Source organism: Gymnoscopelus microlampas, assembly GCF_963454915.1.
Source record: "Gymnoscopelus microlampas genome assembly, chromosome: 6".
Lineage (NCBI taxonomy): Eukaryota > Metazoa > Chordata > Actinopteri > Myctophiformes > Myctophidae > Gymnoscopelus > Gymnoscopelus microlampas.
The window spans coordinates 9,592,163-9,736,341 of NC_139943.1; the positions used below are offsets into that span (position 1 = coordinate 9,592,163).

Consider the following 144,179-nt stretch of genomic DNA (forward strand, 5'->3'; position numbering starts at 1 on the left):
CCCCCACCCTGACAAGCACTTGGAATTCTAGGAGTTGAGGCATTACATTTAGTTTGACTCGGTTCCACAGAAACCTATTGTGAAAATAGACGATCTAGCTCAGCTCACGCCTCGCATCTTGTAGAGCCGGCTTTTTTTAAATTTCCTTTTTGGCCAATATTTTACCAGTTTTTATAATATAGTTTGATTACTATATACTTTATATTACTTTATAATAGTTTTTTTTTGTATTAAAAGGTCCTTAAATTGTCATTTCACTGTTATCTGAGGACCCCCCAAAAATCACAGTTTAAGAACCACTGAACTAATAATAACCTTGATATTGAATCCAGTTCCTACTTCCTATATAAAAATGAGCTCCTGTCCGGGTTTTCCCCTCCACTCCACTCATGATCTTGACTATTTGACTGTAGGCTGGACTTTGGAAAGAAGTTGTAGTTTCACACAATCTGCAGCTCAGCAACATGATGGCCAACAGCTTTAGAGACTGTAAGGTAAGTGTTTAATAAGAGCTTTTTAAAAGAGTTTGCATTCAGCTGAAGGCGAGCTACTGTAGTGTGTTACAGTAACACAACACTATAGCAGCAGTGCTGTCTGTAGCATAACAGAAGGGAATATAATTATGACTGCGGGATATCGTGAAATAGCATTCTGATATGTTAGTTTGAGAGCACGAGTATAGCTAGCCCTAGCCCTGGTCCAGAGCGTTAGTGAGAGAAGAGTTCTTTCAATGTGACTTTAATATATTCCACTTTAAACACACCCTGTAAAGTGTAAACAACAGCAGGAGAACACGTGACAATGCACGTGATTAAACAGTAGTACGCATGGCTTCATTAAAAGCCTGATACTTTGTAGCGAAGGATCACACGACATATGACAGTCATGTATCAGGACTATACTTTGTAGCTCTGATTCATGACTGTCTTGTGATCCAAGGCTATACTTTGTAGCGATGCTATGTGTGCTGCTTCTGCTTGGCTTAATTGCCAGAAACGGCATGAAGCTGCAGAGGTGGAAAGTATAAGTACATTTACTTAAGTACAAAAAAAAATATTTTTATACATTTGAAAACTTGTGAAATGGGACATTATGCATAATGAGTACTTTTCTACTTTTGGTACTTAAGTACATTTTTACTCAAGTTAAAAGTATTTCTACATTGCGGTATTGATACTTTTAGTTAAGTAAAACATGCGAGTACTTTTTCCACCACTGAAGCTGTCATTAAATTAAGAGAATGGATCTGTAAATATAATGCTTTCTTTACATCACTGGAAAAAACTTACAAATGAACCAATTAATATCAGAACCAAACCTGAATTAATGAGGGAAATGATCAAAACCACTTCTGTGGTGTATGCAAATATATCAATATTTTTATTACAAATTTGGAAGAACTGTTTTAATGAGCAAAACAAACATTTTCTCCTTCTACTCAAAATAGTAAACCAGAGAAAGTTTGTAATGGTCTCTTTGACCGGGGGTCCCCCAGGGATCTGTACTTGGCACCTACTTTTCTCCCCTCTAAACCAAATCTCTCAAAAAATAGCTGACCTACAAGCTCACACCATGTTGTGAGCTTGTAGATGCTAAAAAAGCATTATTTTACACTTTTGCTATTTAAAAATAGCAGATATACAAGCTCATAGCGCGGCACCGAGTGCCGCGCTACGAGCTTGTAGATCTGCAATTTTTGAGAAATTGTGAAAATGTGTGCAAATCTTTGAATATTATATTATTTTAAAGCAAACATGTTTATCTCAAATCTTTGCTTCTGGGCGTCCCTGGAACTTGGCACCTCCTTTTCTCCCCTCTAAACCAAATCTCTCAAAAATAGCTGACCTACAAGCTCACACCATGTTGTGAGCTCGTAGATGGGAAGTCAGTGTGTTGGTGTCTGCTGTTGGTGGGTACATACAGTGAAGTCAGTGTGTCTCTCTCTTCCTAACAGGCATGGAGGGCAGAGGGTCTTCCATTGTCCACCAGCAGCAACGAGGCTTGCAAAATCTACGATGCCATTCTCACCCAGGTACTAAAGGTCCTTATGCACCTACACCCTGGTGTGGAAGGACCTTAACACCTCTATGCAGTGTCTCTCGCTCTCTCTCTCTCTCTCTCTCTCTCTCTCTCTCTCTCTCTCTCTCTCTCTCTCTCTCTCTCTCTCTCTCTCTCTCTCTCTTTGTCTGTCTGTCTGTCTGTCTGTCTGTCTGTCTGTCTGTCTGTCTCACTCTCTCTCTCTTTAGCAGTGGTTCTCAACGTGTTATCTGGGGCCCCCAGGGGTCCTCCTTGATTAGGATTCAGGGTGTCCTCATCAGCTAAAAAATGATTGTTGATTGAAAATCACTGCTATAAAGGCAACTCTCTCTCTCTGTCTCTCTCTCTCTCTCTCTCTCTCTCTCTCTCTCTCTCTCTCTCTCTCTCTCTGTGTGTGTGTGTGTGTGTGTGTGTGTGTGTGTGTGTGTGTGTGTGTGTGTGTGTGTGTGTGTGTGTGTGTGTGTGTGTGTGTGTGTGTGTGTGTGTGTGTGTGTGTGTGTGTGTGTGTGTCTCTCTCTCTCTCTCTCTCTCTCTCTCTCTCATACAAACAATACAATACTCAATAAAATGCTATTATATAAAGGTGGTGATGAATAGGCTATGATTGCGTTTTGTTCCACATGCAGTACGTGACCTGGCGTAATGATGAGACCATGGGAGGGGTTGAAGGATGCATGTCTGCGGTGAAGGCAGCTGATCCACACTTTGGTAAGAGAGAATACCATTAAACTCTTATCAAATCAAGTATATACTGTACCGAACCACAAGTACTTCTGACTGATGGGGACAAAATCATCAAATATCCCAATATGTTTGTTTGACCAAAGACCTCAATATCAACATTGTGACAATAATATTGTAGTGTCATTGTGGTGATGATGATATACATTGTTTTGTATTGTTTTATGTTCAAATATATCTCTGAACATTTTAAAGTATAAACTAAGGTCTAAGCGATTAAAACCAGGAAAAGACAACACTTATGTCATATGTCCCGATATTACGATATACAAAAGATCCCAGACAATATCTAGTCTCATATCACCAGTGGTGGAAAAAGTACTCACATGTTTTACTTAAGTAAAAGTATCAATAGTGCAATATAGAAGTACTCTGTTACAAGTAAAAGTCCCAAATTCAAAATTTACTTGAGTAAAAGTACAAAAGTATTGGTATCAAAATGTACTTAAAGTAGCTAAAGTAAGAGTACTAAAATAGCTGATCTACAAGCTCACAACGCGTCTTGCACTTTTGCACATATATCCCGATATTACGATATCCAAAAGATCCCAGACGATATCCAGTCTCATATCACGGTATGAATATAACATCTATATATATATTGCCCAGCACTAGTACTAACCACAAGTATAATGACAAACTGACGGTCTAATAAGCAGTGATGGTGCATAAGACTGCTGGCAAAGTGCTTGTGGGTAACAAAGACCATTCTTGTCAGGGCAGCAGCAGCAGCAGCCCTATACCAGAGAACCAGAGAGAATGAATTCACATTTCTTCATGCGTTGGGGGGATCATTATGACTGTCTGCCGGTCTCCTTACCTTCACATTATTCATGACTGAGCCTCCTGTCTGAGCTGAAGTGCTCGCACTCTGCAGTTATTTCTGTCTCGTGTCGACTCTCTCCGTCCACACCAACCCAAAAGACAGGAGAGAGAGAGAACGCTAGAGACTGCATGCAGTTGGTGTCATGTCACTAAAGTATACGTTCGCTCAAGTACTGTACTTAAGTATAATTTCGAGGCACTTTTATTTGACTTGAGGTTTTCCATTTTCCGATGCTTTATACTTCTGCTCCACTACATCTCAGAGGCTATAATTATTAATCAACATTTTTCAAAAATTGCGGTTTAGAATAGCTGAAGTACAAAATAGGGCTCTATCGATTAGTCACCCCATGGAGACTTGAATTCATGGACATGTTTTAGTTTTTGTCGCATTCCTAAGCCAATAATTTGATGACCGGTACGCTGGTCATCAAATTATTGCCTTAAGAAGGAATGCGAAAAAAATAATCATAATCCAATAACATGTTAAAATAATTATCCTATATAATTACTCTGAAATGGTCATTCAGCATAATGAGTATTATTTGTTTTTGCCATGCCATGCTGTGGAAAACACGCCCATAGGCTAAGCTTTGCAGGACGTGCTGTGATTGGCTAGCGAGACACATGATGAAATTAACTTCAAACTTCGCAGATGCGCTGTGATTGGCTAGCGAGACGCATGATGAAATTAATGATAATGTAAAAAATGTAAGCACGTCACTTCGCAGGACGTGCTGTGATTGGCTACCGAGATGCATGATGAAATGAATAACTCATAAATATCACCGCTCACTTCACACTGGGTGTGATTTTTTTTACTTTTGTTAGATATTATGATGCTAATACCTTTGCACTTTGACTTGGCAAGTATTGACTTGGCAAAAGTATTGCTTCTTTTACTAAAGAATGGTAGTACCTCATCCACCACTGATTGGATGTGAGTAAGCTGTGCTGCTGAGCAGTGACACACATACAGTAGGCGAGCATTCTCACCTCATGCTAATAGAGCCATTATTTAGCCAACGCAACCTACTTTATGTGCTGTGGGGTGCAGAGGTACGGTAGTACTGTAGCACCTGCACCTGCTGTTTCCTGTTATAGAATGTACTCTTACCTGTCCTCCATCCACCTGCTAAATGCTAATAACTGATGCACTGTTTGTAAAAAGAAAGATAGATATGTTCTTATTACCATTTATTAGCTTTTTTCCTGATATGAATTAAGGTATTGTCAATATTATTGTTGTTGTTGTTGTGCACAATTGTTTCTCTTTATTATTTGGAAAATTAAGTGTAATTATAATTTGAGATACGCTGGAGAGAGAGAGACAGACAGACAGACAGACAGACAGACAGACAGACAGACAGACAGACAGACAGACAGACAGAGACAGATAGAACTACCTTTTGAATGTGGTTATTTATTTTGACTGAGGTTCTATGCAGGCAGTGCCACAGAACAGACTAGGCAGAATTTCAGAAAATGTGCTTATTTAAAGTGCTGATGGCAAATCATGTTAATTTATGACCTTCATGTTTCCTATGGGTATTAAGGGTTGCTGAATCCAAATCTGCTGTATGTCCAGCTAAAAAATGAGTGCTAATGCCTAAAAATTGACAATTTAAAGATGGCGGCTATGACCCCTATGCTGAAATATATTAAAAATGTATATTTAAAAGTCAAAAAAATCTTTTTGACTTAACAAGGTAGAAATGTTATTGAATTTTGGATTTTGAGATGCTGCTTGAAATTCAAACTCAAATGCTGCTTGAAACTCATATATACTGTATGGTGGAAACTTTCATTTGTAGCCAGGGTTATTGCAAAAAAATCCTTACCAAGATACTGTATACAGTATCTTCAGCAATGTGTTTGTAGAGGTGTCTAGTAAAACAAACATTTAAATGAAATAAAATAAATAAATCTCTTAGGAGAACTCGTGACAGCTGCTGAAAGTTGGGTTACCCCACAACTTTATGTGGAAGAATTTTAAAATGTTGAATTCTTCTTTAAGTAACTTGTGTGGGGTCAAACTAGGATTTTTCATGATTCTCGATCAATTGCAAGCACTTGTTTAGCACCAATACCACTCCTTGGCAAAAAAACAACAACTTTTCCCTCCAGTCACAAACAGTGGCGTGCACAGACATTTTGAGGGGCAGGTGCTCAAGTAAATTATACTTTTTTTTGTTTACTTGGTCTGCTCTTTTTTCCCTCTACACCTATACCTCTTTGCCAAAAATAGCCGATCTACAAGCCCACAACGCCTCGCAGCGCGAGGCGTTGTGGGCTTGTAGATCTGCTATTTTTGGCTAAAGTTCTCCTCAGAAAAGGGATGCTAGGTTTCGAGTGGTTGGTAAAAAAAAAATCATATCACAGAAAGATTTGGCAGACCCCCTGTAATAACTCTGAGGGCCCCCTAGGGGTCCCGGACCCCCTGTTGACGACCCCTGCTGTAAACTGAAAAAAAAGCGCACTTCTGGTCAAGAGGGCAAAGGGCAGGTGCCCTAGCACCACTTAGAGTCTATCTGTGCACGTCCCTGGTCACAAACCCATTTCTTGTGTGAAAGTATACATTATATTGCTGGGTGCATATCATTCTTTTTATTTCAATTTCTCAAATACCACGAGATACTGCTATTTATAATTTTGGCATTTAGCAGACTCTCTAGGGACCTTTGTAAACAGCTGTGCCTCAACTTGCCCACTTTGAGTTTCTCACTTGCAGCCAGATGCATCCACCACACCGTTCCATCCAGCCACGTTTCACGTATTGCGACAGTTTCCTTACATAGATAAACTTTTCGATGTTGTCACATGACATTTTCTCAAACTTTCATGGAGCAAGTTTATGTGGTAAAGGGAGGAGTAAATCCCCCTTTGCTGTAGGGAGCACAGAGCCAGTGTGACAGGTCTGTCTCATTGTGGCCAGTGACACACACACACACACACACACACACATACATAATGTACGTGTGAGTGCATGCGTGCACATTTGCCACTCTCAAAAGATATAAAAATTAACTTTCGTTTTTTTTTTAAAGTTACCTAGTATTACTTTAAGGTCCACAGAATGAGAGGCCTGCTGTGCCGGAAACATAGCAAAACAAATTATGGCCATTTTTGTGTAATGAAGCAGTTATTTTTTTGACCGTGTGATTTGAACTAGATTTGTTTTCTTAAAGTCCTCAGTAGGTTGTGTAGGCTGTCAATAAATGCTTCCCAGATACACACAACACATGTGTGAACAAGTCAAGAAACACCAAGTCAAGAAATACACTCGCAAAACCTTTCCAAATGATTTATAGCCATTTTATGTACAAAGAATTCACCCGTTCTTTGCATTTTTTTTTCTTTGCATCTTTACTTTATAGTCAATCCACACAAAATATTATTAAAATCAACCCCAAATCAAAGGTTCTGTGGTGCCTTTATTACCCTTATGCTCAAAATTCCTAGAGACATTTTTTGTTGTTGAAAAAAAACCTCAAACCCCCAAAAAACAATGACATGACAAGTCAACAAAACAGTTATCACAGCTGAATTTTTATTTATTAGTGAAACATGAAATTAAACATTAGCTCAATAAAATAAAGATTCACTCACTCACTCACTCACTCATTCACTTTCTTCAAGTGTGAGTTTAACTTTTAGTTTAACTTTTGAACATTTGTTGGGGCTCCCAGTGCAGAGACATGCAATGACACACTTGACATCGGCTCTTGCACAGGAGCATCCTCGGGCACACTTGCTTTTCTTGCAGTGACAGAATTTCAGGTTTTTCCTCCTTCAGCATCATAGTTGCCACTAACTTACCACTGACACGCTCTCTGCCCAAGTTGGTTGCCACAGGGCTGAGACATGTGTGCTCGCTTAATTACAGAGCCAACTGATGCAGGGCTCTGCTAAGGTGTAACTGGAAGGTATCTTCAGTAGGTGGAAGGCAACGCATGTCCCCTTTGATGTTGTCAAAAAAGATGGGCTCGCAGTGCATCCAAATTACCACCGAAGTCACTCCTCTCATATGTTATATACAGTGGTGTAAAGTAACTGAGTACATTTATTCAAGTACTGTACTTAAGTAAAATTTTGAGGTACTTTTACTTTACTGGAGTATTTCCAATTGTCTATACTTTTACTTATACTCCACTACATCTCAGAGGCAAATATTGTACTTTTACTCCACTACAATTATTTGAAAACTTGAGTTACTTTGCAGATATAAATGATTACATTATAAAACATACTTTAACCACTTTAGCCCTATTTTATACATAGGATGTTTGAAAATAGCCGATCTACAAGCTCACAATGCATCACGGCGCGTTACGCGTTGTGAGCTTGCAGATCTGATATTTTCAAACATTTTAGTACTTTTACTTTTAGTACTTTTAGTACATTTTGATACCAACACTTTTGTACTTTTGCTCAAGTAAATTTTGAATTCCGGACTTTTACTTGTAAACAGAGTACTTCTACATTGCAACATTTGAGTACTTTTTTCCACTATATGTTATTATTATATCATTATAAATATGTCAAATCTGTTTATTAGAGTGTAAATGCAAGGCGTTGTGTTGTGTGTTCCTCTCTTGCCTGCAGTGATGGGACATGTGATCAGCACAGGACTGGAGCTGGTGGGAACGGGCAGCTCTGTGCGTCTCAACGAGCGGCTGGCCAGCGCCGTGAAGACTACCGTGGAGCTGGCCTCGGCCCAGGACCACCTCACCCCCCGGGAGAGACTGCATGTTAAAGCCATGGAGCACTTCTCTAAAGGGTGAGAGAGAGAGAGAGAGAGAGAGAGAGAGACTGTGGGTCCTATTTTGTGCGTCTTAACTACCAGGTCTTATGACAGGGGTAGGCAACTGAGATAAGCCTAGGGCCAATATCACTCCCAGACATTCCATCGCGCGCGCGGGCGCAAAATTTTTCGGGTCTAATTCGGGTCTAACTCGGTCTAATTCGGGTCTAATTTGGGTCTAATTCGGTTCTGTTTGACCAATATAAATCAACATTTTTTCCGGTTTAAATATCAGCACAGGCGATTTTTCTGGTGATTTTTTTTTCGTCTCCATTTTCCTCTAATCTAGCTATAAAATGTTATAAATCCTTTAAAATGCATCGTGTTTATGAGTGCATGATTTCAAAAGTGGGTTCAAAATCAAAAAATGTTTTTCTAAAAAAAAAAAAAAAAAAAATTCAAAATTTTTTTTTTCTCAAAATTATCTCACGGGCCAGATATTATTTCTGGGGGGCCAATTTCGGCCCGCGGGCCGCCTGTTGCCGACCCCTGGTTTACATGCTAAAAGAGTGACTTTGAGAGCTGTTTAACTGTACAAATGTAAGTCAATGAGGAGCATATCTTGAATCATCAATTTCTAATCAATGGAGCAATGATTTTAGATTTCTTGTCCACCTTTGGAGTTACAGTACATCAAGGCTAACCTCTACCAAAGTGCTCTTGCCCTTTAACAAGCATATGCGTGTTATTTTTTGTTTACCTACTGAACGTATCTGCATATCTATAGGATGCTATATTATTATGTTATTTCTATATTAAAGAAGTAAGGTCATATATTATCTGGTAGTTTTAACCCATTAAGACCTGGAACTGTGTCATTTTTAGATTTGAGCTAACATTATTTTACACTTTGGGCTATTCAAAAATAGCAGATCTACAAGCTCATAGCGCGGCACCGAGTGCCGCGCTACGAGCTTGTAGATCTGCTATTTTTGAAAATTTGTGAAAATGTGTGGAAATCTTTGAATATATATTTTTTTAAAGCGAACGTTTTTAGCTCAAATCTTTGCTTCTGGGGGGTCCCTGGAACAAGATATTTTGATGGGGGTCCGCGGCCAAATGCATATCATGTTGGGGGTCCTTGACATGAAAAAGATTGAGCACCACTGATATAGAAACATACGTTTTTCAGAAAACTGTTGAGATTTAGGAGACATGTAGAATCGGCTTCAGGTCTCAATGGGTTAATGTCCTCGAATGGCGTTTGGTCCATGGTGGTCCAGACACGTCTGGTGGAATTAGGCTGAATGTCGCTGGAGGCGTAGACACACACACACACGCACACGCACACGCACACGCACACACACACACACACAGCGCCACACACAGCCACGCCAAAGGCATTCTTTATTTATTTACTGTCGCACAGACTGGCAAGTACTAACGTTTTACCTCCCCACATCTTTATTTCCCAGCAGTATACTGTGTGATATTATACTGTATGGAGAAGACATTTGATTTCACAATATTGTCCATGGGAGGAGAAAGCCAATATTTCAGGCTCCCATGAATCTCTCCACCTAGAGAGATCAACATGCTGGTATCTCTGTGTTGGACGTTTATTGCTCTGCAGTATACAGTTAACCACTTAACCCTTTAAGACCGGGAACGTATCTGTGTGTCATTTTAAGATTTCTTCGGCTATTCAAAAATAGCAGATATACAAGCTCATAGTCTGACACCGAGTGCCGCGCTATGAGCTTGTAGATCTGCAATTTTCTTTTAAATCGTGTGCAAATCTTTGGATATATGTATTTTTAAAGCGAACATTTGTAACTCAAATCTTTGCTTCTGGGGGATTCTATGTCTTCTAAATCCTAACAGTTTTTTGAAAAACATATTTGCTATAATATCAGTGGTTCTCAAAAATGATATAGCCGTGGACCCCCATCTCAAAATGTTTTGTTCCAGGGACCCCCAGAAGTTGTAAGAGAGTCAAAAATGCTCGCTTTAAAAAGTATATATTCAAAGATTTGCACACATTTTCACGATTTTTCAAAAATAGCAGATCTACAAGCTCGTAGCGCGGCACTCGGTGCCGCGCTATGAGCTTGTATATCTGCTATTTTTTAATAGCCAAAGAAATCTTACAATGACAGAGATGCGTTCCCGGTCTTAAAGGGTTAAAGAGATAGTTCACCCAAAGAATTACCCCATGGAGACTTGAATTCATGGATATTTTTTTGTTGTTGTAGTTTTGTCGCATTCCTAAGCCAATAATTTGATGACCAGCGGACCGGTAGGAAGCGGTTTTGGTAGGAGACACAAAGGAGACTCTTTGTGTCTCCTACAGGAACAGCTGCCAGTCATTTTATGGTCTTAGGAATGCGACAAAAACTAAAACATATCCATGAATTCAAGTCTCCATGGGGTGACTAGTCTATAGAAAAAAGTCTAAACTATGCCTTTAAAGGTGCAGCAAGTGATATGTTTTTGTTGTTATAAACTGACTGTTAATATATATATTCTGATATACAGCTTTTGTTCAGTAACAGGGGTCTCCCTGTCTCTCCAGCCTCTTTAGTACACGGAAAATGCATGTGCAGGTCGGGATACCAATTTCATCCAATCAGGAGAGAGAACTCATACAGATTACAGGATAAACAAGTGAAATTGGAAGTGATGACACAAAGAAGTGAGCAGACAACATTGGAACTGGAACACTAGTAGTATTTTCTGTTTACTGAAGAGCTGGGGAGGTGGGGAATCCCTGTTACTGAACAAACACTCTGTAGCAATGATTACTATGAGAATTTAGAGCTTTAAAGCTGCACTATGTATAACTTTCCTCTCCTACCCCGGATTTGAACCCTGTTTCCTGCTCAAGTGCTGAATTTTTTTACCATCGAGCTAATAGAGCCTGCCTGCTTGCTCGGGGGATAAATTGAATCTTGACCTTCAGGTCAAAATCCGTTCAGATCCTCTGTCTAGGTGAGACGTGACCTTTGACTCGATCTACAGTAAATGTCTCAATAGCAGAGCAGGGAGACAAAATACAACATGTCACTGCCAGACTTATTTCTGGCTGCGTTTACCCACTGCCATCAATGTTTCGATTTTCTTACCTTTTTCAAGTAGTCACAGAATATTTATCTCCATTATGATCGATCCCCCTGATCACTGAGGGTTATATTGTGTGGTTTCACAAATGTCAACGAGGTCATCGTGACTTCGTTGACATTAATTGTCTGCCTTTGAAAATAGCATGTCTTGACCAAAAATACATTGTAAAAGAAAAAGTCCACAGGAGCCGAGATACAGGATTGTTAAGTAATAAGTTAACCAAGAGGTGAATGGAGCAGCACATCTTCGGATCATGATATCTTGGATTATTTCCCCCCCCCAAAAAAAAAGTTTTTTTACGTCAGTGGCAGCATTGGTAAACGGGAATAATTACGTTTTTTTTACGTCAGTGGCAGTGAATGAGTTAACATACCCTACCATACAGATTGAACAAAATTAAATTGTATTCATTAAAAAAAAAGTTACATAGTGCAGCTTTAACTTTATAACAAAAATAAATAAAAAAAAAACATTTTGTTTTAACAAAAAAAAATCACTTTCTCTACCTTCTAAGCCCTATTTTATACTTTATTATACGATGGTGAAAATAGCAGATCTACAAGCTCACAACGCACTGCATCGCGGTGCGTTGTGAGCTTGTAGATCTGCTATTTCCGTTATTTAAAAAAAAAAAGAAGAGAAAGTAACAGCTTTAACAGTGTTGTTTTGTTGGCAGGAGTTTCCCCAAAGCCTGTGACACATGGGAGGAGATTCTGGTGGAGCACCCGACGGATCTGCTGGCGCTGAAGTTCGCTCACGACGGGTTCTTCTACATGGGAGCCCAGACCCAGATGAGGGACTCGGTGGCCCGGGTTCTGCCTCACTGGAAGCCCCACATGCCTCTGTTCAGGTATGGACCAGAGCATCCTGGAACACACCGCTGTTTTCACAACTGTTGCTAGGACGCACACACTTCATTGAGGTTGATTTAGCAAGAGACAGAAAGCAATCCGTCTGGCCATCCATCTATCCTTCCATCTGTCCTCTACCAGTGGTGTAAAGTAACTAAGTACATTTACTCAAGTACTGTACCATTTTAAGGTATTTATACTTTAGTGGAGTACAGTATTTCCAATTTTCAATATTACTGTTCTCCACTATATTTCTGTGGAAAATATTGTTCTTTTATTCCACTACAATTATTTTAAAACTTTAGTTACTAGTGTACGCAGGATTACAATGGGTGCTCCCAGAGCTGCTCTAGCCCCGCCCGCGCGGAGAAAAACGAAAAAACAAAAAGACTGAAATCACGGTTCAGACCGAAGCTTCGGAACCGCCACTATGTAAACACACGGTTCAGACCGTGTTTGGCACCCGATGTGTTAACAGAGTACTTCTACATTGCAGTATTGATACTTTTTTTATGTAAAAAAATGTGAGTTATTTTTCCACCACCGATTCTACTGAATTGGGTTGTGGAGGTTTCAGCAGAGAGAATCCCAGACTTCCCTTTTCCGGGCCACATTAGTTAACTCAGGAACTGGGAGATCCGGAGGCGTTCCAAGGCCAGTGTGGATATGTAATCTCCCCCCCATCCCAAAGCAGGCCCTCCTAGGGAGACGCCCAGGACAATAGTTTTTTTCCGTACTAAAGGCCCTATCTTGCGCGCCGCCGTACCCCATATGCCTTTAATCGAGAACTGGCTATGAGTGGTACGGCTGAAGGGAGGATGGAGATTGTGGGATTGTCTGGCATTATAATCATGAACTTGCTCGAGTTGGTCTTAAAATATTCTTTTGACTGAAGTAGAACGAACATCCCAATAGTTTTTAAATAGTTGAGTTAGAAAGAGAAGGGTATATTAGCACTTCAACCGTGGGATTCTCAGTGGAGTGCTAAAAATTCCAAATTCAGTAAACATATTCTGAAAAGATATGAAAAAGGGTACTTCAGGTCATTCCTCTCATCTTCTGGTTGAATCTGTGTGCGTGTCAACACTCTGAGAAAGGCTTATTTGCCGAAACACGTTAAGCGTTTGTTGTTGTGTGTGATGTGAGTATTTTGTCCTGTTATCTTTGGAGTTTGGAGATGTACTACCCTTATCATCTTTTTTATTTATTATTTCTTCTTTCTTTTGTTTTAATAGTGTTATGAATTGGCTATTATCATTGGCTGTTGGGCAGAAACCTCGTATCTAAATTAATGCCCTACTACTTTATCATGCAAGAGTGTCAAACAAAAGTAGGGAAACTAGCAGATCTACAAGCTTGTATTTAAATTATAATGATAAAAGGTGTGTGTGTGTGTGTGTGTGTGTGTGTGTGTGTGTGTGTGTGTGTGTGTGTGTGTGTGTGTGTGTGTGTGTGTGTGTGTGTGTGTGTGTGTGTGTGTGTGTGTGTGTGTGTGTGTGTGTGTGTGTGTGTGTGTGCGTGCGTGCGTGCGTGCGTGCGCGCGCGTGCGTGCATGCCTGTATGCCCGTGAGACTTTGTGCCAGCTATCAGCAATTCTGATCTATGTTCTACCCTGGCTGTGCATTTTTTTGGCCCGTCCAAAATCTCGCTGCTCACTTAAAGGTATTTATTGAATATATATATTTGAATGGTTTAAGGCCAAAATACATTTCTGAACCTGTGCTACAGCACACCATGAACCATCCAGACCTCTCAGGTCATCTGGGACAGCCGCACAGGCCTGCTTCCTGAACCCAGAGTCAGAAACTAAGCATGGAGAAATAGCGTTCAGTTTTTTATGCACCACACATACCTGCATGTCACTCCCCATCTCTCTCCCCATTTCCTGTCAGTCTAACTGTCCTATCCATAAAGGCATAAAAGCCCAAAAATAATAATATTGGGGGAAAAAGGTATTTAGTTATATTATGTTGTACATTCTTCATCTAGTTTGATAGTAACACAATTACGCAATAATGGAGCAAAGTGTGGCAGTGCCCAGTGGCCACGTATCGCACCTTTAACCACTTAAGCCATAATTTATACTTTGTGGGGCTGTAGGATCAGCATCTGTCAGTCTGAGGGCCATGGTTCTCAAACGGGGAAAGCGGTGGATTGTCCACTCCGGGTAGAAGTGTGAGGCCGGGACAGCTGTCTTTTTTGTCACACACACACACACACACACACACACACACACACACACACACACACACACACACACCGTATAGTGACAGAAAAAGAGAGCCGAGCCAGAGGGCAAAGATCTCTCTATCTGCTGTCGCCTATGGTCATGAGATGTGTGTCATGACTGAAAGAAGATTGGCCGAAATGAGTTTTCTCAGGAGGACTGGCTGCATGGCATCTGCCTCAGGGACAGAGCTAAGAGGCTCAGTCATCCTTCTTGAGGGACTCGGAGTAGAGTCTGCTGCTCCTTTTGCATAGAAATGACCCAGTCGAGGTGGTTCAGGTATCTAATATGGATGCCTCTGGGCAGGTCGTCCCACCTGGAAAGAGACCACAGGGCAGACCAAGGACCAGTTGAGGGGGGGGGGTATATTATCTCCATGCTGGCCTGGGAAAGGCTCAGGATCTACAAGTTGATTTGCCCAGGGAAATGGATGTCGGGGGTCCCCTGCTGGAGGCAGCCCGCCTATAAATGACATGCCCCAAAATGATAAATGACATGCCCCAAAATGATAAATGACACGTCCAAAATTGAGGAGGTTGAACGTGGTGAATGGTGGTGTTTTGTCTAAGAAGGACAGTGTTGAAGAGGTTTTCGATGTTGTGTGGGGATTGCTGGTGAAGTCAAATGATCGAGAAGCAATTTTTTAAATGTATATCATCAAATCAACGTGAAAATATTCGAATACATTTCTTTTTTCCTGACCTAAGGCTAAGCCCTATTTTGTGCTTCGTCGTACAACGGTGCCACATTTATTTTCAAAATATTTTTTTATAATTGATTAAATCCATTATTACGATTACCTGTTGCACCCCTGATGATGTCTATATACTGAATGGACATTAGCAGTGGTGGAAAAAGTATGTTTTTACAAATGTTTTACTTAAGTGAAAGTATCAATACTGCAATGTAGAAATACTTTGTTACAAGCAAAATAATTCCAAATTTACTTGAGTAAAAGTACAAAAGTATTGGTATCAAAAAAAGAAAGTACTCATTAGGCAGAATGTCCCATTTCACAACTTTTCAAATGCATAAAATGTATACAAATCTTTTGAAAATAGCAGATCTACAAGCTCACAATGTGTCGCAAAATGGCCGAAATGTATATAGGGCTGAAGTGGTTAATCTATGTTTTGCAATAATAATTAAAATCTACAAAGTATTAGTAACTAAAGTTTTCAAATAATTGTAGTGGAGTAAAGGTACAATATTTGCCTCCGAGAGGTAGTGGAGTAGAAGTAGTGAAGAAGTACTGAAAATTGGAAATACTCCACTAAAGTAAAAAGTACCTCAAAATTGTACTTAAGTACAGTACTTGAGTAAATGTACTTTCCACCACTGGACATTAGGATATTAGTATGATCTACCACTTCCACAACTTCAGCTCTGTCTGAGTCATCATGACTTTATCCTTTGCAAAAACAAAGGCTCCATTTTGTACAGTACATTGATTTCCCCTTGACAGTAATCACCTCTGGAGACTAATGATCAGTGTGATCAAAGGTCAGTGTCAGTTGGCACGGAACATGAAGCATGATCTAATGTAACGTTCATATCGACTTTAACCCGTTAAGACCGGGAATGCATCTGTGTGTCAATTTTTTTATTTCTTTGGGCTATTCAAAACTAGCAGATCTACAAGCTCGTAGCGCGGCACCGAGTGCCGCGCTACGAGCTTGTAGATCTGCTAGTTTTGAAAAAGTTTGTGCGAATCTTTTGAATATATGTAATTTACTTTTAAAGCGAACATTTGTAACTCAAATCTTTGCTTCTGGGGATTCTACAAATGTCTTCTAAATCCTAATAGTTAAAAAAAAAAAATGTTTCTATATCGGTGGTTCTCAAACGTTTTCATGTCAAGGACCCCCAGAATTATATGTATTTGGGCCGCGGACCCCCATCTCAAAATATATTGTAACCGGGACCCCCAGAAGCACGGATTTGAGTCAAACATGTTCCCTATAAAAAGTATATATTCAAAGATTTGCAAAAAAATATCAGATCTACAAGCTCACAGTGCGGTGCCACGCTATGACCTTGTATATCTGCTATTTTTGAATAGCCCAAAGAAATCTTAAAATGTCACACAGATGCGTTCCCCGATCGTAAAGGGTTAAAAAAACAAACACAATTGGAAGTCTCTGTCTTTTGTGATTGCTGGAAGAGTGTTCCTCCCCCCCACACAAATCAATGCACGTTTATTGTCATTGCCAAGAGATCAACAAATGTCATGGTGAATAACGAAATTCACGGCCCTCATATGTCTTGACAAGATTTATTTTGTTTGTTTGCTTGTCAGCTACCTGAAAGGGCTGTATTCCTTCGGGCTCCTGGAGACTCACTTCTATGACCAGGCTGAAAAGATTGCCAAAGAGGTGAGCTCTTTTCTCTCTTCTCACATCACGGTGTGTTGAACATTGTTTCTCATATGGGGGACTTAGATGCAATTTGTCTCCGTCTGAATCGATGACCCGCGGGCAATAAACAATTTGTGGTCACAAGTCCAACCATAAACCATTCGCTCAGATCTCTGTGGTCTTGACTGTTCCCATGCTAAATGTTTGATGTGTAAGAAGTAGTGATTTTTTTTTTTAATAACAACTAGGGTGTAAAAAGTCAGGCAACACAGTGGAGTGTTAACACATTAGCTGCCAAAGACGTATATATACGTCTTTTAATTATCAGCTGTTGTCTGCCAAAGACGTATATATACGTCTTTGGAAAAAAGGAAAAAAAAAAAAAAAAAATTCAAAAAAAAGATTTTTTTTTTTTTTTTGCATTTTTTTATAATTTCAACCCTTGTCGAATTATGAACAGATTAGGAGCTAAAAATGTTCGAAGATTTGCTGCTCCATTCACTTCAATGTTAAAATTCAAACGGACAAACAATTCACTTTGTTTTTTGGTTTAAAACTACTGCTTTTGAGCTATATTGAAACATCAACCAAACATGTCAACGAGGTCAAAATGACCTCGTTGACATTTGTGAAACCACACCTGAATCTCATCTGTGATTAGAAACCATCTGGGGATCAATCATACTGGAGGAAAAAAATCTGTGGCTACGCGAACAGGTACCAAAAACATGGCAAAACCCTGGCAGGCAACAGCTAAAAATCTGAAAAAACTCTGGCAGGCAATGTGTTAAGAGTGCTGCATATCTCCAGCGGAACACAAACTTTAGTCTAGGGGCAGCCATTCCAAGCGCAAATAATTGGCAAAACACTAAGACTTTATTCTGCTGCCGTGAATAATTGAGAAGTGTTTTTGAATATTCAACGAATCGACGCGAACATTTTTTGGAAAAACGTGTCCATGCATTGATCTTCAATAGATTTGACAACTGCAACAGTTTCTGTACAGGTTGTCTTTACGGGTCTCCCTAAAAAATTCAGTCGATTCAGAATTCAAGATTTTCAAGTAGGCCCTGATCCATAAAAAGATTGTGAACCACGGCAATAGCTGTGTTAACCCATTGATACAAGCCGATTCTACATGTCTCCTAAATGTCAAAAGTTTTCTGAAAAACGTATGTTTCTATATCAGTGGTGCTCAATCTTTTTCCAGTCAAGGACCCCCAAAATTATATGTATTTGGCCGCGGACCCCCATCAAAATATTTTGTTCCAGGGACCCCCAGAAGCAAAGATTTGAGTTACAAATGTTCGCTTTAAAAGTATTTATATTCAAAGATTTGCACCCATTTTCACGATTTTTCAAAAATAGCAGATCTACAAGCTCGTAGCGCGGCACTCGGTGCCGCGCTATGAGCTTGTATATCTGCTATTTTTGAATAGCCCAAAGTGTAAAATAATGCTTTTTAGCTCAAATCAAAAAATGACACAGTTCCAGGTCTTAATGAGTTAAGACTGCAGCGTACTCCCAACCAAACACAATAGTTCATCCCAGGGTAGGTCAATAAGAATAGAATGATGATGTCATAACAACTTCTGCAGTGCCTTTCAGAAACTTTGTTCGTTAAGTTCTCGCACCTCGAAGATTTTCCAACTCGCCGAACAAACAAATCATGTGTGTCTGCCTGGTCAGACACTCGAGGGACTCGTGATTTGCTGTGTATTGTTTTTATTTCTGCAATCTGTCAGCATCGTAGCATCATGGACAGTCTCGAAGAAAGGTTGTCTGAGGATAATCCCTCGCTCCCTGAGCGACAACAAACACAACCAGATGGCAATTAATTAATGGAGAGAGATAACCATGTTGTCTGTTGCCAGAAATTACTACATTTCCTACAGAAATTTTGGTCAAAGCACGTTGGGGATTGTTGAAGATAAACAGCGAATATCCAGCCAGGTGATCAAATGCCCCAGCGCTGTGTATACAAGCCGTAGCCGTAGTGTTGCTAGGCAGAATACTGATTGGGGGGCGGGGTCTAGCGTTCAAAACTCAGAGCCGAGTTCTGAGGCAGTCTAAAACTATTTCACCCCAAACATTCTTTCATTCAGCAAGCCCTTCCAAAGCCAGAAAAAGTTCTACATCGTTTGGAGTATGCCGCACCCTTTACCGCTGGCAGAAATACCTGTCAACTAGCCTAGGGCTGTTTAATTTTTTTTTTTTTTTTTTTTTAACATCAACGAATCGACTCGAAAAACTTTTGGAAACATTTCCATCCATGCATTCATCTTAGTCTTCAGTAAACTTGACTACTGTAACAGTGTCTTTACAGGTCTACTTAAAAGATCGACGACTGCAGTTCATTCAGAACTGCTCGATTCCTTACTAATGCCAAGAAAGTACTGTATAACGTATCACTCCAGTTCTTTTTACACTTTACGCTAGCTCCCTGTCAAATAGTCTGTTTCAAAATACCGCTGTTGGTTTACAAAGCATTGAATGGTTTAGGGCCAAAATACTTCTCTGAACCCGTGCTACACAGTACATCAGATCATGAACCATCCAGACCTCTCAGGTCATCTGGGACAGCCAGACCCCAGGCCTCCGTTCTTAACCCAGAGTCAGAAACTAAACATGGAGAAATAGCGTTCAGTTTTTTATGCACCACACACATACCTGGAGCAAGCTCCCAGAAAACTGCAAGTCTGCTACAACTCTTGGTTCTTTTAACCCATTAAGACCTGAGGCCGAACAGTTTTTTGAAAAGAAAATATATATAAAAAAATATCTTTTCCCAGAGACCCCCAGAAGCAAAGATTTGAGTTACAAATGTTCGCTTTAAAAATATATATATATATTCAAAGATTTGTGCAAATTTTCAAGATTTTTCAAAAACTGCAGATCTACAAGCTTATAGCGCGGCACTCGGTGCCGCGCTATAAGCTTGTATATCTGCTGTTTTTGAATAGCCAAAGAAATTAAAAAAAATGACACGGATGCGTTCTCTGTCTTAATGGGTTAACTCAAAGATTTAAAATAACTTTGCTTTTAAAGACCTTATCAGTTTACTGCTGCCTTATACTGAGGTTCTCTTAATTATTTCACCTGCACTGTCTTATTTTTCTGTTCTATTTTACCTTTTTTATTGGATTCAAACGTCCTTTCATAATGTGCTTCTTTTGCACTCTCTTAATGCTCTGTGTCTTGTTGTCTCAATGCTTAATGTGTTTTTTTTGTAAACACTTTTAATTGCCTCGTTGTTGTTGAAATGTACTCAACAGATGTAAGACTTGCCTTATTTTAATGATAATAATGATAATACATTACACTTATATTGCGCTTTTCATAGTAACCAAAGTCGCTTTACAAAACATGTTATGTTAAGACAGTGGTTCTCAAAGTGGAGTTCGGGGACCCCCAGGGGTCCTTGACCAGCAAAATGTGTTAATGTAGCATAACAATCATTATCTCGCTCCCTGGCACAAAATATTTTCCGCGGTCATTTTGGGGGTCCTTGACATGAAAAGGCTTGAGAACCACTCTGTTAAGCCATTAAGACCGGGCACGCATCTGTGTAATTTTTAGATTTCTTTAGCTATTCAAAAATAGCAGATCTACAAGCTCGTAGCGCGGCACTCGGGCTTAATAAAAATCGTGAAAATGTGTGCAAATCTATACATATTTTTTTAAGCGAACATTTGTAACTCAAATCTTTGCTTCTGGGGGGTCCCTGGAACAACATATTTTGAGATGGGGGGTCCGCAGCCGAATGCATATCATTTTGGGGGTCCTTGACATGAAAAAGTTTGAGAACCACTGAAGTTGCAGCTTTAGTTTTTTTTCAAACCTAGAAGACATTTTGTAGAATCGGCCTCAGGTCTTAATGGGTTAAGAATGTCTTTTCGGGAAAAACTTTTTTTACCACTACAAGCTTTAGTTCTTCTGCCTTTTATCCTGCCCTTGTTCCAATCCACCTCTTCTATGGATCTGTGTCCCTCTGCAGGGCCTTGAGATGACCCCCGATGACGCCTGGTGCGTCCACTCAGTGGCTCACGTCCACGAGATGAAAGGGGAAGCGGACAAGGGCCTGGCGTTCATGGAGAGCACCGAGAAAGATTGGCAGGTACAACCAATTTGTTGTTTTTTTTCTTTTTCATTTTCCCTCCGTCCTCATCATCAGAGGCAGCGGCAGAGTCGAGATGATTCATTCAGGGCTCGCCCAATGCTCCCTCAAATGAGTTTTGTGCTCCCCCGGTATCGTTTTACGGTGCGATTTATTATGACTGATCGGATTTGATGTCATCCTTTACAGGAAATTCTTGTACGGCAGCAAGTACACTTAGCTATGTTTACAGCCAATACACTTAACCCTTTAAGCCCTGAAGAAGCATCTGTGTCACTTTTTGATTTGAGCTAAAAAGCATTTTTTTTACTCTTTGGCTATTCAAAAAATAGCAGATATACAAGCTCATAGCGCTGCACCGAGTGCCGCGCTATGAGCTTGTAGATCTGCTATTTTAGAAATATCGTTATTTTTTTTGCAAATCTTGAGATTTGAGTTTCAAAAGCGAAAATGACATGTATTTAGCCACGGACCCCCATCTAAAAATATATGTTTCAGGGACCCCCGGAAGCAAAAATTTGAGTAAATTTTTTTCGCTTTAAAACAATATATATATATTAAAAGATTTGCACACATTTTCACGATTTTTCAAAAATAGCAGATATACAAGCTCGTAGCGCGGCACTCGGTGCCGCGCTATGAGCTTGTAGATCTGCTATTTTTGAATAGCCAAAGTGTAAAATAATGCTTTTTAGCTCAAATCAAAAAGTGACACAGATGCTTCTTCAGGGCTTCAAGGGTTAACTCTGGCAGATCGGAGTGCATTTCATGGGCAAAACAACACTTCCCTTTTTCTGTCAAACGATTCCTCTTTTCTGGGAGCAGGTCCCATCGCCCGGAGGGACAGTCAACGCTGGGACTCGTTATCTGCTTGTCAAATCTAGGCTCTTCCGTTTTGGATTTATCTGGGTTTATTTGGGTGTTATGCCAAAACGGCACTAGTTTTGCTCTGGTGGGTACAACAACAACAAAAAAAAAAATAGTGTCCACCCCAGATCTGTTTTTGAAGCGCTCTCTTCATCAGTCTCAGCTGGCGTGGAGCCTGGGTAAATATCTCATCCCCTTCCTTTTTACGAGCCAGGAGCTTGGCGTTGTGTTTTTGGCGCCGGGGTGAGTAAATGTGTGAAAAGCAACTTAATAAAACATTACATGTCGTTTTCCATCCAGGGGTGTGACATGCTGGCTTGTCATAACTATTGGCACTGGGCACTGTACTTCATCGAGAAGGTAATGATCGTAAATGTTCTCATAGGCCAGAAGTGCCTTTTTGAAAAAAAAATATATATATATATTTTTTTTCAGTTTACAGCAGGGGACTTCAACAGGGGGTCCGGGACCCCTAGGGGGTCCTCAGAGTTACTACAGGGGGTCCGCCAAATCTTTATGTGATATGATTTTTCTTTTTACCATAACCACTCGAAACCTAGCATCCCTTTTCTGAGGAGAACTTTAGCCAAAAATAGCCGATCTACAAGTACTTGTAGATCGGCTATTTTTGGCAAAGAGCTATAGGTGTAGAGGGAAAAAAGAGCAGACAAAGTAAACAAAAAAGTGTAATTTACTTGAGCACCTGCCCCTCAAAATGTCTGTGCACGCCACTGTGTGCGTGTGCGTGTGTGTGTGTGCGCTGTATTCATGATAGTCGCTGTCACTTGCAATACCCTCACGGCCCACATGTTGGGAAACACTGATCTAGATTGTCTTCATATTGCGTCGTCATCATTTCAATGTTGATCTGATTACCTTTTTTTTTCTCCACAGGGAGAGTATGAAGCTGCACTGAAGATATACGACAATCAGGTCAGTCTGTCCTCCAACCCTGTAGAGGGCGGCGCTATCTCTGAACTAAACATGCTCAGGCCTCTCTGGGATCATAGCCTTTGCCCTCACTCTGGGGACTCGGAGTAAAAAGCAATGTTATGTTTGGTTCTGTCGTGAGCAAAATGGAAGTGAAATCCGTCCGGGACCAGAACAGCAGCCCCCCAGCTCATGCTAAACCCAACGCTCATCCTTCATTTATTCAGCGTTGCCTGTCAGATGAGATGATTATTTAACTTGGGCTGCCATCTAGCTAAGAATAGAAGCGTGACAGATGGAAACCTACGCCATGTGGCCTCCTGGGGTCACCGTACATCGACTCACTTCCCGTGTTGAGACAGTTAACATGAGTCCAGTACCGAGGCGGCGGGGGTTAACCACTTAACCCATTAAGACCTGAGGCGATTCTTAAAAACAGTTTTTTGAAAAAAAAAAAAAAAAAAAAAAGTTCAAGATTTTTTCAAAAATAGCAGATCTACAAGCTCATAGCACGACACTCGGTGCCTTGCTATGAGCTTGTAGATCTGCTATTTTTGAATATCCAAAGAATTCTAAAGTGACACAGATGCGTTCCAGGTCTTAATGGGTTAAACTCATTGGCCCAGGGATCTGTACTAGGCGCCATCCTTTTTTGCTCCATACCTCTTCTTCTAGAGTTCTCAACAGGCCTGAAAATTAACTCTTTTAGGGCCATTAAAAACATTGTCTAGTTGCCACTAAGGTTGGGTCGGTTATTTTTCTGACCCGGTTCTGAGATTGAAGAACCGGAGCCGGTTCCATCGTATTTGCATTATAACGGTTCCCGCAAACGGTTCCTGGAATTTCTCATCCGTCTTCATTTGGCTCAGCTGTGTGCATTGCAAGCGACTGTGGCGACGTTACCCCGCCACCTACCCGTGTGTAAGTGGGGTGGTTACGTCCACTGATAGTGTCCTTCGAGTGTGACGGAGTGAATAGCGTCAGCACAGCAGAATATCGAACACACAAAAATCCTCACAAGTGTGGTTGTCGTTGCACTTTACAAGAGAGGATAATGAGCATGCAAAGTGCATGAAATGCAGTGCAATCCTTTCGTGCAAAGGTGGTAGCACGTCGACTTTAAGTAAATCTCTCCACCAGAGACACAAAAGTTACTCAGTTCATTGTACCGTGTCGAGTGTCCGAAGATCTGTATGAGCCAACTCTGCGGCCGTTTCACTATCTCGCCCCTAAACACGGTCGCCCCGGATCGCAACGAAGATCGCTCACGTCTGGGGTGAGCGATCTGCTCCTAAACAGGTGGAGAGCGCTTATTTGTTAAGGACGCCCATGCATTCTCCACTGTTGAACGTGCACCCTTTAAGTGCATATCTGCATGCACATAATTATATTGTTGTTGTGCTTAAGTTGAAATAATAGTTGTACAAGTTGTAATAATAGTGTTTTGTAATTAGTGTGGTTGCCCAACAGGGCAACCAGACTATAGTACTCTATACTCTTTATTTATTTATTTATAGATAAACTTTTTTTCAGACGCATCTCCTCCCACAGTTTTTATCCCCCAATGTTGTGCCATATATCAAAATGACCGTCTAAATCGGGAATCGTGCGCGTGTATAGGGCTAAGAGATTGGTTGAATAGTTTAATTGATATTCATTTATTAGTGCCATTAAATGTCCCCATCCACTTTAATGGAAAAGTGAAAAAACTCAAATTCAAGTATTTTTTTCTCAGAAACCGTAAGAGCTAGAGTTATCAGATTTGGAGGGATAATTCATAATATTGTAAAAAATATCACACCATTCGGCCTCATGGTGGCGCTATAACAGCCCCCTTTACGTTTTGGCCTGTAACTCTTGAACCGTAGGTCCGAAAATCAAAATTTCTTTTCACCTGGATTCCTTAGGTCACTACGCATCTCCCCATATAGGCCACGCCCATTTGCGTCAGGATAGATTTTTTGATATTGATTTATTTCTGCATTAAATTTCCCCATCCACTTTAATGGGAATTGCAAAAACTCCCATTCAAGTATTTTTCTCTCGGAAACCGTAAGGGCTACAGTTACAAGATTTGGAGGGGAGGTTAATAGTTTTTTGCGAAATTATTATGAAAATAATCACACCAGTCGGCCACATGGTGGCGCTATAACAGCCCACTTTACCTTTTGGCCTATAACTCTTGAACCGTAGGTCGTAAAATCAAAATTTCTTTTTCCCTGGATTCCTTGGGTCATTACGCATCTCCCCATATAGGCCACGCCCATTTGCGTCAGGATAGATTTTCCGCCATTTTGAATTTTCTTCAAAACACACTTTTTGCTCCTTTTCCTACAATTTTTTCCCAAATCTCACACAAATCGGTACACATGATCTCTGAGCCCATGCGGTAAACATATCCAAACGGCATTTTCATAGACCTTACCGTTCGTCCGTAAATGGCTTCCAAAGTTAGCGGGAGGGGCCCGTTTTACCAAAAATGCCAGAAATCACGAACGAAACGTCCGGTCAATCCCAAATTCAAATCACATGTCGAGGGTGGTTTACTCAACAAATTCCCAAAAGCATTTCCACTTTGACCCATAGGGGGCGCCACAAATGCGCAAAATGTAACCGTTTGATGCAAAAACATTATTTCGGGGTGGATCGATCCTTTCAAAATGAAACGCAAGCGATCTCATGAGAGACGTGACAATGTAATTGGCGCAGCCTCCGACGTTATTCCTCCCGGCCTATTCCTCGAGTCCCGGCGGCCGCGACCCGCGACCGGCGTCGGCGCAACCACACTCTGCAATTTCCCCGGAATTGCGACGCGTCTAGTTATTTTTGCTGTAGTTATCAATTTATTATAATATAAGTATAATGAATGACAGAATATGTGCAACTGGGAGGGGTCCTAACCCTCTCAATAGTTTTGCTATCTATACATTCCAGGATTCTCTAATTTGAACTGGGACCCCCACAGTAATCATATTTCAACTGGTGGACCCCCCAAAATAATCATATTTGAACGAACTGGGGACCCCCCAAATAATCATATATCAACTGAGGACCACCAAAATAATTATATTTGAATGAACTGGGGACCCCCCACTCTGACAAGCACTTGGAATTGTAGAAGTTAAGGTATTACATTTAGTTTGACTTCCACAGATAAATATTTAGAAAATATTTAGCTTATAGATCGTTTCAAAATGATTGCCTCTTTCTTGTGATATTTGACAATTTGGCCAATGTTTGACCGTTTTTTTATAGTATAGTTTGCTGTTAACTTTTGATGCAGTAATGGTCTTTTTTCATTAAATGTTCCTGTTTTTTTAAGGTATTAGAAATCCTTTAAAAAGTCCTTAAATTATCACTTCACAATTATGACATCACAGTTCCCAGTGATGTCATCGCCTGATGCTGCTATTTACTGACTGAGGAGAATGAAGTGCAGTATAAAAGAAAGTAAAGCAGTTGTTCAACGACAGACCATGGAGAAACAGGGACTGGAGGAACATGGCTTGGAGGAGGTTCTGGTGACCAAGAAGACATCATCAGTGGAGGGCAACGCCGCCCCCGTGAGGCAGACATGGGCCCGACAGCTGGACTTCATCATGACCTGCATGAGCTTCGCCGTGGGCCTGGGTAACGTGTGGCGCTTCCCCTACCTTGTCTACAAGAACGGCGGAGGAGCGTTTCTGATCCCCTACGTGCTGCTCGTGTTCCTGGCGGGCATTCCCATCTTCTTCCTGGAGATAGCCATGGGTCAGTTCATGAAGGCGGGAGGCGTCAACGTGTGGAACATCGCTCCTCTGTTTAGCGGTCTGGGCTACGCCTCCATGGTGCTCGTGTTTCTTGTAAACACCTACTACAGCGTCGTCATAGCGTGGTCGTTCTACTACTTCATCGTATCCTTGTACTCTACCTTCAGCTGGTCCCCCCTCCCCTGGAGCACCTGCGGCCACGAGTGGAACACGGCGGGGTGCGTGGAGGATTTTAGCCGGGGCAAATGTCTGATGAACGGCACCCTGGCGAACAACGTCCCCTTCCCTCCCAACGTGACTTGCGAGGACCTCGCTCGTGGCGCGCGATCGCCCGTTACCGAGTTCTGGGAGAACAAGGTGCTGAGCATCTCCGGCGGTTTGGACCAGCCCGGTGCGCTGAGCTGGGAGCTGGCGTTGTGTCTGCTGGCTGTTTGGGTCATCGTGTATTTCTGCGTATGGAAAGGAGTCAAGTCCACCGGCAAGGTCGCGTACATCACGGCAACCTTCCCTTACGTGATTCTCGTCATCTTGCTGGGCAACGGACTCACGCTTTCCGGAGCTTACGACGGCATCGCGTACTACCTCAAGCCCGATTGGTCCAGACTGGGCGACGGGCGGATATGGATCGACGCCGCGACTCAGATCTTCTTCTCCTATTCCATCGGAGTGGGAGCCCTGAGCGCTCTGGGCAGCTACAACCGGTTCAACAACGACTGCTACCGAGACGCCTACGTTCTGTCCCTGATAAACAGCGGAACCAGCTTCTTGGCCGGGTTCCTCGTCTTCTCCGTACTGGGATTCATGGCCGCCGAACAGGGAGTGAGCATCCACGAGGTGGCCGAGTCGGGCCCGGGGCTGACGTTCATAGCGTACCCCAAAGCCGTGGCCATGATGCCCGGAGCGCCGATCTGGGCCACGTTGTTCTTCTTCATGTTGCTGCTGCTGGGAGTGGGAAGCCTGTTTGCGTGCGCCGAAGGGTTCGTAACGGGGATATTGGACATGTTTCCGAGGAAATTTGACCATCGCTACCGGCGGGAGATCGGTGTGGCGTTCTACTCTTTACTGTGCTTCATCATCGGCCTCTCCATGATAACACAGGGGGGTATGTATGTGTTCCTCCTATTTGACTACTATGCCGTCAGTGGAATTACGCTGCTCTGGCAAGCGTCGTGGCAATGTATAGTGGTGGCCTGGGTCTATGGAGCCGATCGCTTCATGGACGACGTCGGTCGCATGATCGGCTACAGACCACGGCTGACGTGGTGTATGAAATGCTGTTGGTCCTTCTTCAGCCCCTGCATCTGTACGGGCGTCTTCTTATTCTACCTGATTAACTACGTGCCCTTGACCTACAACAAAACGTACGTGTATCCGTGGTGGGCCGAGATGATCGGCTGGTGCCTTTCTCTGTCCTCGATGCTCTGCGTACCCGCCGTCCTGCTCTACAAGCTCTGCCGCGCCGAAGGCACGTTGAAGAAGCGCTGGGTCCGTCTGACCGCTCCTGTGTGGGGTCCTCATCATCTGGAAGACATGTCTCCAGACACGGACGTGAAGTCTCTGCCATCTCCGTCCCGGGGGAAAGAGGACAAGATAGCATTGTCTGGGATGGACGACGAGGGTGTTGTTTAGGCCCGACTATGCAAGAGCATTGTGTGTGTATGTGTACGATACTGTACTCTCTACTATAGCAGCAATAGCTGCTATGGTATTGGAAGAGCATTGGAAGGAAGCATTGGAAGATACCGTACAAATGTAGTGCCATTCCCTTTATGAAAAAGTCAAATAAAACACAATACTAATGTTGCAGTGCACAGGAGGGTAGTCCATAGATGACAGGCCCAACCGGTATTTTTATTTATTTATTTTATGTTTATCTTTATACATTTTGGGGGGAGGGCTGGGGGAGCCTTTTAATCCACTTACTTTGTAAGTACAGTATAGGATTACAATGTACACTAAAACCAAAAAAAAGGAAAATCCTGCTTTCTTAAAAAAGTATTGCCCATTCACCAAAGTGAAATGTGTGGGTAACAGCAGAACAGACTGTTTCAATTATGATTTAAAAATAATAATTCTCTCTCTGACTATAAGCTGAGAGGCAAACTGCTATTAACTAGAATAACTGCACTTGAACACCAAGCATCTCAACATAATGTAATTAAAGAACAATCAAAACACCACCACCTATGACACTATGCGGACAGATGAGCCGTTGAGTAAATGCCACCGAGGTGTATGGAGGGAGAGGGAGAGAGAGAGAAGAAACAGCTTGCACTCACTGATTCACCATATGCACATTTATTTTTATTTACACGTGCACTCTTACAGTGTACAGTAGAGGCCCCTCGAGTGCATTTCTGCATGTGCGTTACTCCCCTCCTCAGGGAGTAACGCCGGGGGAGTGGACAGCCAGTTTGCGGGGCGTCAAAGGGTTCGTAACGTAAAGGAGATTCGAAGCATGCCGCGCCGAAAGGCGCGTTGAAGAAGCGCTGGGTCCGTCTGACCGCTCCCGTGTGGGGTCCCTCATCATCTGGATGGACATGAAGTCTCTGCCGTCTCTGCAGTGGAAAGGGTCAGTGAGTTCAAGTTCCTCGGAGTGCACATTCGAGGGGTAGCTGAAATGGGAGACACACACCACCACACACATGAGGAAAAAGGCTCAGCGGCGACTGTACTGGCTCTGCCGCCTGAAGAAGTTCGGAGGACACTACATCCTCAGGCGGTACTACAACAGTACTATTGAAGGCGTTCTATCAGGCTGTGTTACGGCCTGGTATGGAAACTGTACTGCCTGAGAACAGTTAAGCCTGCAGCGAGTAGTGCGGTGTGTAGTCAAAGCCCAGCGCATCATCAAGGACAAGCACCACCCAAGTCACAAACTGTTCAAACACCTACAACGACCGCGGCCTACCCCAGGGATGCGGATTATACCAGTGTCAGTCTACTTTATGTGGATTATGCGGTCGACAGGCACTGACATTTTGCATCTTAATCTCATGTACAACACACTGACATTTTGTTGTGTTTTTTTCTAGCGCCTTAACTAACGTCCATAAGTATATCATGCACAGTACACATCTGCTGCTATGCTCACGCACCTTTATATTTTATCTCAGGTACCATACAGTATGTAAATATGTAGATAATCTGTTTTTCAAGCGTGGTTGCCGTTGCACTTTACAAGAGAGGAAAATGAGCATGCAAAGTGCATGAAATGCAGTGCAATCCTTTCGTGCAAAGGTGGTAGCACGTTGACTTTAACTCATTGCCTGCCATGGATGAATTAATTTGTCAAATTCTGCTATGGCCCAGCCTGCCAAGGACGAGTTTTGATTTTTTTTTTCTTTTTTCTTTCCACACAGAACCAGAGATAATGCCATCCAAAGATGTGCTGCTCCATTCACTCCCTGGTTAACTTATTGCTTAAAAATGCTCTATCTCGGCTCCTGTGTACTGTGACGCCTGAGAGAGAGAGAGAGAGAGAGAGAGAGAACCGTTAAAATCCTAACGAGTCCCAACCCTAGTTGCCAGCAGTGCCCTAACAGGGCCCGGTCCGACTAATTAGCACACATTTTCGGACCAGCCCGAAAACGTTGGGTCGGGTAGCGTCGGGTTCGGGCAGAATTTGAGACCTCTTCTGCGAAAATAGCCGATCTACAAGCTTGCAACGCGTCTCGACGCGTTGTGAGCTTGTTGATCACTCGCCCCCCAGAATAGGGTTCATGTGGTTAAAAGATACACAGATGGACATTTAGCGATCCTACAGGAGAAATGCAGTTGTCAATTGCAGTCCAGCAGTAATGAAACAGAAGTGAAATACAGCTAAAGGGTAGCAAAAAATACTAGAAATAAGACAGAGTCAGCAGGTTCTGGTAGTAATGCACAGGGATTAGGAAAGGAGTGCCAGAAACCTGGTATACTACAGAATAAACTCGCCTGGCCCTCAGCATTTGGACTGCCTGGGAGATAGTGTGGTGAAAGAGAATTGTAATAGATATGAGTGCAGTCAGAGTGCGCGAACACAGTTTTAAGGTATAAATATTGTCTTAAGTCTACGGCTAGTGGTTAAAGCTGCACTACGCAAAAGAATATAACGTATGAAACTTTCCTCTTCTACCCCGGATTTGAACCCGGTTTCTTGCGCAAGTGCTGACATTTTTTACCATTGAGCTAATAGAGCCTGCTTGCTTAGGGGATAAATTGAATCGTGACCCTCAGGTCAAAATTCGTGTCAGATCTTGTGTCAAGGTGAGACATGACCTTTGACACGATCTAAATGTCTCAATATAAGAGCAGGGAGACACAATACAACCACCCCAATTGTATAAGTTATATTGTATTAACCCATTAAGACCTGGAACGCATCTGTGTCATTTTTTGATTTGAGCAAAAAAGCATAATTTTACTCTGGCTATTCAAAAATAGCAGATCTACAAGCTCGTAGCGCGGCACCGAGTGCCGCGCTACGAGCTTGTAGATCTGCTATTTTTGAAAAAAAAGTTAAAATGTGTGCAAATCTTTGAATATATATATTATTTTAAACCGATTTTTTTTTTAGCTGAAATCTTTGCTTCTTGGGGTCCCTGGAACAAAATACTTTGAGATGGGGGGTCGGCGGCCAAATACATATCGTTTTGGGGGTCCTTGACATGAAAAAGTTTGAGCACCACTGATATACAGTAGAAACATACGTTTTTCAGAATACCGTTGGGATTTAGAAGACATGTGTAGAATCGGCTTCAGGTCTTAATGGGTTTAACATACTCTTACCATACAGATTGGGCAAAATTACATTTTATTCATTACAAAAAAAGTGACGTAGTGTGTCATTATTATGCTCAAAGATGTTCAGACGCTGCGTGAACAGCGGTGCCATGTTGGACACGGTGGACGCCTGCTCTCTGCTCTACAGACTGGAGATGGAGGGTGAGTCTGATCTACAAGCAGCATCCACACTCAACAATCACATTGTATTTCATTGACATACTAGTGGAAGCCCATTTCCACCACTAAATAGGCCAGAACTTTTTTTTTATATCTCAGCATTCCGTTTATCTTTTTCCTTTCTCACACAGTTCTGAATACATTATTTAAAAGAATCATAATTTTGACCTAGAAAGTCGGAATTGCCAAAAGAAAAAAACGGAAAACTCTTTTTGTAAAGCCCTTACTGCATGCACCTGCATTCTGTGTGTGTGTGTGCGTCAGTGGTGGAAAGTAACTAAATACATGTACTTAAGTGCTGTACTTAAAGGACAACTTTAGCTTTTTACAACCAAGGTTTATATTTTAGCTTGTAATTAAAGTAAATAAAAGGTGAGTGTTATTTTTTTTTCATGTACTGCTTTCTACAGTTTTGGCAATTTTTGCGATATTTTTTACAGTGGGCGGGGGCATTCTGTCCGGTGGCTAAATATGCCTTTTTTACACAATAAAAAAGGTCCTGTGGTCTTTGATGGCCAGATGTGAGTTATTGGGGGCTAGAAGAGCTACTGTAAATAATAATAAAGAAAACACCGGGTTATTGTGTAAAAAAAGACATATTTAGCCACCGGACAGAATGCCCCCGCCCACTGTGAAAAAGATCGCGAAAATTGCTAAAACTATAGAAAGAAGTAAATTTAAAAATGTTAACACTCATATTTTATTTACTTTAATTACAATCTAAAACTTAAACCTTGGTTGTAAAAAACTAAAGTTGTCCTTTAAGTACAATTTTGAGGTATTTGTACTTTACTTGAGTATTTCCAATTTCCAATACTTTTACTTCTACTCCACTACATCTCAGAGGCAAATATTGTGCTTTTACTACACTACATTTACTTGAAAACTTTAGTTACTAGTTACTTTTCAGATATAAACTATGATATTATGAAACATACCACTTCAGCCCTATTTTATACCTTGGCTATTTGAAAATAGCAGATCTACAAGCTCACAACGCGTCGCATCGCGGCGCGTTGTGAGCTTGTAGATCGGCTATTTTCAAATATTTAGTACTTTTACTTTTGGTACTTTAAGTACATTTTGATGCCAATACTTTTGTACTTTTACTCAAGTATTTTTTTTATTCTGGACTTTTACTTGTAACAGAGTATTTTTATATTGGAGTAATGGTACTTTTACTTAAGTAAAGAATTTGAGTACTTTTTCCACCACTGATTCTGTGTGTGTGTGTGTGTGTGTGTGTGTGTGTGTGTGTGTGTGTGTGTGTGTGTGTGTGTGTGTGTGTGTGTGTGTGTGTGTGTGTGTGTGTGTGTGCGTGCGTGCGTGCGTGCGTGCGTGCGTGCGTGCGCGTCCGCCAGGCGCGTGCGTGAAGGACCGCTGGCGGGAGCTGCTGCAGGTCACGCTGCCCCACACGGACGACCACGTGACCATCTTTAACGACGTCCACTTCCTCATGGCGTCTCTGGGCGCCAAGGAGGCGGGCGCTGCGGGCGCTGGCCGTCTGCTGGACGGCCTCCGCCAGGCGGCGAGGTAAATCCCCCCCCCCCCCCCCCCCCCACACACACACACACACACACACACAGACACACACAGACACACACACACACACACACACACACACACACACACACAGACACACACAGACACACACAGACACACACACACACACACACACACACACACACACACACACACACACACACACACACCCACACACACAGACACACACACACAGACACACACACACACACACACACACACACACACACACACACACACACACACACACACACACAGACACACACAGACACACACACACACACACACACACACACACACACACACACACACACACACACACCCACACACACAGACAGTGGCGTGCACAGACATATTGAGGGGCAGGTGCTCAAGTAAAAAAAAAAAGGGTACCTTGCGCGGCGCGTGGAACCGCCGGCTGCCTTAGTAGTGTGAGATTTATAGAAGAGAATTGCAACGCACATTTGGGGGAATTGTTAATATATTAGAAGCTTTTAATCCAGAATTGATCGATGTCACCATGGGCTACATACTGTAAACCAGGGGTCTTCAACGTTTTCAGGCCGAGGATCCCCTAGCTGAGAGAGAGATGAAGCAGGGACCCCTCTATATTGTATAAAATTGTGTTTAAGATTATACTTTTTTTGGTTTACTTGGTCTGCTCTTTTTTCCCTCTACACCTTTGCCGAAAATAGCCGATCTACAAGCCGGTCTCCCACAACGCCTCGGAGACCGGCTTGTAGATCGGCTATTTTCGGCTAAAGTTCTCCTCAGAAAAGGGATGCTAGGTTTCGAGTGGTTATGGTAGAAAGAAAAATCATATCACATAAAGATTTGGCGGACCCCCTGTAGTAACTCTGAGGACCCCCTGTTGAAGACCCCTGCTGTAAACTGGTAAAAAACAACTTTTTTCCCCTCCTTTTTTTTCAAAAGGGCACTTCTGGTCAAGAGGGCAAAGGGCAGGTGCTCTAGCACCACCTAGAGTCTATCTGTGCACGTCCCTGCACACAGAGCGTTTCTTGTGTCTCTCTCACCACACACACACACCTCGACAGACACTCGGGCTTGCATTACGTAAGGCCGTATCGTCACTGTGGGGTACAAAACCTTGTACGTCCAAAACGGTAACTTTTCAGGAAATAAGAAAAAAGAAAACTGTGTTCCAATGGATCCAATGTAGTCATTATTTAATCACAAGCTCTTCTTAATATGTTCAATGGTTAAATATGTATAAAGCCCACAGACACACTTAACCTCTTTGACTGCCAAGATATACATAAATAAATAAATCAAAGTCAAAGAGTTCACTTTAAAACTTTTTTCAAAAACAGCCGATCTACAAGCACACAACGCTTGTAGATCGGCTATTTTTTCCACTTTTGCACGCCACTGTTTTTATGAGGAAGTAGGGCATTATTTTATGAAAAAGAAAACACTTTGGGGGCGCGGTGGCGCAGTCAGTAGCGCTGTCGCCTCACAGCTAGAAGCTTCTGGGTTTGATTCCCGCGGTGGATGCTGTGGGCGCTGGGGGCGTGTCTTCCTCTCCTCCGCGTCATCAGTGCTCATACCCTAGGTGGGGTTGGCCAAAGGGCTTTTCTGTGTGGAGTTTGCATGTTCTCCCCGTGTCCCCTGCAGTAATTCTGGTCTCTATACTGCCTCCTCCAACTGCCTGGTCAGCTGGAAGGAACTGGTTTGAATAACGTGTTCCTTCCACACGCTACGTCCTATCGGGGAAACTCCGCCCTGTCAGGTGATAAGAAGCGGCCTGCTCACTCATCATGCATTGAAGGAAGCATGAGCTCAGTTTGGGGCTCTCCTCAGGCTGGCAGAGGGAGAGTAGCGCCCAGGATTACAGCTTACAGTCATTGGCACTGGGTGAAAAAAAAAGGGTTACAAAAATCGTGGTATAAAAAGAAAACTTGAACCCATTAACACCTGGAACGCATCTGTGTCACTTTAGATCTCTTTGGCTATTCAAAAATAGCAGTTATACAAGCTCATAGCGCGGCACCGAGTGCCGCGCTATGAGCTTGTAGATCTGCTATTTTTTGAAAAATCTTGAAAAATATTTTTTGCGATTTCTTTTCAAAAAACTGTTAGGATTTTTAAGAATTGCCTCAGGTCTTTAATGGGTTAAAAAAAAACTAGATACAAGGTTTCTGTCCAGCAGCAGCGACATTATTACGTATGAAATAATCATAAAAATGAAAAACCAAGGCAGAGGCGAGGACAGTGACTTTGAAAAAAAGCAGAAAGAACATGGAGCTGCGATGCGTCACCGAGGCCACAGCGTCTGCAGTCCCCTGACAGGCGTTGGTTGGGCTGAGGCTGGCGCAGAGACGTGTGTGTGTGTGTGTGTGTGTGTGTGTGTGTGTGTGTGTGTGTGTGTGTGTGTGTGTGTGTGTGTGTGTGTGTGTGTGTGTGTGTGTGTGTGTGTGTGTGTGTGTGTGTGTGTGTGTGTGTGTGTGTGTGTGTGTGTGTGTGTGTGTGTGTTGTGTGGCTGTGATGATGAGCGGTCTGGTGTCGCGCCCTGCCCTGGCCACAGGCAGTCTGTCCCCCCCAGCCTGCACTAGGGCCACCGAGGGAATACCCACCGCGTTTTTAAAAGCCTCGCTGCTGAGGAACATGTCATGTTTGTCATCGTTATGTCATTTTTCCAAAGGGAGGGAGAGGGAGGGAGGGAGGGAGTCACCAGACCAGGGTTCAGGGGACTGATGCAACCTCTGAGGCGAACAGAGCTCTTTAACCCATTAACGCCTGAGTTCGATTCTTAACTAATTTCCTGCCAATAACGCATATATGCGTTCTATTGAATCCATCACTTGCCTGCCAATAACGCATAAATGCGTTTTGTTTTTTTTTTTTGTTTTTTTAATTTGACCCAAAGGCCAAGGAGATTTTTCGAAGATCTAGACTCCTATCCACTTCCTTGTTAACTTAAAAAAAAAGCTCCTGAGTACTTTTGTTTTTTCAATGAAAAATCTCTGGCAGAAAACAGCAAAAAATCTGAAATAATTCTGGCAGAGTAAGTGTTAAAATGTTTTCTAAATCCTAGCAGATTTTTGAAAAAAATATAAAAAATATTTTTTTACGATTTTTCAAAAATAGCAGATCTACAAGCTCATAGCGCGGCACTCGGTGCTGCGCTATGAGCTTGTATATCTGCTATTTTTGAATAGCCAAAGAAATCTAAAGTGACATAGATGCGTTCCAGGTATTAATGGTTTAAACACAGCACAATTCTGAGTTAATCTAATGCAATGCGGAGTGTGTGAAAATTGACCCTTTTTTTCTCCTTTACACCCATTTTTGCTTTCGCCAAGAGTGAAAAGTCAGACTTCGAGGCGGTGAAGTGTTGCATTAATTTAATTGCATCACTCATTTTCCACACGCAGCATGTTTTTACATATTCTCTCCACGGTTTAGTGTGTTTGCAGAGTTTTTGCATAATCCTGATTTAGCCACCGTGGGATGCAGTCTCTTGTTTTCTGCTGGTGCGTGAGGCATTAAAAGTCATTGACCAATAGGCCATAGGGTCTTCAATGTTTTTTGTTATTTGTTTGTTTACACAAAAAATAAATCTATTAATATGTTGGATTAATTAAACCACTTTTACCCTCAATACTTGGTAAACTTGAGCTTTGGCTGTGTACTTGGTCTGCTCATATATTCCCTTTAAACCCCACCTCTTCACCTAAAATAGACGGTTGTGAGCTTGTAGATCTGCTATTTCTGGCCAATGTTCCCCCCAGAATAGGGATGCTAGGGGTCCCGGACCTGTTGAAGACCCATGACACAGGCTAATGCAAAAACCAGCCTGTGACGTCATCGATGATGTATCTACTGTATGACTCCAAATTTGGGCAAGGCTTCAGCTTGTTCAGAGACATGTCGACTTTATAAAAATAAAGTGAAATATTTCAATAAGTATTAGTGGTTCATGTACTTATGTGTGGTCTACTGGCCACACACACACACACGCACGCACGCACGCACGCACGCACGCACGCGCGCACGCGCGCGCGCTATAGCTAGACTCCTGCAGAGTCAAGCCGCGGGAAAGCTGTACAACTTTATAAGTCGTTTGGGCTCTTTTGGGCTTATCTGAGCGGGATAAGGATCCCACTCAGATTATCACGTCTTTGACAGCGCGACGCAGCCCAGTTATTACTGTAACACCCTTCTGAACCTCATAATTGACGTTATTATGATTCATAGAAACGGTTTAATTGAGTCGAAGACGAAACTAAAGCCGAAAATGTTCCGAATGATTAAACACAGTTTTTGGTATTTCATCTGAAAGGCCAGTTCAGATCTGAGATTGACGGCCTGAAACGGGATGAAAACTGGCGTCTGGCTGCAAAAAAGATTCTTTCTCAAATCGGCACTGTCGGGTGGAAACCTTGTATCTCCTAAACCGTTCCTTTTTTATAACCGTTTAAAAAATAAGTAATAAATAGTGAAAATAGCCGATCTACAAGCTCACAACGCGTCGCGACTTCTTTTGTGTGACACTCTTGTATGATGAAGTAGGGCATTAACCCATTTAGACCGGGAAATAATCTGTGTCATTTATAGATGTCTTTGGCTATTGAAAAATAGCAGATCTACAAGCTTGTAGCGCGCCATAGATCTGCTATTATTATTTTTTTAAATCGTGAAGATTTGTGCGAATCTTTGAATTTGTAACTCAAATCTTTGCCTCTGGGGATTCTACAAATGTCTTCTAAATCCTAACAGTTTTCTGAAAAACGTCCTTGACCCAGAAGCAAAGATTTAAGTTACAAATGTTCCCTTTAAAAAAAAGAAATCAAATATTTGCACAAATGGTCAAGATTTTTCAAAAATAGCAGATCTACAAGCTCATAGCTCGGTGCCGCTCTATGAGCTTGTATATCTGCTATTTTTGAATAGCCAAAGTATAAAATATGCATAAAGTGGTTACACAGATGCGTTCCCGGTTTGAATGGGTTAATAAAGAAAAATAGAAAACATTTACATGGAGATACAAGGTTTCTGCTCGAGAGCAACGAAATACATCATACGCCTCAAAGTGACGCGCACAAAAAAGATTATGACAGATGACAGAACTACTTTCACTGGCCATTTTCTCGTGCAGTATCTGCTGTTTCTGGATTGGCTTACAGAGCATCGCAATTCCCATTAAAGAAGATTATGTTTTAAAAAGTGGTCAATCTCAAAGACATCAGCCACTTTTTTATAACATTCTGAAATGTTCACTACTTCTGTTCTCTGCAGGGTGACCAGAACGTCATAAAAAAAAAAGAAAACTTAAATTGTGTTTTCTAAGGTCCATGCCTAAAAAACGTTTAAATATAATTAGATTTGGGTTTTCAAAATTGTTTTCCTGATGCCCTGACTCCCTACAGTACTTTGAAATCCAGGTCACACAGTCTCATTTGACATTCATGGGAAAAAAAAGTTTATTTGACTGTTGAAATAACTCTTTCACTTTATAATATCAGACTCATTCTAACCAGTATTAAATCTATCTTTCTGAAACATGTGTCCACACTGTCTGAAAAGTTTCAAAACAATTAGGTTTTCTCCGTGAATCTTAGATCATTCCTTTAGCGCTCACCCACGTCCTCATTCCATGAATCCTCATTCCATGAATCCTCCTGAAGATTCCCTGCTGTCCTCTTGAATTATTTAAGCACCTAGGTCGGTGCCCCCAGCAACCTTTCATAATAATTGTCACGTCATTAGGATGAGAACGTAAATCCTTAGAGCCTAAATACATAACTAGGTCAATCTACATATATGCCACCCCTATTAAAGATTTAGATTTTTCCCATCAGTGTTAATATTACACTCCCTTACCTTGTTCCTTACACTTTCTGATTACACACAACACACAACTTTCTGATTCTCGGTTTACTCCAAATGCCGGGCGATGCATAATATTGTAAAAAAAAAAAGAAAGTGCTATAATTCGTTCAGAAAGTACAGTTTTTGTGTCTCTAACAGGGTCTGTCTGTATGTACAGTATGTATGCTCTCAAACGTCAACCAACCACAGCTCACAGTGGCAGTGGCTCAGGGGTATAGTGGCCGGATGGGAACCGCAACATTCCCAGTTCGATCCCGGGCCCCCCCCAGAGTTAGTGTCGAAGTGTCCCTTGAGCAAGACACTGAACCCCTAATTGCTCCCGATGAGCAGTTTGGTGCCTTGCATGGTTTCCTCCACCATTGGTGTGTGAATGCGTGTGTGAATGGGTGAATGTAATGCACAATCTATGTAAAGCGCTTTGGATAAAAGCGCTATATATAAATGCACCATTTACCATTTGCATCAGATCAGGCTGCACAACCAGGATATTCCTGGTGAAGTGAAAGTGAACCTCATGACTGAATGCTGGATGGTAATTGATAATCATGCATGCAGCGGTAGAGTTTTTCTGTGAATCTCTTTACACACAGGGCAGGAATTTCGCGGAAGGTCAAGAAGATCACGGCCGTCGTGACCCCTCAGTTTGACCTCCTGCACCTCAAAGATTATATCCCTGAGGCCACAGTGTGACCTTAATGACCCGTCCATATAACACGGCCCTGGCTGATTTCACTGTCTTCTCCTCTGCCTTCTTTTTCTGTTGAGGTTTTTTCCACACCAGTGTCTTGTGTTGAGATTCTGAATTCTGAACCATCTTCAAATGAGTCCAGACTCTGATTAGTCCAGTGCTGAGTGAGCATGGATGACATTTTTGACTGAACCCGGGACCTTACGCTCCCCAGGCGGTCTCTCAATTACCCATTCCGCTATGGCCCGCCGCCTGACTTTCATGTAATGTTACTTTCATGCCAGAAAAGCTGTCTTTTTCATCGTTTTTCCTTTCCTTTCAAACTCATATGTGACTGGGTGCAATGCTTTGTGCCGCAAGGGGGCCATGGTCATTTTTCCGTTTTTTTTTTTTACAGATTATGAAAGTACAGAATGCAAGCTTTCAAATCGAATGATGTGTTGCTTATTGAAATTGGAAAATATTTGAAGAAGCTATGGTCATTTGAGTCTCGTCTTACCAGGAACATATTTGAAGAAGTTATGGTCATTTGAGTCTTGTCTAACCAGGAACATATTTGAAGAAGTTATGGTCATTTGAGTCTTGTCTAACCAGGAACATATTTGAAGAAGTTATGGTCATTTGAGTCTTGTCTAACCAGGAAGATATTTGAAGAAGTTATGGTCATTTGAATCTTGTCTAACCAGAATTGTCAAAGCAATTAAATAAGATGTTGGCGGAAAACTTCGTAAAACAGTGTCACACAAAAGTAGTGAAAATAGCAGATATCCAGGCTCACATGGCGACGCGTTGTGAGCTGCTATTTTCACTATTTTAAAGTGTTTGACATGACATTTTGACTGAACCTAGGCTAGGACCTTACGCCTCCTAGGCGGTCTCTCTCTCTTACCCATTCCGCTATGGCCCGCTGCCTGACTTTCATGTAATGTTGCTTTCATGCCAGAAAAACAATCTTTTTCATCGTTTTTCCTTTCCTTTCAACCTCATATCTCCATATTTCGCAGTAACCAGATAACACACATACATGTTTAAATGCAAGGCGTATCAAAACAAAACAAAATGAACAGGCAAAGACAGACAGTAACTAAAGGCACTCATTCATACCGAGGAACAGGAAAGAGAGAGAGAGAGGGGGGTGGGGCTTCTCTGCTCAAGACACTAATTAGTGAGTTCTTAGTGAGTAATTAGTGACATTTTGATTGAACCTATAGGACCTTATGCCTCCTAAGCGGTCTTCTCTCTCTTTTAACCATTCTGCTATGGCCGACCGCCTGACTTTCATGTAATTGTGCTTTCATGGCCAGAAAAAAAAACAATCTTTTTCATCGTTTTTTTCCCTCATTTTTCTACTGTACTTCATCATCACAGTGAGCCTGGGGACAACTATCAGCACCAGCTTGCGGAGGCCCTGGGTCTGCCCATGTGCCAGGCCCTGGTGGAATACCACCAAGGGAACTACAGCCGCGCCGTGGAGCTGCTTTACCCCGTGCGCTACAGCATGTCCCAGATAGGGGGCAGCGACGCCCAGGTGAGATCCCCACGGCAACGGCGGCGGCGGTGGTGGTGTGACTATAAAACTCTTCTTTTGCACTCTTTAGCAGTGGTGGAAAGTAACTAAGTACATGTATTCAAGTACTGTACTTAAGTACAATTTTGAGGTGTTTTTACTTTACTGGAGTATTTCTAGTTTTCAGTACTTTTACTTTTATACTCCACTACATCTCAGAGGCAAATATTTTTAATCCACTACAATTATTTGAAAATGTTTAGTTACTATATTACAAAAATCTTACATTACCCACTTCAGCCCTACATACATTTCGGCCATTTGAAAATAGCCGATCTACAAGCTCACAATGTGTCGCGATGCGACACATTGTGAGCTTGTAGATCTGCTATTTTCAAAATATTTTTTATACATTTTGAACTCGTGAAATGGGACTTTCTGCATAATAAATATGTTCTACTTTTGGTACTTTAAGTACATTTTGATACCAATACTTTTGCACTTTTACTCAAGTACATTTTTCATTCCGGACTTTCACTTGTAACAGAGTACTTCTACATTGCAGTATTGATCCTTTTACTTAAGTAAAAAAATGCGAGTACTTTTTTCCACCGCTGCTCTTTAGCAGTGAAACTGAAAATGAAACCAAAGCAAAGTCTGCTCCAGTAAAGCCCCTGCAATTACACCCCCGGCTAAAGCCCTAGAGATTTGTTACAGTGAGCTAATTCTGTGATCTCTCGCTGAAACCCACCCGACCGTCGTCCCCGTTGTTGAAACTAGGACACTTGGAGCTGGCTCGGACAGTGGCCAGAAGTGAAGAATACACTGCATACTAACAACCCCCCCCCTCCCCCGCCCCCCCCCCCCCCCCCCCCGGCACGCGTGGGAATGCAACCGAGAGATGAATAATGGATGTCTGTGTTGGATGCTGATGGAAACCTTGTGCATTGTGTGTTCAGGAAACAATTCCCCTAGGTGCCCCCACAGTGTGTATGTACATACAGTAGCAACACTCAAAAAAAAGGGGGCCAGAGTGTATCTAGCCTTAGCGTGTTTGTTGGCGGAGGTTTTGAGTGTTTTTTTTTGTTTTAACAAATGCCTCCGTTGCGCTTGTGTGTGTGTTTTTTTTGTTGTTGTTGCAGAGGGACGTCTTCAATCAATTACTTATTCATGCGGCCATGAAGTCGGACAAGAGCCACCACCAGAAGCTGGCTAGGTAAACGATTGTCGCCGACGTCACGTTTTTCATAAGCCCAGAGTGCCAATGACGTCGCTGACGTCTTAAAAAAATATATATATATATTATTATTTCTTTTTTTAAATTATTATTATTATTTTTTTTTTAAATGTTCAAAACCCAAGATATCATGATTTGAAGATTTGCTGCTCCATTCACTTCTTGTTTAACTTCTTACTGAAAAAGGCTGTATCTCGGCTCCTAAGCACTTTTGTTTTTACAATGTATTTTTGGCCTTGGCACAGGGGTGATAAAGCCAGAAATAAGTTTGGCACTGAATGAGTTAAGATTTTAATTGACTAACTTTTCAAACTTCGTTCAATAGCTGCTCTATATGTGCCAATTATGCTAGCTAGCTGTCATTTTTTGAAGTGTTGCTTCAACATAATAACCTATGAGCAGTATGCAACACATTAATTATATATATTTTGTATTTATTTATTTATAAATGAATGTAAATAGACGTATATGATACATTTTCCTGGCTGTGCAGTATCGACAGTGCCTTAATTATTGATCACATTACGCCTGATTTATGCTATGCTGTAGTCACACTGCAGTGTTGTGAGCTGAAAATAGCCGATCTACAAGCTCCCAACGTGAGCTTGTAGATCTGCTATTTTGAGCGCACTGTGGCGTAAAGTAACTAAGTACATTTACATTAAGTACTGTACTTACAATTTTGAGGTATGTTTTACTTTACTGGAGTATTTCCAATTTTCAGTACTTGTACTTCTACTCCACTACATCTCGGATGCAAATATACTTTTACTCCACTACACTTTGAAAACTTTAGTTACTTTGTAGATTTTGATTATTTCAAAACATACATACTGTATATACATTTCAGCCATTTGAAAATAGCCGAGCTACAAGCTCACGATGTGTTGTGATGCGACGCATTGTGAGCTTGTAGATCTGCTATTTTGAAAAGATTTCTATACATTTTATTTGAAAACTTGTGAAATGGGACATTCTGCATAATGAGTAATTTCTACTTTTGGTACTTAAAGTACATTTAGATACCAATACATGTGTACTTTTACTCAAGTAATTTATTTTAGTTTTTTACAGTAATGATACTTTTACTTAAGTAAGCAATTCGAGTACTTATTCCACCACTGGTGCCAACTAGTATAAATCAGGCTTTAGCCTGTCTGCTCACACGTCTTCACCCACACGCGTTGTGAGCTTGTAGATCTGCCATTGTCAGCGCACTGGTGTGCCAGCTTTAGTATAAATCAGGCTTATAGCCTTTCTGCCCACACGCCTTCACCCATGTTGTCCCTCCTCTGTGTTTTACTGTGTTCCTCCAGATGCCTTCTGGTGGAGCGTGATGCTCAGAGGTGTAGCTCCCCACTGACTGATCGTCTCATCCAGAAAGCCCACGCTCTCCATGACTAGACTATAGCCACACACACACACACACAGTGACCCCCCCCCCTACTCACTGTCCCCAAACAATCTACAGATGTGCCACTTCAAAACTTCACACGTTACTGTTCTTTCCCTGAAAGTGGCCTGAAAATGCATTTTTTTTCCTCCCTTTTCTGCCCTTAAAATGCACTGTTTTGCCCCTGAAAAGAAGTTGTCACTACACCCCCCCATTTTTCCCTTCAACAGACATCCATATACATGAGAACAAAAGAATGTGTGTTTAAGAAGGTGTCAGACTCATTATGAGGCGAAAGGTGATTTGACCAGTTGCTCAAATTAATTAGCATCATAAAAGCAGTGATCATCAAATAATTCAGCATTTTAAATGCCCTTCTTTGTCCCTCTTATTGCCCTGGGAATCCCCTGAAAATGTACTGTCTTGGCGATGGCAGGACATGTGAAGTTTTGAAGTGGCACATCTGTAAGTACAATATCAGTTTGAATCGTATATTGTTTGATTTTGGAAATCATCGCTTTGCTACCGCGGGCCTTACTGTCTTGAGAGCAGCGAACGGTCTGTCATCCGTTTGTCCTCAAAAATATGTTTTAAACCTTAAGCCATTCAATACGAGGATTTGCACACATTTTCACGATTTTTCAAAAAATATCAGATCTACAAGCTCATACTGGGTGCGGCGCGCTATGAGCTTGTATATCTGCTATTTTTGAATAGCCAAAGAAATCTATAATGACACAGATGTGTTCCCGGATTGAATGGGTTAAAGACATACTTTTCAGTTTCCCTTTCTGCTAAGCAGCGAGTTATATATACGCTTCGATTAATTTGATTTACATAAATCATCGCCTTGCCACCGGGCCTTAATGTCTTGTCTTGAGTAAATAGTCTCTCAAGCCAGGCAACTATTCCACAATCTTCTGTAACTATACGCCTCTGGAAAGCGGCGAACGGAAGCCGTCATCCGTTTGTCATTTCCGTCCTCGAAAATATGTTTAAAAACCTTTGTTAAAGACACACTTTTCAGTTTCCCTTTCTGCTAAGCAGCAAGTTATATACTGTACGCTTTGACTAATTAGATTTACAGTAGGTTTCTTCGCATTTTCAGAGCTTGCGTTGCTCTGTACGAATGGCGGAAGCATTTGAAAACTGAGCCAACAGTCTGTTTCCAGAGACTATAGTCTGAGAAGGAACCCAGAACCACTGTGACAACCGTGGCGCCGCTAACAACTTTAGCATGACGCTGCAAATTCTCTCAAGGCCAACGCGGATCTGAATTTGAATTGGAAAATAAGTCATAAAGATAGTACTGAATGGTTTGCTTTATGCGAGGTCGTTGTTTTTGCGCTGATGCTAATGTTATGTCTGTAATGAATAAGCACCATTGGCTACAATCATATTTCACTGTGCTATCTCAGGACGTTTAGGCTATAGCTAGGAATGTTTTAATTCTGCCCGCCCTTACAGTTGTGTGGAAGGGTGTTTTTTTGTGTTGCACAATGACTTCTGTTATCACAAACCAGTATTTTATGGGGCCTTGTGTTTTATTAGGAAAAAAGATACATCACATCAGAATATATAAATAAATACCTTTCAGAGATAAAGTCCTCATGTCAAATACCGGTACAAAAAAAAAGCATGTTTCAATCCAATAAATATTACACTTTGCACTTTGTGAATGGTAGGCTTTTTACTTCACGATGTGCGCGGTGAAGCAGCGGACCACACATCGCTTTGCCTACAGGCGAGAGCACAACAAAGAATGCCAGATATCGAGATATGGGTGTGAGTTGCGGCTCTACAGCGGTAAATAAGACGTTGCTGTCGGGAGGATAACCTCATATCTCCATGTTTCAACTTTTCCCCCCGTAAATTAACGTCTTACGTTCATCATACAAGAGTGTCACATAAAAGTTGTGAAAATAGCCGATCTCCAAGCTCACAACGCGTCGTGTTGTGAGCTTGGGAGATCGGCTATTTTCACTATTTTAAAATGTTTTTTTAACCCATTAAGACCGGGAACGCATTTGTGTCATTTTTAGATTCCTTTGGCTATTTTTTTTTATTTGTGCAAATCTTTGAATATGTATAATTATTTTAAGCGAACATTTGTAATTCAAATCTTATTGCTTCAGGGGATTGGTCTAAATGTCGTCAGAAGTTTAAAAAAAAAAACTTCTTAAACTTGTTCACGTCAAGGACCTCCCAAAATGATATGTATTTGGCCGCGGACCCCCATCTGAAAATATTTTGTTCCAGGGGACCCCCAGAAGCAAAGATTTGAGTTAAAAATGTATACATAATATTCAAAGATTTGAACACATTTTCACGATTATTTGCTTGTATATCTGCTGTTTTTGAATAGTCTAAAGAAATTGTTAAATGACACAGATGTGTTCCCGGTCTTAATGGGTGAAATAATACACACAAAAAAAACGGCTTTGGACATACAAGGTTTCCAACCGACAGCAAACGAAGATGTCCTTATAGATGCAGTTGTCAGCAGGGGTTTGTGCAGATTTCCCCCTCCGTCCCACCCTCTCTCTCTCTCTCTCTCTCTCTCTCTCTCTCCGCCCGCCGTGGTGGTCTGCCTCCTCTCACAACAAGGTGGAATTAATCTCACCTTGGATCTGAGAGATGAGGATCTGGGAGAGCACGATGCCTGCGATCTGGAGGACAAAAACACACACACAGCCACTTTAGTTTACATAACGCACAGTGGGGATCGACAAGTTCACGGCGCACTGCGATAAGACTCGTTGTGAACTTTTAGATCTGCTATTTTTTTTTACAAATTTACACATTTTCTTTTAAATTTAGAAAAATAATTTGAGGCGGGGGGGTCTTGAAAGATTGTAATTTCTTTTTTTTAATAGTTTAGAGATGTTTTAACTACACACACCTCTCATGGGAGTTCCTTCCTGGCACAGAATCGTATTAAATGGGGGTCCGTGGCCATTTACGTATCAATAGGGGGTTCTTGACATGAAAAATGTTTGAGAACCAGACAGACATGGAAGACCCTTTATCACTGCACAGCCTGTACTGTAACTGTGCTGTATACTGTACCGCAGTGGTTCTCAACCTGTGGCTCGGGACCCCACATGATTTCTTTTTTTGGGGGGGGGGGCTCATACGTGGCACATAGTGCCAGATCTGCTATTTTCAAAAAATCTTGAAAATGTGTGCAAATCTTCTCATCTTTTTTTTTTTCAAACATTTTTAACACAAATCTTTGCTTCTGGGGGTCCCTGGCACAATACATTTTCAGGTGGGGGTCCGCGGCCACATACCTATCAATTTGGGGGTCCTTGGCATGAAAAGGTTTGCAGGGACGTGCACAGATAGACTCTAGGTGGTTCTAGAGCACCTGCCCTTTGCCCTCTTGACCAGAAGTGCCCTTTTGAAAGTTTACAGCAGGGGTCTTCAACGGGGGGTCCGGGACCCCTAGGGGGTCCTCAGAGTTACTACAGGGGGTCCGGCCAAATCTTTATGTGATATGATTTTTCTTTTTACCATAACCACTCGAAACCTAGCATCCCTTTTCTGAGGAGAACTTTAGCCAAAAATAGCAGATCTACAAGCCCACAACGCCTCACAGCGCGAGGCGTTGTGGGCTTGTAGATCGGCTATTTTTGGCAAAGAGGTATAGGTGTAGAGGGAAAAAAGAGCATACCAAGTAAACAAAAAGAAAAAGTATAATTTACTTGAGCGCCTGCCCCTCAAAATGTCTGTGCACGCCACTGTGTAACTGTACTGTACTGTGCTGTACTCTACATGTATGTCAAGGCTCCTCAGAGCTTCGTAGAGAGTCGTAGCTGAGGGATGAAATGTCCTGTCTGTTTGAACCATGAGCTCACATTGCATCATCTGAGCTGTAGGGAAACTGTTTCATAATGTAATGTTTCTGTGCCAGGAGGAATCCAGATTTCATATCCTTCACTGTCGGGACAGAAAACTTGTATCTCCATGTTTAATCTTTTATGTGTGTTTTTTTTCTCCATAATGTCATATTCATGCGTACTGTATGACAATGTCGAGGAAAAGTAGCTAAAGTAGCATTGTGAGCTTGTTCTTTTTGACCCATAATGGCATGCCTAAAATAGGGATGCGAGGGTCAAAGTGGTTAAGCGTGTCTGTGGGTTTTTTATAAAATATTAAACCAATGAAACGCATTAACAAGAGCTTGTGGTTAATTAATAACTACATTGGAACACAGGTTCTTTTTTTCAATTTCCTGAAAAGTAGCGGTTTTGGACATATACAGTACAAGGTTTCTACCCAACAACAAGCGACAATATTCTAGTGTTTCTTACAGTGAACAAACGCCAACATGTTGTGGCAACATGCAGCTTTTAAGATGGCTTGTCAGCATGCGTTTACTTACACTGACATTTGACTTGTTCAACAGATGGAAAAAGAAAAGTGATATTATGATCATCATCAAAGATATGCTAAAATAGTTTGTTGTGAAAAGAACACCGTGCCTTCTCAGGAGAGAGACCCCCCCTCCCTCCCCCGTCAGACATGCTGTGCTTTCCAAGTCTTTCCAATGCTAACACCATTGTTCTGACTCATGTGCTCATGGGTAATTCACATACTGTCCCCTCAGTACGACTATGTACCATATTATTCAAAAAACACAGAACATTTCCTTCCTATTCCTACGACCAATATACCATTGTCTGATGTTTAATAAGCCCTGTATGCCAAAAATAGCCGATATACAAGCTCACAATGAGTCGCATTGCACCGCATTGCATCACATTGCGACGCAATATTTCCCCCAAATGTTCACCTACTGTAACATGCCCTTTCCCTCTAAAGGTACAGTCCGATAAATTAATCACCTAAAGCCATATTTACTTTTGTTGTACAACAAATAGCTAAAACAAATAGCCTTATCTTATATCTACTGTATAAGTTCACAATGCATCACAGCATGACTATCTTTTCACCAAAATCTTACAGTGCCGTCTTTTCTTTTTGCAGAATTTTCGTGTATTTAAACGACATGCCCACAACGGGGGGCGGCGTCAGGCTTTACTGTGGTTAATGAAATGTGCAGTTGACATTTTCTATCAACCTAAATCAAATGCGCCGGGGTTATTCCCGTCCCCCCTAGGCGCTCTGCGTGCGTGGATTGTTGAACGAGCTACACTGTAGACTGCACACAGGGTTTATTTGAGGGAGCGGAGATGAGATGTGAAAGAACGCAACACATCACGGGCCGGGGTGCAAGAGTTGAAGGTTGGAGATTCATCAGAGAAGAGAAGAGAGGGAGGGAAGGGCCGTGTTTGGTTGCTGGGGAGTTGTCCGAAATCCGTTTGATGTTTGTTTTTTTGAAGGCTTGTGTTTGATGGTTTGCTCGAGGCGAGGTCCTGATTGATATAAAGATCCGAGCGAATCGTCTTGTTCTGACACAAACACCGCTGTCAGGTGTCCTGGCGGGGTTAGAGAGCCCCGTCGATATGTTGACTTCTACACACTCGCTAGTGGTGAGATTCCACGCTGATAGCTCGTATCGACCCAGTGTGCAGTGTGGTTGTTGAGAGAATGTTTTTTTTCCCCTGCAGGCAATGTAACTCTATACCCTCTGTGTGTGTGTATGTGAGTGTGAGTGTGTGTGTGTGTGTGTGTGTGTGTGTGTGTGTGTGTGTGTGTGTGAGTGTGTGTGTGTGTGTGTGTGTGTGTGTAACCCCCGTGGCGATTCAAGGCCATGTTGACCTTGTAAGGTTTACCAGACAATTAGTGTGTTGAAGCCTGTGCTGAAGTCTTAGAAGGTCATGGGGTCAAGGTTATACCCTCTGCAGTGGTGGACTCAAGTCAAAGTATAGATCAGGCCTACTCTTGGTCAAATATCACTCAACTACAAGGTTTCTCTGTCAAACTTTAAAAAAAATACTTAAGTATTCAAAGGTACAAATTACAAAGTGTATTTTCTTTTCAATATCAATGCTTTACTGTATTGAAATTTAGAATCCCCCCCCCCCATTAAGTACAGAAATGTTCAAAAATGAAAATACCAGACTATACAGGCTCACAACAATTGTTGCCTTTTAGATCTGCTTATTTTAACTATTTTTGAAATGGGGCTCAAGTGCTTGATTCATAATGTATTTTTTTTTTACTGTATAAGTTACTGTCCACACTCAAGCAAGCCGCAAGTGGAGCCTGCAGACAGTACCACCACGGCCCAAGAAGCCATCACGCCAGAAGGAAATGTTTGGATCGGGGGGAGTCTGGTGCAACACTCAGGTCCTGGACCTGGTGAGACGAAGGAGGAGCCTGGCCAGAAGGCCATCCACAGAGCCTAGTCCCTCCACGTGCCAGAGCCTCCCCCCGGTCCCGGCAGAGTAGTTCCGGAGAAGCGGATTGAGTGGCCCTGTCTTTCCCTAAGAGGACTGACCGTGGGTAGCTACTGGGACGTACAGGGGCGTGCATAGACATTTTGAGGGGCAGGTGCTCAAGTAAATTATACGGTATAAATTATACCGATCTACAAGCCCATAACGCCTCGCAGCGCGAGGCGTTGTGGGCTTGTAGATCTGCTATTTTTGGCTAAAGTTCTCCTCAGAAAAGGGATGCTAGGTTTCGAGTGGTTATGTTAAAAAGAAAAATCATATCTCAGAGATTTGGCGGACCCCCTGTAGTAACTCTGAGGACACCCTAGGGGTCCCGGACCCCCTGTTGAAGACCCCTGCTGTAAACTGAAAAAGAAAAAAACTTTTTTTTTTCTTTTTTCAAAAGGGCACTTCTGGTCAAGAGGGCAAAGGGCAGGTGCTGTAGCACCACCTGAGTCTATCTGTGCACGTCCCTGGGGACGTAAGTCGGGGCTTAATCAACCCCTGGGTCACCTGGGCGAAGGTGTATGTTGTTGCGAGACCCGAAACACCCGATGACCCCAGGCTACAACACTGATGATACGTCCCAGGTGCATCCATGTGATGTTTTCTTTATAATGCTGTCCGTCCACAGCAGCCAATTAGTGTGAGAAGCTGTTATGTACGGACTAACGGAGCCACGGAACGGTGTGTGAAGGGTCCAAGGTTATTACCATGGGGAGGTTGACGCCCAGAGCGAGCGCCCCCACCAGCAGAAGATGAGACTCCATCCATCCCACGGCCCGGCCTCCACAGCCCATGGGGTAGATTGATTTGGTGGCCTCCACGTACTTCTGGGTCTGGACGCCGAAGCCACACATGGTGTTGATTACAACCTGTATAATACAGCAGACAGGAGGGAGGAGACAGAGGGACGAAGAGAGAGGGAAGAGGGCCATTAATTCATTAAGACCGGGAACGCATCTGTGTCATTGTTTAGATTTCTTTGGGCGATTCAAAAATGGCAGATATACATGCTCATACTGTATGAGCTTTGAGCTTGTAGATGTGCTATTTTGGAAAAAGAAAATTGTGAAAATGTGTAGTTCTCAAAGTTAAAACGTTTTTAACGTTGCTTCTGGGGGTCCCCGGAACAAAATATTTTCAGATGGGGGTCCGTGGCCAAATACATATAACTTTGGGGGTCCTTGACATGAAAAGGTTTGAGGACCACTGATATATATAGCAACATACGTAAAAAATAAAAATAAGAAATGATAGGATTTAGAAGACATTTTGTAGAATCCCCAGAAGCAAAGATTTGAGTTACAAATGTTCGCTAAAAAATAAAAAAAAATCGATATATTCAAAGATTTGCGGTGCACTCGGTGCCGCGCTATGAGCTTGTAGATCTTTTTTTTTTTTTTTTAAATAGCCAAAGAAATCTAAAAATGACACACAGATGAGTTCCCGGTATTAATGGGTTAAATACATATTAAAAAAAACACAGCATTCAAGGAGCTGCACCCATAGTTTATACAGTAGTTCACTTTTATTGACAACATAAAGTGCAGCACTTGAAAGAGTATTCTCAGGACACTTTTACAGGCTGCGTTTTAAAAGCCCTCAGTGTAATTTGGCCCGGTCGTACAGACACTAACTATTGTTGCACTAATTCTGCCAAGAGCGAGTGTTCCAGGATGCTGTTTTTTAAATACACTAAACAGAGGAGAGAGAGGAGCTAGGGATGCGTGGGACAGGGATGCGGTCCAACATACTGTATACTCCAGTTTGACTGCTTTCACAACTATACAGCAGTAAGCCTATTACCAAGCCACGTGGCCTATGCAGGGGCGTCACGGCCATTCAATGTGCGTACGACGCGACACCCTCACTCTCACAGAGCCGTGATTTCATACCCCCCACTTTTTGAAAAAATAAAATCTTTTTTTTTTGATAATAAATCGGTAAAATCAGGCAATAAGAATTAAATAACCTAACCCTAATAGCAGATCTACAAGCTCATAGCGCGGCACTCGGTGCCGTGCTATGAGCTTGTATATCTGCTATTTTTGAATAGCCAAAGTGTAAAATAAGAGGTACAGTATAGTAATAGTCCACCGAAAGTCCATCCCCCCCACCTTCTGAGACCCTGTGACATCCCTGGGCCCATGCCAGCTATTTGAATGCACGGGAGTTGGGAAAAGTCCCGGAAAAGACGCGCTGTGATTGGCCAGTAGTCACTTTGAGTGGCAGTTGGGGGGAAAAAAAACATGATTTACGATTCTGTGCCTATCGGTACGTAACTCGAACGGCGCTGAGTCGGCCCAAGCGAACATCACAACATTCGGCACGGCAACTCACTCGCTTTAGCTCGCTCGGTGGTGGCTCTGGTGGCTCAAGTTCGTTTGAGACTGCGCCCTTCCGTCGCGGTCTGGTCCAAAAGTATACTTTATTAGCCAAAAAAAAGTTGTCTGCGGTTGTCGGAAAAAGAGTGCCTCCAGCACGATTCGATCTCGAGCCTCAGGGTCGGCACTCGGCAGTCTTACGCCTGGTGAGGCACGCCACGAGACCAGATGAAATACTAGGGTTTTGGTCTGTATTCGACTGTAAATGCCCCCACCGTCCCCTCTGGGGGCGGAGTCCTTGTTTTCTCGTTTTTGTATACTAGCCAATCGCAGGGCGGGGTTTGGTCGAATGTCGCTGTACAACAACATTACGCGTATGACCCGGCCGGGGATCAAACCCGACCTCCCAGTCTCAGGGCAGACACTCTAACCAGCACGGAGCTATAATGCAGTGGGGCTGCAGATATTTTAATTACTCTTTAGGATCATTGAATTATTGAGAAGTGTGTTTCATGCTTGTTTTTCTTTTTTCTTTGCAACGAATCAACGTGAAAAATTGGATTTTTTTTCATAATCAACAGAGAAATAAATTAGTCTGATCAACCACTTTAGCCCTATTTTATACTTTGTCGTACAACTGTGTCATGGAAAAAAGCTAAAATTGCCTATTTTAGCTATTGTATGAAAGAAATGTTATTAATAAGAGTCATTGTTCAAACGTATCTAATCTGATCTAAAGTGGACAGACAGATACTGTATGTAATTTCCATGCTATAGCCATGCATGCAGTTGCGACACACGGACAGCAGGGGGCACTGCAGAGCCCTTTGAGCTCTCCTTTGTGACATACATTAATTGATTTTGCACACATGTAGCAAAAGGTTGCTGTGATCTGTTGCCTGTCTAACATGACGTTTAGTCGATACTGCTGTTGTTGATCTACATGTTAAGGCTTTAGTTTTCTGTCTTCACACTAACCAGTGGCCTCAGTGCTGTCCTGTATTCCACTGTGTGTGTGTGTGTGTGTGTGTGTGTGTGTGTGTGTGTGTGTGTGTGTGTGTGTGTGTGTGTGTGTGTGTGTGTGTGTGTGTGTGTGTGTGTGTGTGTGTGTGTGTGTGTGTGTGTGTGTGTGTGTGTGTGTGTGCGCGCGTGCGTCTGCGCCCACGCAACATGTATGCATGTTTGTGCATTCATGCATTTCTATGTACACCGTTGTGGCTTAATTCTAGACACGGCTCACTAGCATTTTAATGGTTATCTTTGTGTAACAGACTAGAGTATAGGCCAGGACACCAGAAGCCAAATATCTCATTTGGACATGGGGGATTTCTCTTTGCTTGAGTGATGGTTGTGTGTGTGTGGAGTCGATATCCTGCTTCCAAATCCACGTGGTTGCATGTGCATAGACCGGGTGTTGTGTGGGTGTATTATGAATCACTGTGTTGTATGTTTGAAGGTTCTACTGCCAAAAACCATGTGGTGGAAAGCAACTCAGTACATTTACTCAAGTACTGTACTTAACCGTGGTGTTCAACCTTTTTCATATCAAGGTGAGGTCCATTATTTATTCGGCATTTGAGCCACGGACTGTGGTACTATATACTGTGGTACTATAGGAGAGATAACAGGGAAACGTTGATCAGAATAACAATCTCTCCATCATTTAGCTGGGGACCACCTGGAACCCCCTCAAGGACCACTGGTCCCCGGACCACTGGTTGAGAACCACCGACGAAGTACCAATTCACACATTTTCAACCTATCTTCATATAATTGCTCCTCACTAATGCAGCTGCTCATAACATAGCCTCATTTTTGTCTACTCAGTCTGTCTCATGTCATTGGTAGGCAGGTTTCTACAGGCCCTCCACTGATACACAGGCTTTGTAGACAAAAAAATGGTGCCATCTTCTATAGACCAATTATATGAAGATAGGTTGAAAATGGGTGAAGTGGTCCTTCAAAAAAAAACTTACTTGAATATTTCCATTTTTCATTCATTTATACTTTTCTACTCACTAGGCATATTTTTTACTCCACTGCAATTATTTGAAAACTTTACTAGTTACTTTGCTTATTTGGATTATAATTACAAAGCATACAAGCGCTATTTTATACTTTGGTTATTCAAAAATGATGTAGCAACTCTGCAAGCTCATAACGTTGCATCTGGGACGATTTTTTTTTTATGAATTTAAAGAAAAATGTGAAATGCAGGACATTCTGCATAATAATATTTTAAAGTTTTTAACAGAGTATTTCTGTATAATGCTGAGTATACTTCTTCCAGCACGATCAACAACCCACCCCTCCAGGTATGGGAGTACAACAGGAGTACAGCACAACAACCCACCTCTCCAGTAATAGGAGTACAACAGGAGTAGGGCAAGGCACAGCACAACAAACCACCTCTCCAGGTATGGGAGTACAGCAGGAGTACAATGACAGAATAAACCTAACTAGGCTGCCGGCAAAGGGCGCCGGCCTAGTATCTACGAATCCCTGTATATGGACATCTCTGATGTCATCAATATGACAACATAGACTGGCCTCTAAGTACTATGATAAAGGATAGAATACCCTTCGGGTATTTTTTGTAACTGTATATTTGCACATATGTCAACATTTTCAGTGAGCGCCATTCTACGAAGCTCAGGGGGCAATTTAGACTAATTGACCATATTAAGGAAAATATGGATCTGCTTCACTGATTGGCCAAGCTTTCCATGATGTGTGTCGCTCTACACATATAGAACTGTATTGTGTTACAGAACCAGGCTGACTAAGTCCACTTTAAATCCCCAGTGCTGCTTGTGAGAAACATGTTGCGGTGGACCGTTAAACTCGACGCACCATATGGACGTTATCATGCTGTTGCCGTGGGCAACAAGCTGTACTCCTTTGGAGATTACAGGTGGGACGAGCACGATCAGATTGGTGTGCAAGTCTTCAACACTGTGTCTTTGCGCTGGATTATGTTGCCTCCAGTGACAACTGGACGAGGAGAACGTCCTATTGAGGTTCCCTCCTATAGGACGCACCACACAGCTGTGCCGATAGAAGATATCGTGTACATCTGGGGCGGGCGTTATTGCTGCAACGTTCTTTATGCATTTGATGTTGACTCCCACAGATGGTTCAAGCCAAGGATATCAGGGACGGTTCCAGAGGGAAGGTGGCAACACACAGCCTGTGCCTTGGGGAAGGTAATGTATATACACGGAGGATACACCCAGACTGGACACACTCAGATTGGAATAACTACTGACATGTACAAGTTGGACACCACCACAATGGTCTGGTCTTTCATTAACATTAGAGGCACTCCGCCACCTTTTTCATCATATCACACTGCCACCATCATTGGGACAAAGATGTTTGTATTTGGGAGCTATGGGCAAGAGTACCGCAACATCCCCAGAGTGTTTGACACAGAGACCAACTGCTGGCTGAACATGCCTTCTGCACAGCCTCTTCCAGAAGTACACTTTGTTCATTCAGCATTTGCATACAATGGAGAGCTGTACATATATGGTGGCCCACGCGGTGACGACCTGACCTTCAGTGATCTGTGGAAATTCAAACCAGAGACCTTCTCCTGGAAGAAGGTTAAGCCCAAGGGGACTCACCCATATATGAGAACTTTTGGCAACGGTTGCGTGGTGGGGGATCGTATCATCCTGTTTGGACAATACAGCAAAACAAACAAAACCAGTTATGACCTGTATATCCTCGACTTCAGCCCTAGTCTGAAGACCATGTGCAAGCTAGCGGTTATTCGGTACCGTGTGGAGCAGTCGGAACTCCCACACGACATCAGGTGGGAACTGGCGGCTATGACTAACTAACAGCAAGAGAAGAAATACTATCCAACGAAACAGAAAAGACAATCCACCCCAAAAAATTATGAAATCAACAGGAAAGAAGAAAAATAAAAAACTGGCCATTATTGTTATTTTTGAGCGGTGCAACCGCTCCTATAAGAGGGTTTAGGACCCATCCGCGGTGAAAGTTTTTCTTTCCGTCGTGAAAATCTTTCGCTGTGACGCCATGCTGTGGAAAACACGCCCATAGGCTAACCTTTGCAGGACGTGCTGTGATTGGCTAGCGAGACACATGATGAAATTAACTTCAAACTTCGCAGACGCGCTGTGATTGGCTAGCGAGACGCATGATGAAATTAATAATAATGTAAACATTTTAAGCACGTCACTTCGCAGGACGTACTGTGATTGGCTGGCGAGACGCATGATGAAATTAATAACTCATAAATAGCACCGCTCACTTCACACTGGGTGTGATTTTTTTTGCCAGACCCAAGGGGTCTGGCTTACATGAGGCTTTGTACCTGTTATCTCCATACATGGGCATGCCCCCTTTGTCCTTAGGCCCCAGCTGTCCCCCTTTCGTCCATACATGGGCATGTTTTGTACCTGTTTTCTCCATACATGGGCATGCCCCCTTTGCCCTTAGGCCCCAGCCATAAAAGTCTGTCCCCCTTTCGTCCATATATGGGCATATACACAGGCTGACACGTCATGTGAAGTCCGGCTTTTAAAAGTCTGTCCCCCCTTTCGTCCATACATGGGCATAGACACATGGGCATCTGCCAGGTCTGGCAGAACCAGGTCTCCTGGTCTTGTTTTAAATGAGACAAGATGAAATAAAAAAGGGACACGCACACAGCACAACAACCCACCTCTCCAGGTATGGGAGTACAGCAGGAGTAAGGCACGGCACAGCGCTCTGAGCTGGGGTTCAACTGTGAACAGTTAAAATACAGGTTCCACGACCAGTCTGTGTAGTTGTTCCACCCACAGCACTTGAACTGAGAGAGAGAGAAGGAGGGGGAGAGAGAGAGAGAGAGAGAGAGAGGTATATATTTAACCGATTGAGACCTGAAGCCGATTCTACATGTCTCCTAAATCTCAACAGTTTTCTGAAAAACGTACGTTTCTATATCAGTGGTGCTCAATCTTTTTCATGTCAAGGACCCCCAAAATGACATGTATTTGGCCGCGGACCCCCATCAAAATATTTTGTTCCATGGACCCCCAGAAGCAAAGATTTGAGTTAAAAATGTTCGCTTTAAAAATATATATATTCAAAGATTTGCACACATTTTCACGATTTTTCAAAAATAGCAGATCTACAAGCTCGTGGCGCGGCACTCGGTGCCGCGCTATGAGCTTGTATATCTGCTATTTTTGAATAGCCAAAGTGTCAAATAATGCTTTCTTAGCTCAAATCTAAAAATGACACAGTTCCAGGTCTTAATGGGTTAAAGACATGCTCTTGCACTTTACTGTACAATCTACCAGTCTGGAGCCTCTCCGGGGGGAATCCATGCTATCAGAAGCGTGCCAATATCTGCAGATGGAGCAGGAATATCACATGAAGAGAAACTGCAGAGCACACAGTAAAATGCATGTTACTCATAGCCCGCCATGCGGAAAAGCCACCTCACTTAGGCCAGCGGAGCGCTTATGAAGCCCGTTTTGAGCTTGTAGATCGGCTATTTTCGGCGTGGGGGCGCGACGCCAGCGGTGCGCAACGAAGTATATAAAGTCCCTTAAGTCACGCCACCTGACCCGGGGCCATTGGGCCATGGTTTCCTGGAGCTTTTAGTGTGCAATAAAACGTTGGACGTGTGATGAGCTCAGTGACTTGTGATGTGATGTGGGGATGTATGGCTCCAGGCAGGGCTGGATTAAAAGGCTTTGTAGGGGGCCCGGGGCTACGACCAGACCTATAACCACTTAAACTCCTCTAGTCGTAGTAAAACGGACCCAAGTTGCCAACTGTAGTTGGACCACTTTTTTTTACACCGTCTACACCAAATTTCTAAGGCGAAATTAGCAGATCTACAAGCTGTTCCCCCCCAGACAGGGGCGTCACGGTCATTCACTGTAGCCTGGTATCCAGCCTGCTTCGCTACGTTCGGCGGACTTTTTTTTCTCTCTTCGCTTCTCAGTCTGGAATGCCTCCTATCTCCAAGGGAGGCGGGACATGGCAAACGTTTCGAGTCGTGCCGTGGCTTCTGATTGGTCTGTGGTGCGGGGCGGGACAAAAAAAACTGTGTGATCGTTGTGATTCGTCATTCGTTTGAACAACATCCAATCAGCAACGACGTTGCCTAACGTAACATATGTAGTTCCAGTGTCACTGTGCGTACAACACGACACACCCTCACTCGCAGATCCGTGATTTCATGCCCCCCACTTTTTGAAAAAATAAAAAATATACATATTTTTTGATAATAAATCGGTAAAATCAGGCAAAAATAAGAATTAAATAACCTAACCCTAACCCTAAAACCGAAATAAAGTAACCAAAACACGAAAAAAAAACTAACAAAATCCGCCCAAAAAACACAACATTTTGAAAATACAGAATTTGTTTACATTTGACAGTTACAAATGTTTTTCACGCTTTTTCAAAAATAGCAGATCTACAAGCTCATAGCGCGGCACTCGGTGCCGCGCTATGAGCTTGTATATCTGCTATTTTTGAATAGCCAAAGTGTAAAGTAAGGGGTATAGTCCACCGAAAGTCCATCCCCCCCACCTTCTGAGAGCCCGTGACGTCCCTGCCCCCAGAATAGGGATGCTGGTGTTCAGGTGGTTAAAGGACGGCTTCCCCCACTTCAACCTATCTCGGTCCTCACTAACGCTCATTATAAGATGCCGCCGTTTCTGTCACAACTCGCTCGGAGGGCTGTGGACAGTTCAGAAACCTGCCTACCAGTCATCGTTTTGAAAATGTAAAAATTCCAAACTTTAAAATATAGTTTATATTCATGCAATAACAATGGCCTCTATGTGGGCATGCTAACTTTCCTGTATAGAAAAAGGCCTTAGTTTCTATTAGCTTGCCTTGGATTCTCCATCGATGATGTCACTGGTAGGCAGGTATTCTGAACTGTCCACAGCCCTCCTCTGAGACACGGTGAGTAGACGGAAATGGGTGTCATCTTATAATGACTTATTGAGGACCAATTATATGGAGATGAGGTTGAAAATGGGCAAAGTGCTCCTTTAATTCCCCCAATCCAAACACAAACCACCTCAGAAGCAATGTTTCAGCACCATACACAGCACCTTATTTTACCCAGGAAAAGGCAGTCTGTGTCTAGGCCTGTTTTCCAATCAAATAAAATTACGTCCGCTACATTAAATGTTGCCAGTAGAAGTTATAATAACATGAAATAATCATACAATAATAATGTGATGATAACATGTTCACACTAATCGTCTTTTATCAAGAAAAAGTGCTGCCCAGAGAGCTTTTTTTTAATGCCAAGGCTGTTTCAGTCAGACTTCAAACAGACTTCAATACCTTCTATGGATTCGTACCGAATATTGACAAAAAGGTTTTAAACGAGTGCATGTCGATGTGGAGGATGGAGATTGTGCAAATCTGGGGCACATTTAACAGCTAAAAGGTATCAATCTTTTATAGACAAGCTGCCGGAGACGAGTATGGAGGTTTCTGCCGTGTGCACCTGTGAGCTCTGCTACCCGGAGCACACTGCTACCAAGTCTCCTTGCCCTGTAATCTGTTTTTAAAGGAATATTTCACTTTGAAACATGCTTGGGGTCATTTTAACATCTACTCTGGCTTGTGTGAGCACCCCAGGCGGGTTTTAAGCTGCTTGATTCAGTATTTAGATAATTAATAACTCCATTTTAACCAAGATAGATTCATTGAAAACACCCCGTCATTGGCTCTGGAGACTGATATTGTCCTTCTAATGCGTGAGGAGACTGTTTATTTCTTCTTATCCTATCCTATCCTACTACTATAATTGACAAGGCCTCCACAGTACGTCCGGGGTTGGTTGGTCAGCACAGGATCACTCCACTTGCCTCCAAACCTGCCACAGACTATTGATCAGAGCTCTGGCTAATACTTAGGCTTCTTTCCCCACCTTGATCAGTGATCAGACTTTCAGTTTGACGGATTCCCTGATAGGCCAATCAGACCCTCAGCTTGACTTCGCATGACGTGTGTGCAGAGAAGGCTTCCCTGATAGGCCAATCAGACCCTCAGCTTGACTGATTGATTGGCAAGGAGGAGGGGAGAATTCGTATTTATTTTTTAACATCTAGATGTGAGGGCCGCGAAGCCGCCCAAACCTGTAGTTATTATTATTACATGTATTCGTCCCCCCCCCCCAAAATAAATTATGTTAAAAATGAATATCAAACATCCAAATACTGAATTAAAAACTGTCTGAGGTGTTCAAAAAAGCTAGCCTGACACTCAGCCTGAATTTTCATTTGGTTTCACTCCATTATTCAGTCTGAAAGCCCTCTCAGTGCAGCCGTTTTCTGAGATGGGGGCGTGGCCAAAGTGGGACTCTTTGGTGATTGGTTCATACTGGATTATCCCGACCCCGATTGGGTCGTTTATATTTTTCAAACGAGAAAACCCCGCCTTCTACAGCGTCACACCAGACCCTAAATGCGAGGCTATAGCGATTTCAGGGGCTGGAGGGGCCAGGATACACAAAAGCCCAAGTAGACGTTAAAATTACCCCAGGCTGCACCAGCGCTCCTATTTTCTGACCTAAAGGGGCGGGTTTAACATCTCCGGCGAGAGAATCTGTGTGATCCCATTGGTTCACCGATCTGTCCGTCAGCCCCCGCCCCGTCAACACAACATTACGAGCGACGCCCACTGCACTCTGGTTGGTTGGGGAAATTAAACACTTCCTATACCGGGTACACCGACGCGCTGATCCAGGCTTTTATTTTTTAGCAAAAATAAACAATAAAAGCCTGGAGATCGAGGCTAAAATTACCCCAACCACATGTTTTAAAGTGAAATATCCCTTTAACCCCTGTATGTACAGCCTTTGGTGCCTGAATTTGGATCAATAAAGGTCTTATCTTATCTTATTTAATCTTATCTGGAGGCTCTAGGTCAGTGGTTCTCAGACGGGGGGGGGGGGTCCCCAGACGATTAGCTTAATGTGCAACCTTGTGGACCGGACCACAACTGGCTTATTAATTGCGATATACTAATAGGCCCGTCTTTAAAGAAAATACTATCCACAAGTATCGTCCTGCTCACTAATGCCACGGACTGCCTGGATGATGTTTTTTTTTTTTTATAATTAATGCATACGATTTGGCTGCTGACTGGTGAGCAAACTACTGGAATTGAGTGTCTCTATAGACGATTAGGCCTATTTCATTAAGATTCATTGGCAGTAGGCTATCTGCCACCGCGATGGTGGTAATTTGGAGAACAAATTATAAAAAGGGAACTGAATTGAAATAAAATAGCTTTTCGTGGTCTCCTGGCAGCAGTTAACTGTATTCACTCCATCTAGTTTGAAATGTATGGGCTAGCACACGGGGCCCATTCTGCCAGCACGCACGCACGCGCACGCGCACGCGCACGCGCACGCGCACGCGCACGCACACGCGCACGCACACACACACACACACACACGTCCTATACTTGTGAGGACATCAACGCTTTAGGACAGCCATTTTATGAATGTCATTGAAAAATACATATATTTTGCCAGTTTTAACCGTAAGCCTAAAGCCGAAAAACAGCAGATCTACAAGCCCACAACGCGTCGCAGCGCGACGCGTTGTGGGCTTGTAGATCGGCTATTTTTCGGCGCATGACACTGGCGCGCAACTAAGTATAAATCATGTTTAACTCTAATTCCAATCCCTAAACCTAACCTCTAAGACACCTAAATGTCTAATCCTGACCTGAATGTTTTTCTAATTATAAACGTATTTCTAAAAAAAAATGTTTTAACTATAAAACAATCATTTGTCTTGTGAGGACCAGGAAAACGGTCCTCACAATGTATATTTCTTCAAATTCTACTATACTTGGTCCTCGCAAGTATAGTAATACAAAAACACACACACACACACACACACACACACACACACACACACACACACACACACACACACACACACACACACACACACACACACACACACGCAAAACAAGGCACTAGATTGAGGGGAAAAAAGAGAATAGCGCCACTGTCAGGTGGAAACCTTGTATGTCCAAAAGCATTACTTTTCAGGAAGTGGAAAAAAAAATAACCCATGTTCCAATGGACCTAATGTAGTCACTGTATTATATAAGTCACAAGCTCTTGTTGATACTTTATTCCCCAAACATTATATGGAGATACAAGGTTTTTGTCCAACAGTGACGATAGGTGATTGGTGCTGCCCCCCCCCCCCCCCCCCCCAATCCAGCCTGATTCGATACGTTCGTCTTTTTCTCACTTCCCTTGACTCGTACTCCCATGATAGGCAAGTCAGGAAGTGACTTGAGTTGTACATTGGACAACACTGGTCCTCCCCAACCTACAGACCAATCAGAAGCCACGAGTTGTTTTCACTTGTGTGTGCACGGAGATAGAAGGCTTTCCAGACTGTGATGCGAAGTGATAAAAAAAAAACGCCAGACGAAGCAAGCAGTGGCGTGCACAGACATTTTGAGGGGCAGTTGCTCAAGTAAATTATACTTTCTTTTGTTTACTTGGTCTGCTCTTTTTTCCCTCCGATCTTGTAGATCGGCTATTTTTGGCTAAAGTTCTCCTCAGAAAAGGGATGCTAGGTTTCGAGTGGTTATGGTAAAAAGAAAAATCATATCACATAAAGATTTGGCGGACCCCCTGTAGTAACTCTGAGGACCCCCTAGGGGTCCCGGACCCCCTGTTGAAGACCCCGGCTGTACATTGTTTTTTCAAAAGGGCACGTCCCTGTTAGCAAGTAGGCTGGATCCCAGGCGACATCATGCCCCAGGCTGCAGCCCTGTGAGCGTGAGGTTAATCCGGCCCGGTCTCCAGAGATGGACCACTGCACACACCTCTGTCTGAATGTAATCCAACAGGTTCTGCAGGTCCAGGTCGTCTCTGTAGTGCACGATGGCTTTCTTCACAAACTTGCCCAAAGCTTCACGAGTCTAAAGGAAAGAGACGGGACAGAGACTGAATATTGACATCAAGTACATTTGAGGTGTCCTATCATTCATGAGCCTCCTGCTCAGTGGCGTAGACAGACATTTTGAGGGGCAGGCGCTCAAGTAAATTATCCTTTTTTTTGTTTACTTGGTCTGCTCTTTTTCCCTCTACACCTATACCTCTTTGCCAAAAATAGCCGATCTACAAGCCCACAACGCCTCGCAGCGCGAGGCGTTGTGAGCTTGTAGATCGGCTATTTTTGGCTAAAGTTCTCCTCAGAAAAGGGATGCTAGGTTTCGAGTGGTTATGGTAAAAAGAAAAATCATATCACATAAAGATTTGGCGGACCCCCTGTGGTAACTCTGAGGACCCTCTAGGGGTCCCGGACCCCCTGTTGAAGACCCCTGCTGTGCCCTTTTTTAAAAAGGGCACTTCTGGTCAAGAGGGCAAAGGGCTGGTGCTCTAGCCCCACCTAGAGTCTATCTGTGCACGTCCCTGCTCCTGCTACAGTAGTTGTGCTGTGAAATGACGCAGACCCCTTGTAAAGAACTAGTCACTTACTGTATGTACCCGTAAATGCATACATACATACATACTGTATAATATTTCAGTATGTAGATGCCACATTGGCCACTGAGATAGGACAACGTTGATGCTATATTGGTACGGGCAATTTGCCACAACTTGCCATAGTTGTATGTACGCAAGTAGGCTACCTAAATTACTACATTAATTTTTTCCCCAGTTTTATAACCATTACTGTTACTATCAAAGTACGATATGGTATTTTGGTATGAAAACCCACATTTTTTATTTAACTAAGTATCCTGTATCATAACTATATAATGTGGTATTTGTGACACACTAAACCGCTTGGAAAATCGGTTGATAATTCAGCGAATTGTGATGCTTTTGATTAAAGGCAGCGACAAACAGAAAGGTCTTTAGATGTGTTTCAAAAGAAATAAGAGTGGCAGCAGACCCGCAGTTTTCTGGGACTTTGTTCCAGATAATGTGGTGCATAAGAACTAAATGCTGCTTCCCCACGATTATCTTTGTTTTTTAGGGACAGAGAGCAGACTTTTACCCCAGATGACCTGAGAGATCTGGATGGTTCATGATATCATACAAGATCAGAAATGTGTTTTGGCCCCTAAACCATTTAAAGCTTTATAGACCAAACAGTAGTATTTTGAAAGCAATTCTTTGACACACACAGGGAGCCATGTAGAGATCTAAGAACTGGAGTGATATGCTCCACTTTCTTTAAGCAGTCGAGCAGCAGCGTTCAGAATCAACTGCAGTGACCGACTGCTTCATGCATTATGGAGGCACGGCTTGACCCTACCGATGTGGTGGCTGCTCCAGGGAACGCTGTGTACAGCATATCTATGATGCGTACAGTGTACATCATAGATGTGTACACAGATGTGAACACACCACTGTTTGTACACACAGTGTGTGGTTCCCTATAAAAGCAGATGTAGTATTAGTTTTAGTGAGACTCTGTGTGGTTCATACCATACTCCACCAAAATGTTGCGGTCTCACCATGCTTCACATACTGATGTGATGTTTGTTATTCATGTCCTTCACTGTCTTTTTTTGCGATTATTTTAATGTTGTTTTATGCTTTTGCTTTTCTTTTTTTCTTTATTGTTAAATTATGTGTACTTTTTCTGTAAAGCACTTTGAGCTGCATTTCAGGTCATGAAAGGTGCTATACAAATAAAGTGTATTATTATTATTATTATTATGTTGTTGCTGTTGGGCAGAAAAACCTCTTTACTCCATATTTTTTTGTACATTAATGTCCTTGTGTGACATACAGTACTACAGTGTCACAAAAGAAGGACAATCGCGGCACTCAAATTGTGCCGCGATGCGACACGTTTTGAGCTTGGAGATCTACTATTTTTGCCTTTTTTTCCTTTCAATTACATTTCTGAAAAGTAACACTTTTGGACATACAGTTATGAGGTTTCCAGTCCAACTATGTGTATGATGATGAATTTCAGTCTGTCGACGGGACTTGTTCCCCAGAGGACGCCGAAAACGGCAAAACAAACTTAGGAACTGATTGATTGAAATAGCTTACAGGTGGTGTGTCCCAGATGAAAGCCATTAGCCACAACAGCTCAGTTTGTCCATGTTTGCATAACTGTATACGTGCATTACTGCGAGAATCAGCGAGGCCCTTAATGGAGTATGATGGCTGTAATAACATGTCCTTTTAAAACATTCATAATGGTTCGGCCCTGAGACAAGCCTCCCACATATCGCCACTGTCGGGCGGAAGTACCTCGTATCTCCATGTTTCAACTTGTTGTTTTCTTTTCCTGTAAATTGATGCCCTTACTTTGTCAAACCACAGTGTCACACAAACGTAGCAATAATTGTAGCCCTGAAACATGACTGTCGTCATTTGACAGTCACGGCGGAGCTTCAACCTGGTTTTGGTACTTTCTCCATTTACAACCCGTACATCTACATAAACGTTCAGGTTTCAAATATGAAGTGCTTACCACATAGCCACGGATGTTACAATTTACATCAGGGGGGTCTAAGTATCTTCCATATTGTTGGGAGCTTGTAGGTCTGCTGTTTTTGAAAAATGTTACGTGAAAGTGGTCAAGTGTGTCTGTGAGTTGTATAAATATTGAACCATTCTAATTCAAAATAGCCGATCTACAAGCACAATTAAGTCAAAGTGGATAAGTGAGTTTTTACAAATGTTGAACCAATGGAAAATCATTAACAAGAGATCGTTACTAAATCATAACTACAGTACATTGGATCCATTGGAAAACAGTTTTTCTTTTTTACATTTTCTGTAGTGACCGTTTTGGACATATGAGGTTTTCCACCCGATAGCTACGCCTACGATACACTACATATACATAAACATCATACACATAAGTGAGCAGGTGCACCGTTATGCACAGATAGACATGAATACATGCATTCCTCTCCACCGTGCATTATCTTTTATTTATCATGGTGGGGGGAGTTGTTGCGTAATCTACTCTACCGTATGTGGCACAGCCAGTTGAATTAACAAAGCCCCAGTAATTATGGGGCCAGGCTTCCAGCATGGACCCATATTGTTATTCGCATTATTCCATTTCTTCTTCTTCTTCTTCTTCTTCTTCTTCTGCCGTTTTTGCCAGTTCTGGCTGAACCGTGCAGTCGCTTTTTATGAAACTCGGCCATATGGTAGATGGTCATGAAAAACGATCAAAAAATAAATCTCACAATCTTTCGTCTAAAGGTGGCGCTATAGCACTCAGTTGAAAATGACAACTTTGAACAGGTACAACTCATGCCCTGTTTCACCTACAGCCATGAAACTTCGATGCACACATGCGTCTCCTCATGCTGAACAACTTTCACACTCTGACTTTTGACCTCTGACCTTTAGATCTCCCACCATTTTGAATTATATGAAAAACAGTTAAAACCTATCTCCTCCTGGGATTTTTGAGTAATCTGCACGAAACTTTTTACACATGAACTTTGGACCTATACCAAAAAACGTTTGCAAAATATCTTCCATAAGTGAAAAAATGAAGCTTTAATGAGCCAATGAATATTGCAGTTTTATGACAATTATTCATCTGCCCCTAACACATACATGCAGACTTACCATTCTTTGAAACTTTGCAGAAATGTAAAGGGCCATTCCAAATATCACTGAAACCAATCTTACTCCAATTGGTCAAACGGGGGCGCTATAGCAATTTTTTGAAAATTGAAACTTTAAACAGGCAAAAGTCATGCCTCGTTTGGCCGACAGCCATTAGACCTGCTTACACATGTGCCTTGACTAATGAGGAACACATCTATCACGTTGACCAGTAAGCACCGCCCTTAGATTGTCCGCAATCTTGAGCAGTTTGAAAAACACTTAAACCCAGGATTTTTCAGCTATTTGCGTGAAACTGTATGATCTGTGTGATCTCCTTTTTCAGAGGTTCTTGTCTGTTGGTGGCTTCTCGCTTAAATGTGTGCCCCACAACCTGAAGGTCACCAGTTCAAGCCTCACTTGGTGCAGACTTCATCTAAGTTGCATTTCACACAACATGACTATCAATGAATACATCTGCAATTGTTAAAGATAACATGAAATACTTAATTGAGTGTTTTTTACATACAGCTGATCTACAATCTCACAACTTTTCAGATAGCAATGAGAGTATGTTTTTTCAATGTATAACATACTTCATTGTGAAAATAGCCAATGTACAATCTGACAACTTTTAATGGTTTGTGAGCTTGTAGATCGGCTACTTTCACTAATTTTGGTTCTGAGGAGATGTACAATTTCTTCATTGGTAAATGGTTTGTGAACGAGTGATCTTAGTGTTAGTGAAACAGGGGCTTGGGTCATGACAGAAGGCAAGAGTTTGTGATCCTCAACAGACAATATCAGCCTGGACAAAGATATAGCACTATAGGTAGTGTTGCAGCTACCTAAGAGTGCTTCATGACCGTAAGGTTGCCGGTTCAAGCCTCACTTGATGCAGACTCATTTAAGTTGAAATGCAAAAAACATGACTCAATCTATTCCGTTTCCATGGCGCTCTCTCTCTCTCTTCAATCTATTCCATTTCCATGTCTTTCTCTTCAATCTATTCCGTTTCCATGTCTCTCTCTCTGTCTCTTCAATCTATTCCATTTGTCTCTATCTATCTCTCTCTCTCTCTCTCTCTCTCTCTCTCTCTCTCTCTCTCTCTCTCTCTCTCTCTCTCTCTCTCTCTCTCTCTCTCTCTCTCTCTCTCTCTCTCTCTCTCTCTCTCTCTCTCTCTCTCTCTCTGAGGGGTGGCCATAGCTGAGTGGTTAGTGAGCCCGCCTAGGGAGCCAGAGACTCTGCTTGCCCCAGGTACGATTCCAGACCAGGTCAGCAAATGTGTCGATGAAATGAAATTTGTCCCTGAGCAAGACTCTTAACCCCTAATTGCTCACAGGCACTCATTGGAAACAAGACCGCAAGGACTTTCATGAACTGACCTGTTAAAGGAATTATCATTTCTCTTTCTCTCTCCTGGCCCCATATTATCGCTGCTTGCAGCTATATTTGCTTATTGTGTGTGTGTGTGTGTGTGTGTGTGTGTGTGTGTGTGTGTGTGTGTGTGTGTGTGTGTGTGTGTGTGTGTGTGTGTGTGTGTGTGTGTGTGTGTGTGTGTGTGTGTGTGTGTGTGTGTGTGGATGTGGAAAACCAGGGCATCTGCTAATTCTCTAGTGAATCTGCATATCGTCGCTGTTGGGTGAAAAATGTGTCTGTCCAAAACGGTTACCTTTCAGGAAATGGAGAAAACATTTATACAATGTAGTTATTATTCACAATAAGAGTCACAAGCTCTTGTTAATAGGCTACTTTTCATTGGTTCAATTTTATAAAACCCACTTTCACTTTTGACTTAAATGTTTTGGCGAGAGCGTTTGCCCCAACTGCCACTAAAAAGTGGCTACTGGCCAATCATAGCGCATCCTTGTACAAGTGGTATAGGCTTTGGGATGACGCCCACAGCCGTCCTCTGAGACACAGAGTGAGTAGACAAAAATTGTACCATATTATAATGAGCATTAGTATATGAAGATAAGTTGAACATGGGTGAAGTCGTCCTTTAAATTTGACATGTGAATTTATATTTCCATAAATTCCAACAGCCAATAACTTAACTAACCATCACGTATATAAATGATTGTTATCAGTAGTGCAGGAGTGCAGAGGGCTCGTCTGGCTTCCAGTTTCATATTCATATTTTACAATGCTATGTTTTTTAGCCTTGCTAGCAGCAGGGCTCATGTGTCAGACTGGTCAGTCTGTTGGCTGGATTGCCATGGAATCTTCTTTCATGAACCCCACGGATGACCCCATGGCCTTTTCTCTAGCACAGTGGTTCGCAACCTTTTCAGGCCACGGCCCCCCCAAAATAAGCGTATCTGAACTGGGGACCAATTCTTAGGCCAATGTTTGACCAGTTTTTATAGTATACATTGTTGATTACTTTTGACGCAGAAAGGCTTTTATTTTGTATTTATTTTATTTTAGAGTTATTAAAAAGGTCCCCAGTTTGATTATGCTTTAGGCCACGGCCTCCAATTTGGTACAGTTATTAAGATTGGGACCCCAATCTAACTCTGTAAAATCCTCAACTGTTCATTTAACTCTCTGAGAGTTTTATAGCTTTGTAGCGGCAGTTGACTTTGTGATCTTGTGCTGCAACTCGTATTCAATGTTACAATTAACATTGAAAATAATAGTGCCACAATAAATACAGCAAATTGTACAAATAAAAAGCTATTTCATTATTGAATTACTATGATTAAACTGCATAAGGATTATTTTCGTTTCTTTAAAGTCCCCCCACCCCTTACTCCCCACATAGTTTGTCTCTCCATCTCACGTCTCTCCATCTCACTACCTGATGTCTCTAGGTGCACAACAGTTAATCGAACTTGGAGCTCCTGAACAGAGTGGAGAACAGAGTGTGCCAAGGTTGCCCTTAGGCTAAATGCCAAGAAAACTGAGGTTATCACCTATAACATCTCATCAGAACATCCACCCCTGACAACAACAGGAGGCACTGCGCTGAAGGAGGTCAAGGACTTCAAGTACCTGGGCTCATGGGTCAACTCATCCGAGCAGGATCTTAAAGTGAGGAAGGCACATGCATGGAGGGCCCTGAACGGCATGACCCCTGTATGGAACTCCAACCTCCCAAATCAAATCAAACTCAGCTTCTTCTATACGGTAGTAGAGTCTGTTCTCCTCTATATGGCAGTGAATGCTGGACCTTGACGCCAACCCCGCAGAAGTCTCTATATTTGTGCTACACCAGAATGTTGCATGCAGTACTTAACATCAGCAAGAGTACACATGTTACCAACAAGATCCTGTATGAGGGAATGCCAAGGGTGAGCGAGACAATAGCAGCCGGGAGAATGAGAGTAGCAGGGACACTGCCAAAGACATCAAGAGCTGCCAGCCAGCAAATTGGTGCTGTGGGAACCAACACATGGTCATCGGTCACGAGGACGTCCCACAATAATATACGTGGATGTACTCAAGAATGATGCAGGAGCGCAAAGCAGCAACGAGCTGGCCAGATGTATGGAGAACCGGGATGACTGGAAGCAACGATGGAGGGCTCGTCTGAGGACGACCTAGAGAGAGAACTAATCGATTAAATAAAAAGATATCGATCATTTTATGAAATAATCAATTAATAATGTATCCCTATTTTGGGCATGCCATTGTAGAAAAAGTAATAAAAAACAAAACAAATTGCCTAAATAGTGTAGATTTGCTCAAAGTATAAATTAACGTGATGACATAAAATGATGAATGGATTCATTGACTCATATACACTTTTTAAAAAACTCGCTTTCCGTATATTCGATCAATCGGAGAAGTAATGGACAGAGTAATGATCGATGGTTGCGACCCCCTTCACTCCAGTGCCTCGCAGCACGTCTCTCTCTCCACCTCGGCGCCTTGCCGTGCCGTCGCACCTTTCTGTGTAATTAGCAAGCGAGCGTCTCCTTGAAGGGACGTGTTGAAACGGAACATTTGGTTCCACTTTGAAGCTCCGGAGCGTTTTGAATGATTTAGTGATTTCAGGAGGAGAGGATGCTGGGAGGGAAGGCTGTTTAAACGGCCCTGTTTAGCAGCATGCAGATTGCACACGCTGACAGAGAGCATACAGGAGGGAAAGAGAGAGAGAGAGAGAGAGAGAGAGAGAGGGGAGGAGAGCTTATCACCAGGGCGCCTGAGACGCCACGATGAGGGACTGTGTGAGGTTCTGCTCAGCAGCTGAGTTCTGCCGGGGTCGAGGGACCGTGGAGGGGGGGGGAGGGGGCTGGGAGGGCCCTCCGCTGCTGCTGCACTCACACTGCCATTGGCATTTACTCTATGTTTACGCTGACATGTCTGATATGTCTCAGCTGTCCTGCATGTAACTACTATATCTATATGCACGAGAGACTATGTTTCTATACCGTATCTGTTGCTATATTTATTGCTACTAGACCGGTGCCCTGTGGGCACGCTTTACTCTCCTCATTATCAGGAATATTTATGACATTCGCGATCTGTTTTTCTGTATCGTTTCCGTTTCCCCCTTTTCTTGAAAACTGCAAATTATGGGAGCTTGTCATAGAGTTATAATATATCTAGAGAGCGGACTGCCCCGGCCCCCAGCTATTCATTTCAATGAAAGTTGCTCAGTGGCGTTTGAAGCACCCAGAAGTCTGCCAGAAGTAGGCTACCAACATTGGGTCCAATAGAGCAGGCCATAGAGTTATGAGCAGGCGCACTTTAGGGTTTCTACGGAGCCCCTGAAGGCACATTAGTAGGTTTCAACGGTAGACGCACGCGCAGTAGCATTTTAACCCAATTAAGACCTGGAACGCATCTGTGTCACTTTAGATTTCTTTGGCCATTCAAAAATAGCAGATCTACAAGCGCCATAGTGCGGCACCGAGTGCCGCGCTATGAGCTTGTAGATCTGCTATTTTTGAAAAATCGTGAAAACATTTATTTATTTATTTTTTTCCCAAAAACTGCTAGGATTTAGAAAACATTTTTAAGAATCAACTCAGGTCTTAATGGGTTAAAGTAAACCGTGTCAGTGGAATTATGTTTCTACACATCGTTGCAGTCAATTTGGTTCCATTTGAAAACTCTTGGTGTTTTTAAAAGAAGGCTGATGCACAGCCAAAGGTTAGTGACAGGTGTGTAGGACGAACAGGAAGGTCCAAATGTTCAGAAAGGACAAACATGTTGAAACTGATGAAGGTCTAACGACCGAAACGTCGACTTACTAGAGGCTTTTTTGTCAGACAGTTCCAGACAGTGTGTGAGTGACCTCTTTCTTTGATTTGATATCAAAGAAAGAGTTGAAATAACCCTGAGGATTCTACTGTGTGGGAAACATCGTGGGAACATCTGTGGGTCCAAGTTTATTTCCTGTCAGCTATTGATGTTTGACAAACACTTGCAACAGGAAATCAACTTGAACCCATTTTAGCATGTTTCTGTTGTCAAAATGTGAAAAGGTCCATTATGCTTCTGACAAAGGGGTACACACTTGTTTGCCATGGGGTGTTTGTCATCTGCCTTTGATATATGTCTTCAGATGCACAACAAAGCTCTTCCTCAGACTTTAGAGGTGCTTCCCAGACAAACCAAACAAACAAAAACTCACACGATCCACATCATCATAACTGACAAACACAAGCTTTTCATTCAGACAGGGACTTCAGATGTCTGAGAGAGGGCTTTGTTGCTCACAACAACGCAGTAACGCTCGTATAACTTCCTTCAAAGGGGAGCGATTTGGTACGCAGATCTTCTTCAAGTCTGCAGTCTATACACACACACACACACACACACACACACACACACACACACACACACACACACACACACACACACACACACACACACACACACACACACACACACACACACACACACACACACACACACACACACACACACACACACACACACTACCTGATCTGAGTAGAAGAAGCCCAGGATAGCGATGGTGAGCAGGACCAGGAACACCAACATCAGACTGAAGGAAAACTAAAGGGCAGATACACTATGTTAGTTCAATCGATTTGATTGATCTTTATTCAAAATAAACATGATCATTAAAATAACACGGCGGTTGTTAAGTGGTCAGATGGGTGGGCCGCCGTGTGCATTTTCAATTTGATTTTCAAGTGGGCCCTGATCCAGAAAAGGGTTAGAACCAGTGTTGCCAGATTCTGTGAGAGAAACAAGCAACCAGGTCTAGGAAAACCAGCCCAAAAGAAAGCGACAATGGGCCACATGAGCACTTTAACATATACATCAGCTATTTGAAAATAGCAGATCTACAAGCTCACAACGCGTCGCACCACGACGCGTTGTGAGCTTGTAGATCGGCTATTTTTAAATGAAATTTTGCGGGGAAATTATAATAAGCAGATCTGGCAACCCTGTTTATAACCACTCAAGATTATCGGACTTCCCACATCCATACTTTCAGATATGAACGATAACGCCATCACACGTTTAGCACTCACAATAGCAAATCCTCTACATCGCGTCACTTCAGACTCATGCCATCTGGACCAAGATACAGAACTTTGAAATGGCAAAAAAAAGTTTGTTTTAGTAGGAGTTTTTGTCCCTTCGGCCATTGCTGCACTAAACAAACTGCCTCGCTGATATGATGGTTCCGTGTATACTGGGGACTTCATGTATGTATATGTATGTAGTCATTCCAAACCCTCTTTCATTGTATTTGAGATTGAAGCCAGACAGTACAACTATTTATGACTAAAAAAATAAGAAAGCTGCAAGAACTGTCCTTTTATGTTCACTCTTTAATGTTTAAATCCCCCTGGCTCTGATGTTGTTATATAGATGTATTAATAACTTATTTGTTTGTGTATGTATGTTGTTTGTGTTTGTTTTGTATTGTATATGTCCAGTGGTGGAAAAAGTACTCAAATGTTTTACTTAAGTAAAAGTAACAATACTGCAATGTAGAAGTACTCTGTTAAGTAAAAGTCCAGAATTAAACATTTACTTAAGTAAAAGTACAAATGTATTGGCATCAAAATATACTTAAAGTACCAAAAGTAAAAGTACTAAAATATTTGAAAATAGCAGATCTACAAGCTTAGAACGCGTTGCATAGCGACGCGTTGTGAGCTTGTAGATCAGCTATTTTCAAATAGCCTATGAATAAATAGGGCTGATGTGGTTAATGTATGTTTTATAATGTAATGATTTATATCTGCAAAGTAAGTAGTAACTAAAGTTTTCAAATAATTGGAGTAAAAGTACAATATTTGCCTCTGAGATGTAGTGGAGTATAAGTAAAAGTATAGACAATTGGAAATACTCCAGTAAAGTAAAAGTACCTCAAAATTATACTTAAGTACAGTACTTGAGTAAATGTACTTAGTTACTTTACACCACTGTATATGTCATGATTGTTATAAATAAAGATATGTAAAAAAAAGAGAAAAAAAGTATGTCTTGGTGTTGTTTGCGTGCTATGTTGTTTTGTGCCATATGGTTGTGTTTTTTCAGTTGGAACAGACTGTGAAGATAAATATCCCTGAGGGGACACAATACATATTGTTATTATTATTACTGTCATAAAGCCCATGTGTGTGTGAGTAGTGTGTCTGTTACTGTCTTCAGCAGTGTGTGAGTAGTGTGTCTGTTACTGTCTTCAGCAGGCGGATGTTCTCCCTCAGAGCTCCAATGCAGCCACAGAAGGTGATGAAGAACATGACCACGCCCACCACGATGAGGATGACAGCCGGGTCGATGAGGAAGGTGTCCCGCACGGTGTCTGGCACAACAAGTACACACACATTATGTTTGTTAGAGTGTGTGTGTGTGTGTGTGTGCACACGTACGTGTACATGTTGTTGGGCAGGGGGGGGGGGGGTGGACCACCCTACCACCCCTCCCTCCCCCCATCTCAAAATATGTTGTACCAGGGACCCCCAGAAGCAAAAAGTTGAGTACATTTTTTTTGGACACATTTTCAAAAATAGCAGATCTACAAGCTCATCTGCTATGTGGTGCCGCGCTGTGAGCTTGTATATCTGCTATTTTTGAATAGCCAACGTATAAAATAATGCTTTTTTAGCTCAAATCTAAGGTTACACATATACTTTCCCGGCCTTAACCCATTAACTTCGGGAAGGCATATCTGTTTCATTTTAAAGATTTGAGTTACAAATGTTCGCTTTAAAATATATATTTTCAAATAAATGTGCAAAAATGTTCACGATTTTCCCCCAAAAAAATGCTGATCTACAAGCTCATAGCGCAGCACTCGGTGCCGCACTATGAGCTTGTAGATCTGCTATTGTTCAATAGCCAAATAAATCTAAAATGACAGAATCTAGATGCGTTCCAGTTTTAAAGGATTAATGGGTTAATGTGGCTCTCTAACTTCACTCATATGGAATAATATGCAACATCTCCCTCAGCACACGGCACATTATTTCTATGAACATGACCTGTCAGACCTCCTTCTGCTAATGATGCATTTATTATATATCTGCCTCTGTGGAGCATTAACATTTCTACCCGACCAGACCTCCTTAATTCAACCTGTTTTATGTACAAGTGTAGTTTATTTTCACAGGGACAGAGCACACTCATCTACATTACACTGTGAGTGAGTGTGCCAGACAGTATTAGCCCACGGATAGTTATTCAAATGTAGTCCTTGCACAGTGTGACCTGTGCCAGGGCTTTGAGTCCCTACTTGTTCTTTCTAGCTCAGATAGTCATACATGTCTAGCGCTGCAAATGTTGCTTTATTTCCATTTTCCCGGTTATTCTATCGATTGCGTTTTCGATTTGATCGAATAATCAAGAAGTACGTTTTCTTTTTTGTATTTCTGTCAATGAATCGACCACTCAACACATTCAAACTGGGAAAGCATGCCGCATCATTTTAGATTTTAACCACTTAAACCATTATTTTACACTTATAGCAGATCTACAAGCTCATAGCGCGTCAGTTCGTGCAGCGCTATGAGCTTGTAAATCTGCTATTTTTGAAAAATCGTGAACATTTGTACAAATCTTTGAATACATATATATTTTTAAAGCGAACATTTTTAACTCAAATCTTTGCTTCTGGGGGGTCCCTGGAACAAAATGTTTTGAGATGGAAGTAGGCGGCCAAATGCATTTTTGGAGGTCCTTGACATGAAAAGGTTTTAGAACCACTGATATATAGGTTTTTTCAGAAATCTGTTTCGGATTTAGAAGACATGTGTCGAATCGGCCTCAAGTCTTAATGGGTTAAGCCTTATTTTATGCTTCGTTTCACAATGGTGTTGTGCAGAAATCAGCCGATCAACAAGCTCGCAACGTGATACATTGTGAGCTTGTAGATCTGCTAGTTTTATTATAAAAGAAAATACATCATTTCAATTAACTGTTGCACCCCTATAAACGTCTATAGTTTATCCTGTAAATCCTTTACTAAAGTGGTAAATGTGTGTTTTATAATATAATAATTTATATCTGCACAAGTAGCTAGTAAATAAAACTTTCAAATAATTGTAGTGGAGTAAAAGTAGAAGTATGGAAAATTGGAAATACTCCAGTAAAGTAAAAGTACCTAAAAATTGTACTGAAGTAGTAGTTACTTTACACCACTGTCACACGCCGAGGCATACAACCGAGTTGTGGTATGTCGCCTTTGTTTGTTTTTTTGACATTTGGAACTGAATTCCATTCTCTAGTATCTACCCATTCCATCATGGATACAGTGGGCTATAGAAATGACATACTTCAACCCATCCAAAGTCCTTGGAAAACTCTGAATGAAAAGAATTGTGGGCAATTATCTGCTCGTTTCTTGTATCCCATGGCAAGCAGAGTAAAACTTGCGTCGTTGGGTAATCATCGCCGCGCGGGTCGATAATCCTCCAAGACGCGTTGTGTAAAACAATCCATTACAACTTTATTCGCCCCAAAAACTCTGAAACCCACGCTGTCGTCTTTGCACTGTTTTCTGTACGTTCAGACAAGTTTCACATTTGGTGAATTAACCCGTTAAGACCCCGTCTGTGTGTCGTCTTTTGATTTATTTGGCTATTCAAAAATAGCAGATCAACAAGCTCATAGCTATGAGCTTGAAGATCTGCAATTTCTTTAAAAAAAAAACTTGTAAATCTTTGAATAAATATACTTTTCAAAGCGAACATTTTTACCCCCAGAAGCACAGATTTTAGTTAAAAATGTATATACAGTAGAGGTCCCGGGCACCCTGGCCCTCTAGCCGCGCATGGGGCTCTAGTAGCCAAACGCACGGTTTTAACTCGACAGACACGGGCGCGAGGCTCTCGAGTAGTACGCTGTCGACACACAAACCAAAAGCGAAAGCAACAGTGGTGTTTGTTTCGAGACGCGAAGCGAAAGCGAAAGCGAAAGTAAACCGAGAGACGGACCCATTTCAATGGCCGCCGCTTCGTTTTTTCGCTCGGCTGTAGTCGCCTGCACTCGCCTCAGAGGACAGACATGGCACAGCCACGCATGCGCACCACTCCCAAATGTAAGATAGGATATCTTCAAAGATTTGCACAAACGTTTTTTTTTAGCAGAACACAGGTTATTTTTTGTCCTTCTATCTCCTGAAAAGTAGACCACTTTGTAGGCCAGTTCACTTCAATTAATGATTTAACAATGAAAAGCAATTCTACAACTTTTGCTTGGGTTTGTTGTCTAATAAGTTCATACTGTAAGCCATTAAATATTACTGAATGAAAGACCACATAGCAGATCTACAAGCTCACCGAGTGCCGCGCTATGAGCTTGTAGATCTGCTATTTTTTGAATAGCCCAAAGAAATCTTAAAAATGACACAGATGCGTTCCCGGATTGAATGGGTTAAGAAGGCACATTATTTTGTCGCTAATCTCACAGCACACAGCACACGGATGAGGAGCTTGCTATGCAAGAATAATGATTAGTGCCGGAACAGTAATCATCAAAATGAGTTTGAGGAACTCAAGGGCCTAATCATACAAGTCCCCCGTCCTAAGCTTTTATAATGAAAAATGCTAAACTCCCAATTCACAGTTTCCGCTATTTCTTTGTCCGAGTAATCTCCCCGTTCCCACATGGCCCTCATTGTATTTTAGTTTGTACAAGTCTGTAGCACCTTGGAGACCACTATTCTACATCCCCTGCACACAGGAGTCCACCTGTTACTGAGAACTCACCTATTAAATGTTTATTAGGCCCAGGTAAAGATTTTAACGACTGCTTCAGGCACCTCATATAGCTTTGGTAGCGTTGTGTCTTCAGTGATAACTTGCTCTATGGCAGGGGTATTCAACGTTTTCAGGCCAAGGACCCCCTAGCTGAGAGGGAGATGAAGCAGGGACCCCCTACTCTATATTGCATAAAATTGTGTTTCAGATTAAAGTTTTTTTTTTTTACTTAGTCTGCTATTTTTTCCCTCTACACCTATAGCCTCTTTGCCAAAAATAGCCGATCTACAAGCTCTCAACGCCTCGCAGCGCGAGGCGTTGAGAGCTTGTAGATCTGCTATTTTTGGCTAATGTTCCCCTCAGAAAAGCAATTCTAGGGTTCAAGTGGTTAATGTAAAAAAACTAAATCCTATCACACAAAGATTTGGCGGACCCCCTATAGTAGCTCTGAGGACCCCCTAGGGGTCCCGGACCCCCTGTTGAAGACCCCTGCTCTCGCTTTAGACTTCTTTCTGTTCTTTCTGACTATAGGTTCACATACTGCATGCATACTGTCTAATTCTGCTCAGAATGATGCTTCGTCATGCCTGAGCAGGGTCAGAACGGCCCTGTCCTCGAGATAGAGTTTCTGCAGATAGCCGTTCTTACTGTATTTGGCTGAATCAGGCTCCACAGCCAAGATTGATACCCCCAAATGAGAAATGAAGATCTTCACTGTCTGTTCTGTTCTTTTGAATTAGTGACTCCTGTTTTGACTCTGACACTGTCTGCTCTTTTGGTTTAATGACTCGTGTTTTGACTGTCACTTTCTGTTCTTTTGGACTACGGACTACGGCCGAGCCTGCAAGCATCTCTAGGGCAATAGTTTATTAATTCAGAAACCCAGTGCAAATATCTAGTGCCAGAATTATTTTTTTCAATCAATCTTGGTTTGGTTCTTGACTCTCACTGAACCTCTCATGTGTTTCACTCTTATTACTGCTGTTGCTGATGCACACATTTACCCCGGGAGATCACTACCGGTTTATCTTTCCTTATTCTAATTTAGTTCAGTATCATCAGTTTGCCTGTAGTGGTGGTGGTGACCAACGGCTTATGATCTGTCGAGTTCTGTGCAGTTTGGCCATTATATGAATACATTAAATGTCTTATAGTCAGTGGTGAAAAGTAACTAAGTACAACTTAAGTAACACTTTTACTTCTACTCCACCACATACCAGAGGCAAATATTGTAGTTTTTACTCCACAAAAAAATATTTGAAAACTTTAGCTACTTGGTAGATTTGGATTATTATTACAAAACATACATTAACCACTACAGCCCTATACTTGGGCTATTTGAAAATAGCAGATATGTACAAGCTCACAACGCACAGCGATGCACCCTGTTGTGAGCTTGTAGATCTGCTATTTTCAAAAGATGTTCATACATTTTGAAAGCTTTCGGCATAATGAGTACTTTTACTTTTTCGTCTTAGTATATTTTGATGCCAACACTTTTGTAGTAGTTTTACTCAAGTAATTTTTAATACCAGAGTTTTACTTGTATATTGAGTATGTCTACATTGTGGTATTGATATTTTTACTTAAGTAAAAACATGTGAGTACTTCTTCCATCACTGCTTTTAGTACATTCAAATAACAGTGTTAGAGCCTCTTTCTCTTCCTCTATTAAGCATAATTACATTCAGCAGCCATAAGGGCTCAGAACACGTAAGACCGTTGCATTGTTGTAGTAACACCACTCCTAGGCCTAATTTAGATACATTCTGCAGATATTTTAGTTTAGCACTTTTCGTCATAAAGCTCAGGACAGGGACGTTCATGATTAAGCCCTTGAGTTCCTTAAAGTCTTTTTGATGGTTACTGTTACAGCACTAATCATTATTCTTGCATAGCAAGCTCGTCATGCTGTGTGCTGTGTGCTGTTAGATAGGGACTGATCTCGCGTAGCCAGACAACTGTTCAGTGGTGGAAAAATTACTCAAATTCTTTACTTAAGTAAAAGTACCAATACTGCAATATAAAAAAATCTGTTACAAGTAAAAGTCCAGAATTTAAAATTTACTTGAGTAAAAGTACAAAAGTATTGGCATGAAAATGTACTTAAAGTACCAAAAGTAAAAGTACTAAATATTTGAAAATAGCCGATCTACAAGCTCACAACGCGTCGCGATGCGACGCGTTGTGAGCTTGTAGATCGGCTATTTTCAAATAGCCTATGTATAAAATAGGGTTAAAGTGGTTAATGTATGTTTCATTTTATCATGATTTATATCTGCAAAGTAACTAGCAACTAAAGTCTTCAAATAAATGTAGTGGAGTAAAAGTACAATATTTGCCTCTGAGATGTAGTGGATTAGAAGTAAAAGTATCGGAAATTGGAAATACTCAAGTAAAGTACAAATACCTCAAACTGTACTTAAGTACAGTACTTAAGTAAATGTACTTAGTTACTCTCCACCGCTGCAACTGTTCCACAATCTATCTTTGAATGCTGTATAGAATCTTGAACTACACGCCCTGAAAGCTGAGAAAGGAAGCCGTCATCTGTTTGTCATTTCCATTCGCGAAATATATTTTTAAATTTCCATTTCTGACTCATCTCAACTCATTCACTGCTTAGTTTCTTGCCTAAAAAGGTGATTTTGTTTTTGTATTTCCTTGCATTTGGTTTCAGGTGACATTCAGATAAAGAATAAAACACTGGTGGTGTGTGGGTGTGAGAACTGTGTAAAAAGCGGTGCCTCCTACTACACACCTGTGGCCTTCTGGGCTTTAGCATACACCCCGATTGCGACGATCAGGAGAGAGAAAACCTATGGGAGAAAAGACAAAAACAAAACAAGACTGATCACCGTGCAGATTCGTGGGACAGTGGAGATATATATACTGTACATATTTTTAAGTGAATATATTTACAAAACATATTTAGGGATTGGTGTCCTTGGCCTGCTGGCAGTGTGCTCAATAAACGAGATGTAGATCGGACAAGTGCTTGTGAGATTAGCTGTGGACAGACAGACAGACGGACGGACAGACAGACAGGGGTGAAGACATAATCAAGACACGTCAAGTCAAGTGTATTTGATTGATTTTAAAATCAATTAAAAATGTTTTATATAGATACTTTTTTAATTTTTAAATGTAACTTTTTTTGTTTACTTGGTCTGCTCTTTATTTCCCTCTACACCAAACACCTCTTTGCCAAAAATAGCCGATCTACAAGCTCACTGCGAGGCGTTGTGAGCTTGTAGATCTGCTATTTTTTGGCTAAGAGTTCTCCTCAGAAAAGGGATGCTAGGGTTCAAGTGGTTATGGTAAAAAAAAAAAATCACATTACACAAAGACTTGGCGGACCCCCTGTAGTAACTCTGAGGACCCCCTAGGGGTCCCGGACCCCCTGTTGAAGACCCCTGTATTAAGGCATATTTGGCCTATTAGCCAGGGATCCTTTTAATGCCTTTAAAAACGAATAATAGAATCTTAAAGTCAGCTCGGAATCTGTCTGGAAGCCAGTGGAATGGAGGCCAATATGGGGGTAGTGTGGTCCCGCTTGCGGGGTGCCAGTCAGGAGTCTTTTGGCAGCAGCGTTTTGGAAGAGCTGCAAACGGGAAAAGGGAGGAATTAGCAACCTCTGTGTGTAAAGTGAGTCGCAGTAGTCCAACCCGGGATGTAATTAGAGAATGTACAAGTATCACTTTTTCAAGGTCTGGAGCTGAGAGAATGAATTAGATTTTTCGCAATCTGCCTGAGATAGAGAACAAAAAAAAACATCCCTTTACGACCGCAGGTTTATCTGCTTGTCTAATCTGAAGGCATGATCAAATCTGTAGCTCATCATGGTTTTTAATGTTTGGCTTAAAAAAGAAGATAGTGAAGCAAGGGATGCACTAGATATCAGTTGTTTTGGCAGGGGGGGGGGGGGGGGGGGGGGCAGAATATCGCGTTGAACATTAGGAATTTACATTAGGAATTTATTTTATTTATTTATTTATTGAAGTTATTGGACATCCAGGATTTGATCTCAGTTAGACAGTCAAACAGGGGTTTCAGAGAGCGGTTTGTCCATGTCTCCGGCCTGGCTGTCTGCTGTGGACCATCAGTGGTCCAAACTCTAGACCAGGGGTCTTCAACGTTTTCAGCCCAAGGACCCCCTAGCTGAGAGAGAGATGAAGCAGGGACCCCCTCTATATTGTATACAATTGTGTTTCAGATGATTGTATCAGATTTCTTTTTGTTTACTAGGTCTGCTCTTTTTTCCCTCTACACCTAAACCTCTTTGCCCAAGCTCACAACGCCTCGCGCTGCGAGGCGTCCGGGACCCCCTAGGGGTCCCGGACCCCCTGTTGAAGACCCCTGCTCTAGACACTATAAGACACACAGACCGACCTCACGTAGACGGCTTGACTGCTGCAGAGCCACGATGTAAAACTATGTGGTTGTATACGTAATCTCTCACGCCGTCAGAGAATTATGGGGATTAACCTTGACTTAAGCTGGAAATCAGTTTGGGTATTGATTCTTTTTTTTGTCTTTAGACGTAATATAGGCCTCATGCTGCTCCAGAGATGTGCAGATCAATACTTGTACGTGAACACAAGAGTATTGTATGTTTTTAGCTTGCAGGTCTTCGTCTATTGTTGAAGCGTTCTTCAACAATAGATGGAGACTTGGTGGAAAGTAACTAAGTACATGTACTCAAGTGCTGTACTTAAAGGACGACTTCACCCATTTTCAACCTATCCTCATATAATGTATCCTTACTAATACTCATGATAAAATGGTCCTGTTTTTGTGTCTGTGTCTCATAGGACGGCTGCGGAAACTTTAAAAACCCGCCTACCAGTGACATCATCATTAGGCAGGTTTTTCTTTTTAAAAAAGATTTCAATTTTTTAATACAATTTGTGTTAACGTGAGAATAATGGCTTCCATTATAGCAAGCTAACTTTCCAGTAAAAGAAAGCCTACAGTTTGACATGCATTAGGGCTACAGACCCCCATTTAATGGCATTTCTATCACTTGGACCGCAATTTATATTGTAAAATCTATGTCAATTTAACTCTGATAGTGTACAAATGGAACCAAATGGACCCGTTAGGGTCCATTTGGTTCCATTTGGACACTCTCAGAGTTACAGACCCATAAGGGTCCATTTGGTGCCTAATCAATCATTTAGCTGGGGACCCCCTGGAACTCCCTCAAGGACCCCTGGGGGTCCCCGGACCCCACTTTGAGAACCAATGGTTTAGGCGACAACGGTCTCTAGAGAAAACGGCAAAGTCCCGTTGCGTTTGATCGCTAGCACGGTCCACTACCTGGGTGAGCTTGTTCCTATATCTCTAACTGAGAGGTTCCCATACCAGGAGCCCATGTTAAAAGTGAGAACACTCACAGTGAGTGACCCATGGTCAGGGTGTGTTTACTAGCATTAAAACTTCTCAGTTTCCTGAGAAGATAGAGCCGCTGGCTTTTTATAAATGTTATCTGCATTGGTCTGAAAGGTGAGTTTATTGTCTATAGTTGTTCCCATATTATTACAAAACGTACATTAACCAATTAAAGGGATAGTTCACCCCAATTCACCCCAATTTGATGACCGGCAGCGGTTCCGGTAGGAGACACAAAGAGTCTCCTTTGTGTCTCTTACCGGAAACGCTGCCTACCGCTGGTCATCAAATTATTGGCTTAGGAATGCGACAAAAACAAAAACATATCCATGAATTCAAGTGTCCATGATGTGACTAAATCGATAGGAAAAAGGTCATTTTGGTGGTGAACTATCCCTTTAACCAATTAAGCTTTGTCTATGCAAATAGCAGGGTACAATCTCACGATGTGTCACTGCTTCTGAGGATTTACGTTGGGGTTTGCGACATTTAACTAGGCCATTTATAAAAGTATCTATACGTTGACTCAAGGACTGGGGTTGAGTTCTTTGTCCTACTATAAGTACTAAGTACTTTGTACTTTGTCCACCACTGGAGATGGGCATTTGAGCAAAGTAGGCTAGAACTGTTTCAGTCTGTTTCTTCTACACAAGAAAAAAAAACTTTGAAAAACACCAAACCAAAAAAAGACAAAAATATCATCCCAAAATCCTGCCACATCAAATATTAAACGCAAAAGGCGTGCTGACATCCCCATTACTAATGAGGTCTCCAGACAGAGAGAAGTTTCAGAAAGAATAGAGGAGCATTTTTTAGTTTTATTTTACTTGACAAAGCTTTTTTTCCCCGCTCGGGTGAGACAAGGTTTTGATGTAAATCCCACCGAGCAGAAACAACAACATATCATCCAAGTAAATTAATGGGGTTGTTGAGTCAAATTATAGATACATACTACGTGTCAAATAATATACAAGTTAACGTTGTTCCATTAGAATTTCGACCCGAAACTTCTTAGACATAAATTAGCTTACTTTTACTGTACTGTCAGCCAGGGATTCTCAGCCCTTTTCATTTCAAGGACCCCCCAGTTTGATATGCATAATGCATCAGGCCACAGAGACCACCATTTAATACACTGTATTCTCGGACGCCAATCTACACTGTAACATTTTCACCGTTACAGACAGTGAAGCCTTCTGTGGCCTAGCTCTCACAGTTTGCATAAAGAATATGGCGCTAATCAGACCAGCGGTTTGTGAGATTAACTCCGGACGCACACACAGACACACACACGCACGCACGCACGCACGCACGCACGCACGCACGCACGCACGCACGCACGCACGCACGCACGCACGCACGCACGCACGCACGCACGCACGCACACACACACACACACACACACACACACACACACACACACACACACACACACACACACACACACACACACACTAACACACACACACACACACACACACACACACACACACACACACACACAGACAGACAGACAGACAGACAGACAGACAGACAGACAGACAGACAGACAGACAGACAGACAGACAGACAGACAGACAGACAGACAGACAGACAGACAGACAGACAGACAGACAGACAGACAGACAGACAGACAGACACAGATAGACCTCTGCAGAGCCACATCATAAGCAGTGTTGATTTTGTTGACTAAAACTATCATGAAAAATGTTTGACTACCTTTTTTTCACTGACGAAATAAAAACTAAGCTATGATGACTAAAACTATGACTAAATATACTGACAATTTTGTCAACAAATAAAAACTAGTCTAAAATGTTTGGGAGGGACTAGTGGAGCAAGCATCAAAATAGTTGATCTACAAGCTCACAACGCGTCGCAGCGCGACACTTTGTGAGCTCGTAGATTGGCTATTTACAGTAAGTGAAAATAATTTCGATGCCATCATGGCCCGCCAAAAAATACTTTTAGTCAACTAAATCAACTGCAGATTTAGTCGACTAAAATCTTATGATATTCAGTCGACTAAAACTAGACCAAAAGTAAACAGAATTTTATTCAAAAGACTATGACTAAAACTAAATCAAACTTTGCTGTCAAAACCAACGCTGGTACATTAACAGTAGCCTGGTAAACCCTCCCTCCGGAAATCTCATTTCCATTTGATTCCAGGAGTGAGTCTGGCCTGATCGCCCATTGTGGCAATGTGTGGGCGGGAGTAATACCGTTGACTGACAACCCCTTCAGCCAATTGCAGTGCATTTTACCACCTCCAGAGCTAATGTGACGCAACAGGACTTTTGAGATGGCCATGTCCAAAATAGGTTGCCTTATTCGGATACATGCGTATCACTGCCCGCCCCTGCCGGTTCTCTAAATTTTTATTTTTAAATAGGCTCTGTCATGATTAATTGACCACATATATGAAGTTAAACAACTCAATTCTATCCAAACGATATCTTAAAAGTAAATTCCGTGCCTCAAAAAAGAAGTTTGAGAGCGTTTTAAAGCCGAAAATAAGAAGTGAAGGCACTCGCACAAACAACAATGGCTGCCGTTTGTCTTTTGTCGGCTGCATTCAGGCTGCACTCGGCTTCATTCGGGCTCACTCGAACTCGCCTCCTGATTGGCCAACTGTCGCTGTCAATCACAGAACGATGAGCGACGACGCTGATAGGCTCGTTTTTTTGGTAATGCGCTAGATACGCCCATACAAGCCTTCATGCCAGACTCACTCCTGGAATCAAATGGAAATGAGATTTCCGGAGGGAGGGTTTACCAGGCTACATTAACAGTGTTGTTGGAATCTACAGTACTTCTCGAGTACCCAAATAAACTACAGATACTTGAAAAATGTACTCGAGTAAATGTATTGCAGCCTACTTTTTGTTACTGTCAACCAGTGGCACACATGTTGTGTATATGCGTGTCTATTCTCTCTCTCACGCAGCACAGCGTGGTTCTTTGGTGTGGTGACGGGAGAGTCATTGATCGATTGTCTAATTTGCCATGGAAAAATAAACCACAATGCTCTTCTGTGCTAGTAGGGATAAAACGTATAGCAGCTGCCATTGACATGGTTTTGCTTTGTCTCCCCAAAATTATTACAGTAAATCAACAAAACCAAACAATTAAGTGGGACAAAAAGCCAAGGAAACACAGCGTGACAAAGGTTTTTGCCTCTTTTCCAAACTGTATTTGAAAGCCTCGGCTTGGCTCTCTCAAACATGCTGAAAAACACAACACAAGTGTGTTTGTGTTGTGGTCGCTGTGTGCAGGAAAAGTATTCCAGCTATATTTGCAATCTTTTGAAAGGAGGCTTATTTAAAAAAATTGGGGGGAAAAAGCTTTAAATGCTTTTACTGCATACTAAACATATTTACTGTAAAAGTCTTCTCTCTTTGTGGAATTGCCTGTGATGGTAATGGTTATAGTGGACCCTTGGGGCTGGTGGTCAAAGTGAGGAACTGTTTTTGAAAGGTTTTGACAAAATGTTAACACATTTGGACGAATCTTCTCTCATGGGGGTCCCTGGAAGAAAACGTTTTTCAACTGGGGGTCCGTGGCTAAATACATAATCATGGGGGTCCTTGACATGAAAATGTTTGAAAACCACTGGCTTATAGTGAGCTGAGCCATGGAGATGTGGGGCCAAATGCCTGATGGATCAGGCTGCAGTGTTCTGTATGAACTGTATGACCAAAAATGCTTTTGAACCCCAGCATCCATATTCTGGTAGGGAACAATGCCATCTACAAGCTCACAACGCATAGCGTTGTGAGCTTGTAGATCAGCTATTTAGGTGAAATGATTTCATGTGTGGACGGGGAAAAAGCAGTCCAAGTGCAGAGCCAACTCAGGTCCAGTTTAACCCATTAAGACCTGGAACGCATCTGTGTCGCTTTTTCATTTGAGCTAAAAAGCATTAATTATTTTACACTTTGGGCTATTCAAAAATAGCAGATCTACAAGCTCATAGCACGGCACCGAGTGCCGCGCTACGAGCTTGTAGATCTGCTATTTTTTTTAAATCGTGGACATTTGTGCAAATCTTTTAATATATATATTTTTAAAGCAAACATTTGTAACTCAAATCTTTGTTTCTGGGGGTCCCTGGAACTAAATATTTTGAGATGGGGGTCCACGGCCAAATACATATCATTTTGGGGGTCCTTGACATGAAAAAGTTTGAGAACCACTGATATAGCAACATAGTTTTTTTTCAAAAAACTGCTAGGATTTGAAGACATTTTGTAGAATCGGCCTCAGATCTTAATAAAGTGAAAACATTTGTTGAGACTGAGGAATCTGTATATCTCATTAAAAGCAACAGACACAGTCCAGAGACCCTGCCCTACTAAGATGTCTAGGGATGCACCGATATATCGGCCACATATCGCTATCGGCCGATATTTGCATTATCGGTCAATATCTGTATCGGCAAGATATTCTTTTTGCCGCGGGTTAAAGTTAGAGGAGTTTTTACTCTATGGTGTTTGTGATATAAAATGTAAGCTTACCATAATCACAGTAAACACTATCATGTCATATTCGAGGGCTTTTTTGTTTTGTTACTAACTCTTTCAGTTCAGCACGGCTAAGGTGTGCGTGTCACTGTCCAGCTGACGCTCTTTGACACTCGTTAATGTTACTTGCATCAAGGCAATTATGTTGTGTTTCTGAACATTCTGAACAGTTATTTCTTATAATTAAGATTTATTTGTTTCCCTGGCACAAAAGGGGGAAATAATAACGCCAAAAAGTAAATAAACACATATTGGTATCAGTATCGGCTAGCGGCTAAATTGTTATTTTAAACATCGGTATCGGCCAAGAATTTCCATGTCGGTGCATCCCTAAGGATGTCCTTGCCCGCATGGATGGGCTGAAGTGTGTGAAACCTTTTCACAGTAGGGAGACGTTAGTATGCCGTACACATGGACATGCTTGCTTACTGAACATCTATATACAGCGCAGTATATACGCGTGGATGTTCAACAAGGTCAACACGTCCTTTTTATGCCTGTTTGCGTAGCACTCCCAGTTGTCGCATGGCCGTGATGCGCTTGTGTTTCACTCAAGAGAATACAATATCTTTGGAAATGGAAATCTGCCACATACTGTGTGGATGGATCTCTGCCGTATTAAGATGAGATCACTGCAGGCTGCAGAGCATTGCGGCAAGGACATACAAAACCACAGGCATTTGTGCCGTGTTATTGCAATCCCCCCCCCGATAAACCTGCAGGGAAGACACTAGACAGGAGTTGAATGGCTTCAGTGGTACTTCACAACATGGTTTGATGAGCCACCTCGGCATGTAAACCACAACGCTGATGTATGGCCCAGAAGAGTGGCACAATATTACTACTGTAAATCACCTTAAAACAGGTAGAGCCGTGTGGAGTGTGGTTGGATACTATCTGAATAAAAATATTATCAACCTATTTTTCCAGATTTTGAGGATCACCCCCCCCCCCCCTCTTTTTATGAGTAGTATACTTGTTAAAAAGTATTTGTATTTGTTGTTGTTTTATCTGTGAGCAGGGCGGGTTTCTGTTGTTCAAGCCATTGAGACCGGGAACGCATCTGTGTCATTTTAAGATTTCTTTTGGCTATTCAAAAATAGCAGATCTACAAGCTCATAGCGCGGCACCGAGTGCCGCGCTATGAGCTTGTAGATCTGCTATTTATTTATTTTCAAATTGTGAAAATTTGTGCAAATCTTTGAATTTATTTGTATATTTTCGTAAAGCGAACATTTTTAACTCCGATTTTTGCTTCTGGGGGTTCCCTGGAGCAACATATTTTGAGATGGGGGGGTCAGTGGCCAAATACATATCATTTTGGGGGTCCTTGACATGGAAAAGTTGGAGCACCACTGATATAGCAGCATACTGTTAGGATTTAGATTTTTTTTAGATATGTTTAGATATGGCTGCTGACCCCCATCTCAAAATGTATATGTAAAATATATGTATTAAAAGATTTGCACCACGCTAGGGGCTTGTAGCCTATGTCTGCTATTTTTTTGGAACAGCCAAAGAAATCTTAAAGGGATAGTTCACCCTCAAAATAACTTTTTTTCTATCGATTAGTCACCCCATTTAGTCTTGAATTCATGGATATTTATTTGTTTTTGTCGCATTCCTGAGCCAGTAATTTGATGACCGTGTGTATTTCCGGTAGGAGACACAAAGAGTCTCCTTTGTCTCTCCTACCGGATACAATAGCCGGTAGGAGACGGTAATCAAATTATTGGCTTAGGAATGTGACAAAAGCTAAAAAGTCTCCATGAATTCAAGGCTTCATAGGGTGTGTAATTGATAGAAATTAAGTCATTTGTTGGGTGAACTCCTCCTTTAACATGACACAGATGGGTTCCCGGTCTTAATGGGTTTATATTCCCAAACAGAGTCATAAATACTGTGACCATACAGCTACACAGCAGCAGGCCTGCAGACAGGGAAGCTTCAGAAGAGATGTCCACACTTACCCAGAACAAGAAGCTAAAGAAGAAGAGGAAATATCGGATCCAAGGATTGACGAAAGAAAACGTCTCTACTCGGCTCAGAGTCCCGTCCATGGTTTTAGGGTGGTGGTGGTGGTGTTTTTATGCCACCATATAATCCAAGAAGTAAGAGTTTACAGTTGAGTTTTCGCTCCAAAACAGCCCCCCTATACACAGTAGATCCAGCCCACCGCGTGCACAGCTATTTGGCCAACCATGTAAATCAGCAGCTGTGAAGAGGGGTATAAGGTTCCAATGAGCCAACAGGGCCAGCTAAAAAAAGGGACACATGGGAGCTGTGACGTCCAGTGGCGTAAAGGAACTAAGTACATTTACTCAAGTACTGTACTTAAGTACAATTTTGAGGTATTTTTTTTACTTTACTGGGGTATTTCCAATTTTCAATACTTTTACTTTTACTGCACTACACCTCAGAGGCAAATATTGTGCTTTTGCTCCACTGCACTTATTTGAAAACTTTAGTTACTTGTTACTTTGCGGATGTAAATGATTACATTCTGAAACATACATTAACCACTTCGGCCTTATTTTATACATACTGTAGCTCTATTTGAAAATAGCAGATCTACAAGCTCACAACGCGTCGCAAAGCGACGCGTTGTGAGCTTGTAGATCTGCTATTTTCAAACATTTAGTACTTTCGGTACTTTAAGTATATTTTGATACCAATACTTTTTAACTTTTACTAAAGATTTTTTTGAATCCCGGACTCTTGCTTGTAACAGAGTATTTTTACATTGCAGTATTGATACTTTTACTTAAGTAAAACATTTGAGTACTTGTTCCACCACTAGTGACGTCCACCCCCACCCCCCTTGTCCCCTGTCCCCCCCACAAACACACACAGCCATGCTGGCAGGGCCCAGAACCGTCCTGCAGAGCCGCGATTGACATTTACACAAAAAAATTATCTCTGGCCTGACTGCAGTTGAATGGATGCTGAGCTTTGGGTGTATTGTTGTCAGCCTGTACACATGGGTCTGTGTACAGTAGCCCACAGTGGTGGAAAGTAACTGAGTACATTTACTCAAGTACTGTACTTCAGTACAATTTTGAGTTATTTTTTATCTCTACTGGAGTATTTCCAATTTTCGGTGCTTTTACTTCTACTCCACTACTTCTAAGAGGCAAATATTGTACTTTTACTCGGCTACAATTATTTGAAAACTTTAGTTAGGCTACTATAGTTACTTTTCAGATATAAATTATTATAATATAAAACATACATTAACCACTTTAGCCCTATCGCATCGCAACGCGCTGTGAGCTTGCAGATCGGCTGATTATGACTTTTACTTTTGGTACTTTAAATATATTTTGATGCCAATACCTTTGTACTTTTACTCAAGTATAACATTTTGAGCACAGGCCTTTTACTTGTATAACAACGTATTTCTACATTGTGGTATTGATACTTTTACTCAAGTAAATAATGTGAGTACTTTTTACGACCACTGCATCCGAGTGTTTCATCACTTGTACTGTAAGTGATGAAAAAATGGATCACTCAGAATACACTATATTTTTTATTGTGTAGGCCTATTGTGTATTATTTGCTTTGTCACTTCATGCCTGACGTGACAGGGCCTGACATGCCTGTGACAGGGATGTCAGGACCAGCCACATCCGGCCCCCTCTCCCATGCAGCACTGTGTGACAGGGCCTGACATCCCTGTCTGTCACACTCTTCTGTGAGAGGGTTCTGATGTCACAGGCATGTCATTTGGATGCTGTGTTATTACAGTTTGCCCCCCTGGTAAATCTGCAGGGTGTACAGGAGTTGAATGGCTTCAGTGGTTACTTCACATGGTTTGATGAGCCACCAGTGGCGTGCACAGACATTTTGAGGGGCAGGTGCTCAAGTAAATTATTATTATTTTTTTTTTTACTTGGTTTGCTTTTTTTTCCCTCTACACCTATAGCTCTTTGCCAAAAATAGCCTATCTACAAGCCCACAACGCCGCGTTGTGGGCTTGTAGATCGGCTATTTTTGGCTAAAGTTCTCCTCAGAAAAGGGATGCTAGGTTTCGAGTGGTTATGGTAAAAAGAAAAATCATATCACATAAAGATTTGGCGGACCCCTTGTAGTAACTTTGAGGACCCCCTAGGGGCCCCGGACCCCCTGTTGAAGACCCCTGCTGTAAACTGAAAACAAAACAAAAATCACACCCTGTGTGAAGGAAGTGGTGCCTTTGGGGCGGGGCTTAACTCATTTCAGTTCGTCCCTATTGGTGGTCTGAGTCCACTTACCAAATTTGTACTTGGTAGCATGCTGCAAACTGGAATAATGGCTGTTTAAAGCCCAGCCAATGGGCAGACAGAGGGGGCGGGGCTTAAGTAATTACAGTTTGTCCCTATTGGTGGTTTTAGTCCATGTCCAAAATTTGTACTCCGTAGCATGCTGCGAACTTGAGTTATGGCTGTTTAAAGGCCAGCCAATGGGAAGACAGAGGGGGCGGGGCTTGAGCAATTCATGCTCGGCCCGTATTGGTGGTCTAAGTCCACATACCAAATTTGGACTTGGTGGCATGCTGCAAACTGGAGTTATAGCTGTTTAAAATCCCGTGCTCATCCCGTGCTCATACGGGCGGACGTCCCTGACGTCCCTGGGGGTCCCTGGACCCCTCTTTGATAACTGGTGGCACGTGTGGCAAATGAGAGGAGAGATGGCATAGGCAGTCCGTGTGTGTGTATGTGTGTGTGTGTGTGTGTGTGTGTGCGCGTGTGTTTGTATGTGTTGCTTCTTTGTCGTGCTCATCCCGGGCTCACACACAGACAGACACACAGACAGACACACAGACAGACACACAGACACCGAGTCAAAGCCACGTATAGAGCGGTTGGCACCGCTAAAAGGGCAAAAGGGCACTTCTGGTCAAGAGGGTAAAGGGCAGGTGCTCTAGCACCACCTAGAGTCTATCTGTGCACGTCCCTGTGAGCCGCCTCTGCATGACACCACACAAACGCTGATGTATGGCCCAAAAGAGTGGCACAATATTACTACTGTAAATAACCTTCAATCCGGGAACGCATCTGTGTCATTTTAAGATTTCTTTGGCTATTCAAAAAATAGCAGATAATAAAAGCTACAAGCTTTTATATCATGATGCCATGAAAAGTGGCATTTGGTTTTATTTATTGCATTGTGGTATTTACGGGGCCAGGCTTCCAGCATGGATCCGTATTGTTATTGGCATTATTCCATTTCTTCTTCTTCTTCTTCTTCTTCTGCCGTTTTTGCCAGTTCTGGCTGAACCGTGCATACGCTTTTTACGAAACTCGGCCATATGATAGATGGTCATGAAAAACGATAAAAAAATAAATCTCACAATCTTTCGTCAAAAGGTGGCGCTATAGCACTCAGTTGAAAATGCCAACTTTGAACAGGTACAACTCATGCCCTGTTTGACCTACAGCCATGAAACTTCGATGCACACATGCGTCTCCTCATGCCTAACAACTTTCACCCTCTGACTTTTGACCTCTGACCTTTAGATCTCCCACCATTTTGAATTATATGAAAAACAGTTAAAACCTATCTCCTCCTGGGATTTTTGAGTAATCTGCACAAAACTTTTTACACATGAACTTTGGACCTATGCCAAAAAACGTTTGCAAAATATTTTCCATAAGTGAAAAAATTAAGCTTTAATGAGCCAATGAATATTGCAGTTTTATGACAATTATTCATCTGCCCCTAACACATACATGCAGACTTACCATTCTTTGAAACTTTGCAGAAATGTAAAGGGCCATTCCAAGTATCACTGAAACCAATCTTACTCCAATTGGTCAAACGGGGGCGCTATAGCAATTTTTTGAAAATGCAAACTTTAAACAGGCAAAAGTCATGCCTCGTTTGGCCGACAGCCATTAGACCTGCTTACACATGTGCCTTGACTAATGAGGAACACATCTATCACGTTGACCAGTAAGCACCGCCCTTAGATTGTCCGCAATCTTGAGCAGTTTGAAAAACACTTAAACCCAGGATTTTTCAGCTATTTGCGTGAAACTGTATGATCAGTGTGATCTCTTTTTTCAGAGGTTTGTCTGTTGGTCCAATAGCGTCCCGCTTAAGTGTATGTCTCACAACCTCAAGGTCACAGGTTCAAGCCTCACTTGGTGCAGACTTCATCTAAGTTGCATTTCACACAACATGACTATCAATGAATACATCTGCAATTGTTAAAGATAACATGAAATACTTAATTGAATGTTTTTTACATACTTCATTGTGAAAATAGCTGATCTACAATCTCACAACTTTTCAGATAGCAATGAGAGTATGTTTTTTCAATGTATAACATACTTCATTGTGAAAATAGCCGATGCACAATCTGACAACTTTTAATGGTTTGTGAGCTTGTAGATCGGCTACTTTCACTAGTTTTGCTTCTGAGGAGATGTACAATTTCTTCATTGGTAAATGGTTTGTGAACGAGTCAGCTTAGTGTTAGTGAAACAGGGGCTTGGGTCATGACAGAAGGCAAGAGTTTGTGATCCTCAACAGACAATATCGGCCTGGACAAAGCTATAGCACTATAGGTAGTGTTGCAGCTACCTAAGAGTGCCTCACGACCGCAATGTTGCCGGTTCAAGCCTCACTTGATGCAGACTCATTTAAGTTGAATTGCAAAAAACATGACTCAATCTATTCCGTTTCCATGGCTCTCTCTCTCTCTCTTCAATCTATTCCGTTTCCATGTCTTTCTCTTCAATCTATTCCGTTTCCATGTCTCTCTCTCTGTCTCTTCAATCTATTCCGTTTCCATGTCTCTCTCTCTGTCTCTTCAATCTATTCCGTTTCCATGTCTTTCTCTTCTATCTATTCCGTTTCCATGTCTCTCTCTCTGTCTCTTCAATCTATTCCGTTTCCATGTCTCTCTCTCTGTCTCTTCAATCTATTCCGTTTCTATCTTCAATCTATTCCGTTTCTACCTTCAATCTATTCCCTCTCTCTCTCTCTCTCTCTCTCTCTCTCTCTCTCTCTCTCTCTCTCTCTCTCTCTCTCTCTCTCTCTCTCTCTCTCTCTCTCTCTCTCTCTCTCTCTCTCTCTCTCTCTCTCTCTCTCTCTCTGAGGGGCGGCCATAGCTGAGTGGTTAGGGAGCCAGAGGCTCTGGTTGCCCCAGGTACGATTCCAGGCCAGGTCAGCAAATGTGTCGATGAAATGAAATTTGTCCCTGAGCAAGACTCTTAACCCCTAATTGCTCACAGGCCCTCATTGGAAACAAGACCGCAAGGACTTTCATGAACTGACCTGTTAAAGGAATTATCATTTCTCTTTCTCTCTCCTGGCCCCGTATTATCGCTGCTTGCAGCTATATTTCTTTTTACATTTTTGGACATTCCATAACGTCAGGCCCGTCACAGTGATTCACTCACAATTTCTTAATTTATCTTGATTAATTGTTGCCAGGTGGAATTAAATGAAACAACAAGTTAATTTGACCTTGGCTTGATTTTCAGTCTCACTCTACTCTCAAAGAGTAGAATTTGTCTGTTGAAGTGGTGAATACGGGTTACACCAATTGACACAACTTACGCCAATTGGTGTAACCAGTATTTTTCAAAAGAATAATGATGATATACAGGAAAGTTGTGGACCTTTTTTAACATAATTGTCTGTCTTGAACAGGAGCTCTGCTGTGGAGTGTGGCTCTCATGGTGAGTACACATTCACACACTCACACATTGCAGCCATCTTCTGCTCAAAGCTCTTCCTCAGACTAAAAAGCGTCTTTGAGCTCGAGTTGTGGTGCTTGTGGTGCAAATACAGCATCTGTTGCATTGTAGCCCTCAGTGTGCAAACGTTTATGTATTTTTCTCTGCTTACACTGTTCGTCGCTCAGCACCTGCCCAAGTTTCGGGTTAGGGATGTGCATGTATTTTTCTTTTTTTCAGTATCATGGTCAGTATCATGTCAGTATCATGTTCAGTATTACAGTATGTCAGTATCAAGGTCAGTCTCATGGCAGTGTCATGGCAGTATCATAATCAGCATTTTAATGGAAAAATAGAATCTTCCACAAAGATGAAGGATTAACAACGTTTTATTGAGAGATCACAATCATACACAACATTCTGGCTTGCTATAGACCAGTCCTTTCTTCATGCCCCTGACAGGGCAAATAGCCCCCCCTGCATGGGCTCAAGCCTCCCAGAGATGCTATTCTAAAGAAGGATATGTGCTAAAGATAAGGGACACCAATAGTCAAAGAAGTCTTCCATAGATGGCATATTGTACTATAGACAGATTATGCTGACAGAAAGAAGGAGTAAGCATCCATGGGGGGCATATCAGCTGTTAGGATGGACAGCTGAAGTAAAGTCATACTAGCCTCTGTGGTTTGAGAGGTTGCCCGACAATGCCTTTAGATACAACAAGGTTGAATATAAGTAGAATAAATACACATTTGACAGTCTATAAATCTTGCTACCATAGTATCATTTCACACGATACTGACCATGATATGGAGACACAATGTCCAGTACCGTATAGACACAATGACCATGTACTCTGTGTAGCCTGATAGCCCGGGCTGTCACAGGGTCGTCATGGTAACATCATGTTATGTTTAGATCCTGTGTCTCTGGTGGTGTGTCACGACCTTGGCTTTGACACAATGTTAGGCTTGTAAACATGCATTGGAGTCAAGAGAGTACTTAAGAGCTTGCGTACATAGATCTCTAGAGCATTGGTTCTCAAAGTGGGGTCCGGGGACCCCCAGGGGTCCTTGAGGGGGTACCAGGGGGTCCCCAGCAAAAGTAGTTAATATAGCAACACGATCATTGCAACCACTTTAACCATTATTTTATACTTTGGCTATTCAAATATAGCAGATAATATAATCTCACTTCGTGCCGCACTATGAGCTTGTAGGTCTGCTATTTTTTTTTTATCTGAAAAGGTGTGCAAATCTTTGAATATATATATATACATGTTATATGTGGGCTTTTTTAAGCAAACACTCCAGGGGTCCCTGAAACAAAATATTTGGAGATGGGGGTCCGTGGCCAAATACATATAATTTTGGGGGTCCTTGACATGAAAAAGTTAGAGAACCACTGATCTAGAGAACATCTTAACCCATTAAGACCTGGAACTGTGTCATTTTTAGATTTGAGCTAAAAAGCATAATTTTACACTTTAGCTATTCAAAAATAGCAGATATACAAGCTCATAGCGCGCCACCGAGTGCCGCGCTACGAGCTTGTAGATCTGCTATTTTTGAAAAATCGTGAAAATGTGTGCAAATCTTTGAATACATATATTTTTTAAAGCGAACCGTTTTTAACTCAAATCTTTGCTTCTGGGGGTCCCTGGAACAAAATATTTTGATGGGGGTCTGCGGCCAAATACATATCATTTTGGGGGTCCTTGACATGAAAAAGTTTGAGCACCACTGATATAGAAACATACGTTTTTCAGAATACTGTTGAGATTTAGGCGACATGTAGAATCGGCTTCAGGTCTCAAGTTGTTTGATATGTTACCTTTCAAAAATATTAGTGCATTTCAGACTCAGAGACTCAAAGCAGATACCTCTACATTCAGAGACCTGAGCACTAGGGTGTCAAAGCTCTATGAGTTCTATGTTCAACAGCTGACTCCCGGTGCTTTTGAAGTGTTCCATCATAATATTATGTTAGCCTTCAAAGTTGACCCACATTTAACTACAATATGCCTGGGCAGTGGCGTGCACAGACATTTTGAGGGGCAGGTGCTCAAGTAAATTATACTTTTTTTTGTTTACTTGGTCTGCTCTTTTTTCCCTCTACACCTATACCTCTTTGCCAAAAATAGCAGATCTACAAGCCCACAACGCCTCGCAGCGCGAGGCGTTGTGGGCTTGTAGATCGGCTATTTTTGGCTAAAGTTCTCCTCAGAAAAGGGATGCTAGGTTTCGAGTGGTTATGGTAAAAAGAAAAATCATATCACATAAAGATTTGACGGACCCCCTGTAGTAACTCTGAGGACCTCCTAGGGGTCCCGGACCCCCTGTTGAAGACCCCTGCTGTAAACTGCAAAAAAGAAAACTTTTTTTTTTCTTTTTTTCAAAAGGGCGCTTCTGGGCAAGAGGGCAGGTGCTCTAGCACCACCTAGAGTCTATCTGTGCACGTCCCTGGAAACCTGGCCTTGTATAGGTAGGTGCTTCTGCAGTGGTGTGAAGTAACTAAGTACATTTACCTAAGTACTGTACTTAAGTACAAAGTTATTTTTACTTTTTACTGGAGTACTTCAAATGTTCAGTACTTTTACTTCTACTCCACCACATCTCAAAGGCAAATATTGTACTTTTTACTCCACTACAATTATTTTAAAACTTTAGTTACTAGTTACTTTGTAGGTTTTGATTATTATTACAAAACTATTTAAAAATAGACGATCGACAAGCTCACAATGCATTGCGATGCGACGCATTGTGAGCTTGTAGATCGGCAATTTTCAAACAATTTTTTATACATTTTATACATTTGAAAACCAACTTCTTTTGTTGGTTTGTTGACGTCAATTGGTTTCATTTATTTCAGATACTGTCACACACACGTGGATTGTTGCCTTTTTTGTTTGTTTGTGAGAAGACCACAATGGAAATGATTCCTAGACATGATTGTGTTTTATCCTCAAATGTCTTTTAAACCAACATGCATGATTTGTGGGCTATTTGCAATTCAAATAAGCTAAACAAACAAACAAACACAAATTCCCCATTGCTCTGTGCCTTTTATATACACGCCATAACAACTTGTTTTATTATTACTGCATTTTTGCATTGCCGTATATCACTATACGCACATCTCCATTTGATTAATTGATCCTGTGGTGCCTTTGTGTTTGGTTTTATTTGTGTCACCTGGCCTAATACTCACAAAGGTGTGTACAGAGCTGAAATGGGAGCTCTTCTAAGGTATGTTACTTTTAACACCAATATGTGAATGAATAATGACTATTGTGGGTATCCCACCACATGACATACAAGTACTTTAGTACAAAAACACACTTTTTTTTTTTTTTTTTTTTTTAACGCAAAAAAATGCTAAATGCTTTAAAATTCTAGAAAATGTCCAAATCGTTATACCTCTTTTGTTTCTCTTCTTTCTGGGATTCACCGGACCGGCCGGCACCATGGTCTCAGACATCTTAGCGCTCAATCTGAGTGTCTGTGAGCTCATCGGTAGCACTTTACAATAATGACCCGTTATAAAGCATTATGATTACTAAAACCTTTATAACTACAGTTACAAATCATTTGTAAAGTATTAGTAAGTAGTGAACTATTCATGAATAAGCCATTTATATACATCTGTAAAAGATTATTAAATCATTTGTAACGACCCATTCTAAAGCATTTCGTTTATAAGCAGTTTGTAGACTATTAACAAATCATTAACAACCTGTTTATTGACATTCCTAAATGATTACTAAAACCTTTATCACTACGGTTACAAATCATCTATAAAGGTATTAGTAACTATTCATGAATAAGCCATGTATAATACATCTGTAAATGATTATTAAATCATTTGTAACTGATGTTACATAATACATACAAGCTATTGGTAGCTTGTTCATGTTTAACATATGCTTTGTTAAACATTCCTAAAGTATCTATAAATCCTTAGTACATGTTATTATGTGCCCTATAGTAAAGTGAAGACAGTTCATCATTTACAACTGTCTGTTAATATGTTTGTTCATGTTTAACATGCTTTGTAAAACATTCCTAAAATATCTATAAATCCTTTGTACATGTTATTATGTGCCCTACAGTAAAGTGAAGACAGTTCATCATTTATGACTGTCTGTTAATGTGGACTTTCTCCCTACCTGTTGCAAACTACCTGGCTTTCATGAATGCAGACACCAAACAATTACTAGAATTATCATTCATGTTAAGCAAATGATGCATAAGACATTCGTAAAGAGTATGTAAACCATTTGCAGACGTTATCATGAGCCTGAGCCTAGTTGCTTCTTTTGGGCTTGTTTTCATAGACCTGTCCGCTTGTTTCTTTTGCAAAATCTGGCAACACACTGATTACCTGCATTACACCCGCAGTAGCCTACTAGGGAGGAAGTGAACAGTGATGCAGTTGCAGACTGGACAGAAATATGTCTAATTCATGTTTTATGTGTTTTAACTGTCTTGTTGCAGGTGATCGAGGTAACATAAAATGGCTAATCTTACACACATGAAGTAGCATTATGACTAGGGGGTATTTTGATGGTGGCTGTTTGTATCCACAATGTTTGTTTTGATGTGTAGGCTAGTAATGTCCTCCATGCTTAGCAGTTTAGCTTAGCAGCTAAAGCTAACTTGCACTGGGAGGTGGTGACTGCAGAGGCTCCAAGCTGCTACTCTGTGATTCTGTTGTGATTAATTTCTTTGTTTAAATGTCAGTGTGTGTGCTGTGGCCAAGAGTTGCTACATTTTATATCTTAATAAATTGTTGTATACTTGTATACTATATAACGTTACTTTTGCCACTTTTTGATGTCACATGTTTTACTAATCACTGTTAAACATGAAATAATAATGCATAGTCTTCACTTTACAACAAGGCCCATGACAAATTGCCTGAAACGTACTCCTAACAGGTTTTTGGAGGGAGTATTTTGGCCTCCACACTTAGTGATTTTTTCGGATTTAACTTTCGTTTCCGTAGTGACACAATGGTGAAAAAATAAATTTACTAAGTCCAGAGCTCGATGAATGTTAGGGACGAAAAAAAAAGTCACTAAAAAGTACTACCAATCAACTCTAAATTGCCTGAAACGTACTCCTAACAGGTTTTTGGGGGGACGATTTTCCAAAACTTTAGTTTCGGCAAAACGTTTCGGTAAAAAGAAAATTTACTAAGTCCAGAGCTCGATGAATGTTAGGGACTAAAAAAAAAGTCACTACAAAGTACTAACATTCAACTCTAAATTTAAAATTTACCGAAACTTTCGTTTCGGTAAAAAGAAAATCGTTTCGGTAAAAAGAAAATGTATCGTCACCAGCATTTTTCGTCATTTTTCGTCACCAGCATTTTTTCGTCACCAGCATTTTTCGTCATTTTTCGTCACCAGCATTTTACGTCATTTTTCGTCACCAGCATTTTTTCGTCACCAGCATTTTTCGTCATTTTTCGTCACCAGCATTTTTTCGTCACCAGCATTTTTCGTCACCAGCATTTTTCGTCATTTTTCGTCACCAGCATTTTTTCGTCACCAGCATTTTTCGTCATTTTTCGTCACCAGCATTTTTCGTCACCAGCATTTTTTCGTCACCAGCATTTTTCGTCATTTTTCGTCACCAGCATTTTTTCGTCACCAGCATTTTTCGTCATTTTTCGTCACCAGCATTTTTTCGTCACCAGCATTTTTCGTCATTTTTCGTCACCAGCATTTTTTCGTCACCAGCATTTTTCGTCATTTTTCGTCACCAGCATTTTTCGTCACCAGCATTTTTCGTCATTTTTCGTCACCAGCATTTTTCGTCACCAGCATTTTTTCGTCACCAGCATTTTTCGTCATTTTTTCGTCACCAGCATTTTTCGTCATTTTTCGTCACCAGCATTTTTTCGTCACCAGCATTTTTCGTCATTTTTCGTCACCAGCATTTTTTCGTCACCAGCATTTTTTCGTCACCAGCATTTTTCGTCAATCAACTCTAAATTGCCTGAAATGTACTCCTAACAGGTTTTTGGGGGGACGATTTTCCAAAACTTTCGTTTCGGCAAAACGTTTCGGTAAAAAGAAAATTTACATAGTCCAGAGGGGAGGCATGCGTTAATCCGACAGACCTTTTCTCCGACTATGTGGCATCCGCGTGCGGTTAGGGTTAGGGTGCGGGTTTGGTTCGGGTTTACTGTTTAATGTCGGAGCACTGCGCTGTGCTGTGACTAAAAAAAAAGTCACTACAAAGTACTAACATTCAACTCTAAATTTAAAATTTACCGAAACTTTCGTTTCGGTAAAAAGAAAATCGTTTCGGTAAAAAGAAAATGTATCGTCACCAGCATTTTTCGTGATTTTTCGTCACCAGCATTTTTTCGTCACCAGCATTTTTCGTCATTTTTCGTCACCAGCATTTTACGTCATTTTTCGTCACCAGCATTTTTTCGTCACCAGCATTTTTCGTCATTTTTCGTCACCAGCATTTTTTCGTCACCAGCATTTTTTGTCATTTTTCGTCACCAGCATTTTTCGTCATTTTTCGTCACCAGCATTTTTCGTCATTTTTCGTCACCAGCATTTTTTCGTCACCAGCATTTTTCGTCATTTTTCGTCACCAGCATTTTTCGTCATTTTTCGTCACCAGCATTTTTTCGTCACCAGCATTTTTCGTCATTTTTCGTCACCAGCATTTTTTCGTCACCAGCATTTTTCGTCAATTTTCGTCACTAGCATTTTTTCGTCACCAGCATTTTTCTTCATTTTTCGTCACCAGCATTTTTTCGTCACCAGCATTTTTCGTCACCAGCATTTTTCGTCACCAGCATTTTTCGTCATTTTTCGTCACCAGCATTTTTCGTCATTTTTTCGTCACCAGCATTTTTCGTAATTTTTCGTCACCAGCATTTTTTCGTCACCAGCATTTTTCGTCATTTTTCGTCACCAGCATTTTTTCGTCACCAGCATTTTTTCGTCACCAGCATTTTTCGTCAATCAATTCTAAATTGCCTGAAATGTACTCCTAACAGGTTTTTGGGGGGACGATTTTCCAAAACTTTCGTTTCGGCAAAACGTTTCGGTAAAAAGAAAATTTACATAGTCCAGAGGGGAGGCATGCGTTAATCCGACAGACCTTTTCTCCGACTATGTGGCATCCGCGTGCGGTTAGGGTTAGGGTGCGGGTTTGGTTCGGGTTTACTGTTTAATGTCGGAGCACTTCGCTGTCAGTCCAGAGCTCGATGAATGTTAGGGACGGGAAAAAAAGTCACTAAAAAGTACTACCAATCAACTCTAAATTGCCTGAAACGTACTCCTAACAGGTTTTTGGGGGGACGATTTTCCAAAACTTTCGTTTCGGCAAAACGTTTCGGTAAAAAGAAAATTTACATAGTCCAGAGCTCGATGAATGTTAGGGACGAAAAAAAAAGTCACTAAAAAGTACTACCAATCAACTCTAAATTGCCTGAAACGTACTCCTAACAGGTTTTTGGGGGGACGATTTTCCAAAACTTTCGTTTCGGCAAAATGTTTCGGTAAAAAGAAAATTTACATAGTCCAGAGCTCGATGAATGTTAGGGACGGAAAAAAAGTCACTAAAAAGTACTACCAATCAACTCTAAATTGCCTGAAACGTACTCCTAACAGGTTTTTGGGGGGACGATTTTCCAAAACTTTCGTTTCGGCAAAACGTTTCGGTAAAAAGAAAATTTACCAAGTCCAGAGCTCGATGAATGTTAGGGACGAAAAAAAAAGTCACTAAAAAGTACTACCAATCAACTGTAAATTGCCTGAAACGTACTCCTAACAGGTTTTTGGGGGGACGATTTTCCAAAACTTTCGTTTCGGCAAAACGTTTCGGTAAAAAGAACATTTACTAAGTCCAGAGCTCGATGAATGTTAGGGACGGGAAAAAAGTCACTAAAAAGTACTACCAATCAATTCTAAATTGCCTGAAACGTACTCCTAACAGGTTTTTGGGGGGACGATTTTCCAAAACTTTCGTTTCGGCAAAACGTTTCGGTAAAAAGAAAATTTACATAGTCCAGAGCTCGATGAATGTTAGGGACGAAAAAAAAAGTCACTAAAAAGTACTACCAATCAACTCTAAATTGCCTGAAACGTACTCCTAACAGGTTTTTGGGGGGACGATTTTCCAAAACTTTCGTTTCGGCAAAACGTTTCGGTAAAAAGAAAATTTACTAAGTCCAGAGCTCGATGAATGTTAGGGATGAAAAAAAAAGTCACTACAAAGTACTAACATTCAACTCTAAATTTAAAATTTACCGAAACTTTCGTTTCGGTAAAAAGAAAATGTATTAAGTCCAGAGCTCGATGAATGTTAGGGACGGAAAAAAAATTAACTACAAAGTACTAACATTCAACTCTTTTTTTTCGTCACCAGCATTTTTTCGTCACCAGCATTTTTCGCCATTTTTCGTCATTTTTCGTCATTTTTCGTCACCAGCATTTTTCGTCATTTTTCGTCACCAGCATTTTTTCGTCACCAGCATTTTTCGTCACCAGCATTTTTCGTCATTTTTCGTCACCAGCATTTTTTCTTCACCAGCATTTTTCGTCATTTTTCGTCACCAGCATTTTTTCGTCACCAGCATTTTTCGTCATTTTTCGTCACCAGCATTTTTTCGTCACCAGCATTTTTCGTCATTTTTCGTCACCAGCATTTTTTCGTCACCAGCATTTTTCGTCACCAGCATTTTTCGTCATTTTTCGTCACCAGCATTTTGTCGTCACCAGCATTTTTCGTCATTTTTCGTCACCAGCATTCTTTCGTCACCAGCATTTTTCGTCATTTTTCGTCACCAGCATTTTTCGTCATTTTTCGTCACCAGCATTTTTTCGTCACCAGCATTTTTCGTCACCAGCATTTTTCGTCATTTTTCGTCACCAGCATTTTTTCTTCACCAGCATTTTTCGTCATTTTTCGTCACCAGCATTTTTTCGTCACCAGCATTTTTCGTCATTTTTCGTCACCAGCATTTTTTCGTCACCAGCATTTTTCGTCACCAGCATTTTTCGTCATTTTTCGTCACCAGCATTTTGTCGTCACCAGCATTTTTCGTCATTTTTCGTCACCAGCATTCTTTCGTCACCAGCATTTTTCGTCATTTTTCGTCACCAGCATTTTTCGTCATTTTTCGTCACCAGCATTTTTTCGTCACCAGCATTTTTCGTCATTTTTCGTCACCAGCATTTTTTCGTCACCACCATCCTAACAGGTTTTTGGGGGAACATTTTTTTTCCCGTTTCGGTAGTGACACCATTGTGTCACTACCGAAACTGGAAAAAAAATACTAAGTCCAGAGCTCGATGAATGTTAGGGACAAAAAAAAAAGTCACTACCAATCAACTTTAAATTGCCTGAAACGTACTCCTAACAGGTTTTTGGGGGAACATTTTTTTTTCTTCGTTTCGGTAGTGTCACTACCGAAACGGAAAAGAAATTACTAAGTCCAGAGCTCGATGAATGTTAGGGACCAAAAAAAAAAGTCACTACCAATCAACTTTAAATTGCCTGAAACGTACTCCTAACAGGTTTTTGGGGGAACATTTTTTTTTCTTCGTTTCGGTAGTGTCACTACCGAAACGGAAAAAAAATTACTAAGTCCAGAGCTCGATGAATGTTAGGGGCCAAAAAAAAAGTCACTACCAATCAACTTTAAATTGCCTGAAACGTACTCCTAACAGGTTTTTGGGGGAACATTTTTTTTCCCCGTTTCGGTAGTGACACCAACTTTCGTTTCGGCAAAACGTTTCGGTAAAAAGAAAATTTACCAAGTCCAGAGCTCGATGAATGTTAGGGACGAAAAAAAAAGTCACTAAAAAGTACTACCAATCAACTCTAAATTGCCTGAAACGTACTCCTAACAGGTTTTTGGGGGGACGATTTTCCAAAACTTTCGTTTCGGCAAAACGTTTCGGTAAAAAGAAAATGTACATAGTCCAGAGCTCGATGAATGTTAGGGACGAAAAAAAAAGTCACTAAAAAGTACTACCAATCAACTCTAAATTGCCTGAAACGTACTCCTAACAGGTTTTTGGGGGGACGATTTTCCAAAACTTTCGTTTCGGCAAAACGTTTCGGTAAAAAGAAAATTTACATAGTCCAGAGCTCGATGAATGTTAGGGACGGAAAAAAAAGTCACTAAAAAGTACTACCAATCAACTCTAAATTGCCTGAAAAGTACTCCTAACAGGTTTTTGGGGGGGACGATTTTCCAAAACTTTCGTTTCGGCAAAACGTTTCGGTAAAAAGAACATTTACTAAGTCCAGAGCTCGATGAATGTTAGGGACGGGAAAAAAGTACTACCAATCAATTCTAAATTGCCTGAAACGTACTCCTAACAGGTTTTTGGGGGGACGATTTTCCAAAACTTTCGTTTCGGCAAAACGTTTCGGTAAAAAGAAAATTTACATAGTCCAGAGCTCGATGAATGTTAGGGACGAAAAAAAAGTCACTAAAAAGTACTACCAATCAACTCTAAATTGCCTGAAACGTACTCCTAACAGGTTTTTGGGGGAACATTTTTTTTTCTTCGTTTCGGTAGTGTCACTACCGAAACGGAAAAAAAATTACTAAGTCCAGAGCTCGATGAATGTTAGGGGCCAAAAAAAAAGTCACTACCAATCAACTTTAAATTGCCTGAAACGTACTCCTAACAGGTTTTTGGGGGAACATTTTTTTTCCCCGTTTCGGTAGTGACACCAACTTTCGTTTCGGCAAAACGTTTCGGTAAAAAGAAAATTTACCAAGTCCAGAGCTCGATGAATGTTAGGGACGAAAAAAAAAGTCACTAAAAAGTACTACCAATCAACTCTAAATTGCCTGAAACGTACTCCTAACAGGTTTTTGGGGGGACGATTTTCCAAAACTTTCGTTTCGGCAAAACATTTCGGTAAAAAGAAAATTTACATAGTCCAGAGCTCGATGAATGTTAGGGACGAAAAAAAAAGTCACTAAAAAGTACTACCAATCAACTCTAAATTGCCTGAAACGTACTCCTAACAGGTTTTTGGGGGGACGATTTTCCAAAACTTTCGTTTCGGCAAAACGTTTCGGTAAAAAGAAAATTTACATAGTCCAGAGCTCGATGAATGTTAGGGACGGAAAAAAAAGTCACTAAAAAGTACTACCAATCAACTCTAAATTGCCTGAAAAGTACTCCTAACAGGTTTTTGGGGGGGACGATTTTCCAAAACTTTCGTTTCGGCAAAACGTTTCGGTAAAAAGAACATTTACTAAGTCCAGAGCTCGATGAATGTTAGGGACGGGAAAAAAGTCACTAAAAAGTACTACCAATCAATTCTAAATTGCCTGAAACGTACTCCTAACAGGTTTTTGGGGGGACGATTTTCCAAAACTTTCGTTTCGGCAAAACGTTTCGGTAAAAAGAAAATTTACATAGTCCAGAGCTCGATGAATGTTAGGGACGAAAAAAAAGTCACTAAAAAGTACTACCAATCAACTCTAAATTGCCTGAAACGTACTCCTAACAGGTTTTTGGGGGGACGATTTTCCAAAACTTTCGTTTCGGCAAAACGTTTCGGTAAAAAGAAAATTTACTAAGTCCAGAGCTCGATGAATGTTAGGGACGAAAAAAAAAGTCACTACAAAGTACCAACATTCAACTCTAAATTTAAAATAGTGTAAAAAGAAAATCGTTTTCTGTAAAAAGAAAATGTATTAAGTCCAGAGCTCGATGAATGTTAGGGACGGAAAAAAAAGTCTTTTTTTTCGTCACCATCATTTTTTCGTCACCAGCATTTTTCGTCATTTTTCGTCACCAGCATTCTTTCGTCACCAGCATTTTTCGTCATTTTTCGTCACCAGCATTTTTCGTCATTTTTCGTCACCAGCATTTTTTTGTCACCAGCATTTTTCGTCATTTTTCGTAACCAGCATTTTTCGTCACCAGCATTTTTTGTCATTTTTCGTCACCAGCATTTTTCGTCATTTTTCGTCACCAGCATTTTTTCGTCACCAGCATTTTCCGTCATTTTTCGTCACCAGCATTTTTCGTCATTTTTCGTCACCAGCATTTTTCGTCATTTTTCGTCACCAGCATTTTTCGTCATTTTTCGTCACCAGCATTTTTCGTCATTTTTCGTCACCAGCATTTTTTCGTCACCAGCATTTTTCGCCATTTTTCGTCACCAGCATTTTTTCGTCACCAGCATTTTTCGTCATTTTTCGTCACCAGTATTTTTTCGTCACCAGCATTTTTCGTCATTTTTCGTCACCAGCATTTTTTCGTCACCAGCATTTTTTTGTCACCAGCATTTTTCGTCACCAGCATTTTTCGTCATTTTTCGTCACCAGCATTTTTTCGTCACCAGCATTTTTCGTCATTTTTCGTCACCAGCATTTTTCGTCACCAACATTTTTTCGTCACCAGCATTTTTCGTCATTTTTCGTCACCAGCATTTTTCGTCATTTTTCGTCACCAACATTTTTTCGTCACCAGCATTTTTCGTCATTTTTCGTCACCAGCATTTTTCGTCATTTTTCGTCACCAGCATTTTTTCGTCACCAGCATTTTTCGTCATTTTTCGTCACCAGCATTTTTTCGTCACCAGCATTTTTCGTCACCAGCATTTTTCGTCATTTTTCGTCACCAGTATTTTTTCGTCACCAGCATTTTTCGTCATTTTTAGTCACCAGCATTTTTCGTCATTTTTCGTCACCAGCATTTTTTCGTCACCAGCATTTTTCGTCACCAGCATTTTTCGTCATTTTTCGTCACCAGCATTTTTTCGTCACCAGCATTTTTCGTCACCAGCATTTTTCGTCATTTTTCGTCAACAGCATTTTTTTCGTCACCAGCATTTTTCGTCATTTTTCGTCACCAGCATTTTTCCTCACCAGCATTTTTGTCATTTTTCGTCACCAGCATTTTTCGTCATTTTTCGTCACCAGTATTTTTTCGTCACCAGCATTTTTTTGTCACCAGCATTTTTCGTCACCAGCATTTTTTCGTCACCAGCATTTTTCGTCATTTTTCGTCACCAGCATTTTTTCGTCACCAGCATTTTTCGTCATTTTTTCGTCACCAGCATTTTTCGTCATTTTTCGTCACCAGCATTTTTTCGTCACCAGCATTTTTCGTCATTTTTCGTCACCAGCATCTTTTCGTCACCAGCATTTTTTTGTCACCAGCATTTTTCGTCAATCAACTCTAAATTGCCTGAAATGTACTCCTAACAGGTTTTTGGGGGGACGATTTTCCAAAACTTTCGTTTCGGCAAAAAGAAAATTTACATAGTCCAGAAGGGAGGCATGCGTTAATCCGACAGACCTTTTCTCCGACTATGTGGCATCCGCGTGCGGTTAGGGTTAGGGTGCGGGTTTGGTTCGGGTTTACTGTTTAATGTCGGAGCACTGCGCTGTCAGTCCAGAGCTCGATGAATGTTAGGGACGGGAAAAAAAGTCACTAAAAAGTACTACCAATCAACTCTAAATTGCCTGAAACGTACTCCTAACAGGTTTTTGGGGGGACGATTTTCCAAAACTTTCGTTTCGCTAAAACGTTTCGGTAAAAAGAAAATTTACATAGTCCAGAGCTCGATGAATGTTAGGGACGAAAAAAAAAGTCACTAAAAAGTACTACCAATCAACTCTAAATTGCCTGAAACGTACTCCTAACAGGTTTTTGGGGGGACGATTTTCCAAAACTTTCGTTTCGGCAAAACGTTTCGGTAAAAAGAAAATTTACATAGTCCAGAGCTCGATGAATGTTAGGGACAGAAAAAAAAGTCACTAAAAAGTACTACCAATCAACTTTAAATTGCCTGAAACGTACTCCTAACAGGTTTTTGGGGGGACGATTTTCCAAAACTTTCGTTTCGGCAAAACGTTTCGGTAAAAAGAAAATTTACTAAGTCCAGAGCTCGATGAATGTTAGGGACGGAAAAAAAAGTCACTAAAAAGTACTACCAATCAACTCTAAATTGCCTGAAAAGTACTCCTAACAGGTTTTTGGGGGGACGATTTTCCAAAACTTTTGTTTCGGCAAAACGTTTCGGTAAAAAGAACATTTACTAAGTCCAGAGCTCGATGAATGTTAGGGACGGGAAAAAAGTCACTAAAAAGTACTACCAATCAATTCTAAATTGCCTGAAACGTACTCCTAACAGGTTTTTGGGGGGACGATTTTCCAAAACTTTCGTTTCGGCAAAACGTTTCGGTAAAAAGAAATTTTACATAGTCCAGAGCTCGATGAATGTTAGGGACGAAAAAAAAAGTCACTAAAAAGTACTACCAATCAACTCTAAATTGCCTGAAACGTACTCCTAACAGGTTTTTGGGGGGACGATTTTCCAAAACTTTCGTTTCGGCAAAACGTTTCGGTAAAAAGAAAATTTACTAAGTCCAGAGCTCGATGAATGTTAGGGACGAAAAAAAAAGTCACTACAAAGTACCAACATTCAACTCTAAATTTAAAATAGTGTAAAAAGAAAATCGTTTCGGTAAAAAGAAAATGTATTAAGTCCAGAGCTCGATGAATGTTAGGGACGGAAAAAAAAGTCTTTTTTTTCGTCACCATCATTTTTTCGTCACCAGCATTTTTCGTCATTTTTCGTCACCAGCATTCTTTCGTCACCAGCATTTTCCGTCATTTTTCGTCACCAGCATTTTTTCGTCACCAGCATTTTTCGTCATTTTTCGTCACCAGCATTTTTCGTCACCAGCATTTTTCGTCATTTTTCGTCACCAGCATTTTTTTGTCACCAGCATTTTTCGTCATTTTTCGTAACCAGCATTTTTCGTCACCAGCATTTTTTGTCATTTTTCGTCACCAGCATTTTTCGTCACCAGCATATTTTCGTCACCAGCATTTTCCGTCATTTTTCGTCACCAGCATTTTTCGTCATTTTTCGTCACCAGCATTTTTCGTCACCAGCATTTTTCGTCATTTTTCGTCACCAGCATTTTTCGTCATTTTTCGTCACCAGCATTTTTCGTCATTTTTCGTCACCAGAATTTTTTCGTCACCAGCATTTTTCGTCATTTTTCGTCACCAGCATTTTTCGTCATTTTTCGTCACCAACATTTTTTCGTCACCAGCATTTTTCGTCATTTTTCGTCACCAGCATTTTTCGTCATTTTTCGTCACCAACATTTTTTCGTCACCAGCATTTTTCGTCATTTTTCGTCACCAGCATTTTTCGTCATTTTTCGTCACCAGCATTTTTTCGTCACCAGCTTTTTTCGTCACCAGCAATTTTCGTCATTTTTTGTCACCAGTATTTTTTCGTCACCAGCATTTTTCGTCATTTTTCGTCACCAGCATTTTTCGTCATTTTTCGTCACCAGCATTTTTTCGTCACCAGCATTTTTCGTCATTTTTCGTCAACAGCATTTTTTTCGTCACCAGCATTTTTCGTCATTTTTCGTCACCAGCATTTTTTGTCATTTTTCGTCACCAGCATTTTTTCGTCACCAGCATTTTTCGTCATTTTTCGTCACCAGTATTTTTTCGTCACCAGCATTTTTTTGTCACCAGCATTTTTCGTCACCAGCATTTTTCGTCATTTTTCGTCACCAGCATTTTTTCGTCACCAGCATTTTTCGTCATTTTTCGTCACCAGCATTCTTTCGTCACTAGCATTTTTCGTCATTTTTCGTCACCAGCATTTTTCGTCACCAACATTTTTTCGTCACCAGCATTTTTCGTCATTTTTCGTCACCAGCATTTTTTCGTCACCAGCATTTTTCGTCATTTTTCGTCACCAGCATTTTTTCGTCACCAGCATTTTTCGTCATTTTTCGTCACCAGTATTTTTTCGTCACCAGCATTTTTCGTCATTTTTCGTCACCAGCATTTTTTCGTCACCAGCATTTTTCGCCATTTTTCGTCACCAGCATTTTTTCGTCACCAGCATTTTTCGTCATTTTTCGTCACCAGCATTTTTCGTCATTTTTCGTCACCAGCATTCGTCACCAGCATTTTTTCGGTAGTGTCACTACCGAAACGAAAAAAAAATGACTAAGTCCAGAGCTCGATGAATGTTAGGGACCAAAAAAAAAGTCACTACCAATCAACTTTAAATTGCCTGAAACGTACTCCTAACAGGTTTTTGGGGGAACATTTTTTTTTTCGTTTCGGTAGTGTCACTACCGAAACGGAAAAAAAATTACAAAAAAAAAAGTCACTACCAATCAACTTTAAATTGCCTGAAACGTACTCCTAACAGGTTTTTGGGGGAACAATTTTTTTTCCGTTTCGGTAGTGACACCATTTTGTCACTACCGAAACGAAAAAAAAAAGTCCAGAGCTCGATGAATGTTAGGGACCAAAAAAAAAGTCACTACCAATCAACTTTAAATTGCCTGAAACGTACTCCTAACAGGTTTTTGGGGGAACATTGTTTTTTCTTCGTTTCGGTAGTGTCACTACCGAAACGGAAAAAAAATTACTAAGTCCAGAGCTCGATGAATGTTAGGGACCAAAAAAAAAGTCACTACCAATCAACTCTAAATTGCCTGAAACGTACTCCTAACAGGTTTTTGGGGGAACATTTTTTTTCCCGTTTCGGTAGTGACACCATTGTGTCACTACCGAAACGGGAAAAAATTATTAAGTCCAGAGCTCGATGAATGTTAGGGACCAAAAAAAAAGTCACTACCAATCAACTTTAAATTGCCTGAAACGTACTCCTAACAGGTTTTTGGGGGAACATTTTTTTTTTCGTTTCGGTAGTGTCACTACCGAAACGGAAAAAAAATTACTAAGTCCAGAGCTCGATGAATGTTAGGGACCAAAAAAAAAAAGTCACTACCAATCAACTTTAAATTGCCTGAAACGTACTCCTAACAGGTTGTTGGGGGAACAATTTTTTTTTCGTTTCGGTAGTGTCACTACCGAAACGGGAAAAAAATTACTAAGTCCAGAGCTCGATGAATGTTAGGGACCAAAAAAAAAGTCACTACCAATCAACTTTAAATTGCCTGAAACGTACTCCTAACAGGTTTTTGGGGGAACCTTTTTTTTTTCGTTTCGGTAGTGTCACTACCGAAACGGAAAAAAAATTACTAAGTCCAGAGCTCGATGAATGTTAGGGACCAAAAAAAAAGTCACTACCAAACAACTTTAAATTGCCTGAAACGTACTCCTAATAGGTTTTTGGGGGAACAATTTTTTTTTCGTTTCGGTAGTGTCACTACCGAAACGGAAAAAAAATAACTATGTCCAGAGCTCGATGAATGTTAGGGGCCAAAGAAAAAGTCACTACCAATCAACTTTAAATTGCCTGAAACGTACTCCTAACAGGTTTTTGGGGGAACATTTTTTTTTTCGTTTCGGTAGTGTCACTACCGAAACGGAAAAAAAATTACTGTCCAGAGCTCGATGAAAGTTAGGGACCAAAAAAAAAGTCACTACCAATCAACTTTAAATTGCCTGAAACGTACTCCTAACAGGTTTTTGGGGGAACACATATTTTTTTCGTTTCGGTAGTGTCACTACCGAAACGGAAAAAAAATTACTAAGTCCAGAGCTCGATGAATGTTAGGGACCCCAAAAAAAATCACTACCAATCAACTTTAAATTGCCTGAAACGTACTCCTAACACGTTTTGGTAGCACTTTACAATAATAACCCGTTATAAAGCATTTATAAACGTTTATAAGTAGTTTATAAACTATTAACAAAACAATAACAACCTGTTTGTTGACATTCGTAAATGATTACTAAAACCTTTATAACTACAGTTACAAATCATTTGTAAAGTATTAGTAAGTAGTGAACTATTCATGAATAAGCCATTTATATACATCTGTAAAAGATTATTAAATCATTTGTAACGACCCATTCTAAAGCATTTATAAACGTTTATAAGCAGTTTGTAGACTATTAACAAATCATTAACAACCTGTTTATTGACATTCGTAAATGATTACTAAAACCTTTATAACTACGGTTACAAATCATCTATAAAGGTATTTAGTAACTAACTATTCATGAATAAGCCATGTATAATACATCTGTAAATGATTATTAAATCATTTGTAACTGATGTTACATAATATATACAAGCTATTGGTAGCTTGTTCATGTTTAACATATGCTTTGTTAAACATTCCTAAAGTATCTATAAATCCTTAGTACATGTTATTATGTGCCCTATAGTACAACTGTCTGTTAATGTGTTTGTTCATGTTTAACATGCTTTGTAAAACATTCCTAAAATATCTATAAATCCTTTGTACATGTTATTATGTGCCCTACAGTAAAGTGAAGACAGTTCATCATTTATGACTGTCTGTTAATGTGGACTTTCTCCTTACCTGTTGCAAACTACCTGGCTTTCATGAATGCAGACACCAAACAATTACTAGAATTATCATTCATGTTAAGCAAATGATGCGTAAGACATTCGTAAAGAGTATGTAAACCATTTGTGGTGTTAGGGACCAAAAAGGTCACTACAAAGTACTACCAATCAACTCTAAATTGCCTGAAACGTACTCCTAACAGGTTTTTGGGGGGACGATTTTGGCCTCCACACTTAGTGATTATTTCGGATTTAACTTTCGTTTCGGTAGTTTGATTACAAAATGTAAGTTGTGTAAAAAATAATCTGACTATACTAAGTTGTTATTTGTTTGTTTAAGTCAGGCTATACTCTACTCAGAGTCATAAGTTTACAAAATGTACTAAAGTACAGTGAACGTCTGTGCGGTTTGTCTTCATCACTGAAAATAACGTACATGTAAACTGATGTCATGTGCAGTTGGGGTGAAGAAACACAACCATTTCACTCCTAATAATACCTATTTGATTTGACATCCTGACTTGCTGCTGTAGCTGAGGCTTGAACCTGTTACCTGCGGCTCACTAGTCAGTGACTCTATCCATTCACCTAAAGCTGTTTCCTTGGAATCTGTGGTTCTGAAACGTTTTGTTGTCAACCCCCCAAATTGACATGTATTTGGGCAGTGGACCCCAATGTGAAAAGATGTAGTGTCAGGGCCCCCCATGAAAAAGATTTATATTTATGCTGTAACACATTTTTTAAAAGTTATTTGTCTTGTTTGTTGTTCAAGTCAAAGCACCAGGAAGGCTGTATTTGTCAGCCATCTGTTAGCTCAATGGGTTGAGACGCAGTATTCATGATCCAGAGGCCATGAGTTCAAATCCCATTGATGTCTTTCCTATGATTCTTTCCTTTGCAGACTGGCTTCCAGAAGATCAACTGAAAACTACCAGGAAGGCTATATTTGTCATCCAACTGTTAGCTCAATGGGTTGAGACGCAGTATACATGATCCAGAGGCCATGAGTTCAAATCCCATTGATGTCTTTCCTATAATTCTTTCTTTTGCAGACTGGCTTCCAGAAGATCAACTGAAAACTACCAGGAAGGCTGTACTTGTCAGCCATCTGTTAGCTCAATGGGTTGAGACGCAGTATTCATGATCCAGAGGCCATGAGTTCAAATCCCATTGATGTCTTTCCTATGATTCTTTCCTTTGCAGACTGGCTTCCAGAAGATCAACTGAAAACTACCAGGAAGGCTGTACTTGTCAGCCATCTGTTAGCTCAATGGGTTGAGACGCAGTATACATGATCCAGAGGCCATGAGTTCAAATCCCACTGGTGTCTTTACTGTGATGCTTTCCTTTGCAGACTAACTTCTAGAAAAAAAAGTTAAAACCACCAGGAAACCTGTAACTCTCAGCCGACAGCTTAGCTCAACTGGTAGAGCGTCTGTCCAATAACATGACTTGACTCGACTTGAGTGGGTTCGATTCCCACTCGAGTCAAGTGTCCCCAGTAACTTGAGGCAACGGATAAATTGACTGATATCCTTAGTGATGCTTCCCTTTGCAGACTAACTTCTAGAAAAACAAGTTAAAACCACCAGGAAACCTGTAACTCTCAGCCAACAGCTTAGCTCAACTGGTAGAGCGTCTGTCCAATAACATGACTTGATCTGACTTGAGTGGGTTCGATTCCCACTCCGAGTCATGTGTCCCCGGTAACTTGGGGCAACGGATAAATTGACTGATATTCTTCGTGATGCTTCCCTTTGCAGAATAACTTCTAGAAAAACAAGTTAAAACCACCAGGAAACCTGTAACTCTCAGCCAACAGCTTAGCTCAACTGGTAGAGCGTCTGTCCAATAACCTGACTTGACTTGACTTGAGTGGGTTCGATTCCCACTCGAGGCAAGTGTCCCCGGTAACTTGGGGCAACGGATAAATTGACTGATATCCGTTACCTGGGACACTTGACTCGAGTGGGAATCGAACCCACTCAAGTCAAGTCAAGTCATGTTATGGGACAGACGCTCTACCAGTCGAGCTATGCTGTTGGCTGAGAGTTACAGGTTTTCTGGTGGTTTTAACTTGTTTTTAGAAGTTAGTCTGCACAGGGAAGCATCACTAAGGATATCAGTCAATTTATCCGTTGCCCCAAGATACCGGGGACACTTGACTCAAGTGGGAATCGAACCCACTCAAGTCAAGTCAAGTCATGTTATTGGACAGACGCTCTACCAGTTGAGCTATGCTTTAGGCTGAGAGTTACAGGTTTCCTGGTGGTTTTAACTTGTTTTTCTAGAAGTTAGTCTGCAAAGGGAAGCATCACTAAGGATATCAGTCAATTTATCCGTTGCCCCAAGTTACCGGGGACACTTGACTCGAGTGGGAATCGAACCCACTCAAGTCAAGTCAAGTCATGTTATTGGACAGACGCTCTACCAGTTGAGCTATGCTGTTGGCTGAGAGTTACAGGTTTCCTGGTGGTTTTAACTTGTTTTTCTAGAAGTTAGTCTGCAAAGGGAAGCATCACTAAGGATATCAGTCAATGTATCCGTTGCCCCAAGTTACCGGGACACTTGACTCAAGTGGGAATCGAACCCACTCAAGTCAGGTCAAGTCATGTTATTGGACAGACGCTCTACCAGTTGAGCTATGCTGTTGGCTGAGAGTTTAAGGTTTTCTGGTGGTTTTAACTTGTTTTTCTATAAGTTAGTCTGCAAAGGGAAGCATCACAGTAAAGACACCAGTGGGATTTGAACTCATGGCCTCTGGATCATGTATACTGCGTCTCAACCCATTGAGTTAACAGATGGCTGACAAGTACAGCCTTCCTGGTAGATTTCAGTTGATCTTCTGGAAGCCAGTCTGCAAAGGAAAGAATCATAGGAAAGACATCAATGGGATTTGAACTCATGGCCTCTGGATCATGTATACTGCGTCTCAACCCATTGAGCTAACAGTTGGATGACAAATATAGCCTTCCTGGTAGTTTTCAGTTGATCTTCTGGAAGCCAGTCTGCAAAGGAAAGAATCATAGGAAAGACATCAATGGGATTTGAACTCATGGCCTCTGGATCATGAATACTGCATCTCAACCCATTGAGCTAACAGATGGCTGACAAGTACAGCCTTCCTGGTGCTTTGACTTGAACAACAAACAAGACAAATAACTTTAAAAAAATGTGTTACAGCATAAATATAAATCTTTTTCATGGGGGGCCCTGACACTACATCTTTTCACATTGGGGTCCACTGCCCAAATACATGTCAATTTGGGGGGTTGACAACAAAACGTTTTAGAACAGCAGATTCCAAGGAAACAGCTGTAGGTGAATGGATAGAGTCACTGACTAGTGAGCCGCAGGTAACAGGTTCAAGCCTCAGCTACAGCAGCAAGTCAGGATGTCAAATCAAATAGGTATTATTAGGAGTGAAATGGTTGTGTTTCTTCACCCCAACTGCACATGACATCAGTTTACATGTACGTTATTTTCAGTGATGAAGACAAACCGCACAGACGTTCACTGTACTTTAGTACATTTTGTAAACTTATGACTCTGAGTAGAGTATAGCCTGACTTAAACAAACAAATAACAACTTAGTATAGTCAGATTATTTTTTACACAACTTACATTTTGTAATCAAACTACCGAAACAAAAGTTGGTCACCACCGAAACGAAAGTTAAATCCGAAATAATCACTAAGTGTGGAGGCCAAAATCGTCCCCCCGAAGACCTGTTAGGAGTACGTTTCAGGCAATTTAGAGTTGATTGGTAGTACTTTGTAGTGACTTTTTTTTTTCACCATTGGGTCACTACCGAAACGGAAGTTGGTCACTACCGAAACGAAAGTTGAATCCGAAAAAATAAGTAAGTGTGGAGGCCAAAATCGTCCCCCCGAAAACCTGTTAGGAGTACGTTTCAGGCAATCTAGAGTTGATTGGTAGTACTTTGTAGTGACTTTTTTTGGTCCCTAACATTCATCGAGCTCTGGACTTAGTACATTTATTTTTTCACCATTGGGTCACTACCGAAACGAAAGTTGGTCACTACCGAAACGAAAGTTGAATCCGAAAAAATAAGTAAGTGTGGAGGCCAAATTCGTCCCCCCGAAAACCTGTTAGGAGTACGTTTCAGGCAATTTAGAGTTGATTGGTAGTACTTTGTAGTGACCTTTTTTGGTCCCTAACATTCATCGAGCTCTGGACTTAGTAAATTTATTTTTTCACCATTGGGTCACTACCGAAAGGAAAGTTGGTCACTACCGAAACGAAAGTTAAATCCGAAAAAATCACTAAGTGTGGAGGCCAAAATCGTCCCCCGGAAAACCTGTTAGGAGTGCGTTTCAGGCAGTCTTCCACGGTGGCTGCTGTAATGTGCTCTCATTGGCTGTGGCGCTGATCTGCTCGCAGACTTATTTCAGACCCTTTCACATTGTATGATTTTCAGTCTGGGACACAGCGTAATATCTAACGAGGTAGATATTTGAAAACGGTCGGAAAGCCATCGCAGAGCAGATGATCGCGCCAGATCGTCTCGCAGAGCCTTTCACACACAGCGAGCATTGTCTCGCCGATCAAAGGCCGATCTGCGTCAGATCGGGAGTTTTGTCGGCGAGCGCCAAAAAAAGTCACGGACAGCATAATCGGACCAAATATCCTGCAGTGTGTACCTGCCTTAAATGTAACATAATGTATGTAACATAAATGTAACATAATGTATTTTTTGTGATAATAATACAAATCTACAAAGTAACTAACTACATTTTTCAAATAATTCTAGTGGTGTAAAAGTATAATATTTGTAGTAGAAATAAAAGGATTGGACATTGGAAATACTCCAGTAAAGTAACAACACCTCAAAATTGTGCTTAAGTACAATACTTGAGTGAATGTACTTACTTAGTTACTTTACACAGCATATTTAGCTGTTGAACAGCTAAATATGCCCAGCCCCAACATTCAGTTGAGCAGTTCTGTGATGTCGGGACGTTAGGAAAACTAAACTGTTTCCAGTAGAGAGGCTTCCAGAGTATTGCAAATATATATGCTTTTCAATGCTAAGACATTTACGATGTTCATTTATAGGGCAAATATTATACTCAAAACAAAAGTAATGGAAATATAGTATTCCTCCACTTGTGATGTCAGCACTGTGCAATTCCATTCTGCCACCTGTAGGGGTCACCTTTTCAAAAGTTCTCATCGTATTATATATCTTACAATGAATGCACGAAATCTCTGTCCGTCCGTCCGTCCGTCCGTCTGTAGTTCACGTATCTCGAGAACATTCCGACCGTCTGACTTCAAACACGGTGTTGAGGGAGTTGAGAATCCCGCCGTTGAGTCAGTCGACTGATGACATCAGGGATCTCCATACATGGGCATAAAAGGGACAGACCTGTGCATTTCCAACTTGCATCGTCCCTGAGTAGAGCTGGCGCCCAACGGGTACAGCTGTACCCCATGACGCGGTATTATGGATCCCACCGCAGTTCTAGGCAAAACCCACTGTAATTGGCCAGTAGTCGCTGTGATTGACAGTTCTCGTTTTTTGCAACTATGCCTAAACCTAACCTTAAACTAAAACCTCCCTAAAACTATGGCTAAACCTAAACCTGACCTCAGTAAGACTATGCCTAACCTTAGCCCTAGCCTCACTAAAACTATGCCTGCCAGGGAGCCAATCAGACACAGTTAAGGCGGGTCTATTCCATAACGTTGGTGGGATTCATTATCATGCCCCCCATGACAGACACAGCTCCGAGCAGGCAACCCATCCTGGCGGAGAGGGGCCGCACTTTTCTAGTTCTCCACTTTATTTATCCTGGCATTTCTTTGACACTGTCACCCGTCTATACATAGAAAAAGAGACAGCCTCATTATTACAATAGTTTTGCACTCACTTTCGAGGGGGCTCAACTTATAAAGTAGGACGACAGCTGACCTAGTTTGAATGTGAACAGCTTTGAAAGGGAATTGATGGAGATGATTGATACTGTCCGTCAGTCCATCCTCATGCTTCCAGGTTTCTTTGCAGCCAAACGTTAAAGAGAATACACCTACTTTTAAATAATAAATCATGTGGGAGAGCACAAACGCCTGTCAGAATGATTATCTGGGGATTAAAGTGCTGGCTGCGTCTGAAGAGACACTGTAGCAATCAAAACAAGTTTGGAGTTCTGAGACTGTACTTGCATAATGCAAGTCACTCTGATTTCGGAGTCGTCCTTGGCAGCAGTAGGAATGCGTGAATATAGTTAACAGTGGTATTTTTGTCTTAAACGGAGCATCCCAGGAGATATAGTATCACATCTCTGTTCTCTTGTGAATCGCCTGAAGGACGTCAGATCCCATAATATGCATTACAAGGGAACTTAATGAGATTGATCTCTGAAACTTCTATAAAAACAAACTTGCGCACCATGTCCAACAACATAATTGGCAGAGTTTGTGATTTTGATAGACATGATCAACTTTAATCCTGAACTAAAAGCACTGCCTCAATTGAGACCGATCTGTTAACGTTCAAAGAGCAGCCATTGTGTTATGCTTGTCATTTCTTAATCACCACATATGTCTCTTTCCACAGAAGAAGGTCTCCTCGCATCTTGAATAGCCCACAGATAAACTACTGTACATTGTGTGATCCTTCCTAGTTCCGAGAACCTCGTCAAAGCTGGTATTCAGTGCGACTCTCATCCTTCAGATGCAACGGGAGGATGTGTTGAAGATTACAGTATATGAAGTCTAATTGGATAAAATGAAAAAGATGGATGTGCTATAATTGACTTGAAGTGATATAGCTGATGAACCATGAACAGATACAGAGAACTATATAGCTGCTGAAACAACATATTTGATGCAACTTGTACTTTTGCAAGTGGACAATTTTTATCTATACAGTATAAGCCTTCACTATCTGGGTTAATTGGAAATTTCATAATTTAAAGACTTGAATTGATTTCTGTTTGGGATGAAGAAACAAATGTAAAAAAAAGAACATGCCATATAGAAAGAAAAAAAAATACAACCCAGGGAAAAAAATGTATTCACCGTTGATTCTATTCACTTTATTTCAGTACATGTTACTAATACAAAATAATCTGTACAAAGGCTAAAATAGGTCATAGTTTTGCATAGAAGGAACAGTGATGCAAAAAGAGAAAGCCAGGATGGAATGGCACAATTAACTCCACTCACTATCACACGAGGGCATGGATAACAATTGGGATAACCAAAGGATAAAGCTCCAGTACAAAAATACTCTGCCCTTCACACCAGGCTATAGAAATACTCCACAAATTGGCCAATGTTAGCACTTTCATCTTCTCTCCCCTAACATCCCTTCACTTGGTTCGCCCGTGATTACCTCATCTCAGTTTCTGCAGAGAACTTGCTGTTTTTCGTTGCCAAATCCCCTCCAAACCTGAAATCGTTTCGCGAGCAATTCAGCTTCAAACGCTATTTTAAATGCTGTCTTCCATGGCTGACAGCGCCAAGGAAGGAAGGGGGGGATGGGGATGGGGGTGGGGTGAAAAAAAAGGAATACATCAACAGCGTCAAGTCACCAAACATGAAAGGCAATGAGCGCACGGTATCGTGAAGATTTTGTGAACACTCTTTTTTCCTTTATTTAAAAAATAGTATGTTTTAGAGAATGAAGAATGTAGTGCACCACCTACTATAGAAGATTCAAGAGTGCTTTTACATGTAGCAACAGAAAAAAAAAGGCTGACAGGTAATCAGAGAGATAAGGACTAACTGCCACCCACCGGAACACAACATCAAACAACGCTGTTGCATGAGCATACATTGCCACCGCTCAGATACTCAGCTACAGCAGGGGGTGGGGGGGGGGGGGGGGGGGGGATTAGAGGGGAAGATTATATAAAGAAAAATATATGTCAAAGGTGGTAAAAAATAAAAACTCCAAATTCTTCTCAGCGGACAAAACCAAACGACGGCATGTGCATTATTCTCCCTTTTTTCGTCTCGGTTGGCTTTGTGACCGATTTTATGCTGCTCACGCGCCGGGTTTCACAAACGCCAAAAATAGCATAGTTCCACGAGGCTCACAGCGCGTCTCATCCGCTACCACGTTGTGAGCTCGTATAAATCGGCTATTTTCGGCGAGCGCTACCGTCGCGGCGACGAAGTAAAAATCATGCTTTTTACTGGCAGTGCTTCCGTGGGATGAGAGGGAATACTTTATACTCCTCAGGGAATACAAACAAAAAACAACACAATTTACATATAATTTACACTGCTCCTGCAATAAAATAAAAATACAGATTCCAAACAGTAAGAACTATCAAACGAAACAAAAAAAACGTAAAAGAACAGGGGGGGGAGGGGGGGGGATTGACATCCCCGAAAAAAATGTACAGACAAAAAGCATGGGTTCTTTTGGTTAGTTACTTCAGTATTAGATGATGCCAATTAACATAATGTTAATGCCAAATGTCATTACTACGGGCAGCGGTACAGTCTAACAGTACAGTACATCAATTGTGAAATGAATATATTTACACCCAGGACTAACGGTAGAGGAGTATTACAGTGAGATATGAGCTCTGCGGGTATACAGTGGCATTCAATAGAACACACTACAGAGGATGGAAACTGTCCGGTTTCATAATGGCCTTCTCATAGACGCTTTTACAAGCCACACTTGCACGCATGACCAGTGGTGGAAAGTAGCTAAGTACATTTACTTAAGTACTGTACTTAAGTACAATTTTGAGGTATTTTTTACTTTATTGGCGTATTTCCAGTTTTCAGTACTTTTACTTTTACTACATCTTGGATCCAAATATTGTACTTTTACTCCACTGCATTTATTTGAAAACTTGAGTTAGAAAGTTACTTTGTAGATTTTGATTAATATTACAAAACATACATTAACCACTTCAGCCCTATATACGTTTTGGCCATTTGAAAATAGCCGGTTTACAAGCTCACAATGCGTCGCAATGCGCGCATTGTGAGCGTGTAGATCTGCTATTTTCAAAAGATTTTTACACATTTGAAAACTTGAAATGGGACATTGTGCATAACGAGTGCTTTTACTTTTTGTACTTAAAGTACATTTTGATGCCAATACTTTTGTACTTTTACTCAAGTACATTTTGAATTCCAGACTTTTACTTTTGTTTTAAATTTCTATATTGCAGTATTGATACTTAAGTAGTAAATGTGAGTATCCAAGTCTGTGTGTCTAAAAATGAACTCCCTCCATGTGTGAATTCATTACCATAAATGCCGGTGGCAATGTTAAGACAAGACAGGCGTTATTTTCACCTTGCAGGCGAACACTGTGATGTTTGTGCTGAACTCACGTGACTAATCCTCTTTGCAAACAAACGCTTAATGGCGGCGTGCTCTCGCAAGGAGTGACACTGATCCTCCGTCTGTTTCGGAACACAAACGAAAAGAAAACAAACAAAAAAGAAACCCACCTCGTGACGGGGGGAACAAACAAAAGCATCGGCAAACAACATTGGGCGTATAAAACGACATGAAAACCATGACAGACAAATAATTGTACAGGAATAACAATCGTTAAAACAACTTGCATTCCCCCCCAAAAAATGAAACAAAAAAGAAAATCCTTAAAAACAATGGAAACTAAAACTCGGCAGCAGAGCTGAAGGCATGATGACAAAGAATACGAAGAAAATAATGTCAGAATGGACGGCAGGACGGTCTCTCCTCGCCTCAGTGACAGTTGACACGCTTCCAGAGATCAGTTAGAGATATTAGATTTAGAGTCGCTTAACCACTTAAGCCCCATTAAAAAAAAAAAGAAATCTAAATGTTTCAATGTTTTGTTTTTCATTCAAAAATAGCAGATCTGCGAGTCTACATCACGACACGTCATAAGCTTGTATAGACTGGCGATTTTCAAAAAAAGATTTCACAAGCCCAAAATACGGATTAACCCATTGATACCTGGAACGCATCTGTGTCACTTTAGATGTCTTTGGCTATTCAAAAATAGCAGATATACAAGCTCGTAGAGCGGCACCGAGTGCCGCTCTACGAGCTTGTAGATCTGCTACTTTTGAAAAATCGTGAAAATTATTTTTTAAATATTTTTTTCCGAAAAATTGTTAGGATTTTGAATTTTTTTAGATGCTGCCTCAGGTTTTAATGGGTTAAAGTGGTTAAGTATGACATAAATCCCCCCCCCCCCCACTCTCCCTACTGTGTTTCAAAATGTGCTTGTATTCTTAACATAATACACACATTCTCACACGCTGTGCCATGTTGGAGCGCCGTTCCCAGTCCCGTATATACGCGACGACGTGGTCCTACACAAGAACACCATTGATCACCATCACCATCACAAATCCCATGGTTATTGTGTAAATGCTGTGCAATCCATTAACGCTAAATACAGGACAATAGCATACTTTGTTTGTGGGCAGAGAAAGGGCGATGTCATCTTTCCTCTCGGTTCCATGTGCCAAGGGACCGGGGGAAAAAAAACGAACTACATCGCAAAGCCTGCTATTAGGTCACCAAAGAGGCTGACTGTGCTTGTACGGTGTGGGGAGTGGGGGGGGGGGGGTGCCTGGTACTGTACGTCCTCGTATATATCGCTCTGAACGTCTGTTGACCCAGGCCAGGGACGTGCACAGATAGACTCTAGGTGGTGCTAGAGTACCTGCCCTTTGCCCTCTTGACCAGAAGTGCCCTTTTGAAAAAAAAAAGTTTTTTTTTTTTTCAGTTTACAGCAGGGGTCTTCAACAGACCCCTAGGGGGTCCTCAGAGTTACTACAGGGGGTCCGCCAAATCTTTATGTGATATGCTTTATCTTTTTACCATAACCACTCGAAACCTAGCATCCCTTTTCTGAGGAGAACTTTAGCCAAAAATAGCAGATCTACAAGCCCACAACGCCTCGCAGTTGTGTTGTGGGCTTGTAGATCGGCTATTTTTGGCAAAGAGGTATAGGTGTAGAGGGAAAAAAGAGCAGACCAAGTAAACAAAAAAAAGTATAATTTACTTGAGCACCTGCCCCTCAAAATGTCTGTGCACGCCACTGCCGAACGTCTGTTGACCCAGGCGCTAAATAGATGGGTACTGAGTCGAGTCGAGCAGAGTGGTACATCGTCAACATTCTTTTTCCTTGGTGAATTTGTCACGGTGGAGCGCATGGGGAGGCGTTGGATGGCACAGCGGTGAATCACGTCCTAGCGGGAGGGTCAGGGGACCTCCTATACGCATCCAAACGGGATATCCTCGGGGCTCAGCGTTCCCGAGGATATATTGTAACGCATAAGCATAAAGCGTCCCGAAAATACTAAAAGAATGACGGCGGGTGAGAGAATGTGAAATGTGTGTGAGGTTTGTGGGTTTTTTGTGTGTTAATCCCGGACGGTGTAGCAGCAATGCAAAAAAGCGTCAGAGTTCTAATGATGTCATCCGATGCGGAGTACCTATGCGAACACTCCTGTCGACGCAACGGGATGATATTCAGAACAGAGGCGCCTCTGGTCCCCGAATGGTTTCTTTACCAGATTTTTTTTATAACACAACCTTCCTACCTTAACCACTTAAACCCTACGTACTTCGTTCGTACGGTGAATAGCAAAAATAGGCGATCTACAGGCTCATAGCTTGTATATATATATTTTTTTTATGTTTGACTATTTTTGACTACACATTTCCAAAACAGGGATGAACAGGTTGAAAGTGGTTAACCAAAGATCCCTTCCATTCTACGATGTGAGTATTATACACAAACACAAACACACACGTACTTTTACAGTACATGCAACACAAGGAGCTGAGCAGACGTCAGCAATGTGAAACCTGTGAATTGCAATCCAACAGCAGAGTTACCAACACAGACGTAACAGTATTCTCGTTCCGATTGAATCCGACAAGACGCGCGAGACCCCCTGCTGCGTATCAGCGGGCCAACAGATCCAGCCTACACGAGGATGAGATGAGACCCCCGGCTGTGATGACCCCTACCACCTCCTCTCCTCCATATCCGCCAATATAAAAAGGAGAATACAGAATTCTTGCAGTGTAGTCCCACACCAGAGGAAACTGTATAGGGTCAGCGGTCTGTGGGATATTGCAAGTTGACCCCCAAAATAATTGGCGAAATACTTGGATTTTGATAATATAACATGAATATTAAAACAACTAATGTAAAAAGCACGTCATCGTATTTTTCGTTGTGATGCCGATAAATAGGAACTTAAAGTGTACTGTGTTAGTTGACTGATTGATTGATCGATCATTAACCCATTAAGGCTCTACAAAATGTCTTCTAACAGTTTTTTGAAAAAACGTATGTTGCTGTGTCAGTGGTTCTCAAACGTTTTAATGTCAAGGACCCCAAAATGTATATGTATTTGGCCGCGGACCCCCGTCTCAAAATATTTTGTTCCAGGGACCCCCCCAGAAGCAAAGATTTGAGTTAAAAATGTTCGCTTTAAAAATATTTATATTTAAAGATTTGCACACATTTTCACGATTTTTCAAAAATAGCAGATCTACAAGCTCATATCGCGGCACTCGGTGCCGTGCTATGAGCTTGTAGATCTGCTATTTTTGAATAGCTAAAGTGTAAAATAAAACTTTTTAGCTCAAATAAAAAAATGACACAGATGTCTTAATGGGTCAAAATAAACATGCTCTGAAAATGCGGCCGAAAGGCTGGCAGTAATAAAAAATAAAATAAAAATCAAGTGGGCCTTAATCCAGAAATGGTTTTGGAGAACCGTTGAAATACAGAGTTCGTTGAGCCTTTCCCACACAACCACCACTGTACAGATTAATGTAACGACTGTGACAGGCAGGGATTTCAGCAGAAAATGTGCGTTGCGGTGTAAAGCTCTGCGTGTAAAACGGAGAGATGGAGACGGATGAGGACAGGAGTTGAGGAAAAAACTGAAAAGGGGGGTGGGGAGGTGGGGGGTGTTGGGGGGGGGGGGGGGGTGGGTTCGGAACAAAAGAAGCGAGCTCGGGAGCGCATGGAGAGAAGATGCCTCTCTCTCGCCTATATACGAGAGCGCCAATCGATGGCAGCAGCGATGACGTCCGCGGACTCCGGGAGACATCTCTTCTTCCTCAGCCCCGTTTTCCATTCTTCTCCGAAGGTTCTATACCGTCCGTCGTGCAAGCTCTGACAAAGTCATGTTACACAAAACACACACGCGCGCCGCACGCCCACACACCCTCCTTAACCACCGCACGAACGGTTTGCAAGGTCTGCAGTCCCCCGGAAAGCATTCGCTGAATTCTCATCACTTGATTTGTCAATGTACCTTTCCAACAGCCGTTTCCGTCTGGTTTCGTACGGAATGGGAATACTGTTACGGTCTGACAATACGTTGTGTGTGTGTGTGTGTGCGGCGTGTACAGTGTGTGTGTTTGTATGTGTGTGTGTGTGTGTGTGTGTGTGTGTGTGTGTTGCATCAATGCGTTAGTGCACTCAAAAACAAAAATCGTTAAAATATCGAGCACGTTGCACAAGAATCACCCCAAAAATTCTGTCCAATACTTCCCCGTGATCATTCCCTGTACGTGCACGTCCGTCCGTCCGTCCACACTCTCAAGTTCACCACAGTTGACCGAGAGAAAGGGACGACCGCGGATCATCACGCGCCACATCGGCCTTTTGCCCTCGCCGTCGCCGATCTATAAAGGTGCTCCTTCCGAAACAGATCGCATTAAATCTGATCGGAAAAAAAAATGCGACATCTCAGAGCTCCCTGCACCCAATCTGATCAATAACATTACATTCCACAAAAATCAATTAAACAAAAAAAAACAACAAAATAAAGAAACGGTAAAAATGAAAAAACATCCGACAACGTTCGATCCGCGGAGTAGAAAACACAAGCATGCTAGGTGGGAGGAACCTTTTCTTCAGAAAACCTTTAACAACTTAACATGAGTCAGTATGAGGGGGGTGGGTCGACAAAAGGTGCTCCCCCCGTAGTTTCCCGTTGAGGATGGATGTGAGCGTTTAAAACGATGTGTCCGTCGTCTCAGAATCCATTCTTTCTGCAAAAAGGGGGGCGGGGGCAAGGGGAGGGGGGGGGGGGGGGGGGTGGGGTTAGTTCAAGCAACAACGACTAAATAGAACCGTGATAAAGAAGAGGGGGGTTTCCTTCCTTTGTCCTTCATCTCCCAGTCATGTTTACTCTTTGGCAAAAATGAAGGGCGGGTGGAGAGAGCAGAACTGAGTGGGAGGGGGGGTGGTGGGGGTCACTGTACATAGGATTATGGGAAATGGGGGTGGCGGGGGTTATAAAGAGGGAGGGGGTGTGTTCAGAGTTCAGAGTCTATCCCATCAGGCAGTGGGGCTCCTCTTCGTTTTCCCGGGGTCCTATAGCTCCTCCCCCCGGCTCCGGCTAAGCGTCGTACTTCTTCCCCGTTCTGTGGATTTGGTGGAACAGTATCATGGAGAACGCCATGCCCAGGAGCTGTGTGGAGGAAGAGGGAGACACAAGGAGATGAGTGAGTGGGGATGTTACTGTAGATCATTGGTTCCTCAAAGTGGGGTTCCTTTTACCCAGGGGGGTCCCCAGCAAAAGTAGTACAACAAAAAAAAAGCAGATCTACAAGCTTGCAGCGCGTCAATTGTACATCTGCTATCAGGGGCGTCACGGCCATTCACTGTGCGTACGACGCGACACCCTCACTCTCACAGATCCGTGATTTCATACCCCCCACTTTTTGAAAAAATGACAAATATATATATATTTTCTTTGATAATAAATCGGTAAAATCAGGCAAAAAAAAGAATTTAATAACCTAACCCTAACCCTAAAACCGAAATAAAGTAACCAAAACACGAAAAAAAACTAACACAATCTGCCCAAAAAACGCAACATTTTGAAAATACAAAATTTGTTTACATTTGAGAGTTACAAATGTTTTTCACGATTTTTCAAAAATAGCAGATCTACAAGCTCATAGCGCGGCACTCGGTGCCGCGCTATGAGCTTGTATATCTGCTATTTTTGAATAGCCAAAGTGTAAAATAAGGGGTATAGTCCACCGAAAGTCCATCCCCCCCACCTGTTCTGAGAGCCCGTGACGTCCCTGTCTGCTATTTTTGAAAATCTTTGAAAAGTTTCAAAAATGTTTGGAAAACATCTATCAGTTTTCTGATAGATGAAGCTTTTTCAAGACAGTTTTGAAAAAACAAACAAACAATGATTCACATCCTTTAATGGATGATGTCAGGGCATTCCAGACATTCAGCCTCTGTGGATAGCTTTAAAGCACAGCTCAATACCTATTTCTTCACTCTTGCTTTTAGTTGATTTTTATATCTCTGTGTTGTTGTTATTCATGTCCTCACTGCTTTGCCTGATTCACTGCCTTTTTTGCTATATGTATATATATATATATATTTTTTTTAATGTTGTTTTTATGCTTTTGCTTTTATTTTTTGCTTTATTGTTAAATTATTTGTACTTTTTCAGTTAAGCACTTGTGCTTTATTCTTGCTCAAAGCACTTTGAGCTGCATTTCATGTCATTGAAAGGTGCTTTACAAATAAAGTTTATTATCATTATTCCATTATGGTGGCAGAGTAGTAGAATGAGAATTTTCCCAGGTTTGGTTCAAGGGGGTTCCAGATCGTAAGCGCTCCCTCTGGTGTTGTGGGTGTCGCTCAGTACAGATTGGTCAAAATAACGTTTTATTCAACATAAAAGCTGTTAAAATGAATGTTTTGGTGTATATGTGTTGTCCGCATTTGATATGCCCGCCTTGGGCCAGTGTGCAAAGTTTTGATGTTCAGTAACAGTAACACTCTAACTCTCTCTCTCTCTCTCTCTCTCTCTCTCTCTCTCTCTCTGTCTCTCTGATGGTCTTGAATTGAGCAACAAACTCAGCTGGTATCTCGCTAGGAGGAAATCGTGCAGCATGAGCTAGCATTAAGTCAATGAGGTGCCACCGAATAAAGAGCTTTGAAGTTTCCATTTCCCCACTGATACTCCACACATCAAACGGTGAGACGTGAGACTGATCCTAAAACCATTATCTGGTGACGGGTAAGGGAGGTATGGAAGCATAACGTCTATCTGAACCTCCTATTTAATCCGTTAAGAGCGGGAACGTATCTGTGTCATTTTAAGATTTATTTGGCTATTCAAAAATAACAGATATACAAGCTCATAGTGTGTAGATCTGCTATTTTTTGGAAAAATCATGAACATTTTGCGCAAATCATTGATTATATATTATATTTTTAAAGCGAACATTTTTTTAACTCAAATCTTTGCTTCTCGAGGGTCCCTGGAACAAAACATTTTGAGATGGGGGTCCGTGGCCAAATACATTTCATTTTTGGGGTCCTTGCAATAAAAATAGTTTGAGAACCACTGATTATAGCAACATACGTTTAAAAAAAAAACTGTTAGGATTTAAAAGACATTTGTAGAATCCCCAGAAGCAGAGATTTGGGTTATAAATGCTCGCTTTAAAAAAATATATATATTCAAAGATTTGCAAAAATGCTCATAGCGCGGTGCCACGCTATGAGCTTGTATTTATCTGCTATTTCTGAATGGCCAAAGACATCTTAAAATGACACGGATGCGTTCCCGGTCTTAATGGGTTAACGGAGGCTTGTTCCAGTGGGACGCATGGAGAAAGCATCCTGATTGGCTCCTCTTGGTTCTCGGGGCCGCTTGAAAAGAAAACATGATTGTATCTTTAAGCTGCCGTCAATCAACACGAGGTCAGGGAAATAAAAGTGTGCCGTGACAGTAATCATAACTGCATACTGTAAGTGACGGGACTGACAAAATATCCCTTGATACTCTTCTTTCTTTATTTCATTTTACCCCTTCCCCGCAATCTGTTTATCTGTGTTTTCAGAGAGACTAGTGCACTGAAGTTGGTCAATACAGTCATGGTTAAGCTACGTGTTAAAGGGATAGTTCACCCCCAAAATTACTTTTTTTTACTATCGATTAGCCACCCCATGGAGACTTTTGAACGAATGGATATTTTTTAGTTTTTTGTTGCATTCCTAAGCGGTTCGGACCGGTAGGCAGCGGTTCCGGAGGTTCCGGTAGGAGAAACGAAGGAAACTCATTGTGTCTCCTATACCGGAACCGCTGCCAGTCATCAAATAATTGGGTTTGGAATGCGACAAAAACAAAAACAAATCATCTCCATCGGGTGACTAATCGATAGGAAAAAAAAAGTAATTTTGTGGGTGAACTATCCCTTTAAGCAAGACGGACACAGAATTACGCAGAGGCAAGATGAGGACAGGACAGATACGACAAAAATAAAGAAATACCGAAGCGAATAAAAAAGCTAAAAACGACCATAAAACAGTTACGTGGTCGGCCCGCTGCTTGAGACGACAATTCACTGTCACTCTGAAGTATCTGACGAATCAATCAGAAATTATCTGGATGGGTCCGGCTCATTTATATATTTGGAAAAAAGGGGTTCTACATCTTGCAGGATTTCTTCAGGATTTCCTCTTCCCCACCCCCCCCCCACCCCCCAGGCCAACAAGAAGAACCTGATTCTTTCCAGTTAGACAAAGTTAAGTACATCTCCTCTCCTCAGGGGGATGTGAAGGGGTTTGCTGGAGATTTCCACTTAAAGTGATATCAAACGTCTAGCTAATAGGGTGACAAAGGCTATTATCCCGTTCAATCCGGGAAGAACGCGTCTGTGTCATTTTTGAATTTTTTAGCTTTAACCATTACTTTCTACTTTGGCTATTCAAAAATAGCCGATCTACAAGCTCATAGCTACAAGTTTGTAGATCTGCTATTTTTGAAAAATCTTAAAAATGTCTGCAAATCTTATATAATTATATATTTTTTAAAGCAAACATTTGTAGCTCAAATCTTTGCTTCTGGCGGTCCCTGGAAAAACATATTTTACAAACGTTCGCTTTAAAATATATATATTCAAAGATTTGCACACATTTTCAAGATAAAAAAAAAACAATAGCAGCTCTACAAGCTCATAGCGCGGCACTCGGTGCCGCGCTATGAGCTTGTAGATCTGCTATTTTTGAATAGCCAAATAAATCACAAAAAATGACAAAGATGCGTTCTTGGTCTTAACGGGTTAAAGGCTGCCTCCAGGGAAGACAGTGAATATATCCTCGATATACTCTTGAACCAAACGTGAACTTCAAAAACGTTCACGCTGCTATGGGTTCCGATATGCATGGATTATTATACGTTCTTGTGGTCCGTGCCGCTATGTCTGAAGTACAGAGGAGTATATATGGCAGCTGTCCCCTTTGGTGTTATGGAAATGTCTACGGTGTGTATATACTGTAGACATTTCCATAACACTACCGTTACCGTAACATAATAACGTCACTGTTGGGGTGGAAACCTGTTCAAAGCCATTACTTTCAGGAAATGGAAGAAAAGAACCTTGTGTTCCATTGGATCCAATGTATAATTTTTTGTTTACTTTTCACTGGTTAAAGGGATAATTCACCCAGGGATAGTTCTATCTATTAGTCACCCCATGGAGACATGAATTCAGGGATATTTTTTGGTTTCTGTAGCATTCCTAAGCCAATAATTTGATGACCAGCGGACCGGTTGGCAGCGGTTCCGGTAGGAGACACAAAGGAGACTATTTGTGTCTCCTACCTACCGGAACCGCTGCCGGTCATCAAATTATTGACTTGCTACAAAAACAAAATATATATCCATGAATTCAAAGGTTCAAAGGTTTTCAACGTAAAAAAAAAAGGCAAAAAATAGACAATCGGCATGACGCTTGTAGAACTTGAAGATTGGCACATTTTCGTGACAGTGTAATACAATGTATAGCGTACGGGAAATAGAGTCTACACAAGGAGATACTACGTTCTGCCCCTTCTCCTCCCATGTTGTGAATACATAACAGAATTGTGCAGGGTCTACTGAAAGGAATGTGTGATGTGATGTAGAGTGATTTGATACGGCCTCTGGGCTGGTTCCAAAATCTAACGTTAGGTGATTTAACCCGTTTAATCCGGGAACGCGCATCTTTGTCATTTTAGATTTCTTTGGCTATTCAAAAATAGCAGATATACAAGCTCATAGCGCGGCACCGAGTGCCGCGCTATGAGCTTGTAGATCTGCTATTTTTTTTAAATCGTGAAGATTTGCGCAAGTCTTTGAACATATATATCTTTAAAGCAAACATTTGCAACCGTCAAATGTCTCAACAATGTCTTAATTAAAAAAAAAAAAAAAGCTATATCAGTGGTGCTCAAACTTTTCCTTGTCCAATGACCACCCAAAATGATATGTTTTTTGGCCACCGGCGATCCCTACCAAAATATGTTGTTCCAGGGACGCTGGAGCTACTTGTAGATCTGCTATTTTTGAATAGCCAAAGTATAAAAATAATAGTTACAGCTTAAAATCTAAAATGACACAGATGCGTTCCCGGTCTAAATGGAACTGTGTCATTTTTAGATTTGAGCTAAAAAGCATTATTTTACACTTTGGGCTATTCAAAAATAGCAGATATACAAGCTCATAGCGCGGCACCGAGTGCCGCGCTACGAGCTTGTAGATCTGCTATTTTTGAAAAATCGTGAAAATGTGTGCACCTTTTTGAATATATATATTTTTAAAGGAAACATTTTTAACTCAAATCTTTGCTTCTGGGGGGTCCCTGGAACAAAATATTTTGATGGGGGTCCGCAGCCAAATACATATCATTTTGGGGGTCCTTGACATGAAAAAGATTGAGCACCACTGATATAGAAACATACGTTTTTCAGAAAACTGTTGGGATTTAGGAGACATGTAGAATCGGCTTCAGGTCTAAATGGGTTAAGGGAAGTCTTGCATGCCACGTCTCAAGCTATTAGAATGACAACGTGAGGTACGGTTGGTCAATACAGTCGTGTATTGTACAAGTAAAGCATGACTATCTCCCCTCCCTCCTCCCCGGAGAATTATGTGCTGCACAACATCTGGATCAGGATGTGGTGAAAGGGAAAAAGTGATGATGCAGAGCAGAAACAGAAAGAGAACGCCAAAAAGAAGACAAGAGAGCAGTGGTGTAAAATAACTAAAGTACATTTACTCAAGTACCCAGCAGAACCCATATCTGCTACTAGGTGTAAGTACAGTACAACAATGTGCAAACACAGCAGCAAGATTTGTGAGCTGTTGTGACAGGAGATACAACCACCTTAAGGACTACTAATTATTATGTGTATTCCTGCACTGTCTGTACCGAGTTGACCTCGACATGCAACTATACTACTGTACATACGAACAGAACAACTATACGTTCAAATACATTAGGAATACTGATTGTGCGTGCGTGCGTGCGTGCGTGCGTGCGTGCGCCTGTGCGAACATGCATATACATGGTAATTCGGCTCTAGTCTCTCCCTAGGCTGGCAGAGGGAGTGTAGCGTCCAGGATTACATAGACAATTGGCACTGGGTGAAAAAATGGGTTACAAAATCGTGGGATAAAAAAAAAAAAAAATACATGGTAATTCAAATATATTTGAATAATCTATCTCTACGCATTGTGAAGTATTTGAATTCTGTCATGCATGCCTGTGTGAAGCAAAGGGAGGCTACCAGTGCGCCTCAGCCTAAAGCGGCCAGTCCGGTCCGTCACTCACAGAGCCAGGCACAACAGATGCACAAGAGATCAAAGCTGGGAGCAGCACAGACAGTTTAAGCCTTTCATTATTTAGGTGCAAGTAACAAATAATGACTGACGTTTCGGTCTTACGACCTTCCTCAGAGCAGTGGTGTATAGTAACTAAGAACATTTACTCAAGTACTGTACTTAAGTACAATTTCGAGGTACTTTTACTTTACTGGAGAATTTCCAATGTTCAGTACTTTTACTTCTACTACACTACATCTCAGTAAAAGTACAATTACTTATACTCCACTACAATTATTTGAAGACTTTAGTTACTAGCTACTTTGCAGATTATTATTATTACATTATAAAACATACATTAACGACTTTAGCCCTATTTCATACGTAGGCTATTTTAAAATAGCCGATCTAAAAGCTCACAACGCGTCGCATCGCGACATGTTGTGAGCTTGAGAAGTTGATTATTAAACCTATAAAAAGTGCTTCAATTTGCTTCAAAAGCTCTATACCATGAAGGTATACCCTTGTCTACATCAGGGGTTCCCAAAGTAGGGGTCGCGACCCCACTTGGGGTCGCGGGAGACTGACATGGGGTCGCAAAATAATTTTGGGTCATTCAAAAAAATATATATACATATTTTATTTTATTTTTTATTTTTTTTACTTTAAATTCAACAGAATGGATGAAATACCATCTAAAATGATCACAAATGGTACATTTTACCATTTTAATACATTACAAATGCGCACCGAACGTGCACGTTTATGTTTATATATGACCTCCAGGTTTAGGTGGGGTCGCGAGTCAATTTCCGCCTTATTTTGGGGTCGCGGGCTGAAAAGTTTGGGAACCCATGGTCTACATGTATATATATAACTATTCCTAACCGCAAATGAACATTTTCATTTCATTTTGTAAGCCAGTTTTTTCTAAGTTGGAATGTGACGCACCTCTGTTTACACAGTTCTTCATTCTTTTTTAATTGTACACAATTTCTCAGTTTTTATTGTTTTTATTTGACACTTCTCATGCCAATGAGCTCCTTTGAATTGAATAGAGAGGGAGGGAGAGAGGAGGGAGGGAAAGAGAGACTGCTGTGACTTGAGAAGGTAACGGGAGGTAAGAATGAATCTTTAAAGCTACAGCAGTCATTTTCATATGGAATCATAAGCATGCAGGATGCAGACCGGGAGACTAGAGAGGCCACCAGAAAAGATATGACAAGAAATGAAATAAAAACCCACTGTGATACACACAGCTCATGCATTACAATTAGCTCCACAGGGACAGAAAGACAGCAGGATGGTATAAGAGTAAAGAAAAGCTATATAGTCATATAAATGAGAGGGGGGGGGGGGGGGAACTGGACAAGAGAGAAAGGAAAACAGTCAACCAAGAAGACAGCCGATCTGAAATGTTTTAGTTTTTGTCTAATTTTAGTCGACTAAATCTACAGTCGATTTAGTCGACTAAAATGTATTTTGGCGGTGCCTTGATGGCGTCGTAATGGCTGATTTTACACTTGGTTGCATGCTGAAAATAGCCGATCTACAAGCTCACAGCTGTGTGTGAGCTTGTAGATCTGCTATTTTCAGAGCGCAAAACACCCGAGCGCAACCAAACATAAAATAACTTCGTCTCCACTTGTCCCTCCCTAACATTTTAGTCTTAATTTGTTGACGAAATTGTCAATATATTTAGTCTTAGTTTTAGTCAGCATAGCTTAGTTTTTATTTAGTTTTCGTCAGTGAAAAAAAGGTAGTCGACGAACATTTTTCGTCACAGTTTTAGTCAACGAAATCAACACTGGTGTGAATGCAGCCTACGTGTCCATTCTTTACATTCAGTCTGAGTTCAATTAAAACAGGATTCTGCAGTGCATCACGGCACCAGTGCATCCTCTCCTCGGGCAGGATGCCAGGTACCATTGATTCTGCCAGACCAGACAAGATCAGAGTGCAGCAGACAGACGCTTCAATGCAGTGAGATGTGTTGGATCTTATCATATACACCCCGACGCTTCTCACCGGGGCGCGCCAACACACACATGCCCACACACACACGCACACGCGCACACACACACACACACACACACACACACACACACACACACACACACACACACACACACACACACACACACACACACACACACACACACACACACACACACACACACACTCACCTGTACCACCAGGATGACCATACCGATGGTCCCCAGCAGATGTTTGTTGTCGTCCATCCACTCCTCCACCTTCTCAAAGCAACCCTGCAGGGACACGGAAAACAGCTTTTTTCAAACACATGTATGATTCATTGTTCATTGAGATAGTTGGATTTGTTTTTAACCCATTAATACCTGAGGCGATTCTTAAAAATGTTTTCTAAATCCTAACAGTTTTTGAAAAAAAACAAAAAAACAAAAAAAGTTTTCAAGATTTTTCAAAAATAGCAGATCTACAAGCTCATAGCGTGGCACTCGGTGCCGCGCTATGAGCTTGTAGATCTGCTATTTTTGAATAGCCAAAGAAATCTAAAGTGACACAGATGCGTTCCAGGTCTTAATGGGTTCAAATATTTTGTATTTTTACTTTTATTGTTTTATTGTGACTTTTTTATTGTATGGTGTTCGAAACAAAAAAGAACACCAAATGTTGCTTTTTGAGTTTCCGTCTTTGCTTGTATAGATCGGCTATTTTCGGAAAAAAAAAAGTGACGCATCTTGACAAAATGAATCTTGGCTTATGGGACACACACTCACAAACTCTTTTCAAATGGGGGTCCGTGGCCAAATACAGTATGTATATCAATTTCGGGGTCCTTGACATGAAAACGACGTTGACGTAGTGCTCAGCACACATGGGAAAGACCTAGCCGGTTGAGTGTTTTAAACGGAAGTACCGGAATTTGGCGGAAGTAATGCCCCAGGAAATGACGTTGACGCTTTACAAATCTGTTACATTCTCCGTGAATGAAACAAGTGTTGTGATTGGTCGAAAAATATTGTTTCCGGGACAAATACGTGCGACGGAAGTCCCAGGCTGGGAACGAGGCTAACGTAGCAGTGTACAGTCCTTCAGCCGATATGTGTAATGCATTCCCAAAATAATGTGTTTAATCGATTGTTCAAAGCTATTATGAGAGAGAGAGCACACAGCAGCGCAGTACCGAGAGTTAAATTTAAACCTGTGAGAGTGCTCAAAATGGACCCGTAAGGGCCGGGCTGAATAGACAGATCAACAGAGCTAATAATGTGGAACAGTTGGCCTGAGAGAGTCATGCCTTCAGGCACTGCAGGTGTAAAAAGGAAGTTAATAACAAAACACCACTGAAGGATGCATTCTGCCTACAGTATGGAACAAGAGGGCACGGCTCAATGGATTCATCTGGGCGAGCTGCAAAAGTTCTTTATTGTTTAATTAAAGTTGAGGAAAAAGAGGGCTGCGGCATTCAGAATTGTAAAGATTTATTAGGAGAAAACATCCAGACAAAAGCAAAAAAGAATCCAAGGCAAGGCGCTCTTCTTTTGGTTAATATATGAAATAGCTTTAATGTCAGGCTTCAGTTCATAATTGAACAAGTTAAAAAGTTGCCAACACATTTTAGCCCAAAGTTCTTAATGTATTCTAACAGCAAACAACCACAGCAATCGAAATGAGTTTGATTGAAAGAATAATAGAATCCAAGGCACTCTTCTTTTGGTTAAAAATAGCTTTAAAGTCAGGCTTCAGTTCATAATTGAACAAGTTAAAAAGTTGCCAACACATTTCAGCCCAAAGTTCTTAACAGCAAACAACCACAGCAATCAAATGAGTTTGTTTAAAAGAATAATAGAATCCAAGGCACTCTTCTTTCGGTTAATATACAAAATAGCTTTAATGTCAGGCTTCGTTCATAACTGAACAAGTTAAAAAGTTGCCAACACATTTCAGCCCAAAGTTCTTAATGTATTCTAACAACAAACAACCACAGCAATCGAATGAGTTTGATTGAAAGAATAATAGAATCCAAGGCACTCTTCTTTCGGTTAAAAATAGCTTTAAAGTCAGGCTTCAGTTCATAATTGAACAAGTTAAAAAGTTGCCAACACATTTCAGCTCAAAGTTCTTAATGTATTTTAACAGCAAACAACCACAGCAATCCAATGAGTTCATTCATAGTTTATTCATAGTTCATACATTATTATTTTAAAGATGTTTTCATAAGAGGTTCATGTGGTTCATGTGGTTAAAGGCTTGCAGCTCATTCAGCAAGACTTTGGCAACGTTTCAAAGAGAATTGCTCAGTGTTCGGTTGCTAATGCTAAATTAGCCCTAATTTAGCAAATATCATTGAATGAATGATAATGAACAAATATCATTTATATCTAATGTTGAAGGGTCCATTTGGTTCCATTTGTACACTCTCACTAAGGACTGTACTGTGTGGTGATGGTTAGATCGGTGGATCTCAAACGTTTTTGGCTCAGGGACCCCTGAATTACATTGTTACTTTATAACACATTTTAACACAGCCAAACTACAAGCTTGCAGAGCTTGCAGATCTGCTATTTTTAAAAGATTTAAAACATTTTCAGACATAATGACAACTTGTGAAACAGGACATTCTGCATAATGAGTACTTTTACTTTTGGTACTTTAAGTATATTTTGATGCCAATACTTTAGTGCTTTTACTCAAGTAAAATTTGTATCACCCACCCGTCCTTGTCCCTCCTCCTCCTCATGACCACACCTGTTGTGTTATGATAATGAGGGGGAGGGTATATCTTTACCGTGTCATTAAAGCGCTGTTTTTCGATTGGCACGTTTGACCCTCAAGGTTTCAGCCTCCAGGTAGAAACTCAAAATAGTCAGAGAAGACATAAAACACCATAAAAACACCACCAGGGGGCTTAATGAAGTTATATCAACCTCATAGACACATGAAAAACAGAAAAAAAGTGCAAAACCATGGCACCACCTCTTTAAGTAAAAAGCCCTGAGTTGGCCCGGACCACTGGCGTAGCGGTCCCGGCATGCTGACAGACACGCTGTCAGTCTAGCCTGACAGCGTGTTGTGGGTTCGACTCCCGGTCCCGAACGGCCTTTGCTGCGTGTCACTCACTCCCCATCTCTCTCCCCACCATTTTCCTGTCAGCCTACTGTCCTATCAATAATAAAGGCATGAAAAGCCCAAAAATAAATCTTAACCCATTGAGGCCTGAGGTTCCGATTCTGCAAAATGTCTTCTAAATCCGGTTTTCTGAAAAACGTATGTTTCTATATCAGTGGTTTTCAAACTTTTTCATGTCAAGGACCCCCAAAATTATATGAATTTGGCCGCGGACCCCCATCTCAAAATATTGTGTTCCAGGGCCCCCCCAGAAGGAAAGATTTGAGTTAATGTTTGCTTTAAAATGATATATATATATATATATTCAAAGATTTGCACACATTTTCACGATTTTTCAAAAATAGCAGATCTACAAGCTCGTAGCCGAGCTTGCTATTTTTGAATAGCCAAAGCGTAAAATAATTATTTTCTAGCTGAAATGAAAAATTGACACAGATGCGTTCCAGGTATTAATGGGTTAAAAAAAGAAAAAAAAAAGAAAAAAGCCTGGGTTAGATGAGGACCCACTCACTCACCCTGTTCCAGAACATGGTGGTGGTGTTGCGCCCACACTCCTGGTAATGCTCCTGACAGCAGCGATCAGGAACCACCTTCTCCTTCAGAGCCTCGTGCCAGTCCGTGTAGGCAATCACCCCACAGCACTTCCACTGCACAAACATGGAAAGGAAGGAAGGATCGATTGATTTAATACTTTATTAGAAGTTTGCAGGAAAAAAAAGCATGGGAAAGTACAGTTCAATACAAGGTCAGCTAATAGGAATTTAAAAAACCCAAGAAAGCCATTGGCTTGTGTCCATCGGGGTTCTTTGTTCTCAATTCATAGTGATATTAAATGACGTAAGTAGGCCTGTCACAATTATTACATAATCGCCTAAACCAGTGGTTCTCAAACTTTTTCATGTCAAGGACCCTCCAAAATGATATGTAATTGGCTGCGGCCAATTTTCATTCATATTCATAACAGAAACGCAATTAAATCGCTAATCGCAATTATTAGAGATACAATTAATCGTCACGTAAAATGTTATAATCGTGACAGCCCTAGAAGTTAGTAAGTAAACTTTGTTTATAAAGCGCCTTTCATAACATCGTTACAAGGTGCTGCTGTGCAATGAGCAAACGAGTCACACCAAAGGGAAATAAAAACAATAAAGAAAACAAAGACAAAGTAACATATTGAACAATATAGAACATAAAACCGACACAGAAGGCAAAACTATATAAAACATCATAAAACTAAGTGCTTATGGAAACAAATGTTCTTATGAAAGAATTCCAGAAACAGTCAATTGACTTTGTTTGTTAAAACCAAGGGGCTAGCATCCGGCTTGTAAATTGAGGCTATATAGGAAGTGTGACAGTTCAGAATGGCCTATAGTCTCGGCGAGACTAGCAGGGGTGAAACAGCGGTGAAACAGCGGTGAAACAGCGGTGAAACAGCGAGACTGTCTTGCTATTTCACCGCTGTTTCACCCCTGCTGGTTGCAGAAGCAATTAGGCTCTATTCACACACACACACACACATACACACCGTGCAAACATAGAGGAAACGGAAACAGACACACACACACAGGACTTATGATTCCAGCGGGACCACAAACAAACTTAAAAAAAAAAAAAAAAAAAAAAACGATGTCTCGACAAGTACTGTAATTATGACAGCCGATCGGAGGCCTACAACAATTAGCTAACTAACATAAGCATACTTCTGTATTTGAGCAGACAGCAGCGTGGGCTTTCAAGATCCCATTACTGCTACCGCTAGAAGCCAAGGAATGCATTAACACAGAACATTCCAAAAACAATATTACGACAAAATGGATTCTGTGAACGAGCAAAGTGGATTCTCTCTCACTTATGAATGCATTCATGCGTGGTCCTTGAGACGGGCTGTGCCATGGGGGAGGGGGGGGGGGGGAGGGGGGGGGGGGAGATGAAACACATAATTGATGCTTCTGCTATCTGAACATGTGCATATTATGTGTGCTACCGTCCATGTGTTTTCATTTGTGTGTGTGAGTGAGAGTGAGAGTGAGAGTGAGAGTGTGTGTGTGTGTGTGTGTGTGTGTGTGTGTGTGTGTGTGTGTGTGTGTGTGTGTGTGTGTGTTGTTTTCAAGGTTAGGTTTAATGGTTGGGGTTAGAGTTGTGTCAAATGTAGACATACATTACGTAGGTGTTGCGCTCTGAAAACAGCCGGTCTACAAGCTCACAATAGTCCACAGCACGACTCGTTGTTAGCTTGCAGATCGTCTGCTGATGTTCTCACAATTATAGTAATCTGTGTGTGTGTGTGTGTGTGCGTGTGCGTGTGCGTGTGCGTGTGTGTGTGTGTGTGTGTGTGTGGCAGACATACCTCTGCCTGGATGATGTTCCAAGCGTTTCGTAAGCCCACATTGTTGTCTGTGTTGTAGAGAGCCAGTCCGTCCTTGAGGTCCTGCTTGGCGTGTTCACTCACCTGAGGGTTTCAAAGCAAAACATCCAGAGAGACCTTGGTTAGAAGATTGAGCTGTGTACTGTACTGTACATCAACAACCAAGGTAGTACAGTTCTCAACCTGCCTGAAAATGAACAGGGCCCGGCCCGAACAACAATCATAATGTTAGGCTTGAAAAAAAAACAAAAAAAGAAAAAGAGGGGGAAAAAAGAAATTATAGCCTAATTAAAAAAAGATATACATATAAATATAATTTAGAAAAAAAGGACGCTCTGCTTCTAAATTCCGCCGATTTTCGCCGTTTTTTTTTTCTCACGCTGTTAGATAAAGCCCCCAAGGTTGGTGCCCTGTGCTGCTGCGCTGATTTTATCCGCCAGATTGGGACGTTCACGGCATATTTTGAACCATTACGGTGCGTTCATCATCGGTGACGAGTGCCTCTAACAGCCGCTGCTGGCTGCGTGCACGCAGCGAGGCAATGCGAGGCGATGCGAGGCGACGCGAGTCATATCTCTACCCCTGTGCCTAATGGCTGTACATGGGGCCGACGGGTGCTTTAGAGTGATTGTGTGAGTGTGGCTTCAGGAAGTAAATTCCTAGCCTCGATCTCCAGGCTTTTATTTTTTAGTTTTGCTAAAAAATAAAAGCTTGGAAATTCCTGTCCCAGCTGTTGGTGCGCAAAAGCGCCTCGCGTCGCCTGATGTGGTGCGCATTTTTTATTTTGGGTGCGCATGCGCACCTGCGCACCAGTTATGTGCACCCCTGGTCTTGAGCCCCACTTTCCTCAAGACCTCAGGTACTACAGTATGTGTAAATATGTAGATCATTTGTTTCTTTGATTGATCTCTCTTCCCGCTTGACCCCAGCCCCCCCCCCCCCCTATTCTTCGCTCTCTTTTTTTATGGAAATAACTAAAACGATAGAACTTGCGCCAAAACTAATTTCACCCACTTTTTTTTACTTCTGTAAACCTGTGATGTGACAATAACACTGATTCTGATTCTGAAAGCGCTTCTGATGCGCCATCCATATTGCATACCAATACGGTTGACACAAATACGTGGTGTCAGAAGTGCGATCTGGCACCCGCTTCCGATGACTCAGCGGCATCCATCCATATTGCATGCATACCAATAGGGTTGATGATACAAACATCAACGTGGGTCAAAGACAAAAGCATCCGTCTAGATCAATGGATGTTTATTCCCTTTTCTGATTCGCTTGCCAACCGCGCATCTCTGGTGACTTTATAGTGTGGCGGCTGAGGCGGTGACAGAACGTTAGCATAGCGTTAGCATGCGCATAGCGTCACTTCACACAGGGACATGGCAGCTTTAAAATCCTCCCCTGAGCGAAGCCATCTCTCATTTTCCTCTTGATTGAACCTCAACACTCCCCTGAGGGCCGGTTGCCATGTCTGATCATGGTGATTAATATTTGATCACATGTGTTAACCCATTTAATCCGGGAACGCATGACTTGTGCGTCATTTTAAGATCTGAGCTATAAACATTATTTTATACTTTGGGCTATTCAAAAATAGCAGATATATAAGCTCATGGCGCGGCACCGAGTGCCGCGCCATGAGCTTATATATCTGCTATTTTTGAAAAATATCCAACGTTTGTGCAAATTTTTGAATACATACTGTATATATATTTTTAAACAACATTTTTAACTCACATCTCTGCTTCTGGAGGTCCCTGGAACAAAATATTTTACAAATGTTCGCTTTAGAAAATATATATTCAAAGAATTGCACACATTTTCAAGATTTTTCAAAAAATAGCAGCTCTACAAGTATATCTGCACATTTTTAATAGCCAAATAAATCTTAAAATTGACACAGACGCGTTCCCGGATTGGATGGGTTAATGAGATATACAATTGGTTCTTCTATCACGTCCTCGGTGGCCACGGGGGGGTTCTGAGAGGCTGCCAGGACAGATTGAAGGGTGTTTTATAAGATGGGATAATAAGGCTGTGAAGAAACATGACAGTGGCTGTCACAACGATGGCGTGCGG

General features: G+C 41.5%; 4 protein-coding genes across 5 annotated transcripts in view; 2 read left to right on the forward strand and 2 right to left on the reverse strand.

The window, feature by feature from the left end:
* Window positions 1-414: 414 nt before the first annotated feature.
* ttc38 (tetratricopeptide repeat domain 38) lies at window positions 415-45,584 on the forward strand. Of its 2 annotated transcripts, XM_084060744.1 has the most exons (14): window positions 415-494; window positions 1,955-2,032; window positions 2,664-2,745; window positions 8,209-8,383; window positions 12,147-12,320; window positions 16,848-16,923; window positions 20,903-21,022; window positions 22,190-22,249; window positions 22,784-22,822; window positions 31,413-31,494; window positions 32,874-33,045; window positions 40,964-41,123; window positions 42,245-42,318; window positions 43,656-45,584. In XM_084060744.1, the coding sequence occupies exons 1-14, from the start codon at window positions 465-467 to the stop codon at window positions 43,741-43,743; spliced, it is 1,410 nt and encodes a 469-aa protein (XP_083916870.1). In that variant the 5' UTR covers window positions 415-464; the 3' UTR covers window positions 43,744-45,584. The 2 variants fall into 2 exon arrangements, with proteins under 2 accessions (XP_083916870.1, XP_083916871.1); XM_084060745.1 differs by lacking the exon at window positions 22,190-22,249.
* Window positions 26,392-28,197, forward strand: LOC311047853 (sodium- and chloride-dependent creatine transporter 1-like; the record flags this gene model as incomplete). Its single annotated transcript, XM_084060802.1, has 1 exon — window positions 26,392-28,197. The coding sequence occupies exon 1, from the start codon at window positions 26,419-26,421 to the stop codon at window positions 28,195-28,197; it is 1,779 nt and encodes a 592-aa protein (XP_083916928.1). The 5' UTR covers window positions 26,392-26,418.
* A 123-nt stretch (window positions 45,585-45,707) lies between the features above and the next one.
* Window positions 45,708-90,179, reverse strand: tspan33b (tetraspanin 33b). Its single transcript, XM_084060746.1, has 8 exons — window positions 90,013-90,179; window positions 80,884-80,941; window positions 74,601-74,728; window positions 72,883-72,957; window positions 63,267-63,362; window positions 57,103-57,231; window positions 50,790-50,951; window positions 45,708-46,401 (listed from the first exon to the last, which is right to left on the reverse strand). The coding sequence occupies exons 1-8, from the start codon at window positions 90,100-90,102 to the stop codon at window positions 46,330-46,332; spliced, it is 810 nt and encodes a 269-aa protein (XP_083916872.1). The 5' UTR covers window positions 90,103-90,179; the 3' UTR covers window positions 45,708-46,329.
* A 36,516-nt stretch (window positions 90,180-126,695) lies between these two features.
* The window catches only part of LOC311046853 (tetraspanin-9-like), a gene marked incomplete at its 5' end in the record, with an annotated part of 59,595 nt that continues 42,111 nt past the window's right edge, over window positions 126,696-144,179 (reverse strand). Inside the window, 4 exons of the mRNA XM_084059427.1 lie at window positions 126,696-128,452; window positions 136,792-136,875; window positions 140,236-140,367; window positions 142,074-142,175. Of these exons, the coding sequence (XP_083915553.1) occupies window positions 128,381-128,452; window positions 136,792-136,875; window positions 140,236-140,367; window positions 142,074-142,175 (390 nt within the window). The 3' untranslated portion in view covers window positions 126,696-128,380. The remainder of the gene's footprint in view (window positions 128,453-136,791; window positions 136,876-140,235; window positions 140,368-142,073; window positions 142,176-144,179) is intronic.

Excerpts from the sequence above, each read along its gene's own strand:
- ttc38 (XM_084060744.1), top strand. The coding sequence starts at position 465 with ATGATGGCCAACAGCTTTAGAGACTGTAAG. Across the intron at positions 2,746-8,208 it reads GGCAGCTGATCCACACTTTG|TGATGGGACATGTGATCAGC; the intron begins GTAAGAGAGAAT and ends TCTTGCCTGCAG. Across the intron at positions 12,321-16,847 it reads CCCCACATGCCTCTGTTCAG|CTACCTGAAAGGGCTGTATT; the intron begins GTATGGACCAGA and ends TTTGCTTGTCAG.
- tspan33b (XM_084060746.1), bottom strand. The coding sequence starts at position 90,102 with ATGGACGGGACTCTGAGCCGAGTAGAGACGTTTTCTTTCGTCAATCCT. Across the intron at positions 80,942-90,012 it reads TCTTTAGCTTCTTGTTCTGG|GTTTTCTCTCTCCTGATCGT; the intron begins GTAAGTGTGGAC and ends TTTCTCCCATAG. Across the intron at positions 74,729-80,883 it reads TAAAGCCCAGAAGGCCACAG|ACACCGTGCGGGACACCTTC; the intron begins GTGTGTAGTAGG and ends TTGTTGTGCCAG.